Here is a 144,179-nt window from a genome sequence, read left to right on the forward strand (position 1 = left end):
AGAAGAGGACTAAAAGCACTGGTGGTCTGACAGCTCTCTGCTCTGCCTAGTGGAGTGGGCTGTTGATTCTGGTGACCAGTGCCATTGCACTCACTCTGCTTTTTATAACCATGAGTGTCCAATTCAGACTTTTTCCTACTGACAGATTATGTAAAAACCCTGTATTTCAATGTTTTCCCACAGATGTCATTAAATTCACTGCATTTCAGTTTCACTATGTTTGTAGCAGGGAAAAGATGAGGGGATTGTAATGTCCACCATATTAATAAACACCAAACAAAGCGATACAAAATTCCTGTAGAGTAGTGATGTGGCCAGGCCAGAACATGACAGAGGGGGCCTACAGACAGTACTGTGGTTAATTATACCTGGAGGCGAAGATGAGGTGAAATGATGTTGAGTTTGTTGACCTAGAAGGGAAGTGAAGCATTCAGGCAGACAGTGGTGACAGCGGGAAGGAAGTGGGTGCCCACCAGGTGAAATACTACTTGTCTGACCACAGCTGTGTGTGTAGTGACTGTCTGAGTGTGAGTGTGTGAGTGTGTGTGCTCCCTGTGTTTTTGCGATACTCACAACCTCCTCTTCCAAGGGCCAAATTAAATCCACCCTGTGCCTGACCTGCTGATTTCAAATTATAAGCACAGTGCTGATGATAGGTTCACCTCAGGCCTGAGATAGGAGCCGTTATAATTCAAGAGCCAGTACCTGCCAGGCAACTGGATATGTGCAGAAGGGTCAGTGTTTATGTCTAATCATAGCCTGTGGCTGGTGCTTGGATGTTTTTATGCCTCTAGCAGCTTTAGACAGCTAGCGGCATGTTTGGTCATCCCAAACACGCTGCCCATTTCTAGAGCTGTTTTCAGTGTGGAGGTGCTGAGCTGTACCGGTGATGTCAGGTGCAGTGGCTGATTAAGGGATTTGAAGGCCCCAGGCAGAGGTCAGTCTGAGGCCCCCCACCCTCCTATATATATATATATATATATATATATATATATATATATATATATATATATATATATATATATATATATATATATATATAAAAAAGAGTAATACATTTAACATTAAAAAAATGCATGACCTTTTAATGTGCCATGAACACAACCAATCATGTTTTCATCCAATTGTCTAAGAAATCACTACAAAAAGTAAGTTACATTCATGTTAATAAAAAATAATTCTGCATTCGAACAGTGTGCTGTGCACCTGACAACTTTCCTTCAATTCGCAAGTGTCTGAAAATACTGGATCTCACCGGGAAAAGCATCCGAGCAAATAAAACAGCACCCCTCTGTCTTACTATATGTAGCCCATGTATCTGATGCTGTCTGGCCAAAAAGTGTATGACATGCCATACTCTTTTTGGCCAGACAGCATCAAATGCATTGGCTTCACATACATGTCCTCTGTCTCTGCCTCGACGACAAAGGTAGTATTATCAGCAGCAGCTATCATTTTTTAAAGAATTGCGTTAACTTAGGCAAATTATGTTAAAATGATATCATCTTACTTTATTTATATTTTCTCTGCCCAGCTCTGAAAGCTCCTCATTGCTGCAGCTTAATTTCAATCAGTCAGTCATATTTGCAATCATATCGAGTGAAAGCAATACATGGGAACTCTGTCAGGGTGAAATAGTTCATTGTTCTGAGTCAGTCCATGGGTGAGTAATGACACTTGCTTCTACTATTATGAGAAAAACGCTGAGTATATTAATATTGATACGAAATATATTGATATGTATGGAAATCAATTATACATCTTTACTAATTATAATTTGACTGTATGGATTAATTCACTTTTTTTGGAGAAATTTGTTATCAACAATGTGGCAACTTATTTTTTATTTACTGTACTTATTTCTTAATACCTTCTGACCTAAAAAGAATATGCTGCTTAAGAGATTCCATGTGTACGGCTGCCATTCTGTAATGACAGTACAGGGCGGGGGAACCGGGGAGGGGGGCATAGGGAAGGAGGGGCTGGGAATGGGAGGGGGGAATGTTTTACAGAGGGGTTTGTAGGTTGGGAACAACCAATGGGTGGGTTTCCCTGTGGGTGCTGCTTTTTGTTTCACATCCATGAATTTTATTAACACTAAAGATAACAATTACATCATTAATAATACAGTACCAGTCAAAAGTTTGGACACACCTACTCATTTAAGGGTTTTTCTTTATTTTTACTATTTTCTAAATTTTTTAAATAATAGTGAAGACATCAAAACTATGAAATAACACACATTGAATTATGTGGTAACCTAGAAAGTGTTAAACAAAATGTATTTTAGATTCTTCAAAGTAGCCACTCTTTGCCAGTGGAGGCTGGTGGGAGGAGCTATAGGAGGACGGGCTCATTGGAATGGAATAAATGGAACGGTATTAAACCCCTCAAACATATGGAAACCACATTTGACTCCATTTCAGCCATTGCAATGAGCCAGTCCTCCTATAGCTCCTCCCACCAGAATCCACTGGTGTGATCATAATGATACATTAGAAACTCAGAATCACCCTCTTGAGTAAATTACTTTCCTTAAATGTATCCATAATGACAATAACATTGTCTTTATTGATGTGTACTCTCCAAGTTCATATTTTTTTAACCTTTATTAAACTAGGCAAGTCGGTTAAGAACAAATTCTTATTTACAATGACGGCCTAGAAACAGTGGGTTAATTGGCTTGTTCAGGAGCAGAACTATAGATTTCTACCTTGTCACCTCAGGGATTAGATCTAGGAAACTTTCAGTTAGTGGCCCAATGCTCAAACCACTAGGCTACCTGCCGCCCCATATGAAAAAAGTATTTAGTCAGCCACCAATTGTGCAAGTTCTCCCACTTAAAAAGATGAGAGAGGCCTGTAATTTTCAGCATAGGTACACTTCAACTGTGACAGACAAAATGAAAAAAAAAATCCAGAAAATCCCATTGTAGGATTTTTAATGAATTTATTTGCAAGTTATGGTGGAAAATAAGTATTTGGTCAATAACAAAAGTTTACCTCAATACTTTGTTATAAACCCTTTGTTGGGAATGACAGAGGTCAAACGTTTTCTGTAAGTCTTCTGTAAGTCTTCACAAGGTTTTCACACACTGTTGCTGGTATTTTGGCCCATTCCGCCCATTCCTCCATCAGTAGATCAAGAGGAAGGGCAATTTGTGACTTGTTTTGCTATCAGTGGCTATATTGGAGGGGGAGTGGTTTTACCTCTCCTCGGCAATCAGCAATTAGTACAGGGAGGTGTGATCTCCACCTATGCAAGGCAATTAGTGTTTGTTCTTCAGTCTCCCCTGGTTCCTCAGTGGCATCTGTAAGTGGCGGTCATGTTAGTAGCGGTTTTGTAGAAAAACTAAGACCGTTGTTCAGCAGAGTTGTTCAAAGAAGGAAAGAGAGGAAGGCCCCATACCCCTCTCTCACTTTAGTATCTTACCTAGTTATTTACAGATGATCTACATTTACTCTTTTGTTGCTATGTCAACTATGTGTGTGTGTTTCTATACCTGTTCGCACTTCTCAATGTAGGCTTTACAGACACTCTGATATCTCTTCCAAAAGTATCTTAAATATCCCCCCCCCCCTTCTGGCTCCAACTTTACTGATAGCTATGTTACTGAGGAGACGTGTGCTTTCTATGCCTATGATACGTAGTTGTCCCACCTAACTATCTTAAGACGAATGCACTAACTGTAAGTCGCTCTGGATAAGAGTATCGGCTAAATGATTAAAATGTCAAATCTGTTTTCACCACCATCAGTCGTTGCACACCAAGCTAGCGTTACTGGTGCAAACTTGTGGGCCGACAAACTCCAAACACCTATTCGGGATACTATGGTCCTTCGGCAGGGCATGCAAACCATAGAATGTTGGTTGTGGAGGCATGGTAAATCCGCATTGGGCTTTTCAGGGCTTTTCAGTCCTTTGAACATGTTGGGGCCGATGAAACAACAGAGCCCCATTCAATGAAGGGAAGCGAAGTGGGCAGAGGGGTGATTTGCACGTGAAGCTTGGCAAAAGGGGGCATGATTTGTTGACATAACTTTAATCCGAACCCAGCCTTAATTTACTCGCTGTGACGCACTGAGGTTCCAAACTCTGTTTTAGACGGGACTGACTTTATGACCAAAATTTCCTATTTACACTTTGTTGTGAATTTTGACACTAGAAAAAAATTTTCTGACTCATATCGATGCCACATAAGCCATTTTTAAAGGGATTAGTTGCTTTTTAGGGCCAGTCGCTCTTTAAATACTTTATCAGAAACAACAGCTCCTTGGGCTGTATTATCTCTCAATGCAAAAAAAGCTTTTGATACACTAGAATGGTCATATCTATTGTCTGTCTTGGAACATATGGGAATAGGCTTCAATTTCATTAACATAATAACACATTATATATGCCAATCCCTCAGGCATAGTTATAACAGCAATATCTGCTTTGTTCAGAATCACTAGAAACAGCAGACAAGGGGATCCACTTTCTCCTTTACCATTTTTAATTATCCATGGATCCCCTGGCCCAGGCAATTCGTCAATCGAAGGAAATAACACCAATTTCCCTCAAATCTACTGACTACTTAATCTCATTATGCACAGATGATATTTTACTATAGCTAGACAATTTATCTCAATTGCTCCCAAACTCATTGAAGATCATATATACGTTCAGCTTAATCGCAACCAAATCAGCCTTACTGCACTGAAGACCCCAATGGAGGACTCCAGCTCTGCTTATCTCTGCTTATCTCTGCTTCTGCAATTGTTTTCCATTTTAAATATTTGGTATTAGATATATTTCCTTCCTTGGATAAAACCATTGCCAGAAACTGTAACAGAACTCTCAAATCACTTAAATCTGACCTCAGAAGATGGAATAACATCCCAGTTTCTTTAACTGGCAGGATATTATATTATATATTATTATATATTATATATATATTATATATTATATTTATAGTCAAAATGAATGTATTGCCACAGCTTAATTTCTGTAGGTAAATGCCTGCCATGGCTCCCCCTTCTGATTATTGGGATAAAATTCATAGAGCAGTTTAAAAATGAATATAGCAAGTTAAGTGACACCAGATAAAATGAACAAACTTACAAAGAGGGAAAGATGTAGGAGGACTATCCATAACAAACTTTAAATTGTATTTCCAGGCACTAGCATTTTGCCCCATCCTAAATTGATTTAGACATGATTCTTCTGCCCCCTGGCTGAGTATAGAGAGAAATGTTGGCTGGGTGGGGTTGGGGGAATGGGATGGGAGGTTGGGGCTGGAGCCCACTTCTTTTTTTGTTTTCAATTCCTGTATATATTTAATTATTATTACTTAAGCCTAAAAATATGATCAAAATGATAAATACTTTGTGGTTATGTACCTTTTAGTAATGATTTTTTCTTCTTCCTCTGATTGGCAGCCCACAGGTACAATGTGTGAAATAATGAATTGAAAATATGTTTTTTATTTTATTTCACCTTTATTTGACCAGGTAGACCAGTTGAGAACAAGTTCTCATTTGCAACTGCGACCTGGCCAAGATAAAGCAAAGCAGTGCGACACAAACAACAACACAGAGTTACACATGGAATAAACAAACATACAGTCAATAACACAATAGAAAAAGTTTATATACAGTGTGTGCAAATGAGGTAAGATAAGGAAGGTAAGGAAATAAATAGGCCATAGTGGTGAAATAATTACAATTGAGCAATTTAACACTGGAGTGATAGATGTGCAAAAGATGAATGTGCAAGAAGAGATACTGGGGTTCAAAGGAGCAAAAATAAAACAAATAAACAACAGTATGGGGATGAGGTAGTTGGATGGGCTATTTACAGATGGGCTATGTACAGGTGCAGTGATCTGTGAGGTGCTCTGACAGCTGGTGCTTAAAGTTAGTGAGGGAGATATGAGTCTCCAGGTTCAGTGATTTTTGCAGTTCGTTCCTGTCATTGGCAGCAGAGACCCAGAAGGAAAGGCGGCCGAAGGAGGAATTGGCTTTGGGAGTGACCAGTGAAATATACCTGCTGGAGCGTGTGCTACGGGTGGGTGCTGCTATGGTGACCAGTGAGCTGAGATAAAGCGAGACTTTACCTAGCAAAGACTTATAGATGACCTGGAGCCAGTGGTTTTGGCGACGAATATGAAGTGAGGGCCAGCCAACGAGAGCATACAGGTCGCAGTGGTGGGTAGTATATGGGGCTTTGGTGACTAAACAGATGGCACTGTGATAGACTGCATCCAATTTGCTGAGTAGAGTGTTGGAGGCTATTTTGTAAATTACATCGCCGAAGTCAAGGATCGGCAGGATAGTCAGTTTTACGAAGTTATGTTTGGTAGCATGAGTGAAGGATGCTTTGTTGCGAAATAGCCGATTCTAGATTTAATTTTGGATTGGAGATGCTTAATGTGAGTCTAGAAGGAGAGTTTACAGTCTAACTAGATTTGACTTTGTAGTTGTCCACATATTCTAAGTCAGAACCATCCAGAGTAATGAAGCTGGACAGGCGGGCAGGTGCGGGCAGCGATCGGTTGAAGAACATGCATTTAGTTTTACTTGCATTTAAGAGCAGTTGGAAGCCACTGAAGGAGAGTTGTATGGCATTGAAGCTCATTTGGAGGTTAGTTAACAGTGTCAAAAGAAGGGCCAGAAGTGTACAGAAAGAACGGTGTCGTCTGCATGGAGGTGGATCACAGAATCACCAGCAGCAAGAGCGACATCATTGATGTATACAGAGAAAAGAGTTGGCCAGAGATTTGAACCCTGTGGCACCCCCATAGAGACAACAGGACAACAGGCCTTCCGATTTGACACACTGAACTCTGTATGAAAAGTATGAAGGAATATGAATTGAAATATTGTACCTCTAACCACCCACCCCAAAACAAAAAATGACAGAACAAACAAACATGTGTGTCACAAAAAAAACTATTTTGCCTCATTAACCTGGGCACAGTGGCCATGCAAAGCCCTCCTCCCTCCCCATTTCCTTTTCAACTTTGAAGCTTCCTGCATATTTTGCTGCTGAACCAACCTGTTGACGCGAGGCAGAATGAAAGCGATGAGCTGAAGGGGGGCAAAGCCTATTCCCCCTACATACAAAATTCTCGCTCAGTAGTTTATTTAAAAATGACTGGAACTCTATTTTTTTTGTTGCTTTCGAGGTCCCTTGATGAAGTGAGGCCTGAGGCAATTGTCTGTTCTACGCCACTGGCCAGGTGTTAAAACACAGTGAACAGGAGGGGTGAAACCTCTGACAGGAAGGCCTGTGTACTGTGTGCTACATCAGACTGTAGCTAGTCACAGATCACTAAATCCTGTCAACTTCCACTAGAACTTGCTGTCCATTCCCCTGTTGAACTCTCTATTTTAATCATTTGAAATACAGCATGAAGTCAGTGGATCACGGTATATCTGTTTCAAGGGTTCATTATCACTGATATTCTCCTCAGCATTTGAGGAGAGGGCAGGATTATGGCACACATATTTCAAGGTTTGTTAAATCCTCTTTTCATGACCACCACTTTAAATGAGTCTGTTCTGAAACCTAATTGGCCTCAGGGATTTAGAACCAAGGCAAGCACATATTTGACTCTAACCTGTCTCAACCCTGGTCAAAAGTTCAGTGTGCACATGTATGGTTCAGATATCCAATGAGACATACCACACTGACTATACCATATTGTTGAAAAATGATCCGCATGGTTATATCCATCATGTCATGAAAGTCAGGAATTAATATGTCTTTACTGGCTGTACAATAATTCCATAATATCCTCTGAATTGGTCATCTTCCAGCTGGTCAGGAGTGTATGTTCAGCAGGGTTGCCATTTGGTTGCTCTCTTTGAGCTTGTGGTATTGTAAAAGCAAGTATTTGTTGTGGGAACCAAAGAGAGACAAGTCATGTTTTGAAAGAAGGGTATGTGTATGTGAAAGATATGGCTAGTGTGTATGCCGACAGATGTATGTGGCATAGTTTGTCATTGTCTGACTATAAATGCGAGCCTGGCATTGGGCTGTGTCCCAGTCTGTTGTTGGAATGCGTAGCAAGGATTCTAGGGACATTGGAATTAGATGATTGGCTTTGGAACATGTGTGACAGATGGTTGGAAGCTGTGGTTGCTGAGTTGAGATACTCACAGATCTACGGACAGTTTCTGTCCACAGCCACAGCTTTGGGAAAGGATAGATTAAATTGATGATGGATCTACTGGCAGATGATGAGCTATATTTTTCAGAATATCTGACTTTTTTTTTTTTTGAAAATTGTAAATGTTTTATCTGACTATGTATTCTGTATAACGTGGAGCATCTCAGGATCTTAGATGTACCTACATGCCCAATTCGGATGTCTGTTCCACTTGACCAATCAGATCAGCTCTGAAAAAGCACTGATGTGAAAATCGAATCAAATATTATTTGTCACATTCACATGGTTAGCAGATGTTAATGCGAGTGTAGCGAAATGCGTGTGCTTCTAGTTCCGACCATGCAGTAATATCTAACAAGTAATCTAACCTAACAATTTCACAACAACTACCTTATACACACAAGTGTAAAGGAATGAATAAGAATATATACATAAAAATATATGAATGAGTGATGGCTGAACGGCATAGGCAAGATGCAGTAGATGCTATAGAGTACAGTATATACATATGAGATTAGTAATGTAGGGCATGTAAACATTATATAAAGTGGCATTGTTTAAGTGGCTAGTGATACATTTATTACATACATTTTTTTTTTATTAAAGTGGCTAGAGATGAGTCAGTATGTTGGCAGCAGCCACGCAATGTTAGTGATGACTGTTTAACAGTCTGATGGCCTTGAGATAGAAGCTGTTTTTCAGTCTCTCGGTCCCCACTTTGATGCACCTGTACTGACCTCGCCTTCTGGATGATAGCGGGCTGAACAGGCAGTGGCTCGGGTGGTTGTTGTCCTTGATGATCTTTTTGGCCTTCCTGTGACATAAGGTGGTGTAGGTGTCCTGGAGGGCAGGTAGTTTGCCCCCGGAGATGCGTTGTGCATCTGATGTGATTGGTCAAAAGACAAATTAGGGGGAAAAATAACAGAATTGGGCTGCATGTCTAAATGCAGCCATAATGTTTCATGTTACTGTAGGAAGGAATAATAGCCAAATTACAAAAAAAGAGAAAGAATCCAGCATGTGCGCTGCCTGGTGCCAGTGTCAGTGTGAGGGGCTTTAGCAGAGGCCTGAAGCTGAGAACAAAACACAGTGGAGTCCTGCCGTCTGTCTCTAAACAAACAGGCAGTATTGGGCACCCAGTGCTCCTGCCAGCTCCCTCCACCATACCGCCACGCAGCCCGAAGACGTCTGCTGCCTGGGGAGGTGACAGAGGGGCAAGGAGAGGGGTGCAGCCACACTGCCATATGGATCTCGATTTGGGGGAGAAAAAACGAATGCCAAAACGTGTCTCCTACTGAGGCAGCTTCATGCTTTCCTTTAGTAGCTTTGCTCTCTATCACACCAGAGAAGGATGCTGACATTCTCACGACGTAACAAATGTGAAAATGGCGTGTGAAAATGTTGCCGGAAGAAATGGCAGCAGTTTTACGGGCTCCCAACCAATTGTGCTATTATGTGGGTTTTTCCGCGTTATTCGTAATTTACGTTGTACATAATGTTTCTGCAGCCATATCTTACGGCAAAAAATACTCTCACTCATATCACTCACTCATATCACTCACTCATATCACTCACTCATTTGGAAGAGACGCAGGTACAGATGACACAGCGAGGTACCTCGTAAGGATCTGCAGAAGGCTAGTGGGAAAGCTGGCGTTATCGTCAATATTACTCGCCAACGTACAATCATTGGACAATAAATTAGACGAGGTACGATCTTCGAATATACTACCAATGGGACATCAAAAACTGTAAAATCGTATGTTTCACGGAATCGTGAATGATGACATGGATATTCAGCTTGCGGGATATACACTGCATTGGCAAGATAGAGCAGCACACTCCGGTAAGACGGGGGGTCTATGCATATTTGTAAACAACAGCTAGTGCACAAAATCTAAGGAAGTCTCTAGATTTTGCTCGCCTGAAGTAGAGTATATTGTGATAAAATACAGACCACACTATTTGCCTAGAGAGTTTTCAGCTATACTTTTCGTGGCTGTTCATTTACCACCACAGACGGATCCTGCCACTAAGACAGCACTCAGTCAGCTGTATAAGGAAATAAGCAAACAGGAAACCGCTCACCCAGAGGTGGTGCTGCTGGTGGCCGGAGACTTTAATGCAGGGAAACTTATATCAGTTCTACCTCATTTCTATGAACATGTTAAATGTGCAACCAGAGGGAATTAAAAAAAATATTTTACTAGGCAAGTCAGTTAAGAACAAATTCTTATGACGGCCTAGGAACCGTGGGTTAACTGCCTTGTTCAGGGGCAGAATGACATATTTTTACCTTGTCAGCTCTGGGATTCAATCTTGTAACCTTCTGGTTACTAGTCCAACACACTGGTTACGAGTCCACACACACACCTCTAGGCTACCTGCCACCCCTGTACTCCACACCAGTACTCTCCGCCCTTCATTTGGTAAATCCGACCACAATTCTATCCTCCTGATTCCTGCTGACAAGCAAAAATTAAAGCAGGAAGCACCAGTGACTCTTTCTATGAAAAAGTGGTCAGATGAAGCAGATGCTAAACTACAGGACTGTTTTGCTACCACAGACTGGAACATGTTCCGGGATTCTTCCGATGGCATTGAGGAATACACCACATCAGCCACGGGCTTTATCAATAAGTGCATCGAGGACGTCGTCCACACAGTGACTGTACATACATACCCCAACCAGAAGCCATGGATTACAGGCAGCATTCACACTGAGCTAAAGGGTAGAGCTGACGCTTTCAAGGTGCGGGACTCTAACCCGGAAGCTTATAAGAAATCCTGCTATGCCCTACGACGAACCATCAAACAGGCAAAGCATCAATACAGGGCTAAGATTGAATCATACTACACCGTCTCCGACGCTCGTCTAATGTGGCAGTGCTTGCAAACTATTACAGACTACAAAGGGAAGCACAGCCGCAAGCTGCCCAGTGACACGAGCCAACCAGACGAGCTAAATCACTTCTATGCTCGCTTTGAAGCAAGCGACACTGAGGCATGCATGAGAGCATCAGCTGTTCTGGACGACTGTGTGATCACGCTCTCCATAGCCGACGTGAGTAAGACCTTAAAACAGGTCAACATTCACAAGGCTGTGGCGCCAGATGGATTACCAGGACGTGTGCTCTGGGCATGTGCTGACCAAATGGCAGGTCTCTTCACTGACATTTTTAACATGTCCCTGATTGAGTCTGTAATACCAACATGTTTCAAGCAGACCACCATAGTCCCTGTGCCCAAGAACACGAAGGCTCACGTCCGTAGCCATGAAGTGCTTTGAAAGGCTGGTAATGGCTCACATCAACACCATTATCCCAGAAACCCTAGACCCACTCCAATTTGCATACTGCCCAAACAGATCCACAGATGATGCAATCTCTATTACACTCCACACTGCCCTTTCCCACCTGGACAAAGGAACACCTATGTGAGAATGCTATTCATTGACTACAGCTCAGCGTTCAACACCATAGTACCTTCAAAGCTCATCACTAAGCTTAGGATCCTGGGACTAAAAACCTCCCTCTGCAACTGGATCCTGGACTTCCTGACGGGCTGCCCCCAGGTGGTGAGGGTAGGTAGCAACACATCAGCCACGCTGATCCTCAACACTGGAGCCCCTCTGGGGTGTGTGCTCAGTCCCCTCCTGTACTCCTTGTTCACCCACGACTGCATGGCCAGGCACGACTCAAACACCATCATTAAGTTTGCTGACAACACAACAGTGGTAGGCCTGATCACCGACAACAACGAGACAGCCTATAGGGAGGAGGTCAGAGACCTGGCCGGGTGGTGCCAGAATAACAACCTATCTCTCAACGAAACCAAGACTAAGGAGATGATTGTGGACAGGAAAAGAAGGACCAAGCACGCCCCCTTTCTCATTGACGGGGCTGTAGTGTTGCAGATTGAGAGCTTCAAGTTCCTTGGTGTCCACATAACCAACAAGGTAGAGAGGGCACGGAAAAGCCAATTCCCCCTCAGGAAACTAAAAAGATTTGGCATGGATCCTCAGATCCTCAAAAGGTTCTACAGCTGCAACATCAAGAGCATCCTGACTGGTTGCATCACTTTTATTTATTTTACCTTTATTTAACTAGAAAAGTCAGTTAAGAACAAATTCTTATTTTCAATGACAGCCTAGGAACAGTGGGTTAACTGCCTGTTCAGGGGCAGAATGACAGATTTGTACCTTGTCAGCTCAGGGGTTTGAACATGCGACTTTCCGGTTACTAGTCCTACGCTCTAACCACTAGGCTACCCTTCCGCCCCTGCCGCCCCACTGCCTGGTACGGCAATTGCTCGGCCTCCGACCGCAAGGCACTCCAGAGGATAGTGCGTACGGCCCTGTACATCACTGGGGCGAAACTGCCTGCCATCCAGGACCTCTACACCAGGCGGTGTCAGAAGAAGGCCCAAAAAATTGTCAAAGACCCCAGCCACCCTAGTCATAGACTGTTCTCTCTACTACTGCATGGCAAGCGGTACCGGAGTGCCAAGTCTAGGACAAAAAGGCTTCTCAACAGTTGTTACCCCCAAGCCATAAGACTCCTGAACAGGTAATCAAATGGCTACCTGGACTATTTGCATTGTGTGACCCTATTTTACGCTACTGCTACTCTCTGTTTATCATATATGCATAGTTACTTTAACCATATCTACATGTACATACTACCTCAATCAGCACGACCAACTGGTGCCTGTATGTAGCCTCGCTACTGTATATAGCCTCGCTACTGTATATAGCCTCGCTACTGTATACAGCTTCGCTACTGTTATTTTTCACTGTCTATTTACTGTTGTTTTTATTTCCTTACTTACAATAGGTATATTGTCCACCTAATACCTTTTTTGCACTGTTGGTTAGAGCCTGTAAGTAAGCATTTCACTGTAAGCTCTACACCTGTTGAATTCGGTGCATGTGACAAATAAACTTTGATTTGATTTGATGTGCTCAGAGGTTTATAAAAATGGAGAATCATGATTATATGACACCACCACCTATCAGAAGAGAAGCCTTAGGGGATGAGGGATATCCAGGGAACATACAGTATCACCACAATGCCTTTGTTCTCATTACAACTTAGAACTAGTTTGTTCAAGAAACGGTTTAGTACTGTTTGTAAACGTAAAGGCCATGTTGCAAGTCAAATTTGCCAATATTAGTAGAATATACACCCCTTGTTGGAGGAAATATATATTTATATTTTTTATTCACCGGGCTGATAAAGAAAGAAATGTGTGAAGCGCGTACGCTAGTAAGCAATGCCCCCCCAAGTGCATGAGATTTTGCCTGTGATGTTCGTTCAGATGAAGACTCTGGAGCTGACTGGGACGACATCTGTGAAGACACCGGCTACAAAAAAGTTGCTTTTTCTCCTGGGCCTGAAGTCCTAGAATAAAACTAAAAGGATCTGCTTGAAGGCTATCATCTCTTGTATATGTGTACATTATTTTTGTTAGTAAAAGGCATGCACTTGTGAGCTGGTTTTCCAACTTATTCATCCTACTTTACTAGCAACTGGCAAGCTGTATCAGATGCGAAGGGTAAAAAATATATTTGCTAAGATATCCATCTAATTGTTGATAAAAAAATATCATTATCTATCTAGCTGGATAGATTTAAACTGCTGGGGGAAAGTTAGCTAACGTTACCTAACCCCCACCATCAGTCTGAGTTCACCACCGTAGCTAGCTAAGTGGACTGTAGCTAGGTTTCTAGAAAATAACAACTATATATTTGCTAGCTACGGTATAACAACTGACAATTGTGAACACTTTTACTCAAACTAGTTCGTTCCCCTGCTCGTTTATTGTTGCACTGGTGAGTGAAAAAATGACAAGAAAAATGCCCCTCTAGATTTCACTGTAAGTAGGCTAATTTTGGTATCATATGGTTGAATAGGCTTATTCAAATTTACATTAGTGTTTCATTAGTTAACTAAGTTACTGACTAACTAGGCTAATTCTTATTCATGTTTTTGGTGTTGTTGCATTTCCAATGAAGAGAGTTAGATCACTAGAAAGTAGCATGCACTCAGACCAGAGCCCGTATTCACATTGCATTTCAGAGTCAAAGTACTGATTTTAGGATCAGATTGGCCTTTTATATCACAATGAAGGATTACATTGACAAGGGGGAGCTGATCCTAGATCACTATTCCTACCCGGAAGACGCTTTGTGAATACGGGCGGTGGAGAAAGCTGTTGCTCAAAAAATCATAAGCTCTGTGTGTTTGTCTGTTTAAATTGAAGTTATCACAGAAGTTAGTCCAAATTTGAAAACCAACATGACAAACAAGATATGAAAAAGTTATTGTTTTGGAAGCTTACAAAAAATTTTACCTTTGGTGTTATAGAGCAGCCAAAGTGCATCGTTAGACATTTTGTTTGCCCTCCATCTAACTAAACATAGAATCAGCATTTTTAGGCAAAGGTTTTTAAGAGCCACGTTACTAACGAAGACACTTGGAAACACCTTGGCCACTAAATGTACATAGTAAGAAGGTTCTAACAATGATCTTAACAGGCTCTGGGAAACAAGGCCCAGATTATTCCATCAGTAGGCTAAAGGCAGAGACTGAGGGCAGCTTTTAAGGGGACTCTAGAGCAGTGGACCAGAGTGACTCATGTTTTCAGAACCCGGCCTTGATGGGATTCCTGCCTCATTAAACCACTAACAACTGGAAAACACAAGGCTGTCTGGACAGCGCTGCTTACATCCATAATCTCCTCAGCAGCCATAATGGCCTTTGTTTTTATTTAAAAGATTATTGTTGCTGGAAAGTGGCATGGCCAGACTATCGCATTTAGGGCCCCGGGACACCAACCTTTTTTTGGGAATCATCTATCTTACTATATATCAACACATTTTGCCACGGTGCAGAGAAAAAACGACTTTATTAGCTCATCTCGTGCTTTTTTTCCACATTTTGCCATCAGACAGAGAGAAAATGTGCAGTTTAAAACATAATTTCCTGCTATTCTATTTTTTCCCACATGAGACTAAGAGAACATTTAGCAGTTTTGAAGCGAATTCCCTGCAATTCTAAACATTTAACTATCATATGCTATCTGGGAGCCCAATCGGTTATCCAGCCCTGAAGGTTGAGCTATATTTCTGCAGTTTGTACATCAGTGTCAACAATGTGAGCTGTGATTTTATTTATTTTTTATTTCACCTTTATTTAACCAGGTAGGCAAGTTGAGAACAAGTACTCATTTACAATTGTGATCATCTCTGATGTTAAAATACTTTAGCAGGTATGCAGGGGGCACTATTATCTCACAAGTGCACTTCTCCACGTGCAACCTGACTGGGTATTATATAACTGTCTCAGACATTGAATTAATCCATTTATTTTATTACTATATCAATATACTGTATTTCATGGTATTCAAAATGCCAGGGTTTCGAGTGTTTGAGAAAGAGACGAAGCAGTCATGAATTATGATAGTGACATTTTATATTGAGCCGTGAATAATTCTCTATGAAATCTATATTGAAATAGATATTTTGTATAACCAAGGCAGGAGTTATGTGAAGCTTTACTGATACATCACTCTGGATCTGCAGGATCTAGCTTCTAATCGTGCATGATTCTGCTTCTAAAAGGTGAGTGTTGATAATGTAATAACGCCATTTACGAGAAGAAACAACAAAGCTCTTCAACACCTCATTTTATTGTCCCAACATTCAAAAGTACAAATAATTCAAACACAACAGTTTTATGAGAAAAAAAAATAACATTTACAGCAAGATTTTTATTTTGTTTCCAGTTTCAGAAATGACCTAAACTAGCAAGGATAACATGAAGTCATTCATCGCAGTAATTGGATTAAGAATACTAAGAATAACAGCAATAATAATAATAACAATAATCAATAATCGATAAGTGATAGCATAAGTAAGAGGGACCAGTAAGGCCCTGTGAACTTTTTTCTTATTTTTTGTCTTTAAAGATAGTTAATAGATTTTCAGATAGTAAACAAACACATTTTAGGAGAAAATAAAAAATGACAAGAGCCTTGTTCCCCTCTTTACCTTCCCTCCTACACTACTGGCTGTTGATTTCCTATTGGCAGGCTGCCACTATAAGGCGCTACAGGGGATGGTGTGAGCCATAGGGGTTGGACATAGACCGAGGTGACACAGCCCCATGTTTCAAACACCCTTACACACACACACACACACACACACACACACACACACACACACACACACACACACACACACACACACACACACACACACACACACACACACACACACACACACACACACACACACACACACACACACACACACGCATGAACACACAGACGCACAAGAGGGTCTAGACAGAACACAGGCACACATCATAAGAGTTTAAAAGACATAGGAAATATGTTCACACATCAGAATGACATTCTACTGGGGTTGTTGCATAATTCAAGCTCCCAACAGCTCTGGAGCATGAAAAGGGGTCCGTTGGTGTTCTGAGGTCAGAACCATATATGGTGGTTGGATGATGTCAGATGGGCTGCCTAAGACGTGGTTATGAGAGAGTATGTATATGCATGTCAAAGTGTTTATAATGTCCCTACACCTCATGTTTTCTGGTTCAACAAAATCCAATTCAGTACTTCTGGAACCATTCCCGACCTTTACCTTTCAAAATATATATAATATTATAGTATATAAAATATAGAATGGGTACAATCCATGAAATACCTTCAGTCTTTTTTAAAATGCAACAACTGCCATAAGTACAGTTAGTGTGCAATGTTCAAGATCTCTTTAAAGAGATGTTCTTATGTAACTTTCAAACATGATGATTCTCTAAAAATAAGTTTGACTCTTAGGTGAATTGACTGATTACTCAAGTGCAATGAATGACCCTCAACTACAATGGACATTTATTTGCTCATCAAATTCATGTGCCCGAGTTTCCAAAATTGGATGTTATAAAATGTTTGAAAACTGAAAACTATGCTTCAGACCCACATTTTTGCATAAAGTTTCATCACAAAGCGGTAGTGTGGAGGGAGGGTGCGGAGTGGCTTTAAAACGACACAAACTGATCACAGGTTATATTGAACCAGAACAACTGTTATAACATTATATTAAGACTAAACTGTATTGAAAAAGATTTAAAGATTTTGTTTAACAAGACAAGAAAAAAGCAATAGCAAATTTAACTATCAACTAGGTTATGCATAGCGAGTAACTGTTTCTAGTAATAAGGGAAGAGTGTCACCAACCCTCTTGACATTTTTTTTAGTTTTCAACTTTTGGATTTTTTAAGATTGTAATTTTGATATATCGGTACAAAGCACAAACGTACTAAAAGTTCTCAGTGCAGTGGACTAACGGAAGAGCCTCTCCCCTAGTCGCTTGGTTCCCTTTTGCTCAGAAACGTCCTCCCTCCCTGTACCAGAATCACGTAAATACACAGACCGAACAAATAAATACCAAAATAAATAAATCATTAATAGAAATAAATAAATAGTTGAAGCAATGAAACAATCAATAAATAATGAATAAATACGTTATTTTATAAGCTTTGTTAAATTACTTTTGCCGCGGTAGTTAACAAAAATGTAATCCAAAACGTTTTTTTTTCCCACAAGCGACATGACAACATATTAAACAGGATTCCTCACGAGTTTTCTAAATAACTGAACCATCACTTCATAAAGTTGTCATATGAAAAAGACAAGCTAAAACAAAAAACAGTGACAACTCATATAGATATAGATATTGTAAAACAAATGTAGACTATATATTATCTATTTGTACACAACAAATAAAGACACCGTTGTAATAGATCCTTTGAGGAAACAAATATCTAGACTAACATAACTAGCTAATTATTATAGAATTTTGACAATGCTTCACACTCAGCAAGTAACCTAAAAGTCAGCAAGCCAAAGAAAACTGTTTTAAGTGATTCTTACATGGCCCAAAGTCCGTCATCTGGTTTTTCAGCAAGGAATAATCTAACCAGATGGGGCCAACAATAAAAATAAAAAAAGAACAGCAGCTCAATTCAATGTCAGCATCAAAGTATTTTTTTCCTCTAAACAACACATAGAACAACAAACTTGGATATTTAAGATACGTGAATCATGTAATATAGCACCTACTGTTGATCGCTAAAGGACGTTCTTTTCAAATTCCACAAAATGATAGCAAAGAAATCAATAGATAATGTAGGTTTTCTAAATGGATTGATGTGTATATAGTCATTACTGATATCCCATAGACTGACAAAAAGAAAACAAGTGGACAATGCTTCTTGCTTTGGGCTCCGGACTGTGAGGATGGTTAGGCCTTGAAAGACCTCTTTCCCTTCCCTTTTGGGTATCGCTGTTGAATAATTACGCACTATGAAAAATTACGAAGATCATCTGCCTCAATTTGCATCCCATGACAAAACCTTCCATCTACAAAATCATCGCCAATCAATTTCTCCTAAAAACAAACAATCTTTGATCCTAAAAAGTACCACTGCAGAACGAACAAGACAAGGTGGCGCACATCCCTCCCCCCACCCTCTAATTAGCCAGTCAAAATATTTTTCTATTTTTTCAAATCCAGATTCTTGTAAAAATTCTTCAATAATTCTTATTTTAATTATCATATTATAAAAATAGATTTTCTTCTCTTTATTTTTTATTTTTCTAAATGCATTTTCAAGCAAAGAGATTTTCTCTTTGGCAATTGTGTTTTTTAAATCACTTAACGTGTCACCAGGAAAGCTAACCCATCCCCTCCCTCTCCCGATCTCCCAAACCCCAGTGAGGAAAGACATGTTTTGTTTGCAATACAAAACATTTTTTTTTAATATAATTTTTTTCTGCATCAGAGAAAACAGGATTGTGTAATCCCTTAGAATTTATAGGGGTTTTTAATATACACAACAAATGAATGAATGGTCACCAATTTAAAAAAGAGCCCCTTCCCTTCTTCTGTCAGGGAGGCATAATTCTAACGACAGTGGATCCGGATTTAAAAAAGAAAGAAATCCTGAATCAAGAACAAGAAAGTTCAATCTAAAAAGGATATTCTCTTCTTTGAAATAAGGGGACTGGTTTTGCTACTGTTTACATAGAAGAGAAAATCATTTAACAATCACAAGAACAGAAAGGATATACAACAGGAATCCTGTATTATCACAGGGATTCCCAAATTATGGAGATTTTTATCTTTCATTTTGTAATACTTAGGCAACATTGGCTTATAGGTCCAAAGCTATATTATAAGCCGTTTCTAGTTCTTTTTTGTTTGTTTGTTTGCTGTGTTCCTGTTGGAGAGTTGCTGTGTTGGGCGACTATAAGGGTGATGGTGGTGACAGGGGATTTGGAGTGAGGAGGGGTTCAGGACTTGTGGGTCTTGTTGGTCTTGAATGAGACTTGCAAGACGCGGTCGCCCAACCGGTACCCATTAAGACTGGCGATGGCCATAGCCGCCTCGTCGTAGTTCGTCATGGTGACGAAGCCGAAGCCCTTGCACTTGTTGGTGTTGAAGTCGCGGATGACCTTGACGTTGTTGACCGCTCCGAAGGGCCCAAACAGCTGCCACAGGACACTCTCGTCAGAATCTGGAGACAGGTTGTAGACAAAGATGCACCAGCCAGTTCCTGTGTGGCCAGGGATGTTCATGCCCACCAGGCTAGTCATGCTGTCAATGGTGATAGGAGAAAACCTGCACCACAAGATAGACAGGGAGAGAAATTGGGAGGGAGATAAAGAGCACAATGTTAAGTGAAACAAATGTCAAATTGAGATAAATAGGAAACCCACTGCGTGTGCATGGATTTGCAAGCTCTGAGCTTGTAGGAAAAGCCATTTACCTATACACTCAAGTTCCCCTCCAAGTGTCCAAAGTGAAATCAAACTCAAGCATCTACTGTATTGGTTTTAAGTCTTTATAACTACCTCCAACCAGCCCTCAGTACATACAGTGCCAACCAACAGCTCTAGCCTTCCTATCCATCCAACATGTATTATTACCAGTGTTATCCAGTGCACAATGCACTGTGGGTATGTCTGTCTGTGTACAGTATCCTCCTGCAAGACTATCTCCCCTCTATCGCTCCTCGCTATTGACTGAGCGGCTTCTTCTCAAGGCTGACTGCTCTGCGGGGGCCTGCTGGGAAATGTCTCCAGCAGCAGCATACGAGGGAGAGAGGCACAAGGGAAGCTTTTCTCCTTCTGTCTCCCTGAGTGCCTCTATTGGGAACTAAATTGCAGGAACTTGCTGAATTAAAACATTTTTCAATTCATCAGATATTGAGTATGCAACCAAGTAAATCTGCTCTTATTCGCCCTGTAATCTTTTCCCTTTTTGCAATACAGAGATTTGAATGCTCAGTTGACTTCACTTACTGCCTTTCTGCTTAAAGGAAATTGCCACTTTAAATAAAAGTTCAATTGTATAAAAGGTTAATTTCTTATGCCACCTCTGTAGGAATGACTATAAGCATTATTGGGTATGCTTTAATTGAGATTTCCGCTTTACTGCAGCTGCCTCAGAGAAGCCTCCTCCTTATTCAGGAAAGAGAAAACCAAAGGGAAAATGGAAGCCCTTTACAGCCCAGTACCAGTAGCAATACGAACAAAGTGCAGCGGTCTAAGACACTGCATCTCAGTGCTTGAGGTGTCACTACAGACACCCTAGTTCAATTCCAGGCTGTATCACAACTGGCTGTGATTGGGTGTCCCATAGGGTGGTGCACAATTGGCCCAGTGTTGTCTGGGCTTGGCCGGTCATTATCTTGTAAATAAGAATTTGATCTTAACTGCCAAGTTAAATAAATGTAAAATAATATATATATTTTTAAAATCCATCACCCTGTCTCAAATGAATATTTTTAACAGCAAGTCTTCCCTTCACTAGAGGTCTTAAAACATACAGTTATGAATATAACCACTGTTCCCTGAAGGAGGGAACGGGGTATAACATACCTATGGGCAGTCAACAACAAATCATACTCACCTGAAAACTGAAATCATGCCCAACTGGCCAATGGATGCCAAGCCCGCCCTCAGAAACCCCGCCTTCCTGGCTATAATACAGGGGCCCGCATTAAGTTCCTCAATTCAGTAATGCTCTTGAGTGATCCCAAACCCCTTGACGGCGCGATGCCAAAATACAGTAGCAGTCAAAAGTTTGGACACAACTACTCATTCCAGGGGTTTTCTTTATTTGTACTATTTTCTACATTGTATAATAATAGTGAAGAGTCAATGATGCTTTACCCTGGTCTCCTAAAACGTATTTTGGCTCGCATGTCATACTACAGGGTATAGAGACAAAAAACGTACCTGTACCATTACACTGGGTCCACTTAGTGTCAGACTTGGTATCAGGACGTTTCCGTGTTGGTGTCGAGTCCACACTGCCAGTAAAAGGAGTCACATTACTACTAGGGAACTATATTGCTGGTGGTAACGTCACTCTTGTGTTAGAAGTAGTAGACAACCCAGAAATCAAAACTGCAGATGATAAATTGGTTCAAGCATTTCCACCTTTTCCCTGCTTGTGTGTTAACGAGGGTACAATCTCGCAAGCTGGGAGATGTGGTGGATTTGTCTAGTTCCATTTTTGAGAATGTTGAGGTAGAAGACAATGCACCGAGTATTCCTGCTGCAGGGCCGACAGTTTTTACCCCCGTAAAAACTAAGGCAAAGGAAAGCGAAATCGTGTCCCAATTACATGTTATTCTTTTGTCTGTCACCCCCGAGAAGGTGATTGAATGTCAAAAAGGAGACACCAGTCTTCGCAAGTGTTTTGCATCGGTAATTTCCACTGAGGAAGCTAAAACTAAGGAGACTGCCTACTTTATGGAAGCAGGAGTTTTGATGCATAAATGGGCAGCTCATGACACCGTTAATGACTGGAGTGAAGTGTGTCAAGTGGTTGTTCCTACACCGTTCTGACAGCATATGCTCTCACTCGCCAATGACCAGGCACGGTCCGGATATTTGGGGATCACGAAGACTTATAACCGAGTACTTCAACATTTTTTCTGGCCAGGTTTGAAGTCTGACTTGGTCCAATTTTGTAAAACATGTCATGTATGTCAACTCACTGGGAAAGTGATTCAAACAGTTCCTCGTGCGCCGCTCTGCCCGATTCCTGTGGTGGGGGAACCGTTTGAATGAGTGATAATCGATTGTGTAGGCCCGTTGCCGAAAACCAGGTCAGTTAACCAGTTCTTACTAACAATAATGTGCAGTGCTACTCGATACCCAGAGGCTATCCCTCTCAGTACTATAATGGCTAAGACTGTGGTGAAGGCACTAGTGAAGTTCTTCTCTATGTTTGGACTCCCTAAAGTAATCCAAACTGATCAGGGAACCAACTTTATGTCATAACTGTTCTCAAATGTGTTAAAGACACTGTGTATTTCCCATCAGTATCATCCGGAGAGTCAAGGGGCCCTCGAATGCTGGCATCAGATGCTAAAGGCGATGCTATGAAAGTATTGCATGGATACCAGTACCAATTGGCATGAGGGCGTGCCCTTTGTCCTATTTGCTATCAGGGAAACAATACAAGAGTCCTTAGGGTTCAGCCCTGCGGACCTTGTGTTTGGACACACCCCACAGAGTCCGCTAAAAGTTTTTAAGGAGCACATACTATCTCCTACACCCAGTAGAGTCGCTAAAAATGTGTTCGATTATGTCAGTAAGATGCGGGAGAGGCTGCACGCTGCATGTGCGTTAGCCCAAAAGTCTCTCTCCTCGTCTCAAAAGTGCATGAAATGACATTATGACAAAGAGGCTGTTGACCGATCTTTTGAACAAGGGGATCAAGTCTTAGTTTTGTTGCCAATCCCTGGCTCATCTCTGTCGGCACGTTTTTCTGGGCCATATCTTGTGGAAAATAAACTCAGTGACACCAATTATGTGATAAAGACCGTAGGCATTCTTCCCGTGTGTGTCATGTTAACAGAACAGGATAAGGAGGACGGGTTGGGTTAATGTGAAGAAAAGGGAAGTAATGAAAAGTGAGGTAGCTTATTTATTACAGAATGACATGGCAAAACCCAGTAACAGCTCCTGGAGTTCCCCATGTATTCTTGTTCATAAGTCTGATGGCACGTCCTGCTTATGTATGGACTATCATCGCGTAAATGCAGTTACAAAGACAGATTATTTTCCATTACCTCACTTAGATGACTGCATTGATAGAATTGGTTCTGCTGCTTATGTTAGTAAGTCAGATTTGCTAAAAGGTTATTGGCAGGTGCCTCTGACCTCTCGAGCTTCTGACATCTCACCTTTCGTTACGCCTGATAACTTCGTACAATACACTGTGATGCCATTTGGGATGTGTAATGCACCTGCTACTTTTCAACTCCTAGTCAACATTGTGTTCGCGGATGTGCCAAATTCTACTGCTTACCTTGACGATGTTGTGATTCATTCGTCCACTTGGTCTGATCATCTCGCCACCTTGAAAAGTGTGTTTCAGAGGTTGGAGAATGCTTATTTAACCCTCAATTTGGCCAAGTGTGAGTTTGGGAAGGCTACTGTGACTTACTTAGGGAAGCAGGTGAGATGAGGTAAAGTGCGCCCAGTAACTGACAAACTGGAAGCATTGTTACTTTTCCTACACCCACTACTCGCCGCCAGTTGAGCAGATTCCTGGGGATGGTAGGGTACTATCGTACATTCTGTAAGAATTTTTCGGCGGTAGTAGCTCCCGTTACATCTCTGCTTAGTCCCAAAGTACCATATAAGTGGTCCCAGGACTGTAACTGTGCTTTTGAGTCTGACAAAGCACTACTTTGTAGTGCCCAAGTGCTTGCTGACTCCTTAATAAACCTTAATAAATTGGACGTAGATGCTAGTATAGTGGGGTTGTGTGTGGTTCTCTTGCAGGAAGATGAAGAGGGAATGGATTGGCCCGTCAGTTTCTTCTCCCGTAATTTCAACTCGTGTCCGACAAAGTACTCCACTATTGAACAAGAGACGCTGGCTTTATTGCTAGCCTTACAGTTCTTTGAGGTATATGTGGACTCCAGTGCCTTGCCTGTACTGGTCTTCACAGACTATAATCCTTTGGTGTTTTTGAAGCAAATGTACAATCAGAACCGCCGACTTATGCGGTGGGCTCTGATTGTACAAGGATACAATGTACAGATACAGATTCATTATGTGAAGGGTTCGACGAATGTGGTTGCTGACGCTCTATCACGGGTTTAGTAACTGGCGATGCGTGTTGGGTTTGGGGTGGGCGTGTTACATTCCCAAGTTTCTGTGTTGTTGTGGGTTTGTATGTATGTGTATGTATTTCAGGAAATGGCTTCCTGGATTCCCCCAAGCAACTGATTGGTCGGCCCCATTGCAGATTGGAGCTGACCCCGCCCTCTCGTCAGGGGACCCCACCCTCTGACCCCACCCTCTCGTACAGCTGTCTGCTACTTCTGAGGTATGTGGGTGTCAATAGGATGCAGTGTTTTTGATTATTGGAATGGTTTTGTATTATTCTTCCAATTGTTCCCGGGGGGGAAGGGAAGGAACCTTGGGAGTGCTTAGGCAAGAGGCCTGAGGGCATACATATACCCGTAGTATATACTATGTCTATGCACACTAGGTAAGACCTGGGCAGACCATCCCCTGTATTTTGGTTAGTGCGCCAGGTGGTGCTAGTTAGGTAAGTTGTGGATAGGTAGGAGATGGGGCTCTTTAACTTGAACTTTCTTTGCTTTGGTTCCATTCAGCCCCTTTCCCCAAAATTACTGTGTGAAGGAATAAATTCCCTGTTAACGGTAAAATTCTCTGTTTCAGTCATCCTTACCCGCACCTACAGTCACAGACACCCTTACCCGCAACTACAGTCACAGACATCCTTACCCGCACCTACAGTCACAGATAACGGCCAAAGAGAGAGACCACGTTCCCACCGCCTGCTGATGTACGCCAGCGCCATCCTGATGTCCAACCTTACCAACACATGTTGTTACTTCCGGGTTGGAGCGAGCGGTCGCATCCGCACTTCGGTCCGCAGGTAGTATAACTTTTCATTACATTTCATTACATTTCATTATAGTACAACGGTTTGATTTGTCTAATCTTAGCAATTTCTTCTTAGCTAGCTACATAGCCGTCTTTGTATCAAAGATAATTGCGTAATTATCGTATTTCGTCGTCCTAACGTAGTCTACACTGCTATCAGCCAGCTAGCAAACGTCCACCGTCTACCGAATAGCAGCACTGTAGAAACTATTACACTCAACTGAATGACTTGATTAGTGTAGTGTTAGCTAGCTACATAGTTGTCTTTGCTGTCTTCGTATCCAAGATAATTGTGTAGTTTAGAGTGTGTAGTCTTAGAGTGATTATCTTAATTTACCGAGGTTAGCTAGCCAGCTATTTGTCGTCCTTAACGTAGGAGACACTGCTAGCTAGCCAACAGCTAGCCAACGTCTACCGAATAGAACTTCCGTACTCAACAACCCGGTCGCATTCCGCTTCGCTCCACAGGTAGTATCACATTTTCATTTCATTTCATTACAGCACAACGGTTTGATTTGTTTGATCGTAGCTAGCTACATAGCTAGCTACATAGCCGTCTTTGTATCAAAGATAATTGTGTAGTCTAGAGCGATTTTCTAGGTTAGCTAGCCAGCTATTGTCGTTCTTTAACGCAACGTAACGTAATCAACACTGCTAGCTAGCCAGCTAGCCCCCGAATAGCAGCACTGTAGAAACTATTACACTCAACGGAACGACTTGATTAGTGTAGTGTCAACAACGCAGCCACTGCCAGCTAGCCTACAACGTCAACAACGCAGCCACTGCCAGCTAGCCTACTTCAGCAGTACTGTATCATTTTAATCATTTTAGTCAATAAGATTCTTGCTACGTAAGCTTAACTTTCTGAACATTCGAGACGTGTAGTCCACTTGTCATTCCAATCTCCTTGCATTAGCGTAGCCTCTTCTGTAGCCTGTCAACTATGTGTCTGTCTATCCCTGTTCTCTCCTCTCTGCACAGACCATACAAACGCTCCACACCGCGTGGCCGCGGCCACCCTAATCTGGTGGTCCCAGCGCGCACGACCCACGTGGAGTTCCAGGTCTCCGGTAGCCTCTGGAACTGCCAATCTGCGGCCAACAAGGCAGAGTTCATCTCAGCCTATGCCTCCCTCCAGTCCCTCGACTTCTTGGCACTGACGGAAACATGGATCACCACAGATAACACTGCTACTCCTACTGCTCTCTCTTCGTCCGCCCACGTGTTCTCGCACACCCCGAGAGCTTCTGGTCAGCGGGGTGGTGGCACCGGGATCCTCATCTCTCCCAAGTGGTCATTCTCTCTTTCTCCCCTTACCCATCTGTCTATCGCCTCCTTTGAATTCCATGCTGTCACAGTTACCAGCCCTTTCAAGCTTAACATCCTTATCATTTATCGCCCTCCAGGTTCCCTCGGAGAGTTCATCAATGAGCTTGATGCCTTGATAAGCTCCTTTCCTGAGGACGGCTCACCTCTCACAGTTCTGGGCGACTTTAACCTCCCCACGTCTACCTTTGACTCATTCCTCTCTGCCTCCTTCTTTCCACTCCTCTCCTCTTTTGACCTCACCCTCTCACCTTCCCCCTACTCACAAGGCAGGCAATACGCTCGACCTCATCTTTACTAGATGCTGTTCTTCCACTAACCTCATTGCAACTCCCTCCAAGTCTCCGACCACTACCTTGTATCCTTTTCCCTCTCGCTCTCATCCAACACTTCCCACACTGCCCCTACTCGGATGGTATCGCGCCGTCCCAACCTTCGCTCTCTCTCCCCGCTACTCTCTCCTCTTCCATCCTATCATCTCTTCCCTCTGCTCAAACCTTCTCCAACCTATCTCCTGATTCTGCCTCCTCAACCCTCCTCTTCTCCCTTTCTGCATCCTTTGACTCTCTATGTCCCCTATCCTCCAGGCCGGCTCGGTCCTACCCTCCCGCTCCGTGGCTCGACGACTCATTGCGAGCTCACAGAACAGGGCTCCGGGCAGCCGAGAAGAAATGGAGGAAAACTCGCCTCCCTGCGGACCTGGCATCCTTTCACTCCCTCCTCTCTACATTTTCCTCCTCTGTCTCTGCTGCTAAAGCCACTTTCTACCACTCGAAATTCCAAGCATCTGCCTCTAACCCTAGGAAGCTCTTTGCCACCTTCTCCTCCCTCCTGAATCCTCCTCCCCCTCCTCCCTCTCTGCAGATGACTTCGTCAACCATTTTGAAAAGAAGGTCGACGACATCCGATCCTCGTTTGCTAAGTCAAACGACACCGCTGGTTCTGCTCACACTGCCCTACCCTGTGCTCTGACCTCTTTCTCCCTCTCTCTCCAGATGAAATCTCGCATCTTGTGACGGCCGGCCGCCCAACAACCTGCCCGCTTGACCCTATCCCCTCCTCTCTTCTCCAGACCATTTCCGGAGACCTTCTCCCTTATCTCACCTCGCTCATCAACTCATCCCTGACCGCTGGCTACGTCCCTTCCGTCTTCAAGAGAGCGAGAGTTGCACCCCTTCTGAAAAAACCTACACTCGATCCCTCCGATGTCAACAACTACAGACCAGTATCCCTTCGTTCTTTTCTCTCCAAAACACTTGAACGTGCCGTCCTTGGCCAGCTCTCCCGCTATCTCTCTCAGAATGACCTTCTTGATCCAAATCAGTCAGGTTTCAAGACTAGTCATTCAACTGAGACTGCTCTTCTCTGTATCACGGAGGCGCTCCGCACTGCTAAAGCTAACTCTCTCTCCTCTGCTCTCATCCTTCTAGACCTATCGGCTGCCTCCGATACTGTGAACCATCAGATCCTCCTCTCCACCCTCTCCGAGTTGGGCATCTCCGGCGCGGCCCACGCTTGGATTGCGTCCTACCTGACAGGTCGCTCCTACCAGGTGGCGTGGCGAGAATCTGTCTCCTCACCACGCGCTCTCACCACTGGTGTCCCCCAGGGCTCTGTTCTAGGCCCTCTCCTATTCTCGCTATACACCAAGTCACTTGGCTCTGTCATAACCTCACATGGTCTCTCCTATCATTGCTATGCAGACGACACACAATTAATCTTCTCCTTTCCCCCTTCTGATGACCAGGTGGCGAATCGCATCTCTGCAAGTCTGGCAGACATATCAGTGTGGATGACGGATCACCACCTCAAGCTGAACCTCGGCAAGACGGAGCTGCTCTTCCTCCCGGGAAGGACTGCCCGTTCCATGATCTCGCCATCACGGTTGACAACTCCATTGTGTCCTCCTCCCAGAGCGCTAAGAACCTTGGCGTGATCCTGGACAACACCCTGTCGTTCTCAACTAACATCAAGGCGGTGGCCCGTTCCTGTAGGTTCATGCTCTACAACATCCGCAGAGTACGACCCTGCCGCACACAGGAAGCGGCGCAGGTCCTAATCCAGGCACTTGTCATCTCCCGTCTGGATTACTGCAACTCGCTGTTGGCTGGGCTCCCTGCCTGTGCCATTAAACCCCTACAACTCATCCAGAACGCCGCAGCCCGTCTGGTGTTCAACCTCCCAAGTTCTCTCACGTCACCCCGCTCCTCCGCTCTCTCCACTGGCTTCCAGTTGAAGCTCGCATCCGCTACAAGACCATGGTGCTTGCCTACGGAGCTGTGAGGGGAACGGCACCTCAGTACCTCCAGGCTCTGATCAGGCCCTACACCCAAACAAGGGCACTGCGTTCATCCACCTCTGGCCTGCTCGCCTCCCTACCACTGAGGAAGTACAGTTCCCGCTCAGCCCAGTCAAAACTGTTCGCTGCTCTGGCCCCCAATGGTGGAACAAACTCCCTCACGACGCCAGGACAGCGGAGTCAATCACCACCTTCCGGAGACACCTGAAACCCCACCTCTTTAAGGAATACCTAGGATAGGATAAAGTAATCCTTCTCACCCCCCTTAAAAGATTTAGATGCACTATTGTAAAGTGGCTGTTCCACTGGATGTCATAAGGTGAATGCACCAATTTGTAAGTCGCTCTGGATAAGAGCGTCTGCTAAATTACTTAAATGTAAATGTAAATGTTGTCCCTCCAACATCGGAAGGGAATGCCTCAGCAATATCAAAACTGTCAGTAGGTCTTGGTAATGGATATGTAGCGCCCTTTGCGCTGTTAACCAAATCCTGCTTTCCAAGTAGCCCACACACAGCCCTCCCCATCCCAGTAAGGATGCGTCTGTCATGTTCACCCTGCGGGACACTACCCAGCCCATGAGAACCCACTGCAGCACGACGGGAATACCTTGAGAAACCGATGTGGCGAGATGTGTCCAGACGCGTAGCAATCACCCAGTTCTGAAAGAGACACATAAACAGAAGTCCCAGAGGCACCAAAGCTATCACAGAGGCCATCAGACCCAATAACCACAGGCACAAGCGAAAAGGCACAGAGTGAACCAGCTGAAACTGTGCCAGACAGAGCCGGAATGCGATCCTCTTCTGTTGGGACAAAAACTTTTCTTGTTATCCACTATGAACCCCAGAGACTGAATATGGGAAACCAGTGTGGAGCTCCACATATTCCCTCGACTCCACTACGATCAGCCAATCGTCCAGATAGGCCAATACTCTGATCCCCTGGCACCACAAGGGCTCAGAGTATTGGTGCGGGGTGAGCACAAAAGGCAGGACCAGAAACTCTTAGACTACCCCCTCGAAATTAAACATCAGAAACGTTCTGTGGAGAGGATGTATAGCCACATGAAAATATGCATCCTTCAGATTAGAGGTTGACCGATTAATCGGAATGGCCGATTAATTAGGGCTGATTTCAAGTTTTCATAACTATTGGAAATCGGTATTTTTGGACAACAATTTGGCCAATTTTTTATAATAAAAAAAAAACACCTTTATTTAATCTTTATTTAACTAGGCAAGTCAGTTAAGAACACATTCTTATTTTCAATGATGGCCTAGGAACGGTGGGTTATAACTACCCTGTTCAGGGGCAGAATGACATATTTTTACCTTGTCAGCTCGGGGATTCAATCTTGCCTGCCACCTGCCTCTCATTGCACTCCACGAGGAGCCTGCCTGTTACGCGAATGCAGTAAGCCAAGGTAAGTTACTAGCTAGCATTAAACTTATCTTATAAAAAACAATCAATCATAATCACTAGTTAACTTATGGTTGATGATATTAATAGTTTACCTAGCGTGTGCATATAATTGATGCGGTGCGTATTCGCGAAAAAGGACTGTCCTTGCTCGAATGTGTACCTAACCATAAACATCAATGCCTTTCTTAAAATCAATACACAGAAGTATATATTTTTAAACCTGCATATTTAGCTAAAAGAAATCCAGGTTAGCAGGCAATATTAACCAGGTGAAATTTTGTCACTTCTCTTGCGTTTATTGCACACAGTCAGGGTATATGCAACAGTTTGGGCCGCCTAATTTGCCAGAATTTTATGAAATTATGACAAAACATTGAAGGTTGTGCAATGTAACAGGAATATTTAGACATATGGATGCCACCCGTTAGATAAAATACGGAACGGTTCCGTATTTCACTGAAAGAATAAACGTCTTGTTTTCGAGATGATAGTTTCCGGATTCGACCATATTAATGACGTAAGGCTCGTATTTCCGTGTGTTATTATGTTATAATTAATTCTATGATTTGATAGAGCAGTCTGACTGAGCGATGGTAGGCACCAGCAGGCTAGTAAGCATTCATTCAAACAGCACTTTTGTGCGTTTTGCCAGCAGCTCTTTGCTGTGCTTCAAGCCCATCAACTCCTGAGATTAGGCTGGTGTAACCCATGTGAAATGGCTGGATAGTTAGCGGGGTGAGCACTAATAGCGTTTCAAACGTCACTCGCTCTGAGACTTGGAGTAGTTATTCCCCTTGCTCTGCATGGGTAACGCGGGTGGCTGGGTGGATGTGTTCCTGGTTCGAGCCCAGGTAGGGGCGAGGAGAGGGACGGAAGCTATACTGTTACACTGGCAATACTAAAGTGCCTATAAGAACATCCAATAATCAAAGGTATATGATATACAAGTGCTATAGAGAGAAATTGTCATATAATTCCTATAATAACTACAACCTAAAAATTCTTACCTGGGAATATTGAAAACTCATGTTAAAAGGAACCACTAGCCATATGTTTTCATGTTCTGAGCAAGGAACTTAGACGTTAGCTTTCTTACATGGCACATATTGCACTTTTACTTTCTTCTCCAACACTTTGTTTTTGCATTATTTAAACCAAATTGAACATGTTTCATTATTTATTTGAGGCTAAATTGATTTTATTTATGTATTATATTAAGTTAAAATAAGTGTTAATTCAGTATTGTTGTAATTATCATTATTACAAATACTTAAAAAAAAAAAAAAATCGGCCAATTAATCGGTTTCGGGTTTTTTTTTGGGGTCCTCCAATAATCGGTATCGGTGGTGAAAAATCATAATCGGTCGACCTCTACTTCAGATCTATGGACGTGAACCAATCGCAGGGATGCGCCGACTGCGAAGTGTGAGCATGTAACCTTGTCCAGGGACGCCATGTTCCATTGCTCTTGGGAAATAAAAAGCACCGGCTGTACCAACCACTCTGTACTTCTGACACAGGGACCAGCCGAAAAGCCTGCTTTGAACAAGGTCCTAGCGTCTTAAGACAGGCACTAGAACTTTGGGGACCATTGACGTAATGACGCCACGAAAAGGAGGAGGATGCAAAGCCTTGTGACCAATTTCAAAGACCGGGCTGCTACACCCTCAGCCTGGGACATTTTGTCCAGCTGATCCGCTGAGAACTGGCGCTGTTAATTCGGAAGCACCTGCTAGGATTTTCCCCCTTGTTAGCCTCTGGAGCTAAGTAACTCGCCAGCTTTCCATCCATTGGTGGTGTTCAAATGAGACCCGCCTCCTCCATACCCTCTACATTTCTTAACTCACAATAACTTGGTAGCACCAGTCTGGCTGAATGAGGGGAATCCCAGGTCGCCTTTAAATCATCAGCAAAATCTTTAAACAGGGGTAAGCAACACTTCACCGCTGCAGGGACAGGAAGTAAATACCTCCCCCCAAACCTGGAGGAACTCTGGTGCGGGGGAGAAGATGGCAAATCCACCCCCAGGTGATTTGCCGCTCTACGACACATCTACATCAAAGGTGGATTAACCACCAATGGTTCACTCTCCCCGCCGAATCCAATGGCTTTAGGCTGCCCCGGACTGATATCATCCGATTTGCACTCTGAAAACCCTCCAGAGCCAACCAGGGATAGTATATCATCCCCGGAATCTGGACTCTGACCACTGCCAGAGAAGCCGGAATGAGCCTAACTCGGCTTAAATGTCACCCCAGTAAACTCAGACCACCGCTGCTACTCTCTCCTGACCTCAGACAACCACATTCCAGAGGTCGCTTCACCAGCAGACCCTTCGCCAGCAGCCCCAATTTTTCTCACAAAGTCAGCTCGACGGCCAATGGAAGTTGAACCCAGCCGGAGACAATAGTCACATGAACTGATCCGAGCCAAAGCCTCCTGAGCGTGTTTTCACCCCAGGCAAACAGGACAGCACTCGTGAGTATCTTTCATTTTCATTGTGAAACCACATGCCCTACGGAAAGATCAGAGGTCCAAACTCGGATGGTTAGCCTTTTTGAACGTACTCTTACCAACGGCCATCTTACTCAAGCAAGGAAGCATTAGCTACACAAGCAGAGCAGAAAGTAGTCCGCTTTTAGCAAACAGAAAAACCAACACTCAAGACTTGCAACATCTATTGGGACGAGTACTCTCTCCCCACTAACAGACACCTAAGTCAGAGCCGAATCTCGAAGTCTTCATGTGCTTGAAAAGTTTCTAAATTGTGTGACACGTTCTTCCTTCAAGCGAGCTGAAGAGGAAAGAATTGAGGAAATGAATGCGAGCCCTGGTATTATAGCCAGGAAGGTGGGGTTTCCATGGGTGGTCACCACATCCATTGGCCCGTTGGGCGTAATTTCTGTTTTCTTCAGGTGAATTTGATCGTTGATTCCACATAGTATGTTATACCGAGTGACAGACTGAAAGGGAACTTCTAGTCACTTCAAGGCCTTTTTTAACACATTCTATTCTGATTTCTTTGTCTGGGAGAAATAACACCTTCATGGTCATTTGGATGTTAATGCAGGCGTGTGTGAGGGTGAGAGACAAGCAGGCTGGCTAACAGAGCCACAGAGGAGACTACAGTAGTGTCTACCAGGGCAAATCCAAACACACTGTGTTGATCTTCTATAGAGGAGTTGCATAGCAACAAGGAGGCTGACCTGCAGTGATCCCACCCTCCCCTAGCTCCCACCTCCACCTTGTACTGTTCACTTCTAAAATACACTGACTATTACTACTACTACTACCACACTTGCCTTTGTTCATTAATCACCACTTCAAACCATGTGCTTAGCAGGCAAGAGGCTATTCTCAAGGCATGGCTTGTTGGATTTCTGTATTCCAAACACTACTGCTTTGACAGTTTGTACATATTCAATAGTTTTCGCCTTGGTGCTGTGTTGTTGAACCAGCAGGCACTGCAGCATATTAGTAAATATCATGAATGTTTTCTCTTATTTTTGTGGTAATTTTCTTGGTCAGATAATTTGCACCCCCCTTCAACTGAATTAATTGTTTCCTGCCCCCGTACAAATAGTGATGCGTCGCCCAAGGAATGCTAGACAGATGAGTTGCTGCCTGGGACATTGACGGAGAGCTAGGTGTTAAAGATGATTTCTCATGCATCATTCTGTCACTGTGTTATAGTTGAGCCTTCGCTCCCTGATTCTGCCGAGCAGAAATGAATGCTTATCACTATTATGGAAACCGAGGAATTCAGGGGATTGGCCCTCATCACAGAACAAGCCTTTTAATCATTCCATTTAAAAATGGAAAAAAGAAAATGCTGCTTTTTTTCATGCTACATCTGGGATGACAGCCTTTTCAAAGGAACTCACTGATTACTGTAACATGCAACAAAATGTCATCAGCTGATATCATGTCTCAGAGCCGCTTCACTTTATGTAACATCAACAGTAGCACAAGCAAAAGATATGAGCAAAAGGAGGTGATCAGAAGTCGAACTGGCTTCAGTGAAACAGCGTTTCCTGCAGGGATCCAGGTGTCTCTAGCCTTGCCCCCTACTGACCCCTGACCCCTTAACCCCAACACCCATCACTACTTGTGCCTGATGTTATAACCTATTGTAATACTAATACAAGTATTATTACAAAAATGGTGGCAAAATCCTATTGAATTGGTTGGTTTGATACTGTGAATCTGATTCACAGCTTTAAAATGAGGTGATTCTAAACTGAGCTTGATTCCAATGTAACATCTAGATCTGGACAGAGGTTAGGCTAGAGTACCTGAATCTGGTAGAAAACAACACCGGAAAACAAGAGCTACACACAAGAGAACAGAAATATACACATAAACTATCCAAAGCATCGAAACGTAAAAGTCAGCAATCATCATACAAAGCAAATTGGACATTAGAAAACAAAATACCATTGTTTTCCTTTTGGACTAGTGGTTGGTGGATTCAAATTAAACAAGGCTAAAGAAAACCAAAAAAATCAACGCAGAATAACCTTGAACTGAATCGAATGCAAGTGACTTCCAAAAATGAAGAAAACAAGAGATAAATAATTTTGTCAACATGGACATCTGGCATTCAGTGAAGTTTTAATTACCTCTTTACGCCATAGGCCATATTAAGCAAATTGTCCAGCCTGTAAAGAGAAGGAGGGTTCTGGGGTTAATGCCAGGCAGATGGTCGACTCACTCAATGGAACTAATGCTACATCCCTGCCTCAATCAAAGAAGAAAGCCATCCAGAGATGGGCCATTACACTGAGGAGCCACACCAGTCAGGGTTGGTGTCATTCACACAGTAACTAAGTAGCAGGCTAGCTAGCAATAGTACTGTACAGCGCTATCACAAGAGGTCACTCTGACGCCCAATCAGCCAGCACAATGAGACCCATTTTCACACTCCACACATTCTTATGCTGCATGTGGCTTTCAGAGTGGTTCCACTGTACATCTCTGCTGTTGTGTTGAGGTCAAATAATTGATAAGTGATTTATAATTGTGGGTTAAGCCATAGTACTTACGTCAAAGAAAATTTAGAAATCTTGTCTTTCTCATTCAATTCAATGTCGATCCTGAGTCTAGACAGCATAATGAAAGAATGATTCTTCTCATTATTATTCCATTTGGCCTTAAGGTACTTTGCCATTATGTTTGTAATTTTGAAAAAGGTTGTGAGACAAATTGAATATATATATTATAGCACTAAATAGAAGCCTACAATAATAATTCAAAAATCAAGACATGCCCCCTTCTCCGGAGTTCTGTCAGTGTAATGGTCATTTTGTGAGAGATAGTAAAGGTTTTAAGACAGGAAGATGACAGGAATAAAGTTGCATAGTAAAACAATAACTGACCAAAAGTAACAGTAACTGAGCAAAACATGTTGTTTCCTGTTGACGCCTTTCCATGTGGAAAGGTTATGACGTTTCATATGGGATGGTGTGTGTTAAGCCCAAATCAAACGGAACGTTTTTCTTTTTATGCACGTGAACATGCTGGAATTAGAATGCACGGTAGTGAAGGATAGAAAACAAGAGGTCCGCGTGTGAGCGTCAATAGCATCATAGAGCGTCAAATTAGAAAGCAGGTCTATTTTTCTCGTGTCAACGCAGCTACGCAAAGCAATGCTGGTAAAATTAGAGGATAAATTGCCAGAAAGTAGGCATTGTTACGTCTGGAATTGTGACATGTATAGAAAAAACGTGTCTATTTATTGTTGATAATAATACTGCCAGTGCCAATAATACATATTTGAAAACAATAATGTTATGCCTAGGTGTGTTGATTTCGATCACAGGCATATAGACTAGGCAGGCTACAGCTAGGAAACTCCAGGAACTCCGATTTCAAGAGAGAATACTGTTAGTAGAAAGAACGAGACTGGCTAAATTCTTTATAAACTGCTCGGGTTTATTCTCTACAACTGTCCTCATAAACATTTGTGAGCTAACATAACAATTGTTTAGAGCAGGCAGGTACAGTGGCTCCCGTAGGACATATAAGGTGAGTCAAAGGAACACAACAATACTTCACAAGGGCTACATAGCGAACTTAATAAATAAACGGTTTATTATGGATTCTTATGACAATTAAGTTGGCATACGCTCTGCACTGAATGTGAATTGACACTCTTCACTCTTTAAAAAAATCTGTGTTTTACCCCCTTTTCTTCCCAATTTCGTGATATCCAATTGGTAGTTAGTCTTGTCCCATCGCTGCAACTCCCGTACGGACTCAGGAGAGGCGATGGCCGCCCCCATGTGTCGGAATGCGCCCGGCCCGCCACAGGAGTTGCTAGAGCGTGATGGGACAAGGACATCCCAGCCGGGCCAAACCCTCCCCTAACCCTGACGACGCTGGGCCAATTTTCCGAACCAGGATCTGTAGTGACACAGCTTGCACTGCAATGCAGTGCCCTAGACCGCGACTCGGGAGGCCCGACGCGCTCTACTCTTGTGTGCAAATTTGGACGCCGTTGACGGCGTCTCTCCGTGTGATTTGGGTTTTAGTCAGTGCTGCGAGCTGGCTGGGAGGAACAATCAGGCTGGTCATGCAGACGGACAGTCACTGTGCTCAGTGGGCCAAGGATGGAAGCCCCTCAGCCACATAAATCAGAGGCTTTTTGGATGCGGCCTACTTGGCCACTCAATGACCTTCATGTGTCACATGGGTCTGCACTGTCTCATGTCTTATTAAGCCCTTCAGCCTAATGGAAGGGTTGGGAACTTGGGGCCATTCTAAAGTACTTCTCCCCTTCAAAACACACAGTCTGTCTGTGCTACAGGTCATCAGTGGGCAGAGATGCCGTCTGTGAACCTGACAAAAAAAATCTAAACAAAGCACAACAATATGTTGACTCATTAAGGCAGCAATTAGGCCATTATGTGGGCTGGGACTGAGCAATCTGCTTTGTGGGTAAATGAGTCAATTGGACTGGAAGCTCTAAGGAGGCGCTTCAGGACGCTGTGCTGGAGACATCTGCTGGGCTGCTGCTGCAAAAACCAACCTGCCTTGGATGCCAGCTTTTCACACTGCCTCTCCAAGCCCTCAGCACACAATAGGGCCTTTGTGCTGTTTCTCAATGCATGTAAATGAGAAAGGTCCATTTAAAAAATCTGTTCAATTAAAACCTGCTCATACCTTAGATATAATAAGCATAATTGACTTATTACTGTAATTATTAACGTGGAGAATCAGTAATAACTGAAACCTGTTTTCTTTTCTTTTGTTTGCTTCTTAGAGGAGGACCAGAAAAACAGGCCTTACATTTAATGGTGGAAAATGGCCGACTTTGACAGGACAGGTGATGCACTTTCTGAGGTTGTGGGTTAGGTTAAGTCCCGTGGCTGTTGGTTGTAATAGTGAGGTCTTTGTGTATTACAGGCAGCTAGCTAGCTTTTGATCGCCTAAGAGTGCTCAGACTTTGTTGGTCTTACTTTTCTGTAATCTGGGCCAAAATCTGAAATACATTTTTCGTTCAGGTCATAATTTGAATTTTCTCATTGTGATTATCATGAGTATCATGGGGTATATTTTATTTGGGAATGAACCGTGGGTGGTAAGAGGGGATAACCGTTTGTTTCATTATGGAATAAGGAGAGTGATCTGATGAGGTGATGTGATGGAGACATTGTGAACGACAGAACCCCACTGTCTCTTGTGAACAGTTCTACTCTGATATGTGTGGAGCTTCAGGAAACCCACTCTTTTGGAACAGAAATGCATTCTTGTTTGAATGCACCAAGAATCAGAGATCACATTGGTGATTGATGACTCATAAGGTTGTTGATCGTTGTAATTAGACATAAAAATCCCATACTCAACTTTACAGTACATATTATATTCTCTCTGAACCAATAACCCAATGGCTGAACCTGACCATGACCTCCCGACCCTTGTTGTGAGCCCCAGGTGTTTACCTGAACCTCTGGGCCTGGTGGTGGAGGGGGCCTGGGTACCGGCGGTTGGGTGACTGGTACAGCTGGGACAGAAGGGCTTGGCTGGTCTTCTGGCTGGGGTTGTTGGCGAACTTGACGGTGATGGGCTCGGCAGCTCCAGAGGGTTTCTGTCCATTCAGCCCCTTGATGGCCTCCTCAGCCTCTATCCTCTTATCAAAGCGAATGAATCCCACACCCCGCGAACCACCTGTGGGGCCAACACATCACAAACAGGAGGGGCGTCCTTTTACTTCACGTGGTTCCGGTTAGATAACACACATCTACACATACATACTGTACATCTCACAGCCCATGTTCTCTGTTTCATACATGGTACAGAGAGGATATCTGTCTTTTTAGTCATGTATAAAGCAATGTTTAGGGGATACAATGAGTTGGAAATGATTTGTTTTCCATTCTGTGAGGGATTTGCTTTCTGGGTTACTTAAAGAACACAGAATAGAGCAGAGGGAAAAGCGAAGGCACAGCCATGATTTCCTGTGCTGTCAAAGAGACAGTTAATTTGTCTTCCTCTCTCACAAAGAGCATGAGAGCTGATGCCCGCTGATGCAGAAATGCTGTTATGTTGTTTGGGTGCTAGCTGCTGTAGTGCTGTGTCTCCTCAGCTCGTTGAGGCTACTGCGTGAGGCACTTTGGACTCAGCACACACTGCAGTTCTCCTCCTAGCTGAAGGCCACACACTCAGGCCTCACGTCATGTTGTCGGTGACATTTGAGTCGTTTCCAAGGCAATGTATTTTGACCGCCACCTGAAAGTAACATTGAGAGACGCACTGCCCGGAAGGTCTTTTGTTGGGCTCCATAAATGCGTGCTTCTCATTTTTAATGAGGCTCGCTGACTGGCCCTGGGGATGCTCGCTCAGTGACAGCACGCTGCCAGGTCTATTTGCATAATACTGTGTGTGTACAGACTGGCATCTCTACACCACACACAGAAACACTTTTTATTGGCATTTCGCTCTCTGCTCTCAAAACGTTGCCTGCTCTTATTGAGGTTTTTCTGTTCCACTGTCTCATTGTCTTCTTGAATCGGACTCCTTTGACATGTGCAGCCCTGAACAAATATTTACACACAATCTCTCCAATGCCAAATGCTTTCATTCACTCTAATGCTGTATTATTTTCACTGAGGGTTGCTGCCGTTCTTGACAATCTCTCCAAATCCCTTCCCTGCCTTCCCTGTATCTGTAATTTATAATTAGGTTGTCACAGCTAGAAAATAATGAACACATAGTCTGTTATTCCAACGGGGTTTGAATTGTTGGCATACAGCTCTGGCTCCAGTGTGAAACTAGGGTCAATGCTGCTTCGGGAGAAAATACTGTCATCGGTATTCCTAGGTGGTAACTAGTGCATATTGTTTTTGTATATTCTGTTGATTTGTTTGTCACTTTACACCGAGTGTACAAAACATGAGGAACACCTGCTCTTTCTATGACATAGGCTGACCAGGTGAATCCAGGTCAAAGCTATGACCTCTTATTGATGTCACTTGTTAAATCCACTTCAAATTAGTGTACAGTGCATTTGGAAAGTATTCAGACCCCTTGACTTTTCCCCCATTTTGTTACATTACTGCCTTATTCCAAAATGGATTAAATAATCCCCCCCCCTCATCAATCCACACACAATACCCAGTAATGACAAAGCAAAAACAGGGTTTTAGACTTGTTGCACATTAAAAAAGAAGAAGAAAGAAATATCACATTTACATAAGTGTTCAGACCCTTTACTCAGTACTTTGTTGAAGCACCTTTGGCAGCAATTACAGCCTCGAGTTTTCTTGGGTATGAGGCTACAAGCTTGGCAAACCTGTATTTGGGGTGTTTCTCCCATACTTCTCTGCAGATCCTTTCAAGCTTTCGGTTCAGATGGGGAGCGTCGCAGCACAGCCCAGCACAGACCTATTTTTTAGGTCTCTCCAGAGCTGTTCGATCAGGTTCAAGTCCGGGCTCTGGCTGGGCCACTCAAGTATGTTCAGAGATTTGTCCCGAAGCCACTCCTGCGTTGTCTTGGCTGTGTGCTTAGGGTCATTGTCCTGTTGAAAGGTGAACCTTCACCCCAGTCTGAGGTCCTGAGCACTCTGGAGCAGGTTTTCATCAAGGATCTCTCTGTACTTTGCGCCATCTTTCCCTTGATCCTGCCCAGTTTCTCAGTCCCTGCCGCTGAAAAACATCCCCACAGAATGATGCTGCTACCACCATGCTTCACCGTAGGGATGTTGCCAGGTTTCCTCCAGACGTGATGCTTGGCATTCAGGCCAAAGAGCTAAGTCTTGGTTTCATCAGACCAGAGATGACCAGACCATTGTTTCTCATGGTCAGAGTCCTTTAGGTGACCTTTGCAAACTCCAAGCGGGTTATCATGTGCCTTTTACTGTGGAGTGGCTTCCATCTGGCCACTCTACCATAAAGGCCTGATTGGTGGAGGGCTGCTGAGATGGTTGTCCTTCTGGAAGGCTCTCCCATCTCCGAAGAGGAACTCTGAAGGTTTGACAGTGTGACCATTGGGTTCTTAGTTACCTCCCTGACCTTCTGGAAGGCTCTCCCATCTCTACGATTGCTTGGTTTCTGCTCTGAGAGGAACTCTGAAGGATTTGACAGTAGCAGATGACCATTCATTATGGGATATTGTGACCAATGATTTCTAATCCTTGAGACAATTGAGCCATGGATTGTGTATGTGTGCCATTCAGAGAGTGAACGGAGTATGGTAGTAGGTGCCAGGCACACCGGTTTGAGTGTGTCAAGAACTGCAAAGCTGCTGGGTTTTTCACACTCAACAGTTTCCGTGTGTACCTTCCGTGCCAACTTAACACAACTGTGGGAAGCATTGGAGTCAACATGGGCCAGCATCCCTGTGGAACGCTTTCAACACCTTGTAAAGTCCATGCCCTGATGAATTGAGGCTGTTCTGAGGGCAAAAGGGGAAAAGGGATGGGGTGCAACGTAATATTAGGAAGGTGCTCCTAATGTTTAGTACACTTAGTGTGTAAAATCAGAGTTGGGCTTTGTTTTGCTAACTTCACTTTATGCATACCAACTGTGCAAAAATCTACGAGACGACTTTGAATCAACGTGGAAAACGGATTGAATTTGTAAAAACTCATAACATAACTACGTAGTTAAATAAAGGTTAAAATGTTATTTTTCTTTTTAAATATGGGCTTTTTTTGGGGGGTTGGTTTCATGTTGAATTCACATTAGCTGACAACCCAAACAAATGTAAATCAAAACTTGACGCTGAACTGATGTCTGTGCCCAGTGGGTAGCTTTGTTTGTTCACCTTTTTCTACATAAACCCAATAGCTACTACTGTCAAGATAGGAGGGGTTGTATTATAAGACTACATTATTTTGAGATGCAATATGCTTATTTCACTGTTTCAGAGCTGTGAAATACATGTTGACACCCTATGGACTCTTCTCCTTTGGGGATATGATCACACCTCATTGGAAGAGAGAAGACAAGCACCAGTCCTCTAAGACCCATGGCCTTGAACTGCACCAGGATGCAGATGCTTGAAGAGGTCTACACACCAGTATTGCTTGGCATAGAGATGAAGGCTGAAAACACATTCAGCGTGGGATCTGAAGAAAACACCCCAGCCACTTGAATGAAGTGGTGAACAGAAGAGGTGTCTTAAAGAAAGGGGTGTGAAGAGTGGAGGGCTACTGCATTGGTATCTGGGACTAACTCTGTCCTTGTGTATGTGGAGAGGTAGAAGGGTATTGTGCCTGTACACTAGTGCTGTGGAGAGAGGTGAGAGGGTATTGTGCCTGTACACTAGTGCTGTGGAGAGAGGTGAGAGGGTATTGTGCCTGGACACTAGTGCAGTGGAGAGAGGTGAGAGGGTATTGTGCCTGTACACTGTGCTGTGGAGAGAGGTAGTGTGCCTGTACACTAGTGCAGTGGAGAGAGGTGAGAGGGTATTGTGCCTGTACACTACTGCTGTGGAGAGAGGTGAGAGGGTATTGTGCCTGTACACTAGTGCAGTGGAGAGAGAGGTGAGAGGGTATTGTGCCTATACAGCAGTGCTGTGGAGAGAGGTGAGAGGGTATTGTGCCTGTACACTAGTGCAGTGGAGAGTGCCTGTAGTGCTGTGGAGTGAGGTGAGAGGGTATTGTGCCTGTACACTAGTGCAGTGGAGAGAGGTGAGAGGGTATTGTGCCTGTACACAGTGCTAGTGCTGTGGAGAGAGGTGAGAGGGTATTGTGCCTGTACACTAGTGCAGTGGAGAGAGGTGAGAGGGTATTGTGCCTATACAGCAGTGCTGTGGAGAGAGGTGAGAGGGTATTGTGCCTGTACACTAGTGCAGTGGAGAGAGGTGAGAGGGTATTGTGCCTGTACACTAGTGCTGTGGAGAGAGGTGAGAGGGTATTGTGCCTGTACACTAGTGCTGTGGAGAGAGGTGAGAGGGTATTGTGCCTGTACACTAGTGCTGTGGAGAGAGGTGAGAGGGTATTGTGCCTGTACACTAGTGCAGTGGAGAGAGGTGAGAGGGTATTGTGCCTATACAGCAGTGCTGTGGAGAGAGGTGAGAGGGTATTGTGCCTGTACACTAGTGCTGTGGAGAGAGGTGAGAGGGTATTGTGCCTGTACACTAGTGCTGTGGAGAGAGGTGAGAGGGTATTGTGCCTGTACACTAGTGCTGTGGAGAGAGGTGAGAGGGTATTGTGCCTATACAGCAGTGCTGTGGAGAGAGGTGAGAGGGTATTGTGCCTATACAGCAGTGCTGTGGATAGAGGTGAGAGAGACTTTGACCCCACTAACAGTAACACCTCTCATTTCTCCTTTCACTGCCCTATAGACATTCTGGGCATGAAGAGAAACACTGCTACTGCACTGCAAGGTCGGCTGGCCTAATGCAATTACACCACAGCAGGTTAGGCGACCATGACCTTTGACCCTGTGACTGTGATACATTGGCAGAGAGACTTCATACAGGCAGTTCTGTGTGTCAAACTGCTGACAGCTGGTGCTTCGGAGGACAATCTAATGTAGGGTATCCTTTGGATTCCATCTGGGGTTCCTCAAGCAAGGCAGAAACCGAACAAAACGATCCCAGAAGTAATTTACCTAATAGTTTAAATAAAAATGAAATGACTGTCTTTGTGTTGAGAAAAAAAAAATGTCACTAGCTTTTCCAGCATTAACATAATGAGCTTCCAGCTGTTTTTTTGTGGTTGTTTTTTTGTTTTTACACCATACCGAAACAAAGCAAACATGCAGGCTGAGGGAGTCTGGGAAGCAGCCTGTACCTTCAGCCAGTTCCAGCACTTATCACAGACCATACAGCATTAGGCCACAGATGCACAACGGTCTACAGGCACTTTCCTTCTCAGAAATCAGCTGGGCTTATGTAACTCTCTACCTGTGCTTATCTATTCCCAGCACACATGAACACTGAGAATGGCTGGTTTATTAATAACCCTAACCAGAAACAAGGGAAGACAGTAGCAAGGAGCTGCTGGTGCCCTGACAAAGAATTCTGCATGCCCACTGCACTTGGGCGCTACCAGGGCGCTCCCCAACACTACGCTCTCAGCCCGGGGACAATAAGACAAACATTCCTCTGGGAAATCTGCAGATCTGATAATCTGGCCAGGTGGCTGACGAAAGCCTTTGCTCTGCTCTCCAAACTTGAGCATTTTGCTGCCGTTTCTCATTCCACTCTTTTAAGTGGCTATGCCAACTGTATGGAGCGTTTATTAAACAGTCAGGTTAAATACATTAGAGAAAGAAAAAACATCTTATCACCTCCTAATCAGAGGGAGCGAGGGGGGGGGGAGTCCCCGTTTTAAGTAACTCACTTTGTGGGGATAGATACATATGGACTTTGAAAAGGCATTGGGATAGAAACCTTTGAAGAGCTTAGGTGCTCTCTGCTCCGCTCAGTAAAAGCAGAGTTAAAGCCATCTGTCTGCTTCTATGTGTGACCACAGGCCAAAGTAACCATGTAATACACTCCATGTTATGGAGTCTGGTGGGTTATAGACACCAGGACAGAGAAGAATTGTACAAAGTATTATTTTCCATGTATATAAATCAGGTTTGCACCTACGTGGTCTTGATGTTTAGCCAAACATGGTGTGGATTCTATGCTAGCCAGAATGTACTACACCATATATCATCAACCTCCACTGTAAGAGTGTAGATGTGCATATGGAGAGGAAGTCACATACTGATTGATAAAGTAGAAATTCAATAGGGGTTGTATGTACAGCACCAGTCAAACATTTGGACACACCGACTCAATCCAGAGGTTTTCTTTATTTTGACTATTTGACTAATTGTGAGGACATCAAAACTATGAAATAACACACATGGAATAATGTAGTAACCACAAAAGTGTTAATGAAATCAAAATATATTTTATATTTCAGATTCTTTAAAGTAGCCACCCGTTGCCTTGATGACAGCTTTACACACTCTTGGCTTTCTCTCAACTAGCTTCATTAGGTAGTCACCTGGAATCCATTTCAATTCACAGGTGTGCCTTGTTAAAAATTAATTTGTGGAATTTATTTCCTTCTTAATACGTTTGAGACAATCAGTTGTGTTGTGACAAGGTATGGGGTGGTAAACAAAAGACAGCCCTATTCGGTAAAAGACCAAGTCCATATTATGGCAAGAACAGCTCAAATAAGCAAAGAGAAACGACAGTCCATCATTACTTTAAGACATGAAGACATCAAGAACTTTGAAAGTTTCTTCAAGTGCAGTCGTAAAAAACCATCAAGCGCTATGACGAAACTGACTCTCAAGAGGACCAACACAGGAAAGGAAGACCCAGAGTTATGGAGGATAAGTTCATTAGAGTTGCCAGCCTCAGAAATTGCAGCCCAAATAAACGCTTCACAGAATCCAAGTAACAGACACACCCCAAATTCAACTATTAAGAGGACACTGCGTGAAATCAGGCCTTCATGGCCAAATTGCTGCAAAGAAACCACTACTAAAGGACACCAATAAGAAGAAGAGACTTGCTTGGTACAAGAAACACGAGCAATGGACTTCAGACCAGTGGAAATCTGTCCTTTGGTCTGATGAGTCCAAATTTGAGATTTTTGGTTCCAACCACTGTGTCTTTGTGAGACACAGAGGAGGTGAATGGATGATCTCCGCATGTGTGGTTCCCACCGTTAAGCATGGAGGAGGAGATGTGATGGTGTGGGATTGCTTTGCTGGTGACTCTGTCAGTGATTTATTTTGAATTGAAGGCACACTTAACCAGCATGGCTACCACAACATTCTGCAGCAATACGACATCCCATCTGGTTTGCGCTTAGTGGGACTGTCATTTGTTTTTCAACAGGACAATGACTCAACACACCTCCAGGCTGGGTAAGGGCTATTTGACCAAGGAGAGTGATGGAGTGCTGCATCAGATGACCTGGCCTCCGCAATCCCCTGACCTCAACCCAATTGAAATGGTTTGAGATGAGTTGGACCTCAGAGTGAAGGAAAAGCAGCCAACAAGTGCCCAGCATATGTGGGAACTCCTTCAAGAACGTTGGAAAAGCATTCCAGGTGAAGCTGGTTGAGAGAATGCCAAGAGTGTGCAAGGCAAAGGTTGGCTACTTTGAAGAATCTAAAATCTAAAATATATTTTGATGTGTTTAACACTTGTTTGGTTACTACATGATTCCATATGTTTTATTTCATAGTTTGATGTTTTCACTATTATTCTACAATGTAGAAAATAGTACAAATAAAGAAAAACCCTTGAATGAGTAGGTGTGTCCAAACTTTTGACTGGTACTGTATGTGTGTAGAGCATATGAATGTTCTGCATGCTTATTATTGTAATATATAATAATAATATATGAGCAATAGTAAGTAGTCTGTGTGACTAGGGGTAGACAACAACCCTCTGTAATATAAGAGAAACAGGCACTTTTTCACTTAAGGGTTTAACTGGTAAAAGCAAGCTCTCCGGATCAATTGTATTTGCTCTCATTGATGAGACGTGTATTGACTGACTGCTGTGTGCCTGGGCCCTGCAGAGATGTTCAGAATATTTAACTATTGATCAATGTCTCTCCATATTATATTTCCTTCACATTGATGTTAGCTTAAACCAGCTGTTCGTATTGAACATCATGATCTGACAACATTCCCAAAGGTTAGTGAGAGTGATGAGGAATAAAAATGCTGCTCTGCAATAGTTCTTCCAATATAGAGAAGAAATATATATATCCATTCTGCAGGGATCAATAGAAAGAGAGGGAGAGAAGAGAAAGATACTAATATTGGCAAAACACTTTGGTTACATGATTGATGTGTTACGCAATGACTGCCAGGCCTGCATCAGAGAGGTTGAGCCAAAGGGCTCGTGTGTGATGTTCTGATTGTGTTGGAGAGAAGAATCTTCATGATCAGGACATTGCCACTCAAGTGCGCTAAGGCTCTGTAATAACAGAACTCCCCATTCCTGACTTATTGTCAAGTCAATGTGAGTTCAGTCAGAAATACTTGGACTATTTGTAACAGAACATTGTCTTCTCTATAAACGATGCAAACTGTGGCTCAACAAAGTTATTTCTGGACGATACTGAGCAGGAGACTGACTGCAATTTGCATCAAGTTGATTAAGGTCTGTGAAAATGAAGTAAATATCCCCTTCAGTGAGTTTAAGCACATTTGTTTATTCCAAACTGATTCGTAGATTGGGCTTTGGAGCTTGTGGCTCACTCTGAACCACAGTCATGTGGGCTTGGCATCTACTGTCAGAACAGACATGTCTGAAACTGAACATATGGAGTGAAATTCTGATTTGGAAAAATGTCAATTTGTTGATAATATTTGACATTTGTGTGTGTAATGATGTTGAAATCACATGATTAACTGTCCTATACTGTACATGTTAATGGTTAACCACTAAAAAGTCAAGCACAAAGGCAAAGCTTTTAAACTTTCTCGTTCTATCTTCCCCTCTGTCTCTCTCACCCACAGTTACACTTGTGCGAGTAGCAGGAGAGTTTTAATTTGCGGTCCATTCCTCTTTATGGCGGTACTTGTGAACTGGGAAGATGTGCCAGCGCTGAGCTCTCGGGGTCCTCTAAAATCCTCCTTGTTTCTTAATCACCAGCAACTAAAATGTAATTAGTCATTAAAATTCTTCCAGCGGATCCCCCTGCCTCAGGGGAGACATTTCTGGGCTGGGCCTGCATGTGCTGCTGGGCCAGACACTGTGTGTGTGAGAGAGGAAGAGAGAAGAGAGGAGAGGAGAATAGAGTAAAGGAGTGTTAGAGAAAGTGCATGTGTGCACATCCGAGGAGGCAGAAGCTTTGCCTGTCTCTCTGTGGAGTGGTTCTGGCACTGTGAGACATGTAAGGTTATGATCCTGCCTACTGTTCCCTTCAACAGTGTGGTTGGGAAACAATGGAGAAGCAGAAGAGACTATTGGCAGATCAGCAGGATGAGCACTGGGCTTGTGAAGAACCTGCTTGGGAAACTGTTCTGCTTCTTAAGACTGAAACTGTGCGCAAGCATGGTAATAACATGAATTATTGAGACCCAGAATGTGTCAGACATTCTATTCCATGGCAATTTAGGCTAAGCTAGTTTGATTTATTTATGACGGTGGTTTGTGACTAGACAAAAAAAACTGAAATCACTGAGTTTAATCACTGAGTTTAAGGTAGAGACTTCTGGTTTTTGCATGGGCTGCGTCTCAATCAACCGCATCCACCGGTGTCGGCCATTATGCGCTGAGGTGGAAGGCACCTGAACTACAACAGTGTTTATGAGACCAGGAGACATCCCAGAAACGGTTTGAGCAAGAAACAAGTTCTGAAAGCTGAGATTCTCCCGAACATGAAAGTGTCATCCGTTTTGCTTTACGTAGGCTAACTGCATTAACTTCCATCAAATATTTTCTTTACATATATATATATTTTTAGACCTAGAGGGGTCCTAAAATTCCCTAATCAAATAGCTAAATAGTCCATCTTAAAGACAATCTTATTAAAATAATTCCATGTGTTAGCTTAGTCCATATATCGCCATCTAGAGGCTTAGACTCTAGGGGATTTAGGAGAATATCAAGCTGGCTAGCTAGTACTGCTGTTTTATGAACAGATGTGTTTTTCACGGCCTTGACTTTGTGTGTTGTTGTTTGTGATCCCAGAGGGCTGCGTGGAACAGGTCTTGTGGAAGCATACAGTAGTTGCAAATAAACCCGGCTCTCAACTTGATCCTGCTCTGCTATGCTTTGCCCCAGTACCAGGTCTGATGTATTCTGCGTAGGCAAATGAGTGTGGCTTTACAATGTGCTGCACTCATTCTGCTTCATCAGTACACATTACACATAACACTGGAGCCTGCCGCAGGCAGACAAAACCTCGGAAATGGATCTAAGAGCTGTGCAATGGAAGTCATGCTGCATGATTCTGCATCATGACAATGGTTTAATCTAGTTGTGTGCCTGCGCTCGGGTTGTGAGTTGAGTGTATTAAGTCAGATTAACTTCCGTTTGTGTTTTTATGTATGTGTGCGCGTGTTTAGACCAATGCTTGTGTGCTGTGCTGGCTAGGGAGTTGGTTTCTGTGGGTGTGTGCGTGCGTATATAAATGAAAAGGCGACCCATGGATACCTGTGACCTGGTCCACCAGGATGCGGGAGGTGATGATGCGTCCATACTGGGAGAAGAGCTGCTCCAGGTCCTTCTGAGTCATGGTCTTGGGCAGACCACTCACATACAGGTTAGCGTCTCGGATGGAGGCTGAGCTGGGTCGTGCATATGACACCTGAGGAGAAAGGTGGAATGGGGTAGAGATGGGTATTAGATATAAGAGGTGATGGACATGGGTGTAGCATAGCTTTAGTCTTACTTCTATGAGAACGTTTGAGCCAACAGCATTGGATTGTACTTTGTCCATGGCATTGGCAGAGATGTCTGTGTAACTTGTTTTTAATGACTTGAATCACAGGGCTTCACCTGACTGAGCTTGTTTGAATTAGCACATTAGTTTTCATCTAAAATCCATTTACACATTAGCCTTGCAGACCCCACGCAGAAGAGGTGTGAGGAAAGGTAGGTGCCAATTTATCTTCTGTTTCATTTGTCGTTCTACATTTTATTTGTGTACTGTAGCGAAAGGCTCACACATGAACCCTCACCCCATCAACCCTCCCCCCTATCATTAATATGGAAGTATTGGACAATACATCTTGTTAATGCTGACATAAAAACAAATGCACTCACGCATACATTAGGTGTGTGTGTGTGCGTGTGTGAGAGAGAGAGGAGAGTGGGAGAGAAAGTGTGTTTACAGCCTATGCATGAGGGTGTGAGAGAGAGCGTGATGAGAGTGAGAGCGTGCGAGAGAGGGAGAGAAAGAGGGCAAGAGACATAAAGAGGTGGTTTGGCAATCCTAGTTTGCTAAGGGGGGGTTGAATGGGGATGGCTTGTGCTGAACTGTGCGAGCTCAGCGAGATGGGTGCCTTCTCTCACAGATCCCTCCACAGCTTTGCAACACCCTCTCTTCAGTGTGTCACACTTACCAGCACCTTGGACAGCGCCTCTCTCTCTCACAGTCACACAGTCCGTCACACTCCTGCTCTCACACAGATGTCGAATCTTGTCTGTCATCTCTCCTGCTAGCCTGGGTCACAGCACGCACTAACCTACCTGTCTCATTCATTTCAAAGGCCATATAAGCTGTATAAATACACTACATTGGAAGCTAGTATTTTAAGGAGTTATGCAAGACCTTGATGTTTTAACTTCTGCCATCTTAGCGCTCTCCTGAAAAAGTCCCTGTGCTTTGTCGAAATGCTGTTCAAATTTCTCGATTACGATCTGGTTTTACTCTTTCAAAATGTTAATCCGATTATCATTGCTGACTGGGGGAGCTTTTCTATCCAGGGTTTTCATTAGGTTTGACATTTAGAGGCATTAGCCATCAAACACTGTTAAAATATGATGGATATGCAAAACATCTCGGCATAATCACAGGATATCCAGTTTAACTGTGAAGGCAAAATAATCGGATCACAGCAGTTCGCTTCCCCTTTGCCCGTCTTTCCTTTCAAACGGTCTTTCCTTCCATTTTTTCCTTCTTTCCCTTTTGCTTCTAATCTATCCCTTTATTTCCTTCGCTCCCTGTCAGTCAGCCCCAGATCCATCAACACCTTCACTAGCTGTATAAGAAGTACTTGTGTGTGTGAGAGTGAAGTGTGTGTCGGGAGTTTGACGAGCGTGTTTGTGTGTGTGTTCTTTCCCAGTGTGCAGCCCTGCTCTTCTCACCTCCAGCGGGCTCCTTCCTCTCACACCTCCACAGGGTAGCAGCACCAGAGATGTGCTGAGAAACTCTGAGGTGTCATGGAGGAGGAAACCACATGTTTTAAAAGACAGAAAAAGACTGCAGAAAGACAACACCCGAGTGTGTGAAACTCTGGGGCGAACTGAGCTTCTCCTCTTTGTCTTCACCCTCGGCAGTAGTGTGAGGAAGTGTTATGAGGGTACCAGAAGGGAGAAGTGTGTCTGTGAATATTATGTCCGCCCACAAATGGCTTACTGTACACTACCACGAGAGCCTACATATTAACTACAGTATTATACGACATCAATAACACGTCTCATCAGTTGAAGCCTTGTGTGAAACTGGAAAGTCATATCAAAGACACTGAGCTCTTTAAGTGTCTCCTTTAAAGAGGGCTCAAAATGTTTCCTCTGCACATCGGCGTATCAACTGTAGTTCAGTGACACCACAAGCAGCTCTCGCTTCTCTCCCACCAGAGAGCCTCACACTGGGCTGCAAGACAGAGCTGTCTGCTGCTATTAGGGAGTCTGTCTTCATTTTCATGGCAGCTTAAGATAACCTCTGGTGCAAAAAGAAAGGCCCGTAGCGCTGAATGGATATTTCAAGAAGATAATGACCTTGAACACATTTACTAGAAGTTGTCAAATTGGCCTTTTTCTTCATTGCTACTCAGAAAAGGCTTATTGATAGCACAGGTAGCACAGTCAAAATAATGGGTTATGCAGTGGCAAGAATAAAAAGGGCTGGCCTTACTCTCTCATGCAGAAAGGTACTCTGCTGCTATAACTGAGAGCCAGGGTGAAGTCTAGATGCTGCTCCGTCTGACTGGATAAGATGGACAGAGACAGACCGAGGGAGCTGTACGATGTGGAACGCTGTGTGTGTGAGAGAAAGAGAGCAAGAGGGGAAGAACGCTCTGTGTGTGAGGGAAGCGGACGTCACTTACTGGTGTGCTTACTCTTTGGACTGTGTGTCTGCTCCAGGATGATAGACACGGAAGATTGCTCCTGCTTTATTACACAAGCTGTGGGAGGAAAGAGGCTGTGCTAGGGCTGGAGGTGGGATGAGAGCGTGAGGGTGCGTGTGCATATGTTTAGCTCTGAATAGCGTCATCAAGAAAACAGGCAGAAGGCTCTTCTCTCTAGCCCAAGGGGACTGGCCATGGCATGCTTGTGATTCCTACGTTAGCTGGCTTCCTAAAAACATGTCTGGTGCAAGGGGACTGGGGAGGACCGAGGAGCGTCACTGGTACAGTAGCGTGGGTTGGGAGCCTGGGTGCTAGCTTGGCCCTCTGGGGGCCCCATCTCAGCAGAGTACATTAGCGAGCGAGAGTGGCAGAGGGACGATACACACACAGACCCTGTGACTCATCCTAACTCCTGTCAGCTACGCTCAGTGGGTGAGACCTGCGCAGGAATAACTGTGGGTCATGCTGACTGCGTCACACTGACACGCACACAGCTCTGGTTGGCTGTCTCCCCATGACCTTGCCTCTCAAAGCACTGTGCTGGATTGAAAACAGGCCGAGCTGTGTTGATCTGGTGTGGCTGCTTCCCTTCACAATGTTGACCTATCATGCTCAAGGCTGTCGAGGGATTGGGGATTCTGTATGGGCTTTTCCCATTCAGCTCAGCAGGGTAATCCGATCTGATTAGATTTAGAAATATGTTACTGAGAGAGTTTGGATTATGGTAGCAGACAGATTACAGTATAGCTTAAAGCGAACAGCATAACGGAGCTATATGAGAGAATATAGTTTTTCTGCTCAACAAGTAGAGGTAAAGTAGGCCTACTAAAATGGATGTTGAGTACACTAATACGACCATACTACTAATTAAATTATACTCTCTCCATTTACCCATCATCTTTATTTGACGTCCCAACCAATGTAATATAAATTGGAGTCCTCTATTTAACTTTGGGCAGCATTTAATAAATGTGTTTTCCTTACTCTGTCTGAAAATCTTTCTAATTTCACCTTCACATTTTGACGTTTATAAATTAATTAGCATATCAGTTATACCTCAAGGCTTTTAATGCTTCTGACTCTTTGATTCAGTCACTCTTTCATTTAAATTCTCTCTGCATGTATGCAAATGAGTCTGAATCGCCTCACTACCCAGCATTCCTACAATCTACATGGAAACTGAAGCAGTGCAGTCCTTATCGCGTGAACGCTGGGTGAATTGATATTCAGTGTACAGAAGGTGTTTTCCAATCAGACTTACCTTAATAGTTTTGGTTTGAAGTCTGAGTCCATTTAATGTGTTGATGGCTTTCTCTGCATCCTTTGGGTCGATGTAGTTGACAAACCCATAGCCTAGACTCTGCCCTGTAAAACAAGAAAGAAGAGCATTTTTGCAATACAGAATTCTACCCAGTATGTATTAAAATGGTACAGATACAATAGTGTCATTAATATCATATTTTCTTTGACTCAATGTTTTCCTGACATCTCTAGATATTTCTTTCAGGCATTGCTTGCTTTCATGAGCTAGTTGACTTTCAACAGACGCCCAGAGCCGTTGTAGCTATGTGATAGTTACAAAAAAATTGCTACACATGTGTCTGGCAAGTCCAAGTGGAACACCGCACTTATAGCCATTAAAAGAAACAGACAACAGTAAGTCCACAGTGGATAGACAAAGTGAATCACAAATGTAGAACAGCGCTCTCCTAGCACCAAATAAATAGGCAGGCAGGCTGCAGCTTAGGGACAAAATGGAGCTGTACTCCTCACATGAAACACGATGCTTCTCTCTCACTTTCAGTGGATTACCCTGGATTATCATTTCCCCATTGTTTATTAAAAACCTTGTGTCCTGGAGAGAATTTCATTGGTTCACAGCAATTTTTACCGCTCATCTCGCTGACACTGATCTGACAGCACCCTTCGGAAAGTTAGGACACTAAAATAGAACTACGCCGTTAACGCCAATACATCCGCGGGCCTGTGGATATGTGTTCAATATCAAAGTGCCTTTTGCAAAGACTTCTCTTCTCATACTCCTCAATGTGGGTTGACAATAATTAGCCAACACAGCCAACTGCTGAGCGGCTCCCCACTCCCTGTCACCTTCCTCCTCCCCCTTCCGCTGCTTCACAAGGAGAATTTAAGGCTCGACAAGCGTAGCTTACAAAGTGTTAGCAGAAATGAAGTGTGATTCCGAAGCGCACTCATACAGAGCTGCCTGGATGTGCTGGGTTGTGGTTAATGATACAGTCCCACAGTACTCATACAGATCTGCCTGGATGTGCTGGGTTGTGGTTAATGATACAGTCCCACAGTACTCATACAGATCTGCCTGGATGTGCTGGGTTGTGGATAATGATACAGTACCACAGTACTCATACAGATCTGCCTGGATGTGCTGGTGTTGTGGATAATGATACAGTCCCACAGTACTCATACAGATCTGCCTGGATGTGCTGGTGTTGTGGATAATGATTCAGTCCCACAGTACTCATACAGATCTACCTGGATGTGCTGGTGTTGTGGATAATGATTCAGTCCCACAGTACTCATACAGATCTGCCTGGATGTGCTGGTGTTGTGGATAATGATACAGTCCCACAGTACTCATACAGATCTGCCTGGATGTGCTGGGTTGTGGATAATGATACAGTCCCACAGTACTCATACAGATCTGCCTGGATGTGCTGGTGTTGTGGATAATGATTCAGTCCCACAGTACTCATACAGATCTGCCTGGATGTGCTGGTGTTGTGGATAATGATTCAGTCCCACAGTACTCATACAGATCTACCTGGATGTGCTGGGTTGTGGTTAATGATACAGTACCACAGTGTGTGTGTGTGTGTGCATATTTTGTGTGTACACATGTACTGTGTGTACTGTATGTACACTTTCCCTCCATTTCTGGTGGTGTCCACAGTTCAGTGTGTCTTTGGGAGTTTGCACCAATCACTGTACCTTGGCAAGGCTGAAGGGGAGATTGGGATGTGTCCGCACCCCCAACTGCCTGGCACCACTCCCCAGGTGAGTGGAGAGATGGGGCGAGGCAGCTGCTTTCAGCACGAGGCAGCTCCAAGAGGGGATTCCACCCACCAGTAAGAGAGCAGCCCACAGCAGGCGGCCATGGGCTGGCTGCCTTCCGGAGACAACGCCAACGCACAGACAAACACACTCATACTGTATGTATACTGTACATGCAAGTTAAGAAAATGTTGAAATTATCGGAGCAAACTATGAGCTGTGGGAAGAGAATACAGTGCTCAAGGTTATGCAATGAAGAGAATGTACACACACGCCTCACACACACACACACCCTGACAAGGTCAGAAAGCGGCGGTGCACTGACTGTGGGCCAACATATGCAGGCAAACTCATCGAGGCCTGATACAACAACGGCTCGCTCCGCACGCACGCAGCCCAGCAGATTCAACCCAGCATGCTGCCTGCCTGAAATAAACACGCAGGTCTAGCACAGCACAGCACGGTACAGAACAGATCATCCACGCACGGCGCAGCATAGCATACAGCATGCCTTAACACAGTTCTACACAATACAGCAAAGCTACTACTGTAAGATCACTAAATAGCAGTACACAATAAGATAGCACAGGTGTCTTAGCACAAGCCTTAAATGTTTTATATCTTTATACAAAGGAGTATTTTCTGGTTGTTTACTGTGTGAGATATATAAGGAATCTAGATCAATGTATTACTAGAAAGGCTGAGTGCCATAAAGGATTGTACAAACGGCATTAAGGATATTATAGACAAACAGGTGAAAAAAATGCATCTCAGGAAGCTGAAAGAACCCATTAAGATAATAAATACCCTTTAATGGAGGAGCAAACAGAACATGATCCCTATGCCGTTTAATTAGTCTAATGGACACATTAATGTATATATATTTTAACTGTCAATTAAATCTGCAAACTGAAATGATGCATTGCTGTTATAATGAGTTTTTAATGATGAAATTTTGATTGACTTTCTGTTCCTAACCACAGCATTTCCATCCATCTTCAAATCTGGAGGTGTTTGAACAACATGTACAAAGACAATGCTTAACATCCATTAAAGGGATATTTTTCATAAATAAACAGCTTAGTAATGTCAGTGGTGGGACCGTGCCCAGCTCCTTCATTAGGATGAGTCGAGCTGAAAGCACAGGGCTAGTAGTTGTGTGTGACATAGTGGATCCCCCCCCCCCTTCGTGATCCAGAGTGGTGCGTTGATTCGTAGCGGGCGAGCGTGGGGATAATTGAGCTCATTAGTTGTGACATTACCACAGTAGTGCCATAATGCTTCATAACAGCTGTCCCATTATAGCTCAAATCACTACTAACGAGAGAGAGGGCCGGGGTAATTGAGACCATCTCACCAGGTCTTCACCGCTCCATGTACAGTCAAAAATAAATAGAAGAGGGAAATAGGTACAAGTGTACCAAATGTTTTTCCTTGGCAAATCACTGCTATTTCCAGTGAGTGGCTCCTCTCGGTGGTGCTACAGTATGACTAAGCCATTATTTGTTTCATGAAGCGCAGCAGGCTCCCGAATGTGTGAGATGAGAAAATGGGTGTGTTTCCAGCAGGTGTCCTGACTCTCCCCATGTGGTGACTTACAGTGCCCCCCCTCCACACACACACACACACACACACACACACACACACACACACACACACACACACACACACACACACACACACACACACACACACTTTCATGCACGTATGGTCTTCTTTTGGTTTGTATGTTCTTACCCTCTAGATTTGAACAGTACCTTCCATTCCATTTATTGACATGCATGACTGTCCACAATATAGGATCCAACCTAGCAGCAAACAATATCCTTCTGTGATTGTGCCCTTAATCAAAAATAAACATGAATTTCCTTAATATTTCATAGTGGTTAAGACAACATTGTGATGTTCTGTATTAATATGACAGACATGATTATATCCTAACCTGACCTCTTCTTTCTAAGTCCCCATGGTCTGTCCCTGAGTTCCCACTCCCTCCCTGTCAGTGAACATGGCTTCAGTCTGTCATATAAGATGCCAAGGGATGAGAGGGGAAAAGTGCACTGTGCACAGGATGACAGTGCTATGAACAGCTGACGATAACATACCTTGATAGCACCAGGTTCCTAAGGTAGAAACAGGCAAATTGGTTTGGTCAGTCTTACATTTGGCCACATTTAAGATATGGAGGAACAAAGAACCTTTCTGTTTGTCAAAACAGATGTGTATCATTGTGTAGGTTCTTTAACAATTTGCCCTTGCTGCAATAGCAACTTGGGATGGTGCTATTTTTGACGGACCAGCACCCTTCAAAATATTTGTGGGAGAATTCACCAACTAAAATGCAGATGATAAAATATACACTTTTACAAACTTATAGAAGTTCCCAGTTCAGTATTATGTTTCTAGATGGGAGGAGAGTACAACAACGTTCGTTTGCTAATCTCCTAAATTAAACTACCTAATGTGCAGAATTATGATATGATTGAATATACATTCACAATTCATACTTTGAATCTACATAAACCACTTACTGGTTGCTGCGGTAAGTGCTTTTAATAAGAAAAGCTGACAGAGGCTCAGTTCATTCTGACTGGCCGTAAATAGCAAAAGTAATTTAATTATAGCAAACGTGTACTCAGGGCTATTAAACACATTTTGTATGCCACTATTTACCATTGCCTTTTTGGATATGTTTTACTGTTTTTCTCTATTAGCTTATAGAAACAGTACAACACTGTACAATTGACAAATATTAGGTCAAACCTTTGACTATAATGGTCAAACCTTTGACTATATTAGGTCAAACCTTTGACTATAATGGTCAAACCTTTGACTATATTAGGTCAAACCTCTGACTATAATGGTCAAACCTTTGACTATATTAGGTCAAACCTTTGACTATAATGGTCAAACCTTTGACTATATTAGGTCAAACCTCTGACTATAATGGCATTCAAATGCTAATACAGCCTTACTGTTGCTTTATGTGCTTACATTAGTATGAATAAAATGCTGACCAAATAAACAGTAGCACACATACACTGGCTCCGCTCAGATGTCTGTTCTCTGGGGTTGGCAAGGTAGCAGCAACTGTAATATGTAGGAGTCTCCCACCCACCCCGAGTCCCTCCTCCCCATCGGTGGCTGCTGCCTGAGGTGAGTTGGATGGAAGCCTGAAATGTGTGGGATGTCTGGGAAGATAGCAGCGTAGCAGGAGAGAATCTGGGACACCCCAGCTCTGTGACGTCAGGCCTGGATATGACAACAGTGACAGCAGCAGCCAGTGCCGGGGGAGTCCTGCAGAGAGGGAGGGGACCAGTGATGAGCCAGCCCGGCCCTCAGGCCCTCCAGATCTGAGGCCCACAGGGGACTGGCCCACTCTCTTTCCCAGGTACAGGCCACTCAAACAGCACAGAGAGTGGGGGGAGAACGGAGGAGAGAGCAAGGGTGTTTTTAGGCCTGGAACGCTAAAACTCCCTGTTGGCGTCTGCACTTATGGGCCTGTCTAGTCTGCAATACCTGGCTTTAGGGAAGATGTCAGATGATAATATTATAATAATAATAAATAACAATAATAATAATTTTACCAGCACATGCACTTCACACCCAGCCCCCTCCCCCAGCTCTGACTCTACTGATACCTAAGTTATTGAGGGAAAATGTACTTTCTATGCCTGTGATATGAGGCTGTCCAACCTAGCTATCTTAAGATGAATGCACGAACTATAAGTCGCTCTGGATAAGAGCGTTTGCTAAATGACTAAAATGTTAAATGTAAAGCGCCTTTCAAAAAACCCAAGGACAGTGTACAGCAAAGAGTAAAAACAAAAACAAGAATAAGACAATCAAATAATAAAAAGATACTTAGCTTAGCTAGTTGAGGGGAAAGCCAGACTGAACAGGTGGGATTTGAGATTGTTTTTGAAGGTGCAATAGAGTCAGAGTTGCAGGATGCTGGGACGCTAGGGGAGAAAGTTACATAATTTGTGGGATACTTAGGGGGAGAGAGTTACAGAATTTGTGGGATGCTTAGGGGGAGAGAGTTACAGAATTTGTGGGATGCTTAGGGGGAGAAAGTTACATAATTTGTGGGATGCTTAGGGGGAGAGAGTTACAGAATTTGTGGGATGCTTAGGGGGAGAGAGTTACAGAATTTGTGAGATGTTTTGGGGGAGAGAGTTCCAGAGTTTGTGGGATGCTTAGGGGGAGAGAGTTACAGAATTTGTGGGATGCTTAGGGGGAGAGAGTTTCAGAGTTTGTGGGATGCTAGGGGAGATAGTTTCAGAGTTTGGGGGATGCTAGGGGGAGAGAGTTTCAGAGTTTGGATGATGCTAGGGGGAGAGAGTTTCAGAGTTTGTGGGATGCTAGGGGGAGATAGTTTCAGAGTTAGGGGGATGCTAGGGGGAGAGAGTTCCAGAGTTTGTGGGATGCTAGGGGGAGATAGTTTCAGAGTTTGTGGGATGCTAGGGGGCGATAGTTTCAGAGTTTGGTGGGATGCTAGAGGGAGAGAGTTCCAGAGTTTGTGGGATGCTAGGGGGAGATGGTTTCAGATTTTGGGGGATGCCAGGGGGAGAGAGTTTCAGAGTTTGGGGGATGCTAGGGGGAGAGAGTTTCAGAGTTTGGGGGATGCTAGGGGGAGATAGTTTCAGAGTTTGGATGATGCTAGGGGGAGAGAGTTTCAGAGTTTGGATGATGCTAGGGGGAGAGAGTTTCAGAGTTTGTGGGATGCTAGGTGTAGATCGTTTCAGAGTTTGTGGGATGCTAGGGGGAGATAGTTTCAGAGTTTGGGGGATGCTAGAGGGAGAGAGTTTCAGAGTTTGGAGGATGCTAGAGGGAGATAGTTTCAGAGTTTGGAGGATGCTAGTGGGAGAGAGTTTCAGAGTTTGGGGGCAGCACCGCTGAATGCCCGGTCCCCCATGGTGCACAGTTTTGTTTTGGGGATGGTGAGTAGTCCAGAGCCAGAGGAATGGAGACAGTGGGAGGGGGTGTATATGGAGGAGGTCAGAAATGTATGAGGGAGGCCTTGTAAGTGAGCAGTAGGATCTTGTAGGTGATGCGGAATTTGACAGGAAGCCAGTGAAGGTGATGTGTTCTCAGGGTTTGCTGCGTGTGAGGAGCCTTGCAACGGAGGTCTGTAATATCTTATGTTTCACCGAGTCGTGGCTGAACGACGACATGAATAACATAATGCTGGCGGGCTTAAATTGTTTTTGGCAGGATAGAACAGCATCTGGTAAGACTAGGGGTGGTAGTCTATGTATATTTGTAAACAACAGCTGTTGCACAAAATCTAAGGAAGTCTTGAGTATCTCATGATAAGCTGTAGACCACACTATTTACCACGAGAGTTGTCATCTATATTCTTCATTGCTGTCTATTTACCACCACAAACCGATGCTGGCACTAAGTCCGCACTCAATGAGCTGTATACGGCCATAAGAAAACAGGAAGACGCTCATCCAGAGGCGGCGCTTCTAGTGAACAAGGACATTAATGCAGGGAATCTTAAATCCGTTTTACCTCATTTCTACCAGCATGTTAAATGTGCAGCCAAAGGGAAAACAACTCTAGACCACCTTTACTCCACACACAGAGACACGTACAAAGCTCTCCCTCGCCCTCCATTTGGCAAATCTGACCATAATTAAATCCTCCTGATTCCTGCTTACAAGCAAAAACTAAAGCAGGAAGCACCAGTGACTCGGTAAATAAAAAAGTGGTCAGAAGAAGCAGATGCTAAGCTACAGGACTGTTTGGCTAGCACAAACTGGAATATGTTCCGTACACCACCTCAGTCACTGGCTTCATCAATACGTGCATCGATGACGTCGTCCCCACAGGCAAAGCATCAATACAGGACTAAGATTGAATCGTACTACACCGTCTCGGACGGACGAAATTAAATAGCAACAATAAATTGCAGGAAATTCCAAGAGACAAACTGCTTTCTGTCATTCAGGTAGGCCCGGAACCAGCTGAGTGGATATTGATCCAGATAAGTGTTCATTTCGTCAAATGCCAGCTATATTCACGCTTTCTTTTACCATCTATAGAGCTCTGATGGTCATGGAATTTTGGATGACGATAATTGGCCAGTCAATTGACCGCGGTCTCCATAATAACCATTTGAATAGCAACAATAAAATAAAATAAATCACATTTTCTCATTTTCTCCACCCCTGACTGCATGTGCTGCTATAGAAATATAATTAATAATGTAGGCGTCCCTATTCAAGTCAATGATGGCATATGTGGAAGTGTACCCATAACAGCAATGTTAAAAGTAAGGAGCAGGAAGTAAAAGTAGGAAGTGTACCTAGGGCTGTTATGTTGACTGTATTACCATACTGGCGGTTACAAGTCATGAAGGCAGTCAAATTCCACGTTTCGTCACGGTAATTAGGCTTCTCCCAGCTCTGATGCTGCTGATGGTCATTAGTAACCTACCAAACTTGCTAACTGCCTGGTACTCAGCACTCTATTGTCCCTCTAATCACTCTGACCTCAACTGCAAATGTAATCTAAAATCTAATCAAACACTTCATGAGAGCCCATTAGCTCACGATGCGCAACATTTCTATAGGCTATGCAATTGTGTGAGAAAACAGAGTGATGGCCTCTATTCAAAAGAGGAGGATCCCATCAGCTTTCTATAAGCTAGACCTACTATATTTATTTCTCAACTTTCCTAATATTAAGCACAATGCTTATCTTTACAACAGGAGTATAGCCTACCTGGCTGGCATGAAAATGAACCACAGGAAAAGCATCCTCCATTCGCACATGTTTTTTTTTTCGGGCGCCCATTTAAATGCATAGATGACATGTATTTTTTCCCACTGCCCCTATTTCGAGACAGGTGCATGATAATGGTCCATTCTAAATCTAAACAAATTTCACACATATATTATTTAGTATATGTTATGCCGAGATTAAATCAAGAATAGTCTGATGGGTGACAATATTGGCCTATCACTTGTGAATGATATATTATCACTTGTGAATGCTTCCCAGCGTAAGGTAAGAAACAATGCATACCCTTTTTTTGTGACTTTTTCAAATCGTAGTAGCACACCTCATGTAGCCTAGCCCATACATGTAGGCCTTTATGTTGTTATAAGTTTTGTATCACAACTAAAGCGGCCAAATAACTTCTTAAAATTAAGCATATTAATCCGCTTTACAACGGGCGTAGAGCCTAACTGGCAAACATATGCAGCGCATGAGTTTGAAGTTTGGGGAAGATAATTCTAACCATAAAAACTCACCTTTATATTGAAAGCAGTACATGCATAATCGCATTTGCGGTCACTTTTGATAATGGTGTTTTCCCGCAAATGGGTTTTCCCGCATTTGTGCTTATAGCCTACTGCCGTGTGACCATTGCTGTGCTTTTAATGTGAAGAAATAGCCTGATAGTTGAGCAACATTTTAAACTAAACGTTCTGATCTGTCTTTTGATGTTAGCGGTTGTATTCATTTGGGATCTATCGCATCCCACAACTATCCCAGACTATATTTGGAATAGTTATTTCTCGCACATAATAGAATAGGTCAACTTTTGTACTGTGGGGATAGTATATTGACACAGGCTAGTGCTTTTGCTGTTCATTAGGCCTACTCATCTTGCTGACAAAATATCTTCAATATGCACCTCGGAATTAGATAAGGACGTGCAGTGAGATCCTCGATGTGTCTGTTTTCACTTGTAGCTTGTGAGAAAGATCCGATCACGTGACCGAGAGCCATGTGAGTGAGAGGTGCTTCGGCGCAAGCAGCACGAAGGGAGAAAGGAATTATAATTATTATATTCAGCCCAAGAGCACAATGGCCACTGGCCGCAAAAGATATGTTTTTTCAGAGGGCATTACAGCCACACAGTGGGGATGCCGCTGGAAAGTTCGAGGAATTATCAAGTGCTTGTCAAATTGTGACTGATGAAGTGTTGACTGAGACTGATGAAGTGTGTACAGCCTGTGCAAGAAACAAAGCCGAGCTCGTGCCTTTCATGCCACCTTTTTCAAATCATCATTAGAGTTGCATCATGCAGCCTTAGAATGTATACATTTTTTAAACATATAGCCGACATTTGAATCACAACTAAAGTTACATTAATAACTCTAAATTAAGCATATAGGAGGACCTGTTTCTTCGTTCACCGCTCAACACAGAATAAAATAAATAATGGATTTATTGTTAAGGTGTGGGCTGTATTACATTAAGTTATTAGACTTTTTCAAATGTAGCTGCTCCAAAGGTCTGCATCAGTGTCTTGTAGACTGTGTGTGGAAGCCAGGAGATGCTAAATGTGTTGATGTTAATTACGGTCAATTACCGTGAGACTGGCAGTTATTTGCTCGACAATCAGCGGCTGACAAAATTTGGTGACTGCCACAGCCGGACACAAAATGTACCCATCAATATGTGCTGTGATTTGTTGATTCAACTCAACTGACATTACAAAAAACACATTCCATTGCATTTGCCACATCAGTTAACATAATTTGAATGACCATTATACATTACCATGGAAATGATTAGTATCACAGTACCAGGTACCATTGCGAGTGTATCCATGAGCTTACCAGTCAAATTGCCAGGTTTAGAGGTTCCAAGACCATTCTATTCATCGTTTGCTACAACACTTTGCTTACATCACGTCGTTAAGAGTCCATTTTATCGCAGAAATGGACTCAACCGCTCTTCAACACCCCCAATAAAAAAAAAACGGTTGTTATATTTTCATGACTGTCTCCATCATTACCATCGGTTACACGGTTATACGGTAATGGTGCCAGTCCTAAACCTTCTATGATTTCTGTCTTACAGTATATTAATGTATTCTGGATTCAACAAACGGACGCTGATTTGAAAATAAGCTGATGACGGAGTTTGCTAGTATGTCTGAAGTGGCGCAGAATTTCTGTTTTCTATCTTTCACTTTGGTCCAATGTAAGAGCTACCGGCCTCATTGTCATACTAGCGAAGTTGTTTACATCACACAGTTGTTCTCATCAGTGTTCTACGGAGGAAGCTATTTTATGCATGCTTGCATCATATTAATTGTTATATGAACCAGTAAGATTCATGTGAACTGGAGGACAAACATAAACACTGTGTTCCTCTCTGTGATACGCAGCCATTAACTCCTGATGCTCATCACTATGGAAGGTTTGATTGTGCCAGAGTTTTGGTAAGCAAACAGTTCCAGCAACAAAACCAACTATTCAAACCAAACCATGTATTGCCTGTAAATAAAACAGCATTGGTTTTGACTGTGAACTCAATCTGAATATATATTTTAGTATCAACAAAGAGATGAGGGTAAACTGAGTGAAACAGTGCATTTTTTATTTCCTCCCTGTCAGGCCAATACGTCAGCTGTGTGTCACACAGAGAGAGATTCCACACACGCCTGTCTCAAACACAAGTTTCACACGCTCTCTGCTCTCAGATGCACAGCGATGTGTTTCAGGGCCTACTATGCCGTAGCAGACATCAAGTAGGATGAATATTTCATACACTACACTTGCTTTTTGTTTTGTTGCATTGGCAGAATCATTTGCATCAGTTGACCTATAGTGGTACAACTAAGGGAAGGTGACTGCATTGATTTGTACAGGGATCGTCGTTGTCCTTGGTCAATCCTTACAGATGGTGATATCCGCTGTATCTTAACATAGTGTGCCATGACACAGCCAGACTCAAAATGGCACCACCCAAAAGAGTGGGGGTAACACAAAGGCTATGTGTTAACACCATAGGACCAAATGTAAAACCAAAACGTGAAGTAAATCTTTGAAGAAGATGGGTCTTGTATTACAGTGCAGTAACTGTCTGGAGAATATGAACAGATGATTGTCTCAGTATGTAAAAAGTTTCTCTCTTATCAGGAACCAAATCACAAGCACATTCAATTCCTGTTCCTGCATGAAAGCCATTTATTTTCTGCCATTATGAATACAAATGCATTCATTTTCCTAAAGAAATGCAGCCAGCGCAGAAAATGATCCAGTAAAATGGGCAACTGACGAGGAACCTATTTCTGCCTTGGCGGCGCCTGATCAGTCATTTAGGCCCAGTGAGAGCTTCCTGCTAATCAGTCTCTCTCTGTGTGCTGATGGCCAGAATCACTAACACGTTCCTAATGTATTCCATTAAAAGTTGCCATTTAATGTGCTCCCAGGTCCACAAGAAAATTACTAGCTCTCTCCAAGGGTGTATGTTTATCTATTTCATTACAGGCAGATGCATGCATTTTTACTGAGGATTTTCATCTTAATTGCGGTCTTTAAAAATATACACAAGAATCTGTTGGAGAATCCTCTGTCAACTCCTCAAACATACCCTGTCCTTCACTTTAATCATTACATACAGCTTCTCCCTTCCCAGAGAAAGATGGAACCTACTACCACTCAATACAACTCACTTTATGTCTCTCTCTAGCCTGGTCGTTAGCCTGAGAGAAAGTTGAGGGGGTGATGGGCCAGTGAGGGCATGTTTGGGCTCTAGCGATGTGCATGTAGGTTTGCCTTCAATAAAAGATGAACCTGCAGGTCCCTGGTGTATTACATGCACAACAGGAATGCGTAGGGAGCAGGGTAAACAATCTGAGGTGGCACTTCACTGAGCTGAAGTCAGCGGGCCTGACAGAAGAGCGCAGTGTGGCTGGGCTGGCTGGTACCTCATGCCGCTCTTGCTTCATCAAAGCTGACAGCACCCGGTCCGGAGAAAGGAGAAGCCTGTCTCTTACAACGCTGAGGCTTAGGAAGCTCACCTCACCTTGTCCACAAAGACATCCTCCTTCCCTTTGAACTGCCGTGTAAAGGAATTTCACATTCTGTACTTGAAAAATTGACAGTAAACTGAAAGGGCAGGAGGGCGAGGTCTAGAAGCATTATTGTCCTGTATGTGGTGCTTGAGAATGTAGTGTTTTAATGGTGTTCTGGTCAAATGTCTGAATGGGGATGTTGGGAAATGGACAAGAGAGGGCTCATGGCCCGTATCCAAAGTGACTCTTTGTGGATAGGGGCCCTAAGGCTTCAGAAACAGTGTTCCCTGAAACCTAGGGAGGACTGTTTGTGAAGTCAGTTAATGATGCCAACTGGTTTGCATGCAGCCTCCTGGCATTCCCTCTACTGAGAGGGAGAAGTGCTTTGTTAGTCTAAAAGTTTGAACGTTAAAATTGCACCCATGGGAGCACAACACAGACATGCACCGCAGGAGGGGAATATTTATAACATATTTTGTTTTCCTAAGTCATACGAGACCTTGTACAGTAGAAAATAACTTTCAACGTTAACAGAAATGGCCTTACTTTCCCATTTAGGCCAGTGAGAGCCTCCTGTTAATCATGTCTCCTTTTACTCTCTCCAATATAAACTATTAGGTCTCCCTGTCTAGTGTGAATCACACATATGGGAAAAATAGATGAAAAATTAGTGTAGTGTGGTTTCCAGGTGCTATTCTTGTATATACTACATATTACTTTCCTGCCAGTTCAGACCCATTATTGTAAAAGATGGCCCTGTACTTCCCCCAGCCTGAGCCACAGTCTAACCTGGCTGCATCTCATTGTCAAGAGCGGATGTTGCTCTTCATCACGGGCCCTTTTTAATGAGATTATCAAGGAAGTAGTGTCACTAAGTAGGATCTAAAATGAATGCCATTATCTGACATTATCTAAGAGCAGCCTCCCCCCATTCCATCTGCTATGCCACCCACACAGCCACTGGTCTGGGATTAGAGGCATGACTAGCTGGAAAACACCTCTGTGCCACGTGGAGCTGGGCTTTGCCGCTCACCAGCCACCTCCAGCCCCAGCCTCCTGCTCTATGGTAACCAGCTGGAGTCCTGTCCAGGATCATAGGACTCCGGCACCATGCCATCCCACCCTGCACCACATCCCGCCCACCAGGCCCTTCTTTACACTTGCCTCTGTGTGTCATTCCCCCAATCTTCCTATGGCCTGTGTGTTGTCATCGTACCTGTGATCTTGTCACGAACCAGCTTGCAGGACTCGATCTCTCCAATGCTGCCGAACAGGCTGCGGAATTCCTCCTGGGTCATGTTCTGGGGCAGGTAGTTGACGATGAGGTTGGTCTTGCTGTCGTCGGTGGGGCCACCAGTCTGCATGGGTGAAGGGCAACTGCGGCTGTTGCAGGACGGCCCGTTGGCCGTGGTGCCGTTGGGGCCGTTCGTCACCTGAGGCTCCATGTTGCTGATTATCTGAGAAAGGGAAGGGTCAGGGAAGAAGAAGACTCAAAGAGGAGGTAGGAGATAGTGCTTCTCAATCTGAGAACCAGAATTCATTATTGTACTTCGCATTTAATCTACATTCCAGGCCATCAAAACTCAAAGACAAAAAGAAAGACAATGTTTGACTCAGTATGAGACCATAAAATAAACACAATACTAAGCATGCAACTTAAACAGCTAAATATTCATGCAGATATGACTGTTAGAGACATATGAGTGATCTTTTTTTAGTTCCTTTCTGTGCTTTGATTTCTGGTGCAGTTAGAGAGGGGTAACAATTTGAGCCTTTCAGCAGGGCACTGCTGTCTGTCACATGGAACAATAGTCTTTGCGGATGGTTTTGCAGTGCGCTTTAAGAGCAGGTATTTGAAGTAGAGCTTGCTGGCCCCTGAGGGAGGAGGCAGTGAAAAGAAGGCAGTCTGTTGTGCTAATCTACCGACAAACACTTACTTCCATATCCCTAGACTGCCACCAAATGTATTCCGCCATTAGCATTAAATGTGTGTGTTTATTTAATTATTTGATTCTCAGTTACAGTCAGTTGATTTCCATCATCCACTTACAAAGAAAAGCTGAGCCTAAGAGGTTTATGGAAGGTGTGTGTGTGTGTGGTGTGTTTGTGTTTGGAGATGTGGGATGACAGGATAGGGACTTCAGGGTGCCTGCTATTAAAAGCATCATCCCCACATAGGGGTGAAAACACCCCAAACAAGGTCTTCTGGTGTGTACATCAGACTTGTCCGTGTTTTACTGAAAGTCTGTACCAGACAGAGGCACTGGGGGGTGGCTATGAGCCTATGAGTTATATATGTCAATGTCTGACTTGAAAAAATGATACAAAATCATCAACAAAGACCTTGTAAAAAACAGGTCAACACTTCCAGAGGAAAACCCAATTAACTACCGGAATTATAAAGCTCACTTCTGAAATGTCTGACTGTGGTTAATTTGGTATCATTTAAATAAAGATCTAAAATATGAAGAAAATAGGTTACGTGTTCTTACTGATTCAATCAGAAGTGCAAAATCATAGAGCAGGAGAAAAGGAAACATCTCAGCAGAGGTTTGGGCATATTTATTTATAACTATTCAAAAATACATTCAGTCTACACTTCAAAGTTTGGCCCTCTCTATTTAAAACCAGCACATTTAGCAAGGTTAGCAAAAATGTAACACATCATAAACCTCTTTATTTCCCATCTGACTTACTGTAAGTTAATGTTTGGATAGCAATGAAGTTGCTGAAAACTGGTCTAAAAACTAAAATAGACCATATTTTATCACAGTATTCAGAACAATCATTATCAGTCACGTAGACCGCAACTCTGTAGTTTTCTCCATTGGTTTTCTAAAACTGTCCTCAGACCTGAGACATATCTACAGTGGAGGATGGTATATCATAAATGTCAGACTTGAATGTGAATTGTCTCAGCAGCTTCTTATTCCACACACACAGTCTTCTCTACAGTGGAACAACACACAAGACAATGCCTGGAGCCGACAGCAGAATACAAACAGAAAACTGCCTGTTTAAAAGCTCTCAATATCTGTTTTGCATGCAAATTCTGCTTTTGACAGTATCCTCACCACTCCAACAAAGAGGGAGCATGGTGACAGCGAGGAAGGAGGAATAAAGTACCTAGCAGTAACAAAGTTGATTGGGGGGCCTTATTAAATCTGTTGACACGTCCTGCTGAGCTCTATTCTGTCAAAAATACTTTCAACTCCATGGGACGTGTTCTTTGAGTTTTCACCAGAAGAATCAACAAAATGGCTACCTTTAATCACCCAAGACCTGCCGATTCAGATTGACCAATTATAATTTCTACCCCCTGCCACCGGCACTACCCGTGCTCAGCTGTCCATTGTGCCTCATTGGCTAGGTATCTATGCTCTCCCACAGAGTAGCCCAGTGCTGAGGAAGGCAGTATCTCTTTGAGTTCCTTCCTAGCTGAGGCACTACAGCACACAGGCAAAGCCTTCAGAGCAGCTCTAGTGTCAGCCTGAGGACGGGGCCAACTGATTCAACAGAACAATATCTAGCTATCTAACACTAGCTTCAGATTACAGCATGTTTCCCCTGACCCGGGCGGAAATGCTGGATTTACAGCCTCCATTAATGCAGCTGGGCATGGTGTGTGGGAGGGACCTGCTTCTTCTGGACTTAAATGGAGGCCTTAATGGGTTCCGAGTGGAGGAAATAAATATGGGTTCACGAATCTAATGTGTGTGAGTCATGCAAGGAGTGAGTAAGGCAGTGTCTCTGGAGGCTGTGTGTCTGTTGGGAGGAGGACAGGGGAGATAGAGGTCCATTAGAAGAGGTTTTAAAGTTCACCCCCTGGATGAATGAGATGACAAAAAAACAACCATTACTTTAATTAAATGTAATTGGTTTGATGTGTTTTTTTGATATTTGATTTATATTTGACATGAGATTGTATTGACGTGGCTATGAAACAGTAGCTCACGTTGGGAGCAAGGTAAGAAGAAGTGATTTGTACGGCTGGAATATTTTCCTCATACCAGACATCACAGCTTGACAAAATGCATCATTTCTTCCAATACCTTTACTGTCTTCATTATTCAATAAATAACACAACAGATACAAGAATAACATTATGTACGGGGAAATATAACCTACTACATGAAAACATTTGGATGCATATTTTAGAGCATTTATATTGAACAGATAAAACGTGTAAATGGTCAAAAATGTAAATGTTAAGGTTGATGAAAAATGAAAGTATAACTTTTTTGTAAACATCAAAAAGTAAACATGAAGCTACATTTACACTGTATTTTTTTCCCCCATTCAGAGTAAATGAATCAGCATCCTCACACCACACAGTACATTAGGTTGGCAGAAAAAGTAGCTGGCATAGAGTGCCTTCCCTCTCAGCTGTCCGGCATCAGGGCCCCTCCCCTCTGGCCCGGCAGACGGACAGCCCTGCTCCTTCAGCAGCACTGTCATCACCATTGGTAATGTTGGGTAAAAGGCAATTTGTGGCGGTCTCCTTACCATCTTTGGCTGTGTCAGCAATCCCTTCTCTGCCCAGCCCTGTAGCTGTGGGAGTTCTGCCTGACGCCACTGTGTCTCTGTCGATCCCTAGGAGGTGTCAGGGTCAAGATTTAACATGCTTGTTTTTCTACAGAGGCCTTACGGTCACCAGCCACACTAAAACACACAGGTGGCTTGGCTTTCCTTCTAGGTAGGGGTTGATTATTCTAGAGGAATACTGCTTATTGAGACTGTTTGGAAACAGGCATAATTCAGATAGGGGACGATTACTGTAATGTTGGAGTTGAGTATGAAGTGGTTGACTTAGGGAGAGGAGGGTGGGGCTGATGTGGGAACTACGGTGCCCTCTGTAGTGGTAATGATGTGGGTATCCCTCTCACTCCCGGGGAGTAAAAAAGGCCCTCGACAAAGACAGCTCCTCAAATGAGCCACGGGCTGCAGGCAGCAGCAGGCAACAGCAGGCAGCAGCTGAGGATGTAACGCCAGTAGGTAAAACAGCCCATTTAGGAGGAGAGGACAGGACTTTGAGGCTGACCTCTGGCTTCATTTACTCTCTCAGAAAGTGGGATGAGAAGGTAGAGGAATGCAACAGGAGGTATCCAGTCAGGGCAGGGTGGTGGAGGAGACACTTCATCCTCTAGGAGGAGGAGGGAGGGTATGTTACTGTTGCCCATACCTCTTAACAACCTTAATAGGGATATCTAATTGGGTTCTAAATGGACTGTCAGCTGGAGAGGGGAATGGAGAGGGGAATGGAGAGAGGGGAATGGGGAGAGGGGAAATGGGGAGAGGGGATTGGAAAGAGTGGAATGGGGAGATGGAATGGAGAGAGGGGAATGGGGAGAGGGGAATGGAGAGAGGGGAAATGGGGAGAGGGAAATGGAGAGAGGGAAAATGGGGAAAAGGAAAGGGGGAGAGGGAATGGAGAAAGGGGAATGGAGAGAGGGGAATAAGGATAGGGGAATAAGGATAGGGGAATGGGGAGAGGGGAATGGAGAGAGGGGAATGGGGAGAGGGGAATGGGGAGAGGGAATGGAGAGAGGGGAATGGAGAGAGGGGAATAAGGATAGGGGAATGGGGAGAGGGGAATGGAGAGAGGGGAATGGGGAGAGGGGAATGGGGAGAGGGAATGGAGAGAGGGGAATGGAGAGAGGGGAATAAGGATAGGGGAATGGGGAGAGGGGAATTGGAATGGGGAGAGGGGAATGGAGAGGGGGGAATGGGGAGAGGGGAATGGAGAGAGGGAAATGGGGAGAGGGAAATGGGGAGAGGGGAATGGAGAGAGGGGAATGGAGAGGGAGGAATGGGGAGAGGGAAATGGAGAGAGGGGAATGGGGAGAGGGGAATGGGGAGAGGGAATGGAGAGAGGGGAATGGAGAGAGGGGAATAAGGATAGGGGAATAAGGATAGGGGAATGGGGAGAGGGGAATGGGAGAGGGGAATGGAGAGAGGGAAATGGGGAGAGGGAAATGGGGAGAGGGGAATGGAGAGAGGGGAATGGAGAGGGAGGAATGGGGAGAGGGAATGGAGAGAGGGGAAAGGAGAGGGAAATGGAGAGGGGGAATGGGGAGAGGGGAATGGAGAGAGGGGAATGGAGAGAGGGAAATGGGGAGAGGGAAATGGGGAGAGGGGAATGGAGAGAGGGGAATGGAGAGGGAGGAATGGGGAGAGGGGAATGGAGAGAGGGGAAAGGAGAGGGAAATGGAGAGGGGGGAATGGGGAGAGGGGAATGGAGAGAGGGGTTAAGGAGAGAGGGAAATGGGGAATGGAGAGAGAGGAATGAGGAGAGGGAAATGGAGAGAGGGCAGCTTGTGTCTGCTAACAGGTTAGTGTGTGTTTGGATGTTTGGGTTGATAATTTGAGGAATATAAATTGAGCCAATTCATTATGGGTACCTTTCCTTTACCAGACGCCACCTCAGTTTTAGTTTAGGTGAAGACCGAAGGTTATAACAACAAAGTCTTACAGGTTTAGAATATAAATAAAACATACTGTATTACACATTATTCATCTATTGGGGGATTAATACTTATGTTAATATGCATTTGTTATGTATATTTTTCTAATAATTTTTCAATTTACAGTGATTCATAGGGAACAACAATCTGCCTGGGTCAACCAGAACCACCATATGCACAGGCTTTGTCATAGAGAATACAGGTATATAACACAGACAACTATTGTATCCAATAGAACCAGCAAGGCTGGACAGAGCATCAGACAGATGCCCCCAATGCTTGGTTATCCAGTGGCAATGAGAGGTCCCCCAATATGGTGGACCAATGTCCATTTTAAAAGGACATTTTTTATACATATCATTTAAACATTTGAAAGCTAACCTGGAGAAAGAGATGTTAGACAGAGGTGAAACAGCAAAAGCATTTTCCACCCCATCTGTTATGGTTAGCTTTACATAGGCTAGTCTGAAAAGGAATGGTTTGCCGAGGCAAGCATAATATGCAGCATGTTCAAATGAGGTACCAAAATGTGGCGAAAAGCAGCAAGCAGGTGTAGGACTAAACATTAGCTATGGTTATAAGGTGACATTTCAGCAACCAATGTACGACCCACTGTACTGTGGGGTTGTGGGTAGTATTGCAGCAAAAGGGTAGTTTGTGTTCCTTTGTATTTGCATACTGTAGCTTCAATATTACTAACTCTACGCAAACAAAGATATCAGTTCTAAATCCAATTTCCGAGCAAGTATCAACTTATCGAAATATTGAAATATTTTAGAGGAGATGAGATAAACTGGTATGGTAGCTAGAATCTACATACTTTTGTTTCATAACCAGTACCTTAACAGATGTGCAGCCAAGTGTATCAGTACCAGCCTTTAATAATGATTCTCTCCCTCTTTCTAAGTCTGTCTGCCTCTCTCCAGTATGAACACACACACACACACACACTTCCTGATAACATCTCAAATAATATTTGAATAAAGGGACAGTGCAATTACGTTTTTTTTTAAACATAGAGATGAGAAAATCGCTCATGGGTACAATTTCAATTATTCAGAGAATACATTTCGGTTGTGCGCAGCAGTCATTAGACAGACTTATTGTATAATCAATATTCTCTGTAGTGTGCCATAAATATTTGACACCCTGTAAACGTTCCCTCCCTCCTTGAACTCCTGAGGTTAGCGGTGTGTGTCTGGTATGGCAGTCATGTAGGACATGCCATAACTGCCTGCAGAGAGGACATTATCTCCCTCCGCAGCCTGCATCCTCGAGCAAATCACACATGACCAGACACCTCTCCTATGCCACGGTGACACCATAAAAACTGCCGCTTTGCTGCCAGCCAGAACTCCCTGCCCAAACGAGCTTAGACAATCAATTTCCCGTGGCTTTGCTGGGATGGATGCAGAGACGAGACACTGCAGTTTATCACAATGCGGCAGTAGTATCATTTAACTGATAGCGCCTGACACAAAATGGAGGTCAGATGGATGGTTGTTTGTGATTTCAATGTCTCGCCACATCCCAGCATTCTGCGCTCTGCCGGTACAGAGGATGATCTGATGACCTCAACAGGATATTATACACTGAATCCTCAAGACTATCGGTAAAATTATCCTTTCAGATTTCCTGTTTACTGGGAAATATTCAATCATGAAACATGGAATGAAATCCAATCTGTCAGCTAAATGTTTTAAATAAATGGGTTGTTCATAGTACAGTATTCTGTAAACCTGTCCTCTAACAAGCACATTCTAATACAGTGGACGACCATAGAGTGTCCCCCATCCATTGAAATGGTAATTCCATGGCTCCAAGGAGAGGGTAGGTCACAAACCCAACCCTGTAAACCACAGCATGCCCCAACTCACTCAAAGTGTTTCATAGTAAGAGGGTCCTTGAGTTATCAAACCCATTCAGACAAAGGGATTTATACGATTGTTGTATATTAACTCCTGGTCAGTGAAGTTCCCTCCATGCTATCGATACATTATTTTTCCATCTTTTTCTGGTTGCCTCTCCACCTCCATCAGACACATCTTGACTTCACCACATCCTGCAGGTCAGACGGAAGCTAGGCTGGATCAATCAGGAAAGTAATCTGGGACACCTCGCCCGCCTGCCTCCACCAACATCGATCCGCATCTACTTTGCCAAATAGATTTTTTTCTCCTCTTCTCTGTGTGACTCAGAATAATACATGTTTAGGTGCTGTATGCACGGAATTTTTCATTTAACTTTGCTGGACTTTTTCCCTTTATGACTTCCACTGTTTCATAGGATCGATGGAACCTTCCCAGAACCCCCAGCATGCCTCAACCCCCTCAAAGTGCACTCCACGCTTCCAAGGGTCAAAGGTCAGGAGATGAGAAGGCAGCCTGTCACTTTTAATTGCAGATGCGGAGGTGAGCCTCAAAATCCAGCTCTTTAAATATCTACTCTTATCTCAGACTACTTTGGAGACATCAGTCCTACATTTGGATGAATTCCCTATTTTATTGTCCAACTGTAGATTCTTATATAAATCCCAGAATATATCCTCAAAACAAACGTAAACTATTCACTGGTTATACAATAAATATGTTGTGAGTGTATCCAAGGTCTGCTTTCTTGAAGGTCATAGCCTGACATTCTTTAACCGTGGGCTAAATCTCAGATAGACAGCTATCCTCGTCTCTGTGCAACTCTGTGCACTTCTTCTGGAAGCACCATGTGCAGCAAATGGACTCCTCACGCTAACTCACTGACTGATGAAGCTTTCTGCTAGCACCTTAAATCACCCTCTCCTTCTCCCAACTCTGATGATAATGGAAAATACCATGTATCTTTTTTTTTTAAAGCCAATGCCAATGCTAAAGCAGAAGTAAATGTCAGCCAGACTATGTTCAGGAAAACAAAATACCACTTCATAACCACGAGAAGGGAAAAGTTGGGAGAGCCTGAAACTTTTTCTTACACAACTGAATTGTAATTAGACCTGAATTCGATCAAAATGTAATATAGCTTCTCTGTAGTGCACTTTTTTCTCGATTGTTTTCATGGTATTGGAGTAGTAAACTGTCTTAGTCAAGAAAATGAGCAGCCTGTGAATAGTGACCGTCGGGACCTACAGACTGCAGTCCCCTGCCACAGCCAAACCCAGGGTGGACTAAAGCCATTTGTACATTGGCTAAATCCCAACTCTGCACCAATGCATGGAAGCAGGAGATTGGTGAGCATCTTGATTCTGAGATGACACTTCAATTTATGTGGCTTCACTGACCTGTGTTATCCTTCCCCTCCCCTGCAGTAGTGTGAGAATTCCTGGCCACCTGCCTGGCAGCTTGGCCAGACCCTGTACCTAGAACCCTGCATGTTTGGCCCCAGCCCTGGGACCAGGGGACTTTGGAGGTCCTGTCCATGAGCCAGCAAGGGGACAGACGATGTGATCTCTGCAGGCTGCCAAAGGCCTGCTGGAACTGAGCACAGTGGTCCACTCAGAGGGCCTCACAGCCTCATCACTGACTAAACATCATACTACATGCAGCGGACTAATCATACTGCTCATATGAATGATCCCTTAATAGGTTATTAAGTCTTCACGACAGATTACGTGATTTCATTTCAAATAGTTTAACTGAAGCAGATAGTAACTCGGAACACATATTCTAGAGAGAGAGAGAGAAAATGAGAGATTCTGTCAGTCTGTATCACCCCATGTCATCTTACCCTAGTCCTAAGGCTGATTCCCAATGACAGGGCCAATACACTGTCACCCCTCACAGCACACACGCACGGCACTCTATCACTCCTATTTCTGTGATTGGACCCTCCTCTACACGAGTGGGATACTTCTGAATTAAGGTGACATTGCCTTAGGAGGACAAGGAAAGCTACCTTTGACTACAGTACAATGCAACCTTGGTTTGTATTAGTTTGCATTTCAAGCGAAACCCCATTTTATTCTTGAGGTTGTTTTTAGCCAGTGTAGAAGCCATGTACGGTTCCACTGCATCAGCACCAGGTGTCGTGAGGACGTAGCTGGCAGGCAGCCATGTTCCTGATCAAGCATCCTCTCCTTTCCTTGCTAACTAAGTAAGGTCTAAAATAGAAATAATATGTAAAAACCCCAGCCTAGTCGTAATTAAATATTTAAATGTTTTAGTTCAAATTAGAATAAACTAATGTACTTGGGACTCTAGTTCGTCAAACCTTTGAGCATGCCTAAAGACCTTTCCTTGATTGTACTTTTAATTAATGCCGATTCGAAGCTAGGATGAGTCATATTTGCTCAGATAAAACAGGTATTTAAAGATGTACAAATAGCCTGTAGGTAAAAGACCAGAAAAGAAGCTGCAGCAGGGCCTGGTCACACACACACACACACACACACACACACACACACACACACACACACACACACACACACACACACACACACACACACACACACACACACACACACACACACACACACACACACACACACACACACACACACACACACAGCTTGAGCAGAGCAAGACTCCTCCTAATCTAATCTAATCACTGCCTCTGATCTCTTTATAACCTTTATTTAACTAGGCAAGTCAGTTAAGAACAAATTCTTATGTTACAATGACAGCCTACACCAGCCAAACCTTCCCCTGACGCAGACGACACTGGGCCAATTGTGCACCGCCCTGTGGAACTCCGAACCACGGCCAGTTGTAATACAGCCCAGGATCAAACCAGGGTCTGTAGTGACACCTCTAGCACTGAGATTCAGTCCCTTAGACCGCTGCGCCACTCTGCCTTCCCATCCGCTGCTTCTCAGGCTGCCTGCCTGTCTGTGTGTGTCTCCAATGACCAGAATGTGAGACATTTAGAGACCGTTGAGACAGTTAATACATACTTTTTTTGAAGAGCAGGAGAGACATCAGATTCATTATAATATCCTTGTATGACAGTATAATGTACATTTCTGTATTAGTATCCATTATTGTATGGATCTATCTATGTGCAATACATTTCCTCGTACTGGTACCTATCATACAAGTAGTGCAAGCTCTAATATGCATCTAAACAGTAGTATTCCACTAAAACTGGTGTATCTGTGAAACGAACCCTCTAATTATTAGTAATACTAACTTGGGGCATATTAGGTCATTAGACAATTGGAAACAGATTGAAATATTTTAGGTCCAATAGAAATCGACTCTGTAGATTTTGGAAAAGGGTTTGATCATAAAGTAGCTTCTGCTGCAGCAAGAAGACCAAAAAGCCTAAATGTATACTCACAGCTACAAGATTACCCCTCCTGCATATCAACTAAACCATCAAATGTGGCATGCATTCAAAATAGAAGATTAATCTCCTTCTGCCGTGGTACAGTGTAATTGAAAATGCCCACAGGAGACTATCTATGTTAATATAGTATGTGCAATGGAAAATTCTGAAACAAGAGTTTTTTTCTCTCTCAATAGCATGCCGGGGAGACATGTATTTGTAAGATAGTAGATCACATCTATCTCTCCGGATCTCAACTTGCCGGTTCTATTTATTGCTTCCAATGTTTATCTGTCTTTATAGATATCTGCAGTACAATTCCTATTTCCATCTAGTTTGAGGAGAACATGTTACAGTTGATAGGAAGGGAATAGGCATATATAGGATGAATCCCTTTCCTAAATGTCTGCTCTACTGGCGGTGATCAAATCTCATGGCCCTCATGCTTGCCTCAGCTGTTGACGGAGATAGTAACATAAAGGTATGAGCCATATTCCTATTCATTCTTGAATACCTTTAGGTAGTAAAGCTCTCCACATGTCCTTAATAGGGAGTTAAGGAAGCTACTGGCAGTTCCACAGTCATGACCCCTTGTCAGTGGGTGCTCTGTCCTCTACTGGTCTGTTGAAAGGATGACCTTGAAACATCCTTTAACATCACAGTTTACTTGGCAACGTTGAACAATGTGACAGAGCAACTGCTGGAGACACCAAGCCTGCTGCTGCTTCTATCTTTTCTCCTTTTCCTGGGATGCAAAATGTAGATCAGAGGAGTGTGCGGTTTGTGCACAGTCTCGGGAGGAACTGCCACTCAAACCCAAATGTCTGCATGAATACCAAAACACACGGAATACAGAGGAGGATGAAGAAAGAGAACCGTAGAAATAAGGAAGTCGGGGTTCTACTTCCATCTTTGAATGAACCGAGATGTAGATAGGATATATGAATATATATTCCCTGATTTTCCTTTAGAATATTTAGTCAGAAAAGCAGGAGCAAAAAAACAAGACCATGACCCCGTGTTTTCTACCGGGTTGTGTGCGCTAAGAATTTGCAGCTGATTATTGTCTGTCTGTGGCAATTTGAATTTCCGCCAAAGGAATTAGGCTTGTATTATTAAAGCATTTCCCCTCACAGCTGAATTCCTTCGCCTCTGTGGAAGCCTATTACATTTTTTTAAGAAACCGTTTTCTTGATATTCATGTATGTTTAGTCTTCAAACAAAAGGCATTTTTTCAAGAACGAAGCCATATAATTGAGACAATGGTTCAGAGCGGCTTATTCAAATAGGCATTAGCTCATTACTTCTGGCTGTTTTGGGTATAGGCTAAGGTATGTTGAAAAGGAGTAAAAAAATTCACTAGAAAAATGTTTGTGTGTTCTTTGCTTTTACATTAGTATTATTAATAACGGCAAAACATTTATAGGGACACATTTTTTTTTTGGACCTTTATTTAACTAGGCAAGTCAGTTAAGAACAAATTCTTATTTTCAATGACAGCCTAGGAACAGTGGGTTAACTGCCTGTTCAGGGGCAGAACGACAGTCAGCTCAGGGATTTGAACTTGCAACCTTCCGGTTATTAGCCCAACGTTCTAACCACTAGGCTACCCTGCCGCCTTATTTCACTGTTTTCAAACTCATAGTATTATCAATAAAACAAACGGCTTTTTAAAATCAATTATACACAAGCCACATTTATGGCACAAGTTGGAAGTAGAAATGCAAATCTACTTTACAAAGCTAATGTTCTACTTGCATACATATATATGTGACTTATGTGCTTTAAATCTCACTCCAACTGACTTATTATAGATCCCCTTCAGCGCGTAAATCATCTAAACATGCAATTATCCAACAACCGTCACTTTGATTCAGATACTCCCATGTTAGTGACTACGCCTGACCAGAAGCAGGCAGGCAGCAGATAGATAGCATGAGACGATTGAGTGGACACAAACATGAGCGTGTCATTTCAGCTGGGAGTTGCATGTGAATGTCCATCTACAGCTGTGACTAATTACCCACGCTGCTCAGGGACTGGAGACTCAGACCAAGTCCTCTCCCAGAGGCACCTCAGCATGTCAACAGCAACAACACCATACCATCTCACACAAAACATTGGAGAGCTGCAGGGCGTTTACGGGTGATTTGTCCACATCTGGCTGTTCAACGGTTCTACGGTATGATTCAGTTGCTATGTAAGGGCGAGGCATGGGGTCAGTTATATTACTGTAATTAATGGTTAGATGCCTCTATGACAGGCATGGTACTGAACATTGATATTGTGTATTGACTACAGGTGGGTAGAAAGAAACTGCCCTGTGGAGTAACAGAGAAGTATTCCACCGTCCGTTTCCAGTCAGCCTCCCTCCTCTCTTAATTTGACAAATAGTAACCTTTTACTGCAGTGGGCTAAATCATGGTCACACAGAGTGTTTCTTGGTAGTCTTAAACAGCCCACTTTGAGACAAAAGTATACACCTCACACACACAGTTATGGTCTTAAAAAAAGAAGACTCCTGTACCATGTCGGATATAGAGTTGAAACGTATTCAGTTCTGAGTTTGCATCCAAATATTACAGTTAATGTACATCACAGAAGACTGAAACATAACAAAAACCGCTTGACATAGAAACACCGGCAATTCGGCTGTTGTTTTAAAATAATGTTGATTAACTATGATATTATGAAAAATATGAATAACATACCACCCATGAGGCCACTAGAGGGCGATTTGGTCCTTTGACTGCAGAAAAGGGGTCTGGCTCTAATTTGCAATGTCCATCTACATCTGTACACTTGTCAGTTTTACTGGATCTTAGCTCTATGAACAACTGCATCAGCAAAGCATAGGAGAAAAGAAATACGTGAACTAACAGACAGCCATGACAACACAGATATTTGAAATGGTTTAGCAGTTTGTTATTTACTGTTTATCATGTAACTATCAAGTAATCCTTTCAAATATTTGTTTTGCACATGTAACAATGGTAACCATTATATTTAATACCTGATTGGATAGATGGAAACACCACTCAGCGAGTTGAACTTTGCCTGTTCATGTTTAATTGTCGTACAGTATTCTCAAGAGCACAGATTCTAAGGCGGAGCAAGAGAAGCTAATTTAATCACCACAAATCATCTCCACTGTTGTTCGGCTGACCCTCTACAAGCTTTAATACTCTTCTAACACCCACACGTATATCTCCTTCAACCATGACTTGATTAAGGTATAAATCATTATTTCTTCCAGGTGGACCTTGCCTCGCCTAGATCCTATCTTTGACTGAACTTGAGGCAATACAGGTCAGTTTTATAATGACTTCTCTTCACAACAATGGACACCTAACCAAAGAGAACACAACCTGATTTGATAAAATATTCTTTACCCTCTCTCTCACTCAGAATCTGAGAGCCCTGTTGACACGACACTGTGTGCGTTAGCACCGTACAGTCAAGCGCAAACTCTCCCACCTTCAGGATCACACTCCCCACAGCTCTTTTCTCACCTCTCTACCCCAGTTCTCCCAATCGGAGGTCAGCAAAGTTAACAAGGGGTATGCTATGTATGGGGGGGGCTTAGGCAAAAGCAAGCCTAAGAGCAGGGTGGAATTAAGATCAAATTAAATCACAGATCACAACATTCAAAACTTGACGACTTGGTTAGCACTAAACCAGATACTTAATGCATTTCAACAGTATTTTCTCGTTTTTGTGACTTACAACACTGTTCAAGACATAAAACAAGCAGTTGTCCTGGCAAAACGGAAGGACTGGAATAATAGAAGACATGCAGAGAATAACATTAGTGTTCTTGCTGACAAAAGCACACTAATTATTACCCTGTATTTTTGCCAATTGTAAGGAATGAGAATTGTTCTACTGACTTATTGTGAAACCCTATTGTGAAAGACGAAATAAGTTCAACAGATATGTGGAGAATGTGAGTTGGTCAAGGTTGGAGGCAAAAATACTGAATGGATTCTGTATTTGGGCCTATTTGTTTTTATTATTGTTCATTGAGATGCATTAAATATACTACCAAAAGTAGGTTTAGTTTAATTCAGGGCCCTAGAGATTGTTTGTTGTTTTGAAGCTAATTTCCTGCAATTCTACATAGTGTAACATGACTCATGACATCTTTTGCGTAGGCTATTTAATTATAATTACACATTATATTTAATATAATATGGATAGGGAAAATAAAGCTTAGACTATTTTCACAAATGTTATTTATTTCACTAACAAATATGTCAAATATGTCATTTAATCATGTTATTTACAAATATTTTCAATTGATAGCAACAGAGTCAGTCACACATTAGATAACTTCTGTAGGAATGAGACTTGGATGTTCATGAATGTGTCTATAAATTCCTGTTTGTCATGTGAACTAATTGAGATGGTGGTTGCCTAACTCAGAACAAAGTCCTGTTGAGCTTCGTATGCTGCCTCATTTCCAAGTCCTATCTTTCATATGGCTGATGTTCCACTCCCCGAACCCTCCAAATGGCGCGTACCACTTCCAAAGTATTATTTTTATTTTCTTTAGAAGGTCGTAACTCAGCCTCATAATGCCCTGGAGACAAATAAAAAATGTGCATCGGAGACTCGTCTTTCTCGTGGAACGTACAGCTTGTTTCTATCTTAACGCGCCGTTATATATCGCTTTTAAAACTTTTCTTTCTCCCTAACAAGGCATACCCCCTCAATTTGAGCACTGCCTACACCCCTCTGTGCCATGCCACCCACCTGCTCACAAAACCCTACTTCATATTAATCTGATCAACTCGACTTATTAGCATTGATATATACGCTTGGTGCTGAACAGTGCTGCACCGTGGGTGTTGCAGCTCTGCTGGAGGACAGTAGTAGTCTAGCTCTGACTGTGGTGACACTGCCCAGGGCTTGAGCCCCAGTGACAGACAGTGGGGTGCTGCTCAACGAGGAGCTCAGTTCCACACCATAAACACTGCATATCTCCCCCTGTCTCTGTCTATCCTTCCTTCTCTCCCTCCCAACGCCTCCGCCTCCTTTAGCACTGCGTTACTGGCATGTCCCTCCATCAATACGCTACAGCGAACAGTTAGGGAGACAGGATGCTATCACTGTCACCATGGTTGGGAATTGCGTTCTTTTCAATTAGCATTTTGATTGCACGGGAATGAATAGCCCACACACAAACAATCAAATATTCACTTCCAAAAATGAATAATGCTTCCCACATGCAAGATGCTAATACAGAAGCTGGCAAATTCCCTTTATGATAGGGACAACATTTTAAAATCAGTATAATGCAATTTTAACATTAATGAAACATTATTAACAGCATACAATAAGAGAACGTTTGATATGGATATGGGAATTTAGAGATCAGGGAAGACAGCCTCTTTGTGTATGCAGAAAGATAGGTTTAAAAAAGTTAGTCAGCCCTGCCATGTTGTTTTGGATGGATGGGAATTAAACTGAGTCCCTGGCAGGCACTGCCTCAAACCAGTTGAGGAACAGCCTGGGGGGGGGGCAGTCAATCTGAGCCTTTTGTCAACAATGGACACACAAACAAACACATCCACCATGCAGCACAGACAAGTGCTACCAGAAGCATCAGAGGCAGAAGCAGAGGAGACACAGGCGAAAACCTGTCCAAGTGAAGGGAAATGTACACCAGTGCAGGCATGCGCATTACAGAGCCACTCACACACACACACACACACACACACACACACACACACACACACACACACACACACACACACACACACACACACACACACACACACACACACACACACACACACACACACACACACACACACACACACACACACACACACTCTATTTCTCTGATACACTACAAATTCACAAATGCAAGCTCACGACTGTAGTCCTACATCACATACACTGTCAAACATTACAAAAATAAAACAGACCAAAATGTGCACTATAATGCTTTGTATAGATACATAAATATACCAAGTATTATCTACTATTTACAATGCACAACATGATAAAGAGATTTAATGCAAGCAAAATATCATACTTAAAACCACACAATGTACTGTACATTTGCTGTGTGCAGGTAACATGAACAGTTATCTAAGACTTGTGCAAACCGATACCCATCGCCTTTTCCCAAAACTGGATTGACAACAACTGTTAGGGAAGGAAGGCACACTGAGTGAGGCATGGTGCTACTGCTACTGCTGCAGGCTGTCGGATGGATGCAAGGGCACAATGAGCGGCTGGCAGGCTGCAGCCTCCTTACCATTTTAAACCCATTCCACTCCATTTGTGAGCCGGCAGACGTTTTCTCTCCCCAGCGCCTGAGCAAATTTCCCCCTGACTTGGAGCTCTCTTTTTCTTTCTTTCTCTCTTAGTGGTGGTCAGACAGTAGGCGGCTTGTGAAAGCAGGCATTCCCTTCTTCCAGAGACGCTGGGTGAGAATGCAAAAGGCTTCAGCGTGAGCTTTGGGCTGCAGTCCCCTCCCCTGTCTCCTCCTCATCTATGAGGTCAGAGCTCCCCTCTCTCTGGAAGGGTGTGCTGCAGCTTTCTCACTGGCTCCTGCGTCTGTCTGTCCAGCACTCTCCTCCACAAAGTTAACATCTGCACTCTGGCAACCTTGCCGATTCAAGGAGCGCTTGGCAATGAAAAGCTTTTTGGTACTAAGAAAAGCTTTTTGATACCAGCAAAGCAATCACTGCTAAGATGCTAACCACAAAGCAATCAATCACTGCTAAGATGCCAACCACAAAGCAATCAATCACTGCTAAGATCTTTGCTCGATTGAGTGCAAAGAGTGACTTTGCCAGTGGCGCAAGCAGGATTCCGTTGAAGGCATAAAAAATGTAGGCGGGACATAATTTGGACACTCAAATCATCATTAGATGATCAAAAAAGCATAGCTTACCCTATACCCTACTGTAATTGACTGCACACAACAAACCATCTAACATGTGATTTCGCATTATTGATCAAATAGTCGTGTAGGCCTACGTAAATCCACAACTCTTGTATTTAACATGCGACTCACATAGACCTACACAAAATTAAAAAATATTGTATTTTATTTGATTAATAGAATACAAGACTAGAACATAATGCCCTAATATAACAGTAATGATCACAATAGGCATCCACAGCCTATATAGACAAGAACATTGGTCACCAACCTGTCTTAGTCGAGATCACTTTATGAGTCCAAATGCAAGCCGAGTGCAATCCTCTGCTGGGTGGGGAAGATCAAGTGCTCCTACAATATATTGTGTCATATCAACTACATTATCCATAGAATATAGGGCCAGACTATAGTGAATGGGCGGGCAACACAGGGTGAAGTTATATTTCCAATTAATCCAAAAAGGACGGGAAATAACTATTGTTTCATGCATATTCCTATTTTCATATATAATAAGAGAGGTCTGTTTTTCTCAATGTACCCCTTGTTAACCCCTTGTTATAAATAACGTAGCCCCTTATATTTCAAAACTCGAGTCTCAAGCTAGGCTACATGATAACACTGGCAATGGGTCTGTTGTCGTAGCCAATTACTTGTGAGGTACATCGGAGCATAAATTGAAATAACTTGTTTGTTTGTTTTTTCACTGGACTGATGGTGACGTCTCAACGGAGGGTGGGAGAGAGTGCGAGTCGAAGTGGAGAAGCGTTTTTCATGATTTCTAAAAGTGTTGAATAAAAACAGTGTTGCAGTGCTGATCATTGTCTCTGAATGTACTGAAACTGTCTTTAAGGCCCTCGATTAGATCAGTGCAATTAATTTGATTTGATTTGTTTTTATTTCACTTTTATTTAACCAGATAGGCTAGTTGAGAACAAGTTCTCATTTACAACTGCGACCTGGCCAAGATAAAGCAAAGCAGTGCGACACAAACAACAACACATAGTTAGTTACACATGGAATAAACAAACATACAGTCAATAATACAATAGAGAAAGCCTATACACAATGTGTGCAAATGAGGTAGGATAAGGGGAGTGAGGCAATAAATAGTCCATAGTGGCGAAATTATTACAGTATGGCAAATGAAACACTGGGGTGATAGATGTGCAGAAGATGAGTGTGCAAGTAGCGGTACTGGGGTGCAAAGGAGCAAAATAAATAAAATAAATAACAGTATGGTGATGAGGTAGTTGGATGGGTTATTTACAGATTGGCTATGTACAGGTGCAGTGATCTGTGAGCTGCTCTGACAGCTGGTGCTTAAAGCTAGTGAGGGAGATATGAGACTCCAGCTTCAGTGATTTTTGCAGTTTGTTCCAATCATTGGCAGCAGAGAACTGGAAGGAAAGGTGGCCGAAGGAGGAATTGGCTTTAGGGGGGACCAGTAAAATATACCTGCTGGAGCGCGTGCTGCGGGTGGGTGCTGCTATGGTGACCAGTGAGCTGAGGTAAGGCGGGGCTTTACCTAGCAACGACTTATGAAGCGAGGGCCAGCCAACAAGAGCATACAGGTCACAGTGGTGGGTAGTGTATGGGGCTTTGGTGACTAAACAGATGGCACTATCATAGACTGCATCCAGAGTGCTGGAGGCTATTTTGTAAATGACATCGCCGAAGTCAAGGGTCGGTAGGATAGTCAGTTTTACTTGGGTATGTTTGGCAGCATGAGTGAAGGATGCTTTGTTGCGAAATAGGAAGCAGATTCTAGATTTAATTTTGGATTGGAGATGCTTAATTAATGTGAGTCTGGAAGGAGAGTTTACAGTCTAACCATACACCTAGGTATATGTAGCTGTCCACATATTCTAAGTCAGAACCGTCCAGAGTAGTGATGCTGGACGGGCGGGCATGTGTGGGCAGCGATCGGTTGAAGAGCATGCATTTATTTTTGCTTGTATTTAAGAGCAGTTGGAAGCCACGGAAGGAGAGTTTAATGGCATTGAAGCTCGTCTGAAGGTTTGTTAACACAGTGTCCAAAGAAGGGCCGGAAGTATACAGAATGGTGTCGTCTGCGTAGAGGTGGATCAGAGAATCACCAGCAGCAAGCAGCAATGACTGATATAGAGGGGGACTGGTGGCCCTGGACTAGTGACAAATGCTCCAACATCCTCTTCTATGCACGGTCTCTTGAGATTTTTTTACAGAGCTTTGTTTGGCCATTAAGTTTTTGCTAGCCAAGCTGGCTAGTCTGTCTTAGCTAGCTAACGGTGAGTAGCCTACACACTGTAGCCTAGCCTACACAGCGATAGCTATTATTGTCAATATACACACAGTTTAATAGGTACAGCACTTCATTCACAAAAATGGTTTGCTCCTACACCCGCGGCTTGCTATATAAAGCAGGCAGACAGGCATTCGAGGCATTCAGTTACTGTTCAATTGAATGTTTGAATGGGCAAAACAATGGGCCTCCCGAGTGGCGCTGTGTCACTAGAGATCCTGGTTCGAGTCCAGGTTCTGTCGCAGCCAGCCGCGACTGGGAGACCCATGGGGCGGCGCACATTTGGCCCAGCGTCGTCCGGGTTAGGCAAGGGTTTGGCCGGCAGGGATGTTCTTGCCCCATCATGCACTAGTGACTCCTGTGGCGGGCCGGTTGCAATGCGTGCTGACACGGTCGCCGGGTGTACGGTGTTTCCTCCAACACATTGGTGCGGCTGGCTTTTCCCTCCTCCTAAGAGAAATACACTTTTGTGCATATGGAACATTTCTGGGATCTTTTATTTCAGCTCATGAAACATGGGACCAACACTTTACATGTTGCATTTATATTTCTGTTCAGTATAGATGCCGTTACTCATTTTAGGTGAAGGTACCATTTATATTTAGGTGCAGGAGCTGCTAAATTCTTTTGAGCTAATATTCTATAGGAGGTGCAGGAACTTAAGCAGAAGAACATTTGAGGTGCCGGGACTCAGTTCCTGCCCAAGTCAAGTACTGTGATTAGGTCAAACTACAAATGATGTCCTGCTAGGAACACTGACAAGTAGTGCAAAAAATATATTGATATTTTTTTGTTGCTCAATCTGATTGGGTGGGCCTGCCTCCCACCCTTGCCTATGCCCCTGGATTCTACCCTCAGGCACTACAGGATGCCTGAACAGCTCTATGTATATAAATGTGCTATTACTGCATGCATGTTAAAGCCTGCAAATATACACTATATACATTGATACATGCTCATATTTGTTGCATGTATCTTGCTTATTCAAAGGAAAATCCAGTTAAAACCTAGATAATTTACAAAACGCAATTCATTTTGCAGTTCACCCACATGATCACAAATTCACAAAATCGCCCACACATGTTTACTAATTACTAAGCTGGGCTTGGTTTATCAGACACGGGCTACTGATATGAAATACTCACATCAAAAAATGTACATTTCACACACAGATGTACCGACGCACGGACACACACACCTGCAGGAGCATCACGACTATGAACAACAAAGCGCCAAAAAATGGGACAGCTCGCTACGGATTAAAACGCAAACCGAAGTTTATCACCTGGCTAGAAGCTACTGCTGCGGAGGTGTCACAAAGCAGTTTATAAAATGTAGACGACTAATAACCTAAGCTAGACAGAGCCTATAAGACAGATGCGCTTAGCATAGGCTAAATTGTGCCCTACTCACCATGACCATTCTTGTTTAGGGTTGAGCAGGATAAAGCGAAAGGGGAGATGCAGGTGCTTAGTCTTCCTGTGGTTAAATAAAATCGGTTGCTATCAAGAGTCGATCCTCGTGCGGGGAGCGCGTGGTCCCAAGGACAATCGGGTAGATAAGGCGCGTGTGACTGGATGAATGAGCTTGCCGAGTGTCGGAGGCTGAGAGCCGTGGGTGGAAATATCGTTGTTTCTCTTCGGGATCGTCGGAGGAAATAAACTGTCACAAAAAAAGAAAACTAAAAAACTAAAAGGATAAGTTTTCACTGAAACGAAACAGCTTGTACAAGCAGCTATTTTTCCTACAACCGATTTATGGGTTATTCAGTCTGTCGGGTGTAGAATCTCATTGGCTGCGATAGAGCAAGGAAGGGGTGGTGCGCTAGTGGATGAGAGTATTGGAGGAGGGCTAGAGCGAGAAGGGAACGACGGGGGGCGATGCTACCAACGTAAGGTGCGATTGATATTATGCACTACAGCATCGACAGCGAAGACAAATATAATTGACAACTGTAACATAGAGCAAGATAACCAATAACCCACTCGCACATACCCACATACGGTGTGACAAGGTATTGTAGTCTACATGGATGGAGACATACCACCATCATCATTGTGTAGAGAAGTAGCTTAATTGTTCCTCTTCGTGACATTGCGCAGTAGTCTCTCTGCCCTTTTGATGTTGGTGATGATCATCACCCATCTCTCCACTCTACCTCGCCCCCTCCTGTCTTTTCTGTGAGCTTCAATCACCTGTGCTCCCCTTCACATGCATCATAAATAATTAACACGAGGCCCCTCATCTCCATCCTCCGACAAAACCCCCATTTCAGCGCTGTGGTTGTAGAGCTCTGGTGGGGGGGTCTTTTGTACCTGTATAGGAAGAGATGCATAGCATCCCATACCTATACGCCTACTACTGCAGTCCTCTCAATTGTACCCTGCGCAAGCTAAGGCACGCCACATCTCATAAACATCAGTAATGCCAGCTGACCTACAATGCTGCCTTTGTCTCCATAAATGCATTCAACACACAGAGGTGTGATTCGAAGAATGCAATAATTCAAAACAATTGTTAGGATCTTTCACAATGTTAAAATAACAATGCATCTTTCATACAGTATTTTAGATGCAAAAACAGTGCATATTTTACAGTATCTCATATACCTTATATATTTTGAAACCTAGCAGCCACATACCCCTGGGGCAAGTCTGTTTTGATTAGAATAGCTTTGGGTATGAGAGAGCAGCAGTGACCAGAGAGGCCATAGCATATGAAGCAGATATACACTAGCTGGCCCCAGACTCACAGAGACAAGGAGAGCGAGCACCTGCGACAAGGAGAGCGAGCACCTGCATACTCTTATTTACGTAGTTGTCATGACACAACATATTACTCTTTGCTTCGTGGTTGTTTTGTTACAGCATGCGCCTAGCAGCAGTAAGCCTATTTTATCCACTGTTCCAACACTGCGTCATTACAGTACGTTGTTTTATTTCAGACATCAGAGACAGAGAGACATATAGCTGGTCCTCTCGTTCACATGCTGGTTTTTATTCAATTAGGAGGAGACTCTCATGGCAGGCAGACTAACTTGAGTAAGTCCATTAACCTCCAGCTGAACGAGCACTGATAGGAAGTCCCACAGTGCTCTTGACAGGCTACAAAACACTGCAGCACTGTTAAACTAATCCATCATTTGCCCCAAACATTTGCAGGAGTTTTTTTGGTGTGGACGTTGGCTCGGAATGACTCAGCTGTTCATTTCTCAATATGTAAAGTGGGCCTATAGTACAGATGTAACAATGTATGTATTTTTTTTTAACGAATGCATGCTTTACATTCAGTGCAGTATATCTGCAAGGTATATGCTTGGACTGTATTTCTATTTGTACATGTACAGTAGCATAATGACAATGAGAAGAGACCAGTACATTTGTCAGCTTTCACAGGGCACAGCATTTGCCCACAGTTGCATGCATTGAATAAAAAAAAGCAAGAGACTGAGTTTTGAAGCTCTCCAATCTCTCCACTACACCTCTGGCCCCTCCACCTCACTGAGTATTAAAGCCATGCACAGCAGTGTGCTTGAAATACTAATGAGCGTTAAAGCCACGGCTAAAGCATCGCCAAGCTCAATTAGGAATCAACAGGACATGGGTGTTTCCCGAATGGATGTGTTTGTTGGATTTATATGAATAATGTGTGGTATCTTCCTCCAACCCTTACTGCCAGGGACAACAACAGATACCAACTGCCTTTTGTTTGGGGTGCGTTCTGGTACAACGCTTCTTAGTCTAGAAACCTGCAATGAATACCAGACCTGTTTTTTCTATCGCTTTTATTATTCTGACTTGACCTTTTTTGAATTCATTGCATTCTGTGCGAGCTTGGGAAATAATTCTCTGCTTCACTGACTTTAATATTCTCTCCGGGTACCATGTTTTTATTACCAGCTTTTAATTCTTGGCTGTAAATAATAGAACGTAACACAGATGAATAACAATCGTTTTTCTTTTTGAGTGCAGTCAACTTTAACTATTGGATTAATAGGTACGCAGTTAAGGAGAGTTCCAGGAAGCAGAAGATTCTTATCTATGGGCAACATCCTCAATTACTTCAATAGAGTTTCCTTAATGGGATTTCACTTGAGCAATCCATATCCTCTTCTGTACTTGCTTTCTTTTACCAAATTGTTTTCCTACATTCTTTTAACGAATAGAAAGTGATGAAAGTGAATGGGGTCTTAAGGCAGTGTTACATTTGGCTCTCTCCTGCCTTGTGTTGTCAGATGGGGAGGTTGGCTGCCTGCTGGGAGATTTCAGATCTTGTCACTGGAATTGCTGGGCACTGGAGTTGTGTGCTTTGGCTCTCCGTACACACTGTGTGTGTTTTGGGGGATTTTGTGAAATATTGCACAAAAATAATTTGGAATTTAGCTTTAGCCTTATACGGGCTAATGTATTTTGACTAAATATAATATATAATAATAATAATAATAATATAATATATAATAATATATGCCATTTAGCAGACGCTTTTATCCAAAGCGACTTACAGTCATGTGTGCATACATTCTACGTACGTAAAGACTATGATAGCTATATTAATGAAAGTTTTTTGTATATTTCTTAACTTTTTCAAGTGAAAAGCTTTACTGGCTCTAACCCAGGAGGATTGTCAACGATGCAGTCAGCAATGTAAAGCCCATATCATTGATTGTCTCTGTCTGGATAGGTCCTGACACTCTCTCTCACCCACCCTCCTGAAGTTCCTATGACCTGACGCACTGATTGCTGTAGCCCCAATTATAGAGCCCCACCGGCATGACTCCTGCCTCTGCTGAAAGCCTGCTACCAGAATCTGACACCAGAATCTGGCTAATTGTCATGGCCTGCGCCTGCTCTCTCGTGCCCTCCCTACTCATCCCAAACCCCTCCCTACTCATCCCAAACCCCTCCCTACTCATCCCAAACCCCTCCCTCTCAAAAGCCCTCTATGGATTAACATCCAGTGAATGTTTTTTTCTGCTGATGAAAATTGAGACCCGTCCTTAATGCTGACTTGAATTTCAACTAAGAATTTGAAGGAGTTCCACTGCTGACTGCACACATACACACCGTGTGGGTGTTATCTCTCTCTCTCTCTCTCTCTCTCTCTCTCTCTCTCTCTCTCTCTCTCTCTCTCTCTCTCTCTCTCTCTCTCTCTCTGTCTCTCTCTCTCTCTCTCTCTCTCTCTCTCTCTCTCTCTCTCTCTCTCTCTCTCTCTCTCTCTCTCTCTCTCTCTCTCTCTCTCTCTCTCTCTCTCTCTCTCTCTCTCTCTCTCTCTCTCTCTCTCTCTCTCTCTCTCTCTCTCTCTCTCTCTCTCTCTCTCTCTCTCTCTCTCTCTCTCTCTCTCTCTCTCGAACTGTCTCTCGCTCTGTGTCTTTCTCACTCGCGCACGCACACACACACGCAAATACACAATTTGATATTACACTTAGATGTAACAACATTGTAAGATAATATCTATTCTGTATATAGCTTGTATGAAACTAGATATGCAGCAGACAGTCTTATAGAATCAACTTAATCTAAGTCAGAGCAATCTAACTGTTAGACACAGTGTATTCGCACCCTTCTCTTGTTTCACTCTGAATAATCACAAGTTTATTTAAAGGTAGCAAAGTGTTGGTGTCACCTGAAATGTGTGAAGTTTGTAAAAAACTGTTAACATTTTAAGAAGTTTTAATTTGTCACGCTCAATAAATATGCATGTAATCTTCTGCGAGATAGATTTTTCAGTTTTTATTACATTCATCCATGGACTCATCTGCCAGTATTTTACTCCGTGCCATATTTTACATTTCACTGATTAATATATTTTTTATTAATATATGTATTAAGTTATCTGAAATTCCCTTTGATTTTACGGAACAATAAAAAAGATCTGTCATTAAATGGTAACTTTCACAATATGGTTTGTTTTAATGACCACCAGACAACCAGGTCAGTGAAAGGTCAACAGCCATTGATTAGCATGTCACACCGGGCCTGTAGTTGGATCATTTTAGCTTTGTTAACAGGAGGCCTCGCCTCTCCCAGCTCACCTCTGTATTTCCTATTAGGGGTACTAACCGGATTGGAAGTGTCATCCCCTGCTTGCCTTTATAGCCCATTTGTGCCTGATCTGGCAGAGAAAGCGAGACCTCCAAAAAATGATGTTCATCATGCACTTTCCATGGAACTGAGCCTATCATGGAAAAATCCCCGTACAGTATGTCCCTGACTCCCTCATAAACAAACAGACTATTTTTTATGACACCCAGGTTTGTCTTCTCAGGAGCTTATTTGGAGGAGCTTATTTGGCTCTCTTTGATTTGCCCTTGAACAATCCATTTACTTCCTGTATCGAAGTTTTGGCAGCATCTGGCCATGCAACTCAGATTGATTATCATCACTTCTCTGGCTTAAGTCCATTCTCCACCCATAACAATCAACAAATTGGTGTCAGACCTTTTGTCTTGATACAGAGTGACAAACTCAGCATTGCTTACTCCGAGACATCAGGCTTCAATTACAAATCTGCATTTAGCTGAGGACAGCAGTAGTTGTCCCTCGGGACTGGCTTCTGTTGTCTTTGATGTTTAAGATGACTGACAAGCATTCTGCCAAATCCTTACTCAGCTCCTTAAACTGCAGGAGAAACATTTCTCCTGTAAATACCTATCTTTCCATGTCATTGGAAATGAATCACGGCCATTTCAACTCATGCTCATGTCACCACCTAAGAGAAACTTCTCAACAAGACATTAATTCTTCATGGCGACTTCAGGACAAGGCTGTGCTATATTTGTCACAGGCGTTTGTCATTCCCTTGAACTCAAATCCATTTTATATAGATGGAGCAATTGAGAAGTGGCATGGCTTATCTAACTGCGTAAGCTACTCCTGTCTATGGAACAGAATGTGAAAGGAGAAAACCACATACTGTATGTATGGAGAGATGGCCACCTTTATCACAAAACGCAGTATTAAGACAGTTATTACAATTCAATAGCGGTAAATACTGAACCCAGCAAGGGAGCCTACATCTGAAGTATAATTAAACAAATACCATGGTAGAATAAGAACATGTACATATACAGTGCCTTGCGAAAGTATTCGGCCCCCTTGAACTTTGCGACCTTTTGCCACATTTCAGGCTTCAAAGATATAAAACTGTATTTTTTTGTGAAGAATCAACAACAAGTGGGACACAATCATGAAGTGGAACGACATTTATTGGATATTTCAAACTTTTTTAACAAATCAAAAACTGAAAAATTGGGCGTGCAAAATTATTCAGCCCCTTTACTTTCAGTGCAGCAAACTCTCTCCAGAAGTTCAGTGAGGATCTCTGAATGATCCAATGTTGACCTAAATGACTAATGATGATAAATACAATCCACCTGTGTGTAATCAAGTCTCCGTATAAATGCACCTGCACTGTGATAGTCTCAGAGGTCCGTTAAAAGTGCAGAGAGCATCATGAAGAACAAGGAACACACCAGGCAGGTCCGAGATACTGTTGTGAAGAAGTTTAAAGCCGGATTTGGATACAAAAAGATTTCCCAAGCTTTAAACATCCCAAGGAGCACTGTGCAAGTGATAATATTGAAATGGAAGGAGTATCAGACCACTGCAAATCTACCAAGACCTGGCCGTCCCTCTAAACTTTCAGCTCATACAAGGAGAAGACTGATCAGAGATGCAGCCAAGAGGCCCATGATCACTCTGGATGAACTGCAGAGATCTACAGCTGAGGTGGGAGACTCTGTCCATAGGACAACAATCAGTCGTATATTGCACAAATCTGGCCTTTATGGAAGAGTGGCAAGAAGAAAGCCATTTCTTAAAGATATCCATAAAAAGTGTTGTTTAAAGTTTGCCACAAGCCACCTGGGAGACACACCAAACATGTGGAAGAAGGTGCTCTGGTCAGATGAAACCAAAATTGAACTTTTTGGCAACAATGCAAAACGTTATGTTTGGCGTAAAAGCAACACAGCTCATCACCCTGAACACACCATCCCCACTGTCAAACATGGTGGTGGCAGCATCATGGTTTGAGCCTGCTTTTTTCAGCAGGGACAGGGAAGATGGTTAAAATTGATGGGAAGATGGATGGAGCTAAATACAGGACCATTCTGGAAGAAAACCTGATGGAGTCTGCAAAAGACCTGAGACTGGGACGGAGATTTGTCTTCCAACAAGACAATGATCCAAAACATAAAGCAAAATCTACAATGGAATGGTTCAAAAATAAAAATATCCAGGTGTTAGAATGGCCAAGTCAAAGTCCAGACCTGAATCCAATCAAGAATCTGTGGAAAGAACTGAAAACTGCTGTTCACAAATGCTCTCCATCCAACCTCACTGAGCTCGAGCTGTTTTGCAAGGAGGAATGGGAAAAAATTTCAGTCTCTCGATGTGCAAAACTGATAGAGACATACCCCAAGCGACTTACAGCTGTAATCGCAGAAAAGGTGGTGCTACAAAGTATTTACTTAAGGGGGCTGAATAATTTTGCACGCCCAATTTTTCAGTTTTTGATTTGTTAAAAAAGTTTGAAATATCCAATAAATGTCGTTCCACTTCATGATTGTGTCCCACTTGTTGTTGATTCTTCACAAAAAAATACAGTTTTATATCTTTATGTTTGAAGCCTGAAATGTGGCAAAAGGTCGCAAAGTTCAAGGGGGCCGAATACTTTCGCAGGGCACTGTAACTACCTTTGTTTGCGAGCAAGGACTGAGGCCCCCATAACCTTTAACAGAAATGAGAGAGCTGTAAAATTGCACAGAGGGGTTTCCATGGTTGACATGTATTCTGGCACGGAGGGTTTCAGTCACAGCAGGAGATTTTGGATTACAGTCCATTTGGATTACAGAGGTGTTGCCACTTGATAAATGACATTCAACCGCAACAATACTTTGCCTGCTCCCCTTGTCATTACCAGTGTTGCCCCTCGTCGCTATTGGCGTCTGTGTTGCCACTATGAGTGGTGAGTGCTGCCATGGTGGTGTAGTGGTTGGCTGTGGGGCGGCCTGCTCTGTGTTTGATCCCAGTCGAGGTACCTCCACGCTCTGAGGGTGACCGCTGCGGTCCATCTGGCTGGGGCTTTAATCAGGGGATGCATTCTCCTGACTGGCCCCATCCCTTCGCTGTGCTGCCAGCCTGCCTCAGAGCACTAGAGCCCTCCTAACATGCTAACCCTGAACATTTCATCTTTCTAAATGTCACTTCATGGTTTACTGCTCCTTCTTAAGATGCTAGTAGGAAAGCGAGTGCACAATGCTACTCTGCCATATTATAGTTCAACAGCATATATGCTTGGCGAATAGCTTTATCTCGTGTGTGTCGTATTAGCTGTTTATTTTTGTTGATCAATGTAACATGTTCTGTTTAGGTAGGCATAGACTTATGCTTGATAAAAGGCAATGCATTAATAAAGTATGTTGTGTTTCGTCCTGCCCTTGACCACTGTAGCCACAAAAAGGAATGAACTCAGTGTTCTGTGTTCCGTCCATCTCTCTTTTTTTACCCCCTCCCCCTGCACCCTCAGGAGGAAATAGAACGAGATTGGGAGAGTAAAGAAATCAAGAATGGAGAGAGCAGCAAAGAAGGATACCTTAAGGAATAATTACCATACATAAATATGCTTTTCTCCTGCTTTAAAATTGGTTATTTTAGTCTTGTCACTGATGTCCTAGCCATCTAAACCTGAATGCTGCTGTTAGAAAGGATTCATTATTAATGGCTTGGAAAACTACTGGGGATGATGCTTTCCCAGGGCTGTGAAGAGAACCGCTATGTCTCTAAGGAAGTATTGCCTGGCCTCGCAGGTTTTCCTCAGTAATGCACTCATGTCAGGCACATATAATTTATTCATGACAACAGCCGTCACTTTTACAGCTCCCAAACAATTAGTAGATCAATAAAAGGCATCGGCTAAGAAACTACAAATTCTGGAAAACAGTGTTGTTCGTCAAGATGTCACGATTCGGCCACAGTCTGTCGCTCAAGTGTTGGCCACGTTTGTCACTTCCTACCAAAAGGCAGTAAGCTGTGAGCTAAAGCATTCTCTAATCTCTTCTTTTAAGATGGCGGTCCGATGCTGATGGCTCTCGAATAGCAGGTGCAGCCATTTGACCTCCCTTTTTTTATGTCACAATGTGCAATTTGAATATAATTATATATATATATATAGATGATCTTGACTGTAGCATAATGGTCATTGTTATTGTTATTGTGAGCCTAGTCAGCTAAGAGAAATTACAATAGAACTACACTGGTCAGTGGGGGTAATGCATCCTTTGTAATGTCTTGAAATGAATGTATGGAAACAGTTGACTGAAAATGGCATAAACTGTGACTGTTTTCTTCAATGCCCTTTCACCGTTCTACTTGAATTAACAGTAACATTCATGGCTGTATGTACACAAACAAGAGTAAACCTCGCTCTCAGGCAATAAAGACACGACATAGTTCTGTTTTTTTCCTCCAACATGATTCCTTTTCTAATTACTCTGTTATAAGCCGTGAAATAACTGTGATTGGATATAAACCAATGGCCACAGTGAGCATACAGTATATAAATGTGTCTCTAAAATTAAATTCCAGTTTAATCAACACAATAGAAGTGCTCTTTGCGGTTGTAAGAGGAAAAAGCACTTGTTAAACGCTCTTACATAACGGGCAAAAAGTCATGGTTTTCAAGCTATCATCACAATTGTATGTACATTCTTTTGTGTTTTCTCTGCAGTCGTTTCTTGGCACTGCTGTCTTCAAACGAAAGCTTTTATTTCTACTACAAAGCTTTCACTGTCCACCAATTACACTGTTCAGATGTTCATTTTCCGCAGCAACACAATCACATGCAACTCTCAGTCGATAAATAGACCCCTGTCACATATACACACAGAGCAGCGTGAGTGGCTTCTCCTCGGAAACCTTGCCATTTGCCTCTCTATGGGTGAAATCACAGGCTGTTACTTCCAGGTTGGGGTACGTGTATCCAGAAAGCTGACCCTTAGCTGGGTGTAAGCTTCAGGTCTTTCTTTTGGGTGGCTATGTTTTATGGATCACAACCACCTCCCCTTGTACAGTGCTTTCAAAAGGTATTCATACCCCTTGACATATTCCACATTTTGCTGTGTTATAGCCTGAATTCAAAAAGGATTAAATATGTTTGTTTTTTTCTAACACATCTACACACAATAACTCATAATGACAAAGTGGAAACATGTTTTTTGACATTTTTGAAAATGTATTGAAAATGAAATAGTATTCACACCCCTAAGTCAATACGTGTTAGAATCATCTTTGGCAGCGATTACAGCTGTGAGTTTTTCTGAGTAAGGAGCTTTGCACACCTGGATTGTATAATATTTGCACATTATTATTTTTTAAATTCTTGAAACTGTCAAGGTGCTCGACAGCCATTTTCAAGTCTTGCCGTAGATGTTCAAGCCAATTAAAGTCAGAACTGTAACTAGGCAACTCAGGAACATTCAATGTCATCTTAGTAAGCAACTCCAGTGTATATTTGGCCTTGTGTTTTAGGTTATTATGCTGCTGAAAGGTGAATTAGTCTCCTAGTGTCTGTTGGAAAACAGACTGAACCAGTTTTTCCTCGAGGATTTTGCCTGTGATTAGCTCTCTTCCATTTCTTTTTATCCTAAAAATAACTCCCTAGTCCTTGCCGATGACAAGCATACCCATAACATGATGCAGCCACCACCATGCTTGAGAATATGAAGAGTGGTACTCAGTGATGTGTTGGATTTCCTCAAAGGGGTATTCAGGTGCTCTTCTTTGCGAGGCATTGGAAAAACTCCCTGGGGTTTGTGGTTGAATCTGTGTTTGAAATTCAATGCTCGACTGAGGGACCTTACAGATAATTGTATGTGTGGGGTACAGAGATGAGGTCATTCAAAAGTCATGTTTAACACCATTTGTCATAACAAAGGGGTTCTTCTTGACTCAAGACATTTCATATTTGTATTTTTAAAACATTTGTAAAAATAAAAAATAATAAACATAATTACACTTTGACATTATAGAGTATTGTGTGTAGGTCAGAGAGGCTGTAACACAACAAAATGTGGAAAAAGTCAAGGGGTGTGAATACTTTCTGAAGGCACTGTACTGTATATCCATCTGGTACTTCAGCACCATGGACAGCAACATTGCTAGCATGTTAGCTAATGTGATCACTTTGCAGACAAGATACATAATAGGGTGGCTTGGTATGCAATGAGAGAGAGAGCAAGAGAGAGAGAGAGAGAGAGAGAGAGAGAGAGAGAGAGAGAGAGAGAGAGAGAGAGAGAGAGAGAGAGAGAGAGAGAGAGAGAGCCACCCGTCCTCTGCGGAGCACACAGAGTCATGGCCGGCCCTGCCTCCTCTCTTCTCCTCTGGCTTAGGGAAGCTCTTTGCCTGGCTGGAGACACCTGCTCCACTCAGCAGTGACGGCTCCCAGCGGGACTCTGGCTCAGCTGCTGCTCACCAGGCCGCCCCATGCAGCACCGGCCCCCTCTTAGTGTGACACTGCCAGCCTGCCCTCCTGGCCCTGCCTTCCATGCAGGCACACACGGTGCAGTAGCTACCACACCCATCTCAGAAACGAGAGAATCATGCAGGGTGGCTGAGAAACTAGCTTATGAATTGTAACCCACAACAGCCAATCACACCTTTTAATGTGTGATATCTGAAATTAATTGTTACATGATGTCACTGACTTGACATGGTCAGGGTAATTGGCATTCATTGGATCTTTACTGGGTTCTTTACAAGAAGCTGACAGAGCATATCCATATTGTTTTTTTATGGGCGTAATTAGGATGTAGTAAGCAAGTAACTACTCAGGTAGCACAGTATCTTCCCCTGAACATATTCTCTAACACCCTTTTTGTGGACTTACACTACAATAATCTATGATAAGAGCTTCTACAGCCTATATGTATTTAACAGTTGTACTGCAGTGTGAGATGGGCTGTTCTCTTGCAGCTGTGTGCAGGTGACCGCTGATTGACCTGCATGATAAATAGCACTTTTGTGTGCCATCCTCCAAAAACGGATGATTGAGCACGGTTCTGGTACCTCATCTGTCTTGGCTCATTCTTACTCATACTGACGTTTTCAAAGTTCAATGATTCATGTTGGTATTTGCATGTTATGAATTGGGATATCTTAGATCAATTCACTGAATATTGGTCCAAATCCACCGTTCAACAAATCCAGGTTACTTCATCATTTCATTCTTCATAGATAGTACATCCTAAAAAATGATGCTCCTGTCAGTTAATCAATATCAATCTATGGCCTTTGTATCCAAGATATGATTTTGTGTCGCAGTTAGGCTGGTGATTCTACCTCCTTGGCACAGTGCGCTGCCTCTCTCAGAGATGATACGTGCCTATCTTTATACTGCACCTGTTTGTGCGTCAGCAAAGGCAGAGTTGTTGAGCATAAATGAACTAATTTCCCGGGGTAGATTATCCAGAGACACACTGCAATCAGGGAAGGAGGAAGTGATGGAAGCGGCAGATGGAAAGAGCTAATCATTGTTGTGCAATAGAGATGACCCTTACAATTTCGGGGGTGTCAATATGCCATTGCCAACGCTTCTGATTGTTGTGATGATGCATCAAATGAGTTTGAAGTCAAATCTAACCTTTCTTTGTTGAACCGAAGAATGGAGTTACCAAACAAAGCACAGCATTCTAAGAAAAACAACAGCTGTGTGATGACAGTAATCACAGGCTCGCAACAGCATTCAGAGCAGAACAGGCACTAGGTTCTGATAGAGAACTCAATAGAAGTTGTTCGACATCCTTTCAAACACACTGTTCTCTAGGTCCCGTGCAGCCTGACAAATGGCGGCCTGGACTCCAGGGACATTGTTCAAGACTGCAGCCATTTAGCTAAGGATGTATCTTGTTCAACCAAGTGATGTATTTTGCTTCAACACTTTGCTATACTGGATTCCCTTTAAATATACTTGAAGGTGTTCAGTATCATACCAGTAAAATATTTTTTAAATTTATTATGGCTTTTGATTTAAGATAGATCATCATTTCAAATGTTGTCAATCCTGCTGTTGTGATTATATCATACTGTAGCACAGCCATACAGTGATATCATGCAGGTCTCACACCGTATACATCTCAGACATCTAGGACTCAACATTTTGGTCTCTGGTATTATAATAGTACGCCTCACATCCACCAAAAGTATAAAATAATCCTGCTCTCCAACAGCAAAGCCTCAACATTCTTCCAGCACATGTATCTAATGTATGCAAATGATCTAGCTGTGCTTAATGAAGGTGCCATTAATCATTGTAACGATGGTCTGTTTTAACCAGGGTAATCACAATCCCAGTCACGCCTCATATATTCTGACTTACATACAACTAATATAGTCACATTTATTTGAACAGGAAGTCGAATAGTATTTGTGGGTTTTCAGGGTCACATAGAAACAGGGTGATAAAACATTTTCCCCGGTTTGTGCGCATTCCAATCATAGCTTTAGAATGGTCTGCATAATCATTATCAGATATAATGAAAATGCATACAAACATCCACATCAAGTTCTTTAGCTCACCCAAACACTAAATGCTTTTTTATGTGTTGCAATTAAAAGGCTTGAAAGAGTTGATTTAATAACTTGCCATAACCTCTCACTACCCATTATTATAATCTACTATTCAATTTTAATTTCAGCAGAAATTAAGGCACTGTGTGGTACTATTATTATGTGAGAGAGAAATTACAGCATCAAGCTACTTGTCATCAGCAATTTAAGTCTATTTCCTCTGTAGTACAACACTAGGATTCTTCACAGGCAGCTAGGGAGCATGACTGTGTAGCCTATGTGAGAATAGTCTGTATGAGTGAATAAGACGGTTCTGCCAGGTGAATAAGAACATTAAGTCTTTATAGATGACCAAACATTTCCTCTGCAATCGTGTACAGTCAACAGAAGACCTCAATGCTGTCAGCATTACAACAATTTCTGAAATATTCTGGAAAGCTCTAGGGTGGGAAGCTGAGCCTGTTTGAAGGGAAGCCGAATGAGAGCCCATCACAGATTAGACACCCACAGTTTCATGTCAATTTAATGCAGTTTTTCTCATGCCTCTCTTCCCCTTGAACTACACTCTTCATTAGAAATAGCACATACTGTAGACTCGAGTTCTAACAATGAGGAGGAAGACTTGAATAAATTATCTCTAAGATAATGTCCCTAATGGTTTAACTTCAGGTTGACTTAGTTGCCTGCTTTACATAATGGCCATCAAGAACAACTATCTGCATTACATAATGAAATCAGATCAGTATCCTGTCTAAACAAATCTCTTATGTAAAAAGTGAAACAAATAAACTACTCTATATCCATACTTCTAAATGCTCTCCATACAGAGCATCAGGTATTAATGGTAACATTCATATCTTACAGTATTTCATCATTGTGGCAAGGTTTCAGTGTATTGCAGTAGCCCTGTATTTCTCAGTTGCCGCACATCACATCTTCCAGTTACGAGTGTCAAGATGGTAAATGTACCCAACCCCACACTTTTCAAAGAAAAACTATTACCTGACGCCATATTACATACTACTTTCCATATTCTAATTTACTTTCTGTTTCAGATTCAAATGTAGTTTAAAAAGACATTGTTTATAAATATTGAGGTAACATTATTTCCATGCACATACAACACATAAGCCATAAGCACACACACACACACGTACAAAATGCACATAAAGATGCAGGCATTGGCAAACTATGCATGCAGTGAGCCTGCTACACTGAATTCATACACACTTCACATGCACTCTGCCGCTCTTACTCCCAAGATAACGGACTGATTGACAGAGGGTTAAGGCAGAGTAGGCGGTTGTAATTGAACACACATAAGCATGTTAATAATAGCTGCTAATACAATTCCTGGGGATACAGTCATCTTCCTAAACTGATCTATTATTTACTGCTCTCTCTCTTTCTCTTTCGCTCTCTTTCGCTCTCTCTCTCTATCATTTTTTCTCCTGTTTGTGTTTTAAGAGATGGAGATATTTCTGTCTATCCTCTTACCAAAAGTGACCTGGACCCCATCTGGGTGGATGGGAGATCCCTGGGAAATAGCGGCGAGAGCCTCTCAGGGACGGAGCCGTCAGCAGTGGCTAGTCCCGAGAGCTGGGGGTACCGCACCATCATCTTGAGATGCTGCTCACAGAGTGCACGCTCACACACAGATAGAGAGAGCGGGAGAGGGAGAAGAAGGAAGAACAGAAACAGGAAAGTAGGAAGGACAGAAACAGAATGGCAAAGGACAGCGGGAGTGAGGGGGAGAGAGGAAGAGGAGGCAGAGGGCAATCACAGTACACTATACACACACACAATCACACACACACAGACATGCAGACACACAGGCACCAACCACACGCTCACACACATACGCACACACACACACATGATGGGCGATTCCTCAAGCAAGCTTAGCAATGATAGCCACCTTGCTTTGGGGAAATTAGGGGAAATAAAACAGTTGTCACATAAATCAGCCAGCCGCCTAGCCTTCCAATTGTTACTGCAAGCAAGAATGAGTGAGAAGCGTTGTGATCCTTTTTCTATTAGCAACCATCGAGCTTGGCTAATACGCTAAGCTCTGGTCCTTAATCAACGCTGTGTCTCTACACTTTACACAGAAATGCACACACACAATAATACACAAGACAGAATGGTAGGCAGCACATACACTGGGGAGGTGAGAAAAAACGAAGCCAATTTTTCTTTACCTCATTGCTCAACAAAGCAGCGTTGAGTGTTCGGCTGATTTCGAACATCTTGTAGTCAATGCTTTTTCTTGTCCTTTTCTTATTTTCTAAGGGTTCCCCTTCAGTGATTTTCTCCCTCTTTCTACTGGAAATGAGAGTCAGTCCCAGGAAAAAAGAAAGAAAAAATTAATCAATTAAAAAATGAGAAAAAATCCTCTATAATTTCTTTTGTGTCAGATTTTTGTCCCCTTTTCCCCCTGCTTTGGTACACCTCTGGTGGATGTGGAGCTTGTGCCCAGGGTCTCGGCACACAACTGAAGAGTCAATTTTTTTTTATCTCCCCAGAGTCAGCACATTAAAACAAGCAGTCGGGCTGGCGGGCTTGTTCCCTTATCTGTCCCCCGCACACTCGCTCACACAATGCGCTCCGATCCTCACACTGCTCTCTGGCAGATTAGCTTGTCCCAAAACATAGCTCTTGGTTTAAACTCCCTCTCTGTCTCTCTTTCTCTATCTCTCTCTCTTTCTCTCTCTCTCCCCATCTCTCTCTCACCTTTTCTTTCTCTCTCTCTCTCTCTCTCTCTCTCTCTCTCACACTCTCATTCCATCTCTCTCTGTGTCGCTCTCTCCCAACTCACTTGCTTGCGCTCTCATGCAGGCAGCTACAGTTCACTGTGCTACCACAAGGTGGGAAGACTGTTCTAACAACAACAGCGACACCACCACATCTGCCTGTTCTCCCTGCTTTCTCTGTGTTTCCCATTTCCTCTTTCTCTATGTGTATAAGACATGAGACATAGGGATCAGGCTCATTCCTTCTCTTTTTTCTGCCCAGTCTTCATCTCAATAGGAACACTTAGTAGTAGGACGATGGAGCACCATCATCAATTACAGGGATTCTTGAAAGACGGGGCAATCCCAACTTTTCCCCCACATATTTTTCTTCATATTAACCAAATTTGAAATATATATTTTTATAGACCAACGTATCAGCTATCTCGCCTCTTTTTTTTATGTATCATAAAATGCAACTAACTGGATTTATGTCAACTCCGTTAGACACCATAAAAGGCATTTCGTTTTTACATTTACTGTCCAACAACTGTTTAAAGGCCTTGATTGTTCAATTCTAACATTATATTAATTACATATGTAACACAAATCTTCAAACCTTTTGTTTTATACCACTATATAATTCTCCAGGGCCAATTTCATCAGCATTTTGGCATGTTTTTCTCGATTCAGAATATAAAACAAGATTCATAAAGGAAACATGATCCTTTATGTCTAGCACAGCAAATACTTTAATAGTTTAAGCATATATTGCAGAACAGTGATGAACATATTGTTTCAGAATATTTACTAAAAAAACATCTTAAGGGGGTTAACAATGACTTCCGGAGATGACAATAGGTATTCAAAACAGACATGTGTTTGCCTCTAAAAGTAAAAGTTCAACACAAACATTTGTAAAATATGGAAAATGGTTCATTTGACAATCCTTAACAAAAACATAACCATTCTATAAGATCTTTTAGCACTTTGACGAGGGTTGACGTTAGACATAAATCTGAGTTTACGTTTTACGGAGTTGACAAATCGCATATTTTTCTTCTTTACTCAGGTGGTATACAAAGTAACAATTTAGTTTTTCCTCAGTTGCTTTATGACCATAAAAACGAATTAAAATGAACATATTTTAACACAAAGTCCTATTCTATCTTAATCTATAAGGGAGACGGAGTTGACAGGTAATGGTTGTGACCATGGTGATATCAATAATGTTTGTTTAAATCTATCAAAAGTAGAATACTTTAGGGACCAGAGGTTGTTTTGATGCAGTACATGTCAGGAGATGGTATAACTGACCCAGCTCATTTCTAATTCATTTAAGATTTTAGACAAATCTGATTTAACCAAAACTTCGGACACATTTTTTTTTTAGGAATCACAGTTTTGAGATAAATATTCCTTAAAGTCAGAGACGGCTATTGCAAGAAACTACGAGACCCCTTTCAGTAAATATTCATTTTGCCTGTTTTAAAACTTTTAAACACTGTTCTGGGGAGAAATTTGAAATTGTGATCCCTTGCTCTGGACAAGGGCATTTCCTGGCACATAGCCGGCAGTGTATTTCTTTTCAGCATGCCATGTGGGAAATAGCCACATACAGTAAGTCAAGAAATTGGTTTAAGTACTGTCTCTGTAGAGTAAGATACTTTAGGTTTGTACTGTATGTAATTCAAGGTTTGGGATACAATACTTACTATGTAACAGCATGTTTATACAACCCTAATACAACAGGAACTCCAGTGTTACTACACAGGTGTAGGAGAAACAATGAAAAGTGGTAAAGTGTTACCACTCCTCCTGAACATAACATGATGTAGGTCAAATCATTGGTCAAAGGTCAAGGTCAGACGATGGATCATTATTACATTATTGTCGACATCACATCATGTTACTTTCCTATAGTCTCCTGAAGATGTACAGTATTTCTACTGAATATAATAAACTGTGTGATGACACCGTTCATCAGCTTGGTGTGACTTCCATCTTAAAATACAGTAAAAAGGCAAAAGTATCAGTACCTCCACAAGCAGCATGGCTTGTCTTTGTCTCCAGTGCTGTATGTGCTTTTTCTCCTGGCCCCAGGAGAGGACTGTGGCCAGTTAATAGCAGCCTATTGACACCGGACCATCTGCTGGTATGGACCACAGCCAGCAGAGAGGAGAGAGTCATTGCAAGCAGAGGAGCGAGAGTTACTTCAATTCTCCCCTAATGCTGTTAATGTTGTGCATTTGAACGTGTGATTATGTGCATATGTGCATGGATATGTAAACGATAGATGGGGAAAGAAAGGAGAGAGTGAGAATAAGGCTGAAATCTTATTCACATAGAGAACAAGTGAGACCATACAGCACTATCAATATTACTACTGGGTGTTTTTTTCTATCATGGCCTTATTCTTACATGTACCTCAAAAAGGATGTTACCATGTACAACTGGCTTCAGAGTCATTCCATGTCATTTCAGCAAGCCATGACACCCACCATCTCATATTGCTCTGAAATTGTTTCTGTAGTTAGAAACACATACAATTGGCATTCCTGAAACATTATTTTGTTGAAATATAAATTGATCTTGGAGAAATTAAGCACATTGATTGCACCCAAATGTACCATTTTAATTTATAGGATTCAGATAATACTCAATAAATATAGTACCCAACATCCAATTTGGACCAAACATATTCCTGACAATGAGTAAGACATTAGAAATAACACAAAATGGTCAAAAGCCACCCACGGAACCCCCACGTCCCACGCCAATCCCGTCCCAACAACCAGTATACTGTATCAGTTCTCTATGTTTGACAAGCAGTATGAAGCTGTGGTTTGGAGTATTGCTTCTCCATACCATGTAATGTATGAGTCTGGTAATGGTTATTTTCCTTCATTCAGAGAAATTAGTCATTGGAAGTCGCTTGCCCCATATATTGTTTCACTTTTGAGAGGAGCAAAACTCCTGACACTTATACCACAGCATTTGTACAATCAATATAAACTATCAACATTTGTCATTTCATTTTCTAATGATCTGTCATTCGGTAAAAATGCCTGGGTGAGAATAAATAATAATATCAAGCAAGCATGGGCTGCGATCACCACATAGTGACAGACGTTGTCAACAATGGAATAACTATATGGACTGACAAAGTAGCTGACTAAACAATGTCAAGTAAACAGACCAAAACAACCACAGAAACAACCAAAGTCGTCAGGAAATAACTAGAATGGCCAACAATGACTAGCTACAGATTCTGATTCATAAACGATGTTTGGAGAAGGAGAGATTTTAGCGCTGAGATGAGTGACTGTGAGTAAGTGAAATAGGAAATGGGGAATTGAGAGCAGAGGGAGAGCGGCTTGTTCTAATCCAATCGTTGCAGCAGACTCAACCGATAACGTCGCCCGTTTCTTTACAGACAGGAGAACTAGCCAATAGTTGTTTAGAACACACAGCTCTTCACACTGTTAGAGTGAAAGAGAGAGATCTGTAGTCAATGAACAGCATTCTCACGTAGGTGTTCTTTTTGTCCAAGTGGGAAAGGGCAGTGTGGAGTACAATAGAGATTACATTGTCTGTGGAACTTTTGGGGCAGTATGCAAATTGAAGTGGGTCCAGGGTGTCTGGGAGGATGGTGTTGATGTGAGCCATGACCAGCCTTTCAAAGACTTTCATGGCTATAGGTGTGAGTGATACTGGCTGATAGTCATTTAGGCAGGTTACCTTGGTGTTCTTGGGCACAGGGACTATGGTGGTCTGCTTGAAACAAGTTGGCATTACAGACCGGGTCAGGGATAGGTTCATAATATCAGTGAAGACACTTGACAGCTGGTCAGCACATACTATTTTATTCATTTTTCTAGTCTCTTGTATTTATTAAATAGATCACAACATTTCCTTTACAACTTTGGATTAAAAAAAAACAGATTTGGCAAAACATGTGGTCATCCTTACAATTCAAGCCAGGCCTCCATGAAAGCAATTCAGTTTGTCCTTATTTTACATCCAGGAAACAGACCCTTTGTGTGTGGTTTATTCTCTTCAAAAAAGGTATTGATTAGACCATTCATGGAGAACAAGCAAACCATTAGGCAACAGTAGTTCTAATGGTTTCAATATTGTGGTTTCTAAGGGTCTGTAATGGTAAAAGTCTCAAACACATAGACTGCATAGAGTTTCGCAATTGTAATGGTATTGGGTTTGGGTTTGGTTGGGTTTAATTGTAAATGTCACTGATCACAATACAGGCAAATATACGCAGGCAAATATATTGGCACAATTTTCTAAAATACTTCCATATTAATTTTAAAAATAACTCCAAGTGTTGTAATTTGATTTTCAACAATACAGAACAACTTATTTTTGTAAACTTAAGTTAACAATTTTAATTGAGAAAATAAAGACGAGTGGCATGGACAAAAGTATTGGCACCCTGGAGCTAGTACTTGGTTGCACAGCCAAAGATGCTGTAACTGCATACAAATGCAACTTGCAGCCATCAATGAGCTTGCTGCACCATTCTACTGGAAAATTGTCCCACTATTCAGCAGTAAACTGTTCCAATTTTTCAATGTTTGAGGCGTGCCCTCCACCAACTGCTGTTTTTAGATCTCGCCCTAGGTTACTTTACTGACCCTGATACTGGTGACCTTGAGTGTATGCAAGTCATCATGAAATCAGTAGTTTATCAAGTTTTTTTGGAGTGCAATGTTCAACAAAGTGTCCAAAAACGGGGTCTCTGTTGAAGGTTGTTGGTCTTCCAACAGAACAACAAGCCCAAACACACATCAAAAGCACCCAGGAATGGCTCAAGAAGAGCTGGACTATTCTGGAGTGGCCAGCGAAGAGTCCAGATCTGAATCACTTACGAAACCTATGGCGAGAGCTGAAAATAGCGGTTAGTGTAGGGCACCTCTCAAACATAGAAGAATTAGATACTGTATACTGGTTGTTGGGGTGGGATTGGCATGGGGTGTGGGGGATCTGTGGGTGGATTTTTATATCTCCCGTCTTACTCATTGGTAGGAAGAAGTTTGGTGCAAGTCGGATGTTGGATACTATATTTATTGAATATTATCTGAAATCCTATAAATTAAAATGGCCAATTAGGGTGCAATCATTGAGCTCAATTTCTCAGAGATCAAATTATGTTTCAATAAAAAAATGTTTCAGGAAAACTAATCGTATCTGTTACTAACTACATAAACAATTTCAGAACAGTCTGAGATGGTGGGTGTCAAAATCCTCTTTCTTGTGCTTTTTGAGGTGGAACGACCCTTCCTAAAACAGTCTCTGTGGGGACAGCCAGGCTGCCTGTACTCTGGGATGAGCTGTCACTTGAATCATCCAGTCTGAGGGTTGATTTCTCTGTCAGCTGCCTCTCAAGCCCTCTTCTCTGACCTGCTCAGTCCCAAGAGTCTCTTGATTGCTGTCGCCATAGTGACTGTCTGCATGCCGCCTGTTCATTCCAGTCCAACATGTCCTACCTTTTGATTTTGCATGACTTCCTTTTCATTGATGGCGCTTTATATGCCTACATGGTCAAACTAGAAAGGGTTTCCTTGTTCCAATACTGCACATGAAAACACATGCAGAGTTCCATCTAAAAAGACAGACTAGAAGAAATCTCTAAAAAAAGTAGCCATGAAAACATTATGGATTTATAATAAAATAATTTCAGTCATCTTATAAATACAAATATTTTTAAATAGTAACAATGAAAAGATAGTTTGAAAATATAATTTGTGAAGGATGATCTGAGGATCATGGACAGGACTGTACTTTTCTTTTGATTTCGATGATTGATGTGTTCATTAAATCATCTTTTCAGTCTGTAAACTTGATGACAGATCTGCATGGAGTACAGATGTGCAGATGTGGAGATGTATTGTCAGGAGTTCATGGGCTTCATCATCATCCTCTAAAACTTTGATACCCCTGAGATGAGTCCAGAGATATACAAACCTAATCCCAGGTAGACACATCCAAGTTGATGATCTGGGCAATTCCACGGAAACAGAATGATGCAAAAACCAATGATTGCAAAGTTAAACAAACCATTCACACCCCCTTGACCTTTTCCACATTGTATTGTGTTACAGCCTGAGTTTAAAATGGATTAAATATTGATTTTGCGTCACTGGCCTACACACAATACCCCATAAAGTCAAAGTGGAATTATGTTTTTAGACTTAAAAAAATATATTTAAAAAATGACTACCTCCCACATATGATTGTCTGTAAGGTCCTTAAGTCGAGCAGTGAATTTCAAACACAGATTCAACCACAAAGACCAGGGAGGTTCCTCAGTGCCTTGCAAAGAAGTGCACCCATTGGTAGATGGGGGAAAAGCAAACATTGAGTATGCCTTTGATCATGGTGAAGTCATTAATTACACTATGGATAGTGTATCAATACACCCAGTCACTACAAAGACACACACGTCTATCCTAACTCAGATGCCGGAGAGTAAGGAAACCGCTTAGAGATTATACCATGAGGCCAATGGTGATTGTAAAACAGTTACAGAGGAAAATGGCTGTTATACGAGAAAACTCAAAACATTGCAGTTATTCCACAATACTAAACTAAATGACAAAGTGAAAAGAAGGAAGCTTGTACAGAATAAAATTCCCAAATTCCAAAACATGCATCCTGTTTGCAATAAGGCACTAAAGTGAAACTGCAAAACATTTGGCAAAGAAATTAACTTATGTCCTGAATACAAAGCGTTATGTTGGGGAAAATCCAACACAACACATCACTGAGTACCACTCTTCATGATTTCAAGCATGAAGCAGTTTTTTAAGGATATAATGAAGCGGATTAGAGCAAAGCACAGGCAAAATCCTAGCGAAAAACCTGGTTCAGTCTGCTTTCCAAAAGATGCAGGGAGACAAATTCATCTTTCAGCAGGACAATAACCTAAAACACAGGGCCAAATCTACACTGGAGTTGCTTACCAAGATGATACTGAATGTTCCTGAGAGGCTTAGTTACAGTTTTGACTGAAATCCTCTTGAAAATCTAAGGCAAGAATTTAAAATGTCTGTCTAGCAATGATCAACAACCAACTTAACAGTGCTTGAAGAATAAATAAAATAATAATGTGCAAATGTTGTACAATCCAGGTGTGCAAAGCTCTTAGAGACTTACCCAGAAAGACTCACAGCTGTAATCTCTGCCAAAGGTGATTCTAACATGTATTGACTCAGGGGTGTGATTACTTATGTAAATTAGATATTTCTGTATTACATTTTCAATCAATTTGAAAAAATTCAAAATTAAACATGTTTTCACTTTGTCATTATGGTGTATTTTGTGCAGATGAGTGATAGAAAAAAATATTGAATCCATTTTGAATTCAGGCAGTAACTGTTGGTGTGTAGCTTCGAACACACCAACAGCAAAATAGTACGCAGCATCGTCTAGATATTTGTGCAAAAAAAGTTCAACATTCACCTTCTGATACCATTTCTGTCAAGCAGTCTACGCATAGGGTTTGACGCATACGTTCAATAAATCCAATGTGTGCACCACTCCGAAAGCACTGCAACTTCCTCTGCAACGCAATGCTGCATGGCAAACGTAGCATTTCATTGGATATGAATGTAATTCTGGTTTACCAAAATGCAATGACGCTGTCGGTGTGATCGAAACGTAAGTCATGGGGTATGAATACTTTCTGAAGGCACTGTATATGCATAGGCACGACTTTTAATAATGTCCACTGAAAATGTTACAAAAACACATGGAATTGCCCGTCCACAGTACATTCAACGAAACATGTAGGTCTACAAATGGAACAACACAGACAAGAAGCGTTTAAAATATAATACATTATTTTGTTTCTTGTCTCAAAGTAATTTCATTGAACATCAGTCCAAAAATAAATCCAGCACCATGGAGCCCATTAATTGGCTAGAGTTAAGGGATGACATACCATGAAGGACAGTTATTACATTTTCAATTTTAAGGAAATATTGCACAGCAGTTCTTTATCATTAAGAAATAATCATGCCATCCTAGCTGTTCAGATGCCTGTAGCTTGCCATTAAATATGATCACAGGGAGAAAAATCATTGTCCTATTCCCAGCCTTATTCAGTTTCTCCTGTTACACAAAGCTTATAACCTGAAAAGTAACAACAGAAATTCTATATGTCTCTTGCTCTGGAGTCATATGGCCATTCATTTGATGCAGCTAATACTACTACTACTACTACTAATAATAATAGATTGGATTTATATAGTGCTTTTCTACCAACTGAGTTACTCAAAGCGCTTTACATAATAGGGGGAAACTCTCCTCTTCCACCACACATGTGTAGCACCACCCTGGGTGATGTACAGCAACCAGAACGCTCACCACACATCAGCTATCAGGTGAAGAGGTGAGGAGTTATATATGCCAATTAGGAATGAGGGGGATGATTAGGTGGCCATTATGGACTGGGGCCAGGTTGGAAATTTAGCCATGACACAGGGGTTAACACCCCTACTCTTACGATAAGTGCCATGGGATCAGCTGTGGCCGTAATAATGGAAAGAGAATAGGGTCAGGCTTGATTGGCTTGATGACATATGCTCCAATTGTCTAGAAATCCTCATGCTTTAATAAATCAGTGGATAATTTAGAATCACAGCCAACAATGAGTGAGAGATATTGCATTTCATGCTACATGTTTAGGTTCTGAAACCTACCATGTCCTCTATGTTAGCTAAAAAGAGGAGAGAGGACCATACATTGTTCGTTTAGATTTACGAAATAGGCCTACTTCCACTGCCAGATATTAAATATATATATATATTTTTTCTTTTTTTTTTCTTGGACCCTCATTTCCACTGTCCAAACAAATGGAATAAACCATAGAGATCCTATTGAATTACTAGAGAGGCTATGTCATAAACTCTCAGTTTCAAAATGGGGTGAAATGGCAATTTCATTGGAATAATGAACACAATTCCATTGCAGTCGTAATTCATTAAATTATTCAGTGACAGTCAAAATAACTCCTCAATATGCATATTCATGAGGCTAGCATAGTATCGCACTCTTCATTGAATACAGATGGTTGACATCAACACCCCTCATCGAATATTCAAAATATTATTCAAATAACGAAATATCCACTAATTCAAATATCCACCAATCCAAAGAGAGGAATAGGTGTCGGTCGTGGCTAGAAGGTATTCAGCTTTTGTCAAATTAAAGTCCGTTTTGACTTTTCGTAGCAGGTTAGGATAATTAGCGTAGCAGGTTAGGAGAGATAGGTTAAGGTTAGGAAAAGGGTTAGGGTTCGCTGAAATGCAAAAAATATCAAATTTGGACGTTAATTTGACAAAAACGGAATTAGTTCTAGCAATGACCTTTTACTGTATGTCAAACCAAGCCTCCTCCCTTAGCCACACGCCGTGTTGCCGTGGCAACACTCAGCCAGCGTCATGCGCTGGTGTGTTGTGCAAATATGGAAAGGAAGATGGAGGAGAACGTGAGAGACGTCGACACCGGTGTGTAAATACAGTAGCGCTAGCTAGATACCTCCACAGTACCTATATGAGAGTGCATAGCAGGTAGCTGCACATTTAGTTAGTGCATGAGTCTGGACTGCTGCATCACTCACCTAGACCGACGCATCATCGTTTGTGAACATCAACATCTAGCTAGCTTGTCAGCTAGCTAACCTTCTAGTTACTGTAGCTAGCTAACGAACGTTAACGTGCCTAGTTTAGCTACATAATAATAATAATAATAACATGAGATACATAATACTAGCTAGTGTCATCAATATTAAAATGTTCAGCAAATTGAACTGTTTGCCATGAACATTCTGCCTGGACGGGTTAGCTACTTGCCATTCAATGTATGCTGTTTTGCTATGAGTTTAGCTAACAGCTAACTTTAGCTAGCTCTGGTCCAGGGCGTCGTTCCGCTGTACTCAACGAACGACGTCCAGGACCAGCGTAATGTCTGTTGCAGCAACTGGCAGTGGCAGGAAGTAGTGGCTACCTATGTCTATTCCCTCTGTATCTAGCTATGGTAATAGCATGGCACTGGGTACACATCATTGTACGGGTTTTAATTAGTCTACAATTAGAATATTTGACTTCATAGAGTTAAATCCGAATCCACATCATATGTAACATCCATGGCATGGTATTAGCTACCTAGGCTGTACTGTAATTAAATGCAACACTAGCAGTGCGACTTGATTTATAAAGTGAGATTATTATCTATTATTAATGTATTAGCAGTTAAAGGACAGTATGTTCACTTCAAATGGCATAGGCTATTTAACCTCCTGCTTTAGCACCTGTCAACAAACAGGGCCAAGCACTTGTAAGACCTGACTATAGGCCTAGCTGTTTATTGTTGTGAGGTTTAAGCTAGTAACATTCCATTTGTTTACAATAGTGACATGTCTGAAGTTACCAAAATAAAATAATTTATCACACCTTTTTGTTGCTTTGAGGTTTTTATTTTGTTCTAATTCATGTAGATATATTTCTGCAAGGATACTTCAGTTAAGGCTTTGCCAACAGTATGCCTTATTTACTATGCATAAGGCAGGCATGGACCAATGGTCCCTTTTTAAACCTCAGCTAGCCACATTCGATGCATGAAGAAACATTGTCATATCTACTTCTGATTCAATTTAATATAAGCCTTAATATAATATTTAGCCCATGTGATAATTTAAGAATAATGGGGTGTTTAATAGAGCTTAGTTCAGATGAAGTGGTTTGACAAGTGATATGTGGTTTTCCTAGGCAGTGAAGCTGGAAGAGAGGAAGCCTTAGTGGGCAATGTGAACAGGCTGATGGTTACTCCAACAGGATACACAGGAGTTTCACGGAAAAGCCACCTTGTCTTTGATGCTTGCTTCGAGAGTGGTAAGTACAAACCGAACGAGGTCTAATGTCAGAATTGACTACAGTGACATTTGATACATTTGTACTTAATATTTGTAAATATATACACAGACTAGGCTTACGCTTATTAGGCTAATTTTGAATTGTATTTTACCTAGCTTAATTAGTTATAGGCTATGTAAATCTACTTTGGATCACAAAACAATCCAGTGTTATCAAGCTATTATACAACGGGTGGGTCTAATCCTGAATGCTAAATTGGTTAAAAATGCATTCCAGCCAGTGTCTGTTCCACAAGTTAACACCGGCTAAATCCACGATGACATTATTGTCGGTCCCTCAATTTAAAAAAGGCAGTATATGGCAAAGAGATGGTGGCATTTAGGATATAGTAAATCATGTATATAATGTAGGCTATGCTTGCTCATACAAGGCAGGTTGACAGGTTGTTCATTACCAGATACCATATTTCTGGCTATTGTACTACATTTTCAGCTACAATTTTTTCTTGTTTACTAATATACAAGAAGACCCACACAAACACAAAAAGGTAGTTTTTTAGTGCGATCCTCTCTGTCTGATCCTCCTTTACAGATCTCATATACTTTAGTTACAAACATATTTTTTTCCTAAGATATGTTTCTGTGATTTGAATTGCATCATATCAAAGCAATGAAATTATATTAAATATTGCCTTTATGTTCTCAATTATTAATACAAGCAGAATTATTCTATACATCAATTAGGCCTAAATCATCTCTTTGATTGTGGCTTTTAATGGTTAATCATATATAAAAAAGTGTAACAAAAAAATTCAAAGGCTCTATGTGAGTCACTGCTCTTTTAGCTTGTCCATCTTCCTGGTTGAAGACTATAATTAAACAAGTTAATATGTTCCAGAATGCTTTGTAAATGGCTTTTGTTTAGCACTTTTCAACCAAATGAATGACACCGCAATGAAAATAAAGTGCTTTCCCCTGTGACAAGGTCAAGTGGGCAGCAAAGAGAGCGGCTTTGGGCTGGAGTGACAGTGAGTCAGTGGGCCTGTGGAACATTCACAATATCATTCTCTGCTGGGAGATTAGGTTCAGGGTCTTCAACAGATGATACACAGTTTTCATATTCTTGACAGGCAACCAATTTTTGGCTGTGCAAAGATGAGATGTTTAACTTGTGTTTCTATTCTGTTTGGTTCAGCTGTCAGAGGATAGACTTTTTAAGTTGATACATTTTTTTGTTTGTAATTTGGATAGAGTTCGAAACTTCTTGAGATGATTCTCTGTGTTTTTCTCCCAGACGTCAAACTGAGAAAAACAGGCAATTATAGGTTTATAAGATACACCTTTTTAAGGTAAGCTTAAACAACCAAACGGGACTGTCAATCAAATTAAATTCACATGATAGCGGTATTACTACAATATAATATATATTATTGTCCGTCACACCATCGCACCACATACAGGTGAGAGGTTTGTCAGTTAAGAGATAAACAAAGAGCTTCTAAGGATCGCGGGAGCCATGAGGATTAAAGGATATGTCTTAAACGGAGTGTTACGCTAGATCCAGAGTTATGAATGAGGATAAAAACAGCTATGCATGTGGGCTGTCAAGGGGAGTGAATAGAGGAGAGGGTAGATAAACATGTTTTAGTAGGTTGATATTTATTCATAATCAGGAGACTTTTTATGTTATTTCTACGTTTCCTTATTTTCCCAGATGACATGCTCAGAGTCCCTCAGACATTGATTAATGGGCGTTAAGCTCCCAGACGGAGATCAGCTAACATATATGACATTACCCAGATGTCTCTAGGTCTGAAAATTCTCCTGAATGATTTATGGAATTGATATTAATCTATTTCCAGTAAATGCATTACCAAAGTTGGAAACGGAGAGGAATTGATGTTACTGCGCTAATGTCATATTAATGTCCTGTTGCTATTTCAATGAAGCAACACAGCTAGGCTAAATGTTTTTAACCACTTGTAAGCCAACAGGACTGAATTAGTAATTTGTCACATCAGTGGTCATACTGTATGTTGTCTACAGTGTATCTGTCAATCCGTTTTTTTTTAGGGCTTAGCCCTCACTCTGTAAATAATTGGGGTTTGATTTGTTGGTGGAATTGAGAAACAAGGAGGACTGTTCATAATACATCCATTTGGCATGGCATACCTTGAGTAGCAACACACATTCAACGTCAATGTGTTTACGTTGAAGAAGAATGCCTTTCATATTACTAAGGTGTAAGCTTATTTCAAACATGTCTGGTGTTTGTCATACTTACTAAGAGGATTCAAGATCAAGATCTATTGTTAATGTAGTGCTTAAATTGTCCCTATAGGCTGTGTTTATACAGGCAGTCTGATATTTTGACCATAACTGGTGTTTTGACCAATCAAATCAGATCTTTTGCCAATAATTGGGCAAAATCTCAGAATTAGGCTGTCTGTGTAAATGCAGCCTTAGAGGACATCCATATCTAGACAGTATCACATGGTAAAATAACTACCATCCATATTCCATCCAGTCACAGTGATATCTGTGAATGTCTCACATTTCCAATTCATGCATATGTCAGGCCTGTATGATACGACACTGACAGGAAGAAAATTAGAGTACCCTCATAGAGGCTATTGTATGGATCACATGCATATGTCCTCCTCCAAGCTTTATTGTAATGGACTTTCATGCCAGTAAAAGTCAATTTTACTCTCCTCAAACATAATGTATTGCCTGAAACATGGGAATTCAAGCACACATATTTTTAAAAATTTATGCAGAGATATCACTCAGTGAGTTTCATGCTGCCAATATTGCTGCTTTTTTTTAGGACAGCTGTCAGCATGTTGCATACATTTTAGAAACTAGAGATTTTATTAGATTTTAGTATCCCTGGTAATAAATTCTAATTGGTTTATTAAAACAGACTATGGCAATGTAAGCTGTTTACTAAAGGTATAAAACACCTAATTTACATTTAGATGAGAGATTCAGTTTCTTGTCAACCATATGCAGATTAGGTCAGTGGTATATCTTTTCATAGGCATTGCAGCCCACAGGTCTGAGTCACACTAAAATGCTTCAGCAGTCCTCCATTTGCTTTTTAAGATAATACAAGAAAATTACCTCCATTATGTGGACTTTGATAGTACAGAAACATAATGACTATTTCCTCAAGGAGTCATTAAAACCATATTGATGGTCCTGTAGATATAGAGGTATGAGAAACAATATGCACATTCCAGAGACTCCTTTATGCTAATTGAGTTTTAATAGTTCTAATTATCTCTTTAGCTCCTCAATTTCATTTTTGTTACGGATGTTTATTAATCAATGGGTTTTTATTTAGAGAAAGGAACATATTTGTATCTATAATTACGTCGACCTTTATCATTAGTTATACAATGTTTACATGGATAAATGAAATGTTTATGTCTCTTTGACAGTTCTTTTCTATCAATGTCAGACAGAATTATGGCATTGCTTTAATGTGAAAGTGTGATTAGTGCTTGAAACAGAATTCTTTACATTGGGAATATTAGTCACCAATCAGCAATCATATGTGCTCGCATTTCCATTAGTGTTACAAATACAGTAAATACTTTTCTAGAAAACAACCTGTGCATCCATCTGTGCACATTCAAGATTTAGCTAAAACATACTGTAGCCTATATGTTTTTGAAAATCGTTCCTCTATATCAACTAATTCCAACATCTTTGTCGTTCAGCAAACTTTGTATTTTGGTAAAGAGATTTTTGGTAAACAGTTATTTCCTCTTGTTTTGTGCACTGGTTTGTTGTAGACCTATTGTAAGTAACGGCTGTTTTTATGAACTATTATTCCTCTTTCCGTTGGTACAGTCATGTTAGTTAAGGTAATTAGTAATACGTCAGGTTAAGAGAAAGACAGAGGCAGGGACATTATGATGGTATGCCAGAGTATAGGGTGAAAGTCTGTCACCGGTCTGGAAGAAAAAGTGATTTATCAGGTCTAAACAGATGCTCTGTTCATAGTCCTGGATGTGCTCGTGAGTGTTTTTGTATTTGCTATGCAGATAACTTGAGTCCACCACTGTATCCTCTGCTGTAGGAAGCCATTTCCCTTCACACTTCATCAACCGTCTTACCTGCATGCGTCTGCGTTCTCGTTCACCATTTTTATGGAATATCAGGCTGATGCACCCCATCACATTTGGGCTCTTGCCAAATCCTGTGCAGATGGGCAACCTTACTTGCTAGTGTTGTTTTTCCTGCTGAGATAACACTGAATGTAGGAAGGGGCGACAGGGGTTTCCTTCCAAAAGATTGAAAGTTCTGTACCGGAATGTTTATTCAAATTTGGCATTTTGTGTTTCTAGAAAATAAAAGAGAGCCGCACACTCTAAGAGCTCAGATGCAAAAATGTAATACCAACGTTTCGACAACCAAGCTGTCTTCATCAGTGTATAATCACAAACACTATGGGATGACTCGTTTATATAGTGTCAAAAGACACAGGTGTCTGTAATCATGGCCAAGAGTGGCCTAATATCATTGGTTAATAATCAAATATTAAAATGTCATACAAAGAACAGCATACAAACAACAAATGGATAGCATACGATCATAGATTAATTTAACTACACAAGTTTACAAACAATTACAATGGCAAAGTCACAATAGTCACAAAAATGGCTTCAGAGCATCTGAGCTCTTAGAGAAACACCATTGAACTGACGACCGAAGTCAGCCTGCAGGTGTCCAGCCAGCCACAAGGAGCCGCTAGAGCCAAGTAAAGCCTCTCCGGCCAAACCCTCCCCTAACCCGGATGACGCTCGGCCAATTGTGCACTGCCCTATGGGACTCCTGGTCACGGCCTGTAGTGACACAGGCTGGGATCGAACCCGTGTCTGTAGCGACGCCTCAAGCATTGCGATGCAGTTCCTTAGACCGCTGCCCCACTCGGGAGGCCCCAAAAGGAAGATATTTGAACCAAAATTAATATCCTATCTTTATAAGGAAGATGGAGTTGACAGGTTATGGTTGTGACCATGGTAATATCAATAACTTTTGTTTGAATATATAACAATGTTACAACTTTGAGTGGTCTTGTTTCACTACATGTAGTCAGGAGATGAAGAAGGGGTTCTCATGCTATACTGTCCTGCAAAGGCAAAACGCAGTAACAACGTTTTCTGATAAATCTGACTTCAAAGTATTTTTCTGTCTAGACAGACAGCAATTTCTGATACTCCATGATAAATTCTGATCCACTGGCTTGTTCCTGTGTCAGGAAACTAAGTACCACATGAATCAGATAATATTGTTGTCCAAATGTGTACTTACTGCGTTTTGCCTTTGTAGGGCAGTATAGCTGACCCTGCTCATTTTTTATTAAAGTAGAAGTTTACCTAAAATCAAACATTTTCCAAAGGGATTCCATACATTGAAACTAGTTAGGTGGAGTTTGCCTTCTCCCCCTCTCTCCCTGCCGTCAAGAACTGGAAAGCTGCAAAATTGTGTCACGTGACATGTCTTTTGCACTACTAGCTCTGCTCTGTTGTCAATCAAAGAGCGATTGAGAAATCTGCAAATTGTGGACTAATTCTTTGTATTATTGAAAGCGTACAGTCGAATTAGCTATTTAAAAAAAATCAAAAGTACTACCGGTTTTGAGTCAGGAAATGTGTACTTTTCCACCTAAAACTATTGTGATTATTTCATATTATTATTTTATGTGTCCGATTGCAACAACAGAAGAAAAAGGTAACAGCTGTGCATGTGCACTCTCGTGGGGGAATACATTTACGTAAAAAACTGAACGTAAGGGTCTTATTCACAATCATAGATGCACATTTTTTTTGGTTGGGAATCAAACAAGGTAGCCTAGCATTACAGATTAGTTATACAATGTAAACCACAACCTACAGGGAGGTGGGGGTTACACATACACAATAGAGCAGACTACAGGCAACCAAATAGGCCTAACCCAGGTGGTTCCTGGGGCCATGTATTTCATGCTAGGCTATACAGTTGTTAAAAGCATGAAATGTTGTCATGCAAATAAACCATGGCTAGTCAACACATCCGACATAGGAGATTATGATTATGAAAAAAGCGAGTAGACCCGATTCCTAAGTATATTAAAATGCAACAACATCTTCAATTTTTATTCTACCTATTCTGCAATGTAATATGACACAATTACTGTCTTTCTCCTCAACATATGCTAACTGGTAGAGCGCCTAGGCTACAACACAATAAGATCAATTCGAACTGTAGTGATTAGAGTACATACCTCTGCAAGCTTGCTTTGACGCTATCTCATCTCAAAAGTACCTCTGTGTTTTGGCACGGCACAAGATCCAGACCATGGGAATACAGAACATACAGCTGTGTTTTTGAGTTTTATTTTGTGATGTGTTCACATAATTTCCAATTGTATGTCTCTTTCACAGTCGTCGTCAATGAAGTGCTTACTACAAGTGCTTACTACAAGTTTGGCTGTAGGAGGGTTTACATCGTATTTCCTGTTATTTATCGCTACTAGCCATATTCTGCGTCTTTCAACAGTAAAATGTTGTGCCTTCTTCACTAGATTTATTATATAAAGTGCAGCCAGGGACCCGAACACCAGCTTGCTCTTGCTGCCATCGTTTCGGATTTCCACTTTTCAGAACTAACTTTAGGCTACCTGTGATAAATCTTTCAACTTTTGCGCAAGCTCCTTCGCTCCAAATAAGGGCATACAGTATACAATGCCTTCAGAAAGTATTCATACTCCTTGACTTATTCCAAATTTTGTAGTGTGCCAGCCTGAATTTAAAATGTATGAAATATATTTCTTTCTTTCACCCGTCTGCACAAAATACCCCATAATGACAAAGTGAAAACATGTTTTTAGAAATGTTTGCAAATTTATTGAAAATAAAATACAGCAATATCTCATTTACCTAAGTATTCACACCCCTGAGTCAATATTTTATAGAAGCACCTTTGGCAGCAATTACAGATGTATGTCTTTCTGGGTAAGTCTCTAAGAGCTTTCCACTCCTGGATTGTGCAACATTCTTCAAGCTCTGTCAAATGTGTTGCTAGACAACAATTTCCAGGTCTTGCCATAGATCTTCAAGTAGATTTAAGATTGAACTGTAACTCGGCCACTCAGGAACATTCACTGTCTTCTTGGTAAGCAACTCCAGTGTAGATTTGGCCTTTTAATGTCCTGCTGAAAGTTGAGTTCATCTCCCAGTGTCTGGTAGAAAAAAGACTGAACCAGGTTTTCCTCTAGGATGTTGCCTGTGCATAGCCCCATTCTGTTTCTTTTTTATCCTGAAAAACTCCCCAGTCCTTAAAGATTACAAGCATACCCATAACATGATGCAGACACCAATATGTGTGAAAATATGGAGTGGTACTCAGTAGGTTGGTATTGTTGAGTAACTGCAGTGTTGTTGATCCATCCTTCTATCACAGCCATTACACTCTGTAACTGTTTTAAAGTCACCATTGGGCTTATGGTTAAATCCCTGAGCGGCAACTGAATTAGGAAGGACGCCTGCATCTTTGTAGTGTCTGGGTGATTTGATACACCATTCAAAGTGTAATTAATAACTGCACTATGCTTAAAAGGGATATTCAATGTCTGCTTTTTTTTTACCCATCTATCAATAGGTGACCTTCTTTGCGAGGCATTGGAAACCTCTCTGGTCTTTGTGGTTGAATCTAATGTTTGAAATTCACTGCTCGACTGGGGGACCTTACAGATAATTGTATGTGTAGGGTACAGAGATGAGGTAGTCATTCAAAAATCATGTCAAACACAATTATTGCAAACAGAGTGACTCCATGCAAATGATTATGTGACTTGTTAAGCAAATATTTACTGCTGAACTTATTTAGGCTGCCACAACAAAGGGGTTGAATACTTATTGAATCAAGCCATTTCAGCTTTACATTCTTATGAATTTGTAAACATTTCTAATAACATAATTCCACTTTGACATTATGGGCTATTGTGTGTAAGCCAGTGACACAAAATCTACATTTAATCTATTTTAAATTCACGTTGTAACACAACAACATGTTGAAAACGTCAGGGGGTGTGAATATATTCTGAAGGCACTGTATACTTATGTTTATTCTTGATGATTAAATTATTTCCAAGGGAAAATATTGTGTAATTGTGTATCTGCCAATGACATTATAGAATATATGGAACCTCTTAAACATTTAATGGATTTGCTCCTTGGATTTTAAATCTTGCACAGTAATGATAATAGATGAAAAAATATTTTCTCAATCGACGAACAAAATAAAACTGTATAAAATGGGCTTATGGGATTCTGCAGAGAGATTACTAATGAAGATAAATACTATGGAAAATTCCTTCACTGTTCAGTGCTTTTTTTCTGAGCCGTGGTACAGAATCTGTCTTGCCTTATCTTCTCTCAGAAGTGTGCATGTTGCAATTGCAGGGCCCATCTACAGGACGAGTGATTACAGTCAGAGCCAAAGCAACATTTTGAGGGGAAGAAACTAAACAGGAACCAAATGAATGCTGGGGGAAAATGCAGTCAATCTTGTCAGGAGATATTTATATACTCCAGAGTACCCATGAATCAAGAGTAGGGTCTTCATTGATTAAAGAACAGGGAAACGTTTCAATAATCAGGACAGTTACATAGCACAAGTGGCTTGGAGAGGGCTGAGCTACTGTGCCACTTCTAATGTTGTTGGTTTTATTCCAAGACTAAAAGGTGATTAAAATATAACATAGGGGAAGGCAGTTGGCAAAACGTGTGTTTTTCTGCTGAAATGGAAAGACTGAACATAAAAGGGAAATATTTTGTTTTTAAACAGCTAAGGGATGGGGCTGGAGAAAAGTAATCACTCTCAAATTCATGGACAGAGCAAAGGATTCAAGTACTGACCTTCCATGTTATCAAAGTTATAGTTTTAACGATGTTTTTTTTGTCTGTGGATATTACCCCGTTTTCTCCCCAATTTCGTGGTATCCAATTGTTTTAGTAGCTACTATCTTGTCTCATCGCTGATGGGGTATGACAGTTGAACTAAGCTCATGAGGCATCAGTAAATTGTATTCTACAAGAATTAGTGGGTATACAGTGCCTTCAGAAAGTATTCACAACCCTTGACTTTTTCCACATTTTGTTGTTACAAAGTGAAATTAAAATGGATTGAATTGTCTTTTTTTTGGTCAACAATCTACACAAAATTGGACGACAAATTCTAGCATTTCCAAAAAATGTATGGAAAATAAAACACTCATATATTTTAATTCGATAAGTATTCAACCCCCGGAGTCAATACATGTTGGAAAAACCTTTGGCAGAGATTACAGATTACCTTTCTGGGAAAGTCTTTAGGATCTTTGCACACCTGGATTGTACTCTTAAAAAATAATCAAGCTCTGTAAAACTCTTGCCAGACAGCCATTTTCAAGTAGATTTAAGTCAAAACTGTAACTACGGCACTTAGGTTAATTCAATGTTGTCTTGGTAAACAACTCCGAGGTATTTTTGGCCTTGTGTTTTAGGTAAATGTCTGTTGGAAAGCTGAACCAGGTTTTTCTCTAAGATTTTGCCTGTGCTTAGCTCTATTCTGTTTCTTTTCATCCTAAAACACTAGTCCTTGCTCATGACAAGCATACCCATAACATGATGCAGCCACCACCATGCTTGAAAATATGAAGAGTGGTACTCAGTGATGTGTTGTGTTGGATTTTCACCAAACGTAATGCTTTGTATTCATGACAAAAAGTACATTTCTTTTCCACATTTTTTGCAGTATTACTTTAGTGCCTTATTGCAAACAGGATAAATAATTTGGAATATTTATATTCTGTACAGGCATCATTCTTTTCACTCTGTCATTCATGTTAGTATTGTGGATTAACTACAATGGTGTTGATCCATATTCAGTTATCTGCTGCACAGCCATTAAACTCTGTAACTGTTTTAAAATCACCATTGGTCTCATGTTGAAATCCCTGAGCGGTTTCCTTCCTCTCCGGGAATTGAGGTTGGAACTGCGCCTGGGTGCATTGATACACCATCCAAAGTGTAATTAATAATTGCACCATGCTCAAAGGGACATGCAATGTCTGCTTTTTTTTACCCATCTACCAATAGGTGCCCTTCTATGCGAACCATTGGAAAACCTCCCTGATCTTTGTGGTTGAATCTGTGCTTGAAAGTCACTACTCGACTGTGGGGAACAGCAATGGGGTAGTCATTTAGCAATCATGGTTAACACTATTATTGCACACAGAGTGGTGAATACATGTCATTCATGTGACTTGTTAAGCACATTTTTACTCCTGAACTTATTTAGCCTTGCCATAACAAAAGGGTTGAATAATTATTGACTCAAGACATTTCAGCTTTTTGTCAAGGCTCAGGGTAAGATGCAGACAGTTTCGAAGTAACACAAGTTCATTACAAAAACAGGGTGGCAGGCAAACGGCAGGTTAAATATAAATAAATATATAAATAAATTAAATATAATTTAATTGAGGATATACATCATTAAGACTCGTTTTTCAACCACTCCACACATTTCTTGTTAACAAACTATAGTTTTGGCAAGCCGGTTAGGACTTTGTGCATGACACGTTATTTGTCCAACAATTTTTTACAGACAGATTATTTCACATATAATTCCCTGTTTCACAATTCCAGTGGGTCAGAAGTTTATATACACTAAGTTGACTGTGCCTTTAAACAGCTTGGAGAATTCCAGAAAATGATGTCATGGCTTTAGAAGCTTCTGATAGGCTAATTTACATAATTTGAGTCAATTGGAGGTGTACATGTGGATGTATTTCAAGGCCGACCTTCAAACTCAGTGCCTCTTCTTATTTTCCCTCTTTACATCATGGGAAAATCAAAAGAAATAAGCCAAGAACTCAGAAAAAAAATTGTAGGCCTCCACAAGTCTGGTTCATCCTTAGGAGCAATTTCCAAACGGCTGAAGGTACCACGTTCAACTGTACAAACAATAGTATTCTAGTATAAACACCATGGGGACCATGCAGCCGTGGAGGAGATGCGTTCTGTCTCCTAGAGATGAATGTACTTTGGTGCGAAAAGTGCAAATCAATCCCAGAACAACAGCAAAGGACCTTGTGAAGATGCTGGAGGAAACAGGTACAAAAGTATCTATATCCACAGTAAAAACGAGTCGTATATCCTGAAAGGCTGCTCAGCAAGGAAGAAGCCACTGCTACAAATCTGCCATAAAACAGCCGGACTACGGTTTGCAACTGCACATGGGGACAAAGATTGTACTTTTTAGAGAAATGTCCTCTGGTCTGATGAAACAAAAATAGAACTGTTTGGCCATAATGACCATCGTTATATTTGGAGGAAAAAGGGGATGCTTGCAAGCTGAAGAACACCATCCCTACCGTGAAGCACTTAACAAAATAGATGGCATCATGAGGGTGGAAAATTATGCAGATATATTGAAGCAACATCTCAAGACATCAGTCAGGAATTTAAAGCTTGGTCGCAAATGGGTCTTCCAAATGGACAATGACCCCAAGCATACTTCCAAAGTTGTGGCAAAATGGCTTAAGGACAACAAAGTCAAGGTATTGGAGTGGCCATCAGAAAGCCCTGACCTCAATCCTATAGTACATTTGTGGGCAGAACTGAAAAAGCGTGTGCGAGCAAGGAGGCCTACAAACCTGACTCAGCTCTGTCAGGAGGAATGGGCCAAAATTCCCCCAACTTATTCTGGGAAGCTTGTGCAAGGCTACTCGAAACATTTGACCCAAGTTAAACAATTTAAAGGCAATGCTACCAAATACTAATTGAGTGTATGTAAACTTCTTACCCACTGGGAATGTGCTAAAAGAAATAAAAGCATAAGTAAATAATTCTCTCTACTATTATTCTGACATTTCACATCCTTAAAATAAAGTGATGATCCTAACTGACCTAAGACAGGATTAAATGAAAAACTGAATTTAAATGTACTTGGCTAAGGTGTATGTAAACTTCCGACTTCAACTGTATTTCTGATATTTATCGTTGGATAACGTGTGTAATTTTAGAAGTAATCTCTTTTCACAGTCACATGCAAGCCATTCCACATTGGCTATACTTAGGATCCATGTTTTAACTTTTATATAAGCTTCTGTGACTTAAACTAAGTGATGGGTTTTCAAGCAGAAGATTTTGCCATGCAGTAACACATATGACTCTGATGTATTGAGAGCATCTCTGGCTTCTCCGTCTCCCTTACTTGTCCTTGGGACTGGAGCGGCTTCACTTCCCAACACACTAAATGGGTTTTTCACTTTTTCCTTTTTGTGTTTTTTCTCCTTTTATGTCAGGAGGAGAATATGGAGAAACGTTTTGGCCTGTCAAGTGAGCGTCGGCTGGACTATTCCTTTTGATTTATTATATTTATCACCCATATGTAACTGTAATAGTTCATTTTGTATTATTATTTTATTTTTCTATGTCCATTGCCTGCTTTCTCTTTCTCTTTCCCGTGGACTCTATTCTCAATTGTATTTCCTTATATGTCCCATTTGATACCTAGTGTGTGTGGTGTCGTTATATAGGCACAACCCTGAAGGAAACATCCCAAGACTTAAGGTGCCACGCTTAAGGAGGCACATAGCTTTGTAGCTCTTGAGATATGGGCAGCCCATTGCACTTAACCAAGGGTCACAGCGACACTTAATTTTGCACAGGTGGGTCATTCCACAAAATGGGTGCATTTTGCATCCCTTTGATATTTTAAGTAGTTATTATGCACCAATATTGAATTTGAAAAGCCTGTTATATTATATTAAATTAAGTTAACTTTAATATAGACCACATGGAGAATTCAATGTATCAGTTTTGTATTCTTTACTTGCTCTATTTTCTCGTTGCTTGTTTGAGCAGAGCAAACTTTCCTTCAAGAGTCATCTAGTGTCATGATATTTGCAAACTACAGTAGTCTCAGTTATCATATGTGTCTTTGCCATGACACTGAGCGAGGCAGGGGAGGTGATATCAGGGTTGTGCAAAAGCAGAGCAAATGAAACAGGCGATAATCCTGTCTGACATTCCTCGCCTGCTGCACTTGGTTTCATCTAATCAGAGAGGGAACACATGGCCCAGTTTGCTGTGGTTTCAGGCACTTCTCCTAGCAGAAGTAGTACAAACATCTTCAATACTTTGAAAGTTAATTGTTGATTGCTGAGATACATAGACATATTGAGCTGGCATCTCTTGTTCTCAAAATGTCACAAAATGCTAGTCATCACACAAAAGTTTTGTAAGATTTGTAGGATAAATGTTGAAACAAAATATTCCTATTGCTGGCAACTTTGCCCACTACATGGTGGAGCTTTAGCGATATGAAGAAAAGGTGTTATGGAGTTAATTTATGCATATGATTTTGTAATGCAACAGTTGTGTACTTTAATGTCACTAATGTTTTGTTCATGTAGCCTAGTTAAATCGTCTAACATTAGGTTAATGTTGGCTTTCTTCCCTTTAGTGTCGACATGTGTTTGTGTGCACATACATCTGTCTTTGTTGTGTGATTGGCTGAGATCAATCATGTATTCGTTCTCTCTTAAATATCCAGAGATGGAGGTATGGGGATTGTGGGCCTCTGAGTCATAGTCCACAGGGTCCAAGCCATGCTTATCCATCTCTCAGCGATAGAATATGTTGCAAGTGAAAATGAAGGCTACACACTTGTATTGCAGATTTGGTGTGTGAACGCAGGGCTCCAATGATGTAATTAATTTCCAAGCAATCCTGATGCCAGAAAAACAGTTTCAAGGTAGACATGTCATTTTTCATCTGAGGCAAGAGGATGCCGTTTGTGAAAATGGCAAGGATTTGTAACATTTTACCAGTTCATGTTTTTTAAGCTGCCTCGGTTATTTTTCTGATTTATTTATAATTCCTTCCTGAGATGAGCTTCATTCATGTGTCAGGTTTTGTTTGATTTTACAAATTCATGCACAGAATATGTTTGCAATGCGAAGTGCAAAATATAGACTGGAGAGGAATTTTGATAGAATACATCAGATTTTGATACTGACAGCTGTCTTGCACTTTTCAGAGTAAACAACATTAAAATGCACACCACATATTTTCCAGGAGCTCTTGCTAGGGAGGTTTAACAAGATCTCATATTGAATGTGCGTTTGTATCCCCTTTTGAAATAATCAAGTTGAAGATGCATAGACACTTCGGAATAGAAGATAGATAGAATCTTCAGCCAAGTACAACTGCTTTCAGTGGTTTTCATTTGTTTGATGACCAGTTGCTTCAGGGTAGGTAGAGATTTGACAGAGCTTCCTACCAGGGTAATGACTTTAGATTGTTTCTGTCTTCCCTCTGCCAAACACTGCACATAATGTGCAGGCAGGGAGCCGACAGATTAGGAGAGAAGTGAAGCTATTAGACAATCATATTCTCAAAGGCTATAATTCAATGTCTGCCTCTACAATATTCATTGATGGGGCAACCACCTATGAATGTCATCTTGGTAGAAATGGTATTTAAGCACTTTTGAACGATTCTTTCCTGATTCATTTTGGCACATGAGGATAGTAGATGTAGGCCTAATCAAGATTCAGTTGGAATCAGAGGAGGCTGGTGGGAGGAGTTATAGGAGGACAGGATCATTGTAATGGCTGGAATAGATTATATGGAAACCACTCATTCCATCCATCCTCTGTAGTAAAAATATCATGACAGACATCTTTCTTTCTAAAGCAAGCCTGGCCCTTCACATACATACAGTGCTTTGTAAAAGTATTCACCCCCCCCTTGGCTTTTTTCCTATTTTGTTGCATTTCAACCTGTCATTTAAATCGTTTTTTTTTATTTTTAGATTTCATGTAATGGACATACACAAAATAGTCCAAATTGGTGACGTGAAAGCAAAAAATTATACAAAATAAAAAACGGAAAAGTGGTGCGTGCATATGTATTCACCCCCTTTGCTATGAAGCCCCTAAATAAGATCTGGTACAGCCAATTACCTTCAGAAGTCACATAATTAGTTAAATAAAGTCCACCTGTGTGCAATCTAAGTGTCACATGATCTGTCACATGATCTCAGCATATATACACCTGTTCTGAAAGGCCCCAGAGTCTGCAACACCACTAAGCAAGGGGGACCACCAAGCAAGTGACACTATGAAGACCAAGGTGCTGTCCAAACAGGTGAGGGACAAAGTTGTGGAGAAGTACAGATCATGGTTGGGTTATAAAAAAATATCTGAAACTTTGAACATCCCACGGAGCACCATTAAATCAATTATTAAAAAATTGAAAGAATATGGAACCACAACAAAACTGCCAAGAGAGGGCCGCCCACCAAAACTCACAGACCAGGCAATGAGGGCATTGATCAGAGAGGCAACAAAGAGACCAAAGATAACCCTGAAGGAGCTGCAAAGCTCCACAGCGGAGGTTGGAGTATCTGTCCATATAATCGCTTTAAGCCATACACTCCACAGAGCTGGGCTTTACGGAAGAGTGGTCAGAAAAAAATAAGCAAACATGTTCGGTGTTCGCCAAAAGGCATGTGGGAGACTCCCCAAACATATGGAAGTAGGTACTTTGGTCAGATGAGACTAAAATGTAGCTTTTTGGCCATCAAGGATAATGTTATGTTTGGTGCAAACCCAACACCTCTCATCACCTCGAGAACACCATCCCCATCATGCTGTGGGGATGTTTTTCATTGACTGGGAAACTGGTCAGAATTGAAGGAATGATGGATGGGGCTAAATACAGGGACATTCTTGAGGGAAATCTGTTTCAGTCTTCCAGAGATTTGAGACTGGGACAGAGGTTCACCTTCCAGCAGGACAATGACCCTAAGCATAGTGCTGAAGCAACACTTGAGTTTAAGGGGAAACATTTAAATGTCTTGGAATGGCCTAGTCCTCAATCCAATTGAGAATCTGTGGTATGACTTAAAGATTGCTGTACACCAGCGGAACCCATCCAACTTGAAGGAGCTGGAGCAGTTTTGCCTTGAAGAATCGGCAAAAATCCCAGTGACTAGATGTGCCAAGCTTATAGAGACACACCCCAAGAAACTGGCAGCTTTAATTGCTGCAAAAGGTGGCTCTACAAAGTATTGACTTTGAGGGGTGAATAGTTATGCACGCTCAAGTTTTCATTTTTTTTGTCTTATGTCTTGTTTGTTTCACAATAAAAAATATATTGCATCTTCAAAGTGGTAGGCATGTTGTTTAAATTAAATGATACAAACCCCCCCAAAAAATCAAATTTAATTCCAGGTTGTAAGGCAGCAAAATAAGGAAAATACCAAGGGGGATGAATACTTTTGCAAGCCACTGGTAGGCATCACATTGTGAGAGATTTGTCTCTTGAAAACACTTGAAAGGATTTGTATTTGCGAGCGATGAGATGCCTCTGTGGACTCTGTTGTTTACCAGAAAACCAATTTGGGACTGCCCACTGGCTGTGAATAAGGGCTATTTGAGTATTTGAGCACTCTCCATCTAATGAAAGGGAAACTTTGCATTCGTCTTCTGAAGAATGGTAAATCTGCACTCTGCTCTTGGCAACCACTGTTGGGCTCTGCACTTCCTGCAGTGTTGAAGAATTCATAGCCAAAACGGCCTTCATCAAAACGTTTTCCTGATGAAAGATTTTTGTAAATTGATATGTCCAAATGATGTATTTTCTCTCACGTCCGATGCATTTTATACGGATTAGGATGTCTGTGGATGGCATCGCCTTTCTGGTATTTTTGAAAATCTGTTCTTTGTTATTTATTTGTTTTGACTTTGTAATATATATTTATTGCTTTGTTGCTAAATTTTTCTCTTAAGTAATTGCACCATGCTTGGGTACAGCTTGCCAGAGTGATTGCACAAAAACCTGATACTCTGCCAAGCCTTTTGAATGGCTTTCAGTAGAGCCTTTTTCCTGCCCTTTCATTTTTGTGTAAAGCTGGCTGTGCATTGACAGTAGCAGCACTTTGTGTAATTCCCCAGATTGAAAATCTGTTTCACCATGACTGATTCCCTCAGTGTTGTTCCTGACGGTTGGAAATTATACTGGGATTTGCAGACATCCTCTTCCCGACTAGCTCAGCTCTCAGATACACTCTGATTAACTTCAACCTCCCCATCTTAACTATGGACCAATCCGATTATCACACAGTACTGGAACAGGTGCAGGTAATACAAAAAAAAGAGAAATATTTGCTAACAAAATCATAGTAGTGTTTGTTCTGTGACCAAACACTACTATGGTTACACCCCCTCTCTATTACACTGTATTGTAGGTCAAGAGTCACTTACTGACAGATTAGCCCCTCATTGAGCACCCTGCCCCCTCCTCTTCTATTGGAAAGATTTGTTTGGTTTCAAAAGGAAGGGCAGGCACAAGAGAAGAACCATCCTAGTAGTTCACTCTCCTTTTGTCTTACTTGCATTTTCAGTGAAACCTTTCTAGTTTTTTTCTTCTGAGCTATTGGAGTGGCCGTTGATTCCTAGCCTCCCTTGTTTCTCCCTTTTTGTAATGTTAACTCCCTGTGTTCCTGAACTGATTACAGAGCAATAGGCCCCGAGCGCTGAATTGTGCACCCAGAGGGAGCACTAACTGTAAATAACCAGGACTGCAGGCTTCCCGATAACATGTTACCAAGATGATAACAGCCCTTCTTAGCAGTCCTGTTGACCTACTCCTTGCCTTCGGCTCGCAAAGGACCCTTCAGCTCTCTCTGTTTTTATCTCCAAACTCTCTGCAGGAAAGATTATTCTCCTGTGTTCTCCTGGGAGAAGAAGAAGCAAACAAAACAACAGATAAAACAACAAAGAACCGACTGGACTGTTGTCCCTCTGCCAAAGCCTCTCCTGTCCTTTGTAGGCCTCCACATAATTAACTTGTAAAAAGATAGCATGAAATTGGAACAGACTTGTATTTACTCTCTGAAGAGACCACCACTGCACAGCACTCAAAATGATAAGAGAGAAAAAAACACGACCAAAACAAAAACAATGCACAAGCTTACTGGTAAAGCATGATCCTTTAAGGCTTCAGAAATCGATAAAAGTAGAGATGATCATTTTGAAGTGCTTTTACAGGTTCATGTCATGGGCTTGATGTGAGCTTGTGGGCAAAATCATTGGCTGGCTGAGATTGATAATACAATTAGGACAATTTTACTAAGCATGCATCACTATGACCCATTACCACACCAACTGCTCTGGATGTAAAATATTTGATTTAGAGTCTTTTGAAAATGATTATAAAAGGGCAGAGAGAAAATGTTGTCTCTTTTGAATTTACAGGCTTCTCCATCATTTGTGCCAAATATGTGGATGGCATATCTCACTGGTATCCCCAGGCTGAGCCATTTTCATATCTGTTGAGTTTGCTGGTGTTCAAACCAACCCTATTCTCTCTTGTTCAGATGTTCTCATTTTTTCACATACAGATTCATTTTCTTTTCAGGGTTGTCTCTATTTCAACGAGGCATTCCCTTAATGCCAAACAATTTAATATAGTTTTAACAAAAAAGTAATTTAAATTCACTGTGTTTTGACACCTGTTACAGAGTTTGCTTGAACTTGGAGTCACCTCTTTACTCTGGCTTGGAGATTTAATGATAAGAAAAAGGGTTTTTAAGAAGTCATGAAGCAAGATATTGATGTTTTCTCTGTGACAACTTGCCTTTAGACACCGGAGGAAAAGTGCAAGGACAGACATTTTGCTCCAGGTCTAAACTGAGACACCTCTGCTGGATGGAATCAATTCCGTCTTTATCAGTTGTCTGTACCCTGGAATTCCCTCACCAGGGGCAAGCTGATGTGTTTTCCAATAATGGAGCGCATAGCAAAAATAAGTTTAAAAGGTTCACACTCTCATGTCCCTTTTAATTTCCAGTGCAGCTTGTACCACAGAGGAAAGCCCAAGAGAAGGATAGAGGGATGTTTTTGTCCAGCCCCGTTTATTTAGTGTTGAGGTCGAATTTGCAGCATGATTTTTAAAATTTTGATTCAGTTGTCTGTGCGACGAGCTTCTGGTGCTTTGTACCAATAATACAGTAAGTCATGACTATATCAAGAAATATTCAGCAAGTTATTGATATTGGTATTGAATTGATTTTAAACTCTTCAGTCTATTTGTCTATTTGTCTTCATGTGTATAATCAATTTCCATTCCTTTTATGCTATTTCATTTCAGACATATGTTACCCCTTTTATTGTGCAGTGAGGAAAAGTCTGGGAGAGCAAAATGTTGTGGTAAATGTTTCTTTGTTATTGTAGTTAGGCTGCCATAAATTGAAGCCATCACAAGGAAAACCCATAAATCAATCATCCAAATAATGCATTTGAAAACAACTTTCATTACTATGGCTCTGTTGAACATGCTGCATGATACATCTGCATGGGAGAGGCACATAGGCCATCCATTCAGTGCAGCTGCAGATTGTCCCATTGTGTGGGCTGAGCACTGACTGCTCTCCCTTGTACCTCCGTAATGGAATTAGATTAGCCATGTTTTCTCCTGTGAGTCCATGTGTGAATGACCCTCTGCTTGCCTTGCCCATGCACTGGCTGCCATCTTGCACACTTCTGCAGTTACAGGGTTTTCAGCTCTCATGTTACTGTCAAATTAAGTGTTACATTCATAATTTCCTATGTATTTCTATGCATGAAATTCAGCAACTTGCAAAAATACCTTTTTCTTTTAACAAAGCACATAGGTGAATGTATAAAACCAGTTTACCAGTGTAAAATAGGGACCTGGTATCAGTCGTAACAGCAGAAATGTTGTAGGAGGCAGGCAGGCTCAGGTGCAGAAGTTATGCTTTCAGGGTATGATGCTAGTGGTCCAGAGTCGAGACAGGGTATGATGCTAGTGGTCCAGAGTCGAGACGGTCCAGAGTCGAGACGTGCAATATTTACAAAATAATCCAAATATATGTTTTTAATAATTAGATAAACTTCTCAATTTAACTTCATGACATGCAAAGGCCTTGGAGCAGGCAAACCTGTCTACCTCATTTAGGTTGGGCTGTATATACCAGGCTCAAATAAGCCTCCCTCCTCACAATTACCAAAATCAATCTGCCAAAGAAGCCAAAAACAGGCGCTTACTGTCAGGACTAATTTCCAGATACAGGAGGCAGATAGTACAAGTTTCAGAGTTTATTATAGTACAAGGGGCAGGCAAAAGGTAAGTTAAGGCAGGCAAAAGGTAAGTCAAGGCAGGCAAAGAGTCGTAATCCAAATCAGAGTCAGACAGGTACAGGACGGCAGGCAGGATCAGGGTCAGGACAGGCTGAAAGGTCAGAACTGAGAAGACTAAGAAAAATTAAAACTAGGTCACAGGAAACATGGGATCACGCTGGTAGGACTTGACAAGACTAACTGGCAACAGACAAACCCGAAAACGCAGGTATAAATGCACAGGGGAACATGACAAATGGTACAGCAATGACTAAATAGCAAACAAAAACATTTATTGTACCTTGTGAGTCTACCTAATGTTCATGTGCACTTGTCGACAATGTTGCAATGAACGGTACGGAATATACTCAGTGGACAGCTTATTAGGTACACCAACCCCGTTCACGAAAATGGCTCCCATGTGGCTGTGGCTTGCTATAAAAAGCAAGCATCGAGGCATTCAAATACTGTTAGAACATTAGAAGGGGCAAAACAAGTGACCTAAGCGGCTTTGAGTGTGGTATGATCGTCCGTGCCAGGTGGGCTGGTTTCAGTATCTCAGAAATGTCCAGCCTGCTGGGCTTTTCACGCACAACGGTGTCTAAGGTTTACCGAGAATGGTGCTACAACCAGAAAACAACCAGTCAGCGGCAGCCCTGTGGGCAAAAACAGCTTGTCGATGAGAGTTCGAAAGAGAATGGCAAGAGTCGTGTAAGCTAACAGGCAGGCCACAAACAGGCAAATAACAGGGCAGTACAAAAGTGATGTGTAGAACGGCATCTCGGAACCCACAGCTGGTCGGTCATTGTCACAGATGGACTATTGCAGTAGAGGAACACACAGGGTTCCACTTCTATCAGGTAAAAACAAGAAGAAGTGCCTCCAGTGGGCACGTGATCACCTACACTGGATAATTGAGGAGTGCAAAAACATCACCTTGTCCAACGAATTCTGGTTCCTGTTGCACCATGCTGATGGCAGAGTCAGGATTTAGTGTAAGCACTATGTGGCCATGGCCCCATCCTGCCTGGTGTTAATGGTAACACAACTCTTCTTACCAATTGAGCAACATTTCCATGCTCCTGAGGAATTCAGACTGTTTTGTAGGCAAAGGTGAGTCTGACCCAGTACTAAATGGGTGTAAACTGTGTAGATTTAACAGACATTTGTTTTGATTTTGGTAAAAATGAACAAACATTTATAATGGGGAAACAAAGTGCTCGAAAATGGCAGGAGTTTGGAGAGCGAGCAGGAGTAGTGGAAAGATGCATGATGCGTCTTCACTACAACCGGTGTATTCATTAGTTGGATTCCACTGCAAATGCTGTTGAGTTAAGTTTTGTTCATAAAGACATGCTCCCGAACTTTGGCGTTTACTCAGTATTTTTTAAACCTCCCGCTTTGTGTTAGATGTGTCAGTGTGTAGTTCATACATGCATAATCTATGAGCAGAATTACTGTCTTACCTCAATTAGCCATGAAATCACTAGTTTGAAAGCGACTGTTTTTTTGGAAGCTGTGCTGCCCCATTTCCCCAAAATGTTCCCCCACATGGGCCAGCCTAGCAATTTGAGATCTAGCCAATGAGCTTCAGCCCCTCTCCATTTGAGTGACAGCTGGCAAGATGCACACACAGCTGTAACGGCAGATTTCCTCCTCTTCGTCTGAAGAGGAGGTGTAGCAGGGATCGGACCAAAACGCAGCGTGGTAAGTGTCCATAAGTGGCTGGCGGCTCTGGCAGCTCCTGGCTGGCTGGCGGCTCTGGCAGCTCCTGGCTGACTGACGGCTCTGGCAGGTCCTGGCTGACTGACGGCTTAGGACAGACTGGCGGCTCTAGCAGCTCAGGACAGACTGGCGGCTCTAGCAGCTCAGGACAGACGGGAGACTCTAGCAGCTCTGGACAGGAGGAAGGCTCTGGCAGCACTGGAGAGGAGGAAGGCTCTGGCAGCGCTGGACAGGTGGGAGACCCTGTAGGCAGAAAACGGAGAGACAGCCTGGTGCGGGGGGCTGCCACCGAAGGGCTGGTGCGTGGAGGTGGCACTGGATAGACCAGACCGTGCAGGCGCACTGGAGCTCTTGAGCACCGAGCCTGCCCAACCTTACTGGTTATATGCTCCCGGTCGCCATGCCAGTGCGGCAAGGTGGAATAACCCGCACTGGGCTGTGCTGGCAAACCGGGGGCACCATGCGTAAGGCTGGTGCCATGTACGCCGGCCCAAGGAGACGCACTGGAAACCAGATGCGTCGAGCCGGCTTCATGGCACCTGGCTCGATGCCCACTCTAGCCCGGCCAATACGAGGAGCTGGAATGTACCGCACCGGGCTATGCACCCGTACCGGGGACATTGTGCGCTCCACAGCATAACACGGTGCCTGCCCGGTCCCTCTCGCTCTCCGGTAAGCACGGGAAGTTGGCGCAGGTCTCCTACCTGGCTTCGCCACACTCCCCGTGTGCCTCCGCCCTCTCGGGCTTCCTACCGCGCCGCCGTGCTGCCTCCATTTGCCGGTATCCCTCCTCACACTTGCTCCAGAGAATCCCAGGCAGGCTCCGGCACTCTCCCTGGGTCGACCGCCCACCTGTCTATCTCCTCCCAAGTAGTGACATAGTCCAGATCACGCTCCCATGTCCAGAAATCCTGACATCGCTGCCGCTGCTCGTTACCACACCGCTTGGTCCTCTGTTGGTGGGTGTATCTGTAACGCAGATTTCCTCCTCTTCGTCTGAACGCAGCGTGGTAAGTGTCCATATCGTTTATTATAAAACAAACTGAACACTAAGAACTACAAAACAATAAATGTGAACATGAACGAAAACCAAACCGAAACAGTCCCGTGTGGTGAAAGACACGGAAACAAACACCCACAACCCAACAGTGAAACCCAGGCTAAGTAAGTATGATTCTCAATCAGAGACAACTAACGACACCTGCCTCTGATTGAGAACCATACTAGGCCGAAACAGAAACCTAAACATAGAAACACAAAACATAGACTGCCCACCCCAACTCACACCCTGACCATACTAAATAAAGACAAAACAAAGGAAAATAAAGGTCAGAACGTGACAACAGCAGAGTAAGAGAGAGAGCAATGACATGGTACAGGATAACTTTAAATGGAAGTTGGAGTTCAGTCATGTCTCTTCTCACAAAAAATATCGGCTTGAATTTGCTGAAAGGTCCTCTGCAGACTTCTATCCATTTTAGTTCATGGAAGAATTTTAGCTTGTGCTAAACACTTTGCATACTATTCAGATGGATGGTAACATGTGGAAAACATACAATTAAACAACTTTCGTATAAGAACCCAACAGATTTTATGTCATGTTGAAGTGTGTTTGGAGTAAACTGTTTATGTTGCTAAATGTTTTGCCTCGGGCAAAACATTTTGCTACGGAATCCGACTAATGAATACACCCCCGGTATACATTTCTGATGGTTCAACATTACCCCCAATCTTTTAATTAAGAAAATAAATACATTGAGACTAGAGAAAAAGAGGGAGAGAGTTTTGTATGAACTACAGAGTCCTTAAGGAGAACCTGTCATGTTTAAACTGATTGTCCAGAACAGCAAAGTCTTCAGTACTCAGCCCACTGGGTGGGTTCTTAAAGTTTGTTGAAACCCAATTGATTAAATAGTAAGTGCTGCATATGTTTCTCCCAGTGGTTGATGATTGATATGGAACATAACTTATGAAGACTCTCCACTGAGTACGAATGTAGACACACAAGTCTCCAGAGGAATTATGCAGTATTAACTCTAATCTCTTAAAGAGAACTGATGTTTTTCTCTGATGCTTGCTCCCTCCCTCTTTTATCTTTGTCTTTCCTCAGGTGTATACTAGTTACACTATTGTTTGACTGCATCTTTGTGCAAATTAGTCAAATTACTTTGGATAAGTATTCTCACTGTTCCAAGTAGTCGTGCATAGGCTACCAATATGAAGGCTATCAAGAATAGATTTTTTTCCTAATGGTATTTTTACGTTTTAAGACTTTTGAAGATTTATTTGCCATTTATGTTTTTTAAATACTGAATGATAGGGAATTTATTAAAGGACTGCAGCGATGGAATCTGGAGTTAGCCACCATAAAATTAAAACTGAAATCAATCCTGTGTCATATCCTTGCTTCACAAGCTGAACATGCAATTCTAACCTTGAGGCCTGTGCTATCCCTCACGTCAGGTCTTTAAGCATCAAGCTCAATAACCTAGCAGCGCATGGCTGCTGTGCTTTGAATTAGAGATACCATTTTGTATCCTGCGACGACATCTGCAGTGTGTTTTAAAAGGTTGTTGATCAACTTTGTGTTTGTCTGTTACTCTTCTGATTAGTAACCTCTACCTCACCAGTTTGTGGTAGGGTAAATGCACTTTGGGTCGGACTCTCTCAACCACGCAATGAAGACATTCAGTCTCTGAATTCCTCTGAACCTCTTGTTGCAGTAGTGCCTAAGAAATTCCTCAGCTATGTGCTCATCCGCTGTCCATGGTCCTGAAAGGCCAAACGAGTGGAGGACTCTGTCACTAACTTTCTGAGAGAGCCTGAAAGTTAGTGAATTTTTGTATGCTATTTATGGTGCCGCATTAGTGTATACAAGCTTCCGATTTAGTTGTGGCTCCATAAATATATGCAGGCGTGTGCTCTGAGGAGCCATTTACCCAATTCAATGGACTTAGTTATTTTATGTATAAAAAGCGCACTGCATGCAAAATGTTGGGCTCTTCAGAAATCATATGCAATTGAAAAGCATCAATCTCTTGAAGTATATTTTTAACACACTTATGGGTTTATGTTTAATCCATGTTTACTTGTCTCTAGTTTAGAAACATGTTGATAAATCCTTCATTGTATTAATTTGAATACTGAAAGTAGCCTAAATAAATCAGTCAACAAAAACAGTAGCTGTGTTATCCACACATACATATGAAACAACCTTTAGAGACTTATCTGTGTCCTCTAATAGCCAATATTTGGTAGTGTAAACCATATAAATGGCTAAGACATTGGTATTCAAGATGATAGATTATACAGGACATCTGGTTGGAACAGGTGCGGTTGTCATATTCGCATCATGCTATCTGCAGCTGTGGGTGTTTCAGCAAACCCTTGGCTTTATCTGTTGTCAATGGCTCTGGATTGCTTTGCCAGCACCTGCCACTTCTCAGTCAGTCTGTACAGTATGTGGTTTTAAAATAAGTTATTTCATGTAAGGATTGTAATACAGATGCGACTTAGGTTTGTGGTACAGTATGTTTCACTTGTCTTCTCCCAGCCGCCACCAAGTGTAGCAGTATGTGGAGTAGGTTGTGCGTCAATAACTGAAATAGCTGTGATGATATTTTACTCCCTTATAAACTACATGCACGTAAGCACACACACAGTGTTCGTTCATGTAATGGACACTGTAAAGGTCAGTTATCAACCTTTACCACAGGTGTCTGATAAGTTGTAAAAGGATCTCACTATGTCTGATCCTATTTGTATTCTTACAGCCCTACTATTGTTCACAAGAGCTACAGGCCAATATACATTTTTGCAGAGAGCATTTCTATTTTGCAACCAATGTGTTGGAATTGAAAACCGGGAAGCTGTTAGAGAATGGCGGACATGTACACTGAGTGTACAAACATTAGGAACACCTTCCTAATATTTAGTTGCACCCCCCTTTGCCCTCAGTACAGCCTCAGTTCGTCAGGGTATGGAGTCTACAAGGTGTCGAAAGCATTCCACAGGGATGCTGGCCCACGTTGACTCCAATGCTTCCCACAGATGTGTCAAGTTGGCTTGAAACATACGGGAAACTTCATGAAAAACCCAGCAGTTCTTGACACACTACTACCATACCCCATTCAAAAGCATTTGAATATTTTGTCTTGCCCATACACCCTGTGCATGGCACACATACACAATACATGTCTCAATTGTCTCAAGGCTTAAAAATACTTATTTAACCTGTCCCCTACCCTTCATCTACATTGATCGAAGTGTATTTAACAAGTGACATCAATAAGGGATCATAGCTTTCACCTTGATTCACCTGGTCAGTCTATGTCATGGAAAGAGTAAGTGTTCCTAATGTTTTGTTCACAGTTTAAATACAGCATCATGTGTTACAAAATAAACATACAATTTGTAACACAAGTCCAAAATGATTTCCAGATTATATGGGGTTCTGTTATCCTTTTTCCCAGTGGGGTCTTTGATGTACTTGCACACAAATAATAATGCATATATTTTAAAGCTCATGAAGGAGCATCATCCAGTGTCCTATGAGGGTTGGCAGATGATGCTGTTTCTGTGGACATTGAGACGAGTTGAAGGGATTTTCAGGAAGCGGTGGATTAGCCCTCTCAGATGGCAGAAGGAGAGCGATCTGCTCTGACGGTGTGGTGGTTACCCCATCTGTCAATAATTAGGTCAGTGCTACCTGGCACCAGGTGGTCGTTCGTTTCCACACTCCTTCCACACCACATGGACCGGCTAAGGGACGCAGAGTAGAGCAGGTTGTCCTCTTGCCTAGGGAGTTTACTCTGCGAGCCAGTGGGCAAGCTGGGCCTATGGACTAAGCTTTTATGGCAATATATAAATCACACAGCGGTGGATGATGCAACTTTGCTGTTAATCTATATTTTATTTTGAAGTTACCACCTTCCAAACTGTCCCAGTTGTCACCTAAACAGTAGCTAAGTTCCATTCTCTTCATCCCATCCATTGTCACTAGGGTGCGGATTATGTTTACGTTTTAGTCATTTAGCAGACACTCTTATCCAGAGCAACTTACAGGAGCAAATCGTTTTAAGTACCTTGCTCAAGGGTACATCGGCAGATTTTTCACCTAGTCAGCTCTGGGATTTGAACTCGTGACCATTCGGTTACTGAGCCAACGCTCTTAACCGCTAGGCTACCTACATTATATACACATTAAATCTACACAGTTTATAACAGATATCAGTTGATCATATGCATTTTTATTATTCCATTTGGAAATATATCCCAAGTTTCTAGCCACCTGAGCTGTCTAGGAGATGCCTAGGAGGTGAATTGGTGAAAACCTTTCGAAATAAAAAAAAATACAGATTTATGTCAGGAAGCTTATGTAGTATGTGAAATTAAATATTCTTGGGACGGTGGCTATACTTTTTTTTAACGTGTTGGTTAGGCCTAACTGTTGGTAACCCAACATAAATCCTGATAGTCTGAATGTGATCTTTATTTTCCCAGGTAACCTTGGACGTGTTGACTGCATCAGTGAATTTGAGTTTGACCTTTTCATCAGACCGGACACCTGTAACCCTCGCTTCAGAGTATGGTTCAACTTCACAGTCGAGAATGTGCAGGAAACACAGGTAGGTGATTGTATGAATACTGTATACTGCAGTATACACTAAACTAAAATGTTATTTGATTATTTTCTATAACTGGTATAGCTAACAACCTGTCTGTATTCATTAAAATGTCTATGCACACTTTGAGTAAAAAAAAAAACGTAGCCCACGATTCAAAATGAATTGAAGTTTTGTTGTTTCACAGCCCTTCAGAAGAGTTGTTTGTTTGTACCTGATTCCCTTTTAAAGTACTGAGAAGCACTAGCCACTTGCATGGGTTGAGCTCTAGGATTGGTTGAGAGCAGTGGTCACATGCCAAGGGCATTTGCTTAGTTTTATCAATCCTGGAGCTTCATGAATTCTAACATTTCAACGTAGTTCAGAGAGAGAAAACAACATACTAAAAAGGAGACAATCGGCAGCTGAATTCTATTCCTGCTATCTAATGTAGGTATACAGGCCTGGGTAGTTCTATGCTGAAAAGAGGGATAGGGAAAACAAAGCAATTCTAAGAGAGAGGGAGAGAGAGCAAGCGTGCATGAAAATGTGGGATGCTGAAGCTGTTTCCTGCAGCCCGGCCCTATCAGCCCCATCTCCCTGCAGTGCTGTGGTCAGCGCTAATCAAATTATATGGCCAAGGGATGAATGGAAGCCCTTTGCCAGGAGCCTGATCGATTCTAGGGCCAGATACCGCCTGGCATCCTGCGTCATCAGGATATTTGCTGTTTTGGCAACAAAAAAAAGAGGAGAAAGAAAGGATAGTGAGAAGCCCACACAAACCCTACACTCACTTACTCTTGCATACACCGACAACTACAGGTGACAAAAAGCAGTTGATGCCACACAGTCCTTTCTCTTGGAAATATATTTTTCTGTCTTTCCAATTTTCGTTTAGAATAAGGACCTGTGTGAATTGAATCTACTACAATAGGTTGTTGTTAGGGGAACTGGTGATTGTCCTTTAGTACGGTGTGTGTTATACCTATGTGTACTGTAACACTGTGTGTGTGTGTGTGTGTGTGTGTGTGTGTGTGTGTGTGTGTGTGTGTGTGTGTGTGTGTGTGTGTGTGTGTGTGTGTGTGTGTGTGTGTGTGTGTGTGTGTGTGTGTGTGTGTGTGTGTGTGAGAGAGAGATGTAATTGTGAATCGGCTGTTTACTTAAAAAATATAAATATAAATAAAAATAATGAGTAAATAAATAGAGCTATCTGGAAGCTGTGCCATAGAGATATCGGTACATTCACAGGGAACTGGGCTGGAGTGTTTTATCCAGCTAAGCCTGCCAACTCTCAGTCGAGAATAGGGAAATTGGAAACAGTTAAAAATCCGTGATATTGGAACCGAGATGACCATTTTGAAAGAACGTAAGCTGGTGAAACAGATTTGGTCGGCCTCAATCAGTTTAGCAGCTTTGTGGAAATTGGCTGCACCAGCTTTTTCTTTTCTTTTCTTCACCCCAAAACCTTCACCTCATACCCTATTTTACTTCTGGTATGGTGAGACTGATGCTGGTTAATTATGTTGCAACGACTGGACAAAGCATAGCAGCACTCTGAACTGGAGTTATCATTCAAGTCATTTTGACTCTGTTGAACCAGTTATTAAATCCTAGCCCTTCATGTTAGTTTCACCTAACCAAAGACGATAGTCTACATATTGATGAACACTTATAGTGTGTCAGTGATGAATTGGTTGTGATATACTCTTTTTTTTATATACCACTTCAGCTATTTTTGTAAATAAGCCAGCCATGTTACAGCAAATACATCTCTTTCATATTTCAAATTGAGAGAGCATGGAAACTATTCAATATTCTTGGCCATCATTTTCTCACCTCTGAAAAATCTATCTGGTTTTTAACCATTGGAAACAGTGATGTGCTGTGCCCTAGAGATGATGTCTTTGCGGAATCACCATTTTATTCATAAAAATCAGTCTAATTAAGCTAGAGACTTGCAGGATTTTGCCTGGGCTGCGTCTCAATCTACGGCATCCGCCGATGTCGGCCTTCCGCAGTGTGTGGCAGCTGTGGTACAACGCTGTTTGTCAGACCAGGAGTAATCCTTTTTTTGTGACCGACTTTTTATTAAGTTTTTACAGGTACAAAAAACTATCAAAGAAATGCATACAAAGATCCCAACACGTTCCCTCCCTCAGTCCCCATCCACCCGCCCGAATCCTCCCTTCCCCACCTGGAAACCATGCCTGCCACCACTTTCCATTCCACCCAGCAATCGAGGTTGGCCATTAGTTCCCCTCCCACACTCCACACTCATCCATCCCACGAGACCCACCCCCAATCACCCCCACCCTCCCCCGCAATGACC

General features: G+C 42.1%; 2 protein-coding genes across 7 annotated transcripts in view; one reads left to right on the forward strand and one right to left on the reverse strand.

Moving 5' to 3' along the window:
- Positions 1-15,828: 15,828 nt before the first annotated feature.
- LOC118359138 (ELAV-like protein 4) lies at positions 15,829-103,469 on the reverse strand. 6 transcript variants are annotated; one of them, XM_035737420.2, is made up of 9 exons: positions 102,910-103,467; positions 102,206-102,337; positions 69,752-69,838; positions 66,462-66,702; positions 52,706-52,809; positions 48,806-48,959; positions 38,169-38,394; positions 34,848-34,886; positions 15,829-19,852 (listed from the first exon to the last, which is right to left on the reverse strand). In XM_035737420.2, the coding sequence occupies exons 1-9, from the start codon at positions 102,955-102,957 to the stop codon at positions 19,525-19,527; spliced, it is 1,359 nt and encodes a 452-aa protein (XP_035593313.1). In that variant the 5' UTR covers positions 102,958-103,467; the 3' UTR covers positions 15,829-19,524. The 6 variants fall into 6 exon arrangements, with proteins under 6 accessions (XP_035593313.1, XP_035593315.1, XP_052336396.1 ...); XM_035737422.2 differs by lacking the exon at positions 34,848-34,886 and having other exon boundaries at positions 102,910-103,469; XM_052480436.1 differs by lacking the exon at positions 102,206-102,337 and having other exon boundaries at positions 102,910-103,464.
- A 9,374-nt stretch (positions 103,470-112,843) lies between these two features.
- The window catches only part of LOC118359141 (cytosolic carboxypeptidase 6-like), a 447,711-nt gene continuing 416,375 nt past the window's right edge, over positions 112,844-144,179 (forward strand). The window contains exons 1-3 of the mRNA XM_052480434.1: positions 112,844-112,967; positions 114,228-114,350; positions 141,750-141,874. Coding sequence (XP_052336394.1) covers positions 112,925-112,967; positions 114,228-114,350; positions 141,750-141,874 — 291 coding nt within the window. The 5' untranslated portion in view covers positions 112,844-112,924. The remainder of the gene's footprint in view (positions 112,968-114,227; positions 114,351-141,749; positions 141,875-144,179) is intronic.

Source organism: Oncorhynchus keta, chromosome 26, assembly GCF_023373465.1.
Source record: "Oncorhynchus keta strain PuntledgeMale-10-30-2019 chromosome 26, Oket_V2, whole genome shotgun sequence".
NCBI lineage: Eukaryota > Metazoa > Chordata > Actinopteri > Salmoniformes > Salmonidae > Oncorhynchus > Oncorhynchus keta.

Bases quoted from the DNA above. Each gene is read 5' to 3' on its own strand.
- LOC118359138 (XM_035737420.2), bottom strand. From the start codon at position 102,957: ATGTTCGAAATCAGCCGAACACTCAACGCTGCTTTGTTGAGCAATGAG. The intron at 102,338-102,909 runs GTAAAGAAAAAT...CTCTGTGAGCAG, and splicing joins CTGCTTTGTTGAGCAATGAG to CATCTCAAGATGATGGTGCG. The intron at 34,887-38,168 runs GTAAACACCTGG...TTCTCTTTACAG, and splicing joins CACCAGGCCCAGAGGTTCAG to GCTGGACAATTTGCTTAATA.